Here is a 141310-nt window from a genome sequence, read left to right on the forward strand (position 1 = left end):
TTGCAATAGAGACATGGAAGCCAAGTGACAATGGAATAACATCTACAAAATGCTGAAAGAAAATAACTACCTACATAAAGTTCTATAACTATTAAAATTTTGTATAAAAGTGAAATAAAGCAAATCATCAAGAATTCATTGCCAGAAAGCATGCAGTAAGGGAAATACTAAAAGAATATCTTCTGGCAGAGGTAAATTGATCCCAGATGGAAGCATAGAAATACAAGAGGTTTACTGACCCAGCAACAGATTTAAGATTGTTTAAGATTGTTTTTAAGTTTTTGGTATTAAGTAATGAGTGCTTCTTCTTGCCAATTTGCTGTGTATCACTTCAAAAGTTGGTTGAACCTACAGATGCAGATACTGTGAATACAAAAGACTGACTATACTAAGAATATTGCTGAGTTCCTGGTGTGTGCATATATGAACATTATGATTAACAAACCAGATAAATGCCAAGATATAATTACAATTTACGTTGTAATCTAATCAACATGATACCAGTTCCTACCCTGCTTCTCACCAGACTATCAGCAACCACACAATCCAACCCTCCTGACTTGTACTTCTACCATCATGTTTCACCTGTGTTGGTTGATTTTTATTGGAACACAAAAGAAGGAAGAGGACTAGAATAACAAAAAACTGACCAGAGCCAGCCTGAACCAAGATGGCGTTGAATCTGACCTCCAGGAGACCTGAACCTCATTATACCCTAATTATAATACATCAGCATGCTATCTGACACAGATAGCATGCGCCATGACAGATCCAACTTTTGCTTCCCATAAGAGAAGAAAAGGGATGGTGCCCCAGTTCTGGGAAGAGACCTGCCTATTCCTGGAAAACTAATGCATATGACTCCCTCTCATTATGTTGTCCCCATAATCTCCCTCAGGCTTCTCTAGAATGAGAAATTGATCTGAGTTTAACTCCCATTTCTCCATTCTCTGGCCATTGAATTAAAGCTTGTGCTGAAAAAAAAAAAGATATACAAGAGGGAATGAAGCATGGAAATACAATAAAGAGCATATATATGTAAGTAAATCTAAATAAATACAGACTCAGTAAAACAACAACAATAATGTCTTCTGAACATCCATCCACTCATCCATCCACCCATTTACCCACCCACCTATTCACCCCTTCACCCATCCATCCTCCCACCCATCCATCCATCCATGCACCCATCCACCCACCTACTCATTCACCCAACCATCCATCACCCCAACAATTCATCAATTAACCCAACCATCCATTATCCACCCAGTCACCCATGTACTCATGCACCCATCCCATCTATTAATCCATTTCACAAGTGCTTGTTGTGCTCGTAGTAGGTGCTGGTGCTGTCCTGGAGCTCAGTGCTTCCTTGAGAGGTCCTGCTGCTCATGATGATCCTCCCTTCCTGTCTGCCCACCCTGTGGAGTGTAAGTCCAGCATCAGATGGGCACAGAGCCTTACAGGGACGGTATTGGACATACAACCCTATGATTGTGAAAGTCAATTCACTGTAATAGATCCATAGAAGATGGATGGACTGATTGGTGGATGAATTGATAGATGGATGGACGGATGGGTTGGGGTAGTGCGTGGACGGATGGACAGACAGATATCCTGGTTCTGCTTCTGTGGTTAAACCTACATTAGGTGGCCAGAAGAATAGAATAGTAGATCTGAGTTAGAGAACAGATCGTAGCAAAGGAGGGCTCTTCAAGTAGGTGGCCAGGAAAAGTTCAAACACCTGAAATGGAGCGAGTGAAGTCAGGAGCTGCCAGGATGCCTGGAAAGGTGTTTCAGTGAGGGCCCTGGTGTGTTCCAGGCATGAGGCTGCTGGTGTGCTGAAGGAGAAGAGAAAGATGCTGCAGGAGGAGAGAAAGATGTAGGTGGAGGAGAGCAAGGGCCTTCTAAGCTTTCAGAGAGCTCGGGCCTTTTTCTAAGTGCTGTGAAAATCATGGCGGGGGTGGGGTGGGTGTTGAGTGGGTCCCCACAATCATATTTGCAGTTTAAAGGGGTTCCTCAGGCCAGGGAGGAGAAGAGTCTGCAGGTGCCAGCTGTGCCCCAGTGGAGCAGAAGGATATGGTGTGGACCTGGGCAGGGCAGTGCGGGGATGCTACAGTGCTCTGCAGACAGGGTCTGGCTTGGGCTGGTCATGGTGAGAGTCCTATGGGATCAGGGAGAGGTTTGGTGGAGGAGGAGTGTGGAGTCACGGTCACCTGGGAGGCTTGGAGCCCGGGCCAGGGAAGAGAGGAAGGTGAGGGCGTGGGCCACCTGCAGCCCCCGACAGTCCCAGGCCTTCTGGGTCTGATCCTAGAACCCACCACCACATGTTTTCAGAGCACAGCACGAGCTCCCAGAGTCCTCTGATTTTGGCGTCTGAACACTTGGAATTCAGTTGCCTGTCCCTGCCCTGTGGCTGAGCATGCAGGCTTCTCATGGGCTGGCTCCACCTCTCCCTGCCCTCCCTTCCTCCCTTGGTCAGTGCCCACCTGGGGAAGGGCACACCCTGGCAACCTTCTTGGGACTTGGGCTCAGATCTCCTGAGCAAGCTGCATGCTCCCACCCATTGGTTTCCTTTCCGAACTCATTCGGGGGCAGGCGGGGGGTGTAAGGCTTCCAAGCAAGCTCAGGACAGCGGAGCCTCCTGCTTGGGGCCAGCCCCACCACTCAGGTCCTGCGTGTGAATCATCCAACCTCCGCCCAAGTGCCAGCTTGCCTCTGCATGCCCACTGCCCATCTGTCTCCCAGTTAGCAACCCTCTGTGGCAAGCAGGCTATTCTTTTTTTGTTAATATATTTTTATTGAGTTCAGGGAGGAAGGGAGAGATAGAAACATCAATGATGAGAATCATTGATTGGCTGCCTCCTGTATGCCCCCTACTGGGGATTAAGCCCGCAACCCAGGCGTGTGTCCTGACTGGGAATCGAACCGTGATCTCCTGGTTCATAGGTCGATGCTCAACCACTGAACCAGGCCAGCTGTGCTGGCTAACTATTCTTTATGCCTAGTTAACTATTTTATTACCTAGTTAAATATTCTTTATACAAGTTAACTATTCATTATGCCTAGTTAACAATTCTTTATACTGGGTTAACTACTGTTTATATTGACCGAGTTAACTACTCTTTATGCCGAGTTAACGACTCTTCAGCTTAGGTTTCAATTGGAGAAACCGGTGTTGCTCCGGCCGGGAGCCCCTGACTCCTGAGCTGACACAGGGGCCGCACCCTCCCTGCTGTGACCTCTCACCATGAGTCCCTGAGACTGAGTAACTGGAAGTGGTTTTGTGATTTTGTAAAAATGCTGAAAAAACAAAAACAGCAATGCTGTTACTTGGGATACACAGTTGGAAATCATGAGGCAGGAAGAAAATGGCACACGTCACCCTGTCTGACATACTCATCAACTTAACTGGGCCAAATGTGATCACTTGTAAAGCAGACAAGAGGAACGAACACATACAAAACACAGGGCTTAAGGCTAAGTCCTGAGAGGTGCAATGCCAGAGACGGTGTTAGTGATGGCTGAGAATTAGTGTCAAGGAAGGCCAGCCAGCTGGTGGGGATCCTCGGAGAGGGACAGGGCTCACCACCCATCTGTCATCACGAGACGCTGGTAAACAGCATTCTCTTGGAAACATTAGTAAAAGTGTAAGGCTTCTTGCCAGGCCAGCACCCCAAGTTCACTCCAAGTCAACTCCCACCATCAAAGAAAACTCATTTTGTGGACTCAGCGCCCCGCCCCCCCCCCCCCCCCCCCCAAGCTTAGAGAACTAGAATCTGTGGAATTACTCAAGAATGTTATGTTGACTGGATTTGGCGATTTATCTGAAGTTAGGAATTATTCTTAGTATTCAGGCTTTCGAACCGACTGTGGATTAATGATGCTCTTCAGCTCTGGAGAGAAAACCCATCAAGCCAAGTAAGTCTCCACTGAACTGGCCAGTGGGCCTCTCTGTGCAGGGGACACACACGGGGGCCTCTGTCACCAGCTTTACCGAGGAAGTGGGGGTGCTGGTAGAATGGGACCGTCTCAAGTGGACGCAGTTCCCGACAGCTAGACGTGCTCCTGACGTGGCCCTGGTGAGGCGGGTGGCTGCCCCCGGCCAGGAGTGCACTCCTGCCAATGGAATCGAGTGGAGGTGACTGTCACTTCCCCGCTGTCCTCCCCACCTGCTGGCTGGGGACACAGGACTTGAAGAGCCCAGCGGACACCCAGCCCCAAGACCTCGGGGAGGAAAGCTGCCACCATGAGAAACGCCTCCGGGCTGAGCCACCGGAATGCTGATGTCTGTCCGATCCAGCAGCCGTGGGTAACAGGCCAGGCAGTCCAGAATGTGTGAAGAACTTCTAACCTTCAACGCGTGGCTCCTTTCACTCACAAAGGCCGTTTTGGGGCTATGTCCCCAGCAGAATACATGGGGCCAGGGACAAGGGGTGGCAGCCGGACTGCCCACTCAGCCCCTCCCAGCGGCCCACCCGGGGAGTTGGTGCCTCCGGTGCCCTCTCAGGCTTGGCCGGGCACCTGTACCAGGGGACGTAGTAAGGTCTCCATTCCCCAAAGAGGTGCTGGTGCTGGGTCCTTCAGCTCCTCCCAGTGGACATGTGGCCAGAGAAAGTTCAGTAGTGGCAATGCTGACCGTGAGGCATGCGGGTTTCTGCGAAGTATCAGGCCGCGGAGAGTCTGTCTGGGGACTCAGGGGCCAGCTGCTGTGCCTCCTGGTAGAGTGAGCACGAATGACCACTGAATCAGTCACTGCCTGGCCAGGGCGTGGTCCCTGTGACCTGCACAACAGGAGCAGCCGGACCAGTAGGGGTGCTGTGGAGAGGGGGCCTAGAATGGAGTGGGGAGATTGGGGAGCCTCGGGACCACTCACAGCGGCAGGTCCAGGGCTTGTCCTGCCTCCTTCCTGGTCTCACTTCTCAGAAACTGACAGCACTACCTTGCCGAAGTGCTGACAGGACGGAGTTCCTGACACGCAGGTTTCCCTGGATGGCTGTGCCTGCTGTCCCTGCCTCTCCCACGGGCGGCCGGGCCTGCTTCTCTCAGCCGCCAGGGTCCTAGGGCTCTTAGTGATGCCCTAGGCCAGCATCTGCCTGTACTGTCAACTGTACCAAAAAAACACACACACACACATGCAGGGCCTGTGCTCCCGTCTACCCAGAGAGCTGATTTCCAGATGAGGCTCTGGTTTGGGGATACTTACCTCCACCCATTTTGCAAAGCGTTACAGACCCCCTTCAAGCGAGGTGGGCACTTGGGCAGAATTCTACCAACGCTTAAAATAAGCACCACGGACACTTTGATCCAGAATTCTACTTCTAGGAACTGACCCCACGGTTCACTCACATCCCATGCCAAAGCAGCACGAACACACTTGGCTTGGGAACACAGGGCCCCCAAAGGGGACGGAACGGGCGCTGCAAGGCCACCCGGGAGGCAGTGGCCGCGTGCACGGATGCACGCACACGATGGAGCCCTGCGACACGGACCAGCTCTGGAAGGATGCCCAGAACCAGGTGATGGGGACACGGCCACCGTCTCCCCATCCAACTGTTCACCTTTTAACTGGCAGTGATTTTTCCTGAAGAGCAGGCACGATGACGAAGCATTTCACTCACTGTCCTTATCTTTCCAAACAGGTCGCACCACCATCCGAGTTCTTAAATGAGGCCAAGGTTGATGTGAGCTTCCCACGCAGACTGGAGACTCTAAGGACTCGCCAGGCCCAAGGCCACCCTGTGACCACACCTGGGGGTAGAGACACGGCCTCCTGCCTCCCACATTCTAGACGGAGGCCGGTAACCTCTAGACATTTCAGAGCGAAGGAGCTGGAGTTGACCTGCCCGTGCCCTTTCACCTGGAAGTGGTCGAGTACAGCTGGGTCCAGCGGGGCAGGCTCACACTTCCCACGGGACTGACGGCTATCTCCAGACACAAACACAACACAGAGGAAGTCCCAGAGTCCCAGTGACTGACGCAATGGTAAAAATGGCTCAGCAGCAACTCCGAGAGGGATGGGCTGCTCGCCATGAACCAGGCATTTGAGAACCCCCACAAGAGAGGGGTGGAGTCTGAGTGCCTGTTGATAGTTATGTGTTTCGAACGGGAGCCAAAGCTCAAAGGCAGAACTGCTTTCTCCTGGGGTTCTCTGTGTCTGATTCCAGCTAAGTAGTAGGGAAACCTGGGTTGGGTGTGTGTGTGGGGGGGGGTGGGGGGGGGGCGGGGAGGAAGTGGGCGTGCTGTACTGACTAGAGAGCTAACAGCGGGCTGGGCGGGGGCTGAGGGCAAGAGCACAGGGAGTTTCGGGGCACGGCATGGTCATTCCCCCTCAGCTAGGGTATTAAAGCTGAGAGTGCTCACACATCACGCGATGGGTTCAGAAGTCTATCTGTATCTAGAAAGTCTAACTGCCCTCACTCTCCAAGTTCAGACGGTCCCCAACTTATGATGGTTCTGACTTAATGATTTTTCAACTTTACAATGATGCAAAAGCAATACAAATTCAGCAGAAACTGTACTTTGGATTTTGAATTCTGGTCTTTTCCTGGGGTAGTACATGCTGTGTGATCCTCTTGTGATGCTGGGCAGCGGGTGATCTGCAGCTGCCTGTCAGCCACGTGATCACAGGGATCAAAACAACTGACACCCTACATGTCTGTCTTCCCTGTCAAACGGCTCTGCCCAACTGCAAGCTCAGGTGAGCTGCTGAGCACATCATTGCGAACTTGGCTGAGCTCTAATGCTGGGTCTGCTAGGTGGGCATATCACACGCATTTTCAACTTAGAACGAATGGGTTTATCAGGATGTAACCCATTGTCAGTTGAGGAGAATCTATAGCCATATCAATACCACTAAGAAATGAAACAAGGAACACAGGGTATTCAGCAAAAGCATGTATTAAACCATTTATTGGAAACTGGTTAAAAATTAAGGCACTCCAAACGTTATGGTTTCTTGAGGTTATAATTTTTGGTTGCTTTTAGAACTATTTCAGAGAAAAGCATGTGGACTGGGGTGGCCTTTCAGACGCCCTGGTGAGGGCCCCATGTCTCGTGAGAGGATTAAATACACTGTACTCACTGTGTTTAACAATCCCTAGCTCTACTGTCAGCTCAGCAACCTACATTGAGTGATTTTACATACATACTAACTACTGTATTAATACAAAGTTCATTAAAGTCGATTACGAAGTTTCTCCCATGAATAAACAGCAGAAAGTAAAAATTATCAGGCTGCTTTAAAATATTAAGGAATGTTTCGTAACACTGTAAATTGCTGTCAAATGCCCAGGTCAGAGAAATAAGACTACAGACTCTGTTAAAGGTTAGTTTCTCAGTTTTGTAGAATCGTTAATTCCCAGCACCGGTCTCCATGGTTCAAGGCGTGTCATGCTGTTTTGATCATCCTGGTCTGCATGTGAACTTTATGTGACGGTAGAGCAGCAGGAGTGTGAAGACTGAATGCATGGCTTCTTTTGTGTGCCTGCTGGCCTACTTTCCCGAAGCTGAATGTTCTTCTAATTCAAAGCAATCTGGCCCTGGGGAGTGTGCTCAGGTTTAAGAAAGGCTGCTTCCACTGTCCCTTCATTATCTGCTGCTGTCCCTGCCATGAGTTCAGTCTATTACTGAAGCCACGTTTCTTGCTCTGAAAGAAATGGAACCATCATATACGGTGCCACAGGGCACCCGGAGGCCCCCAATGACCTTGTGAGAACCCACCTCTAAAGGGAAGTCTCATGACACGCCTGAGCCAAAGGAGTGCGGCTCAGAGCCAGGTCATCTTAGAAGCAGGACAATCACCATTGTTTCTGTGTAGTGTGTGGAGATTCCCTCAGCTGGCCCTGGACACCCCACTTCCCAGGGCACAGAGCCCTTCCTCCTCAGGGCTGGCACACAGCCCAACGGCAGGGAGAGCTCAGAGCGCCTCACACACCGGACTGACACCTGTGTCACTGGGGCTAGAACAGCGAGCAGGCGCATGGGAGTACCCATCTTCTGCCTTAGGGAGGCTGTTTCAAAACTTCATTTATAATAGAGGTTTTCACTGGATAACAAGCTTCATGGTCTGCTAAAGATACAAATTAAAATGTCATACAATACATGGTCTGAACATTGATAGTGAAGTTTTCTGGTGAAATCTTTTAGGTGGGAAAATAAATCTAGGATTCAAAAAAAAGGTTTTCAATGAGTTCACTCTTCCATGTTCTTCATTGCAACTACAGCCTAGGAAGTAGGGCCCCTGACACTGTGTCCTGGACGCGGAAAGCCACCAGAATTGACATTTGGGAGACGGGGCAGAGGGACGCGAGGCCCGCACCTGTGGCTTCAGGGGGAAACGACGAGGGACTGGCCGATCCTCCCACGTCACACGCAGAGATGACTCTCCCGGCTGCTGTGTGGAGCTGTTAGTGGGTGGATGGGAAGAAGGTCCATGCCGCTGCAGCAGGAGGATGGCGTTAGTGTTGCGGATGTTGGTGTGCAATCAGCTTACAAACTGAGACGTGGAATGTGCATGATTCCTCCTCAAATTAAAAACAAAACACCTGCACAGGCTTAATATCTCAAGTGACTAAGTACAGGAACAGGAAAGGGCACAGAAGCTCACAAGAACGGACAGCATTCAGGGCAGCTGCGTCACGCTCACTCCATCAAGGTCAGCAGGCAGGATGGGGGTGGCCAGGCCTGCAGACTGCTGTTCCTAGGAGCGCCTTTGGGACTTGACACGGCAGGAGTGTGTTTTAGTTTTCAAACCTGGCATATGGGTTTTCTTCTTTAAACAAACCTGCAAACAACATGGACTTGGTTACAAGTGCATCTAGCCAACACCAAAGTTCAAGACAGCAATACAACTCAGCTTTCTATGGAGACTGACTGAGGCCGATAGGAAAATGGGGACCCTAAGCAGGTTCAAACACTACGCTCAACCTTTTCTCAAAGTCCAAGTACAGGACTTTAACACTGAAATGAAATGTGCCCAAACCAGTAATTTTATGAAAAACAGATCCCAAGAAATAAAGACTTACTTGCTCAAAGAGAAGTTAAGAAATTTAAAGCCGGGGAAAAAAATAAATTAAATAAATAGAAACAATAAATAAATTTAAAAATAAAGATGAGAAAACTGGAGCACACATATAGAAAAAAGAAAAGAAATTTAAAGCCAATATTTCTTCCCACAGATTAGTGGTAAGCTAATATTATACTGGGGGGAAAAATAAAGCACCTTCCTTTAAATGTCCTTATAAATGTGGATTAACTTTTAAAATTAAGGCTGTAAAAAGAACTAATAAGGCCACCATCAATTAAACTGTCAAGCATTTACATAAGTAGTAGAATCTATAGTGCTAAATAAATAGACTAGGAGTTTTCTCTTTGCATGTGGAAACACACACAGACTCTCTCTCTCTCTCTCTCTCTCTCTCTCTCGCTCAGTGAGAAGCTGTACTATACACTGAAATTATCTAGAGCCATTGCAACACACTTACTTACTGCAGGGTTTTTTCGGGCGGGGGTGGGGAAGAGATAAGAAGGGAGAAAGAGGCAGGGGATGCAACACGTTGCTTGTGTCAGAGGAGGAGGGGAGCCTCAGGCATTGGGGAGAAAGTGCACAGATTTGATAAAGAACTATCATATGGCAAATGCCAAGTACCAGCAGTCTAAGGCCATGCTGAAAAAGAAACAGCTCCCAGCTCTATTTCTAGTTCAGAAGGAAACTGTTCCGTGATACGGAAAGCAAACGCCTTCTAAAACAAGACCTGGGTTTCGCCTGCACTGGTGAAATGAGTGCACTCATGTGCCCTTCCCCTCACTACTGGGGACCCCTGGGACTTATTCCAGGCAGGAGGGTCTCCAAAGCCCAGGACATTCAAGGGGCTTCATACAAACGGGCACCCGAGTTAATTTCATCAGCACCATTAAAGGTCAAATTAACCACAAAAACGATAGAAACGAAGTGCATCAGTGCAGGAAGTGGCACCTCCACTGACAGCCCCGAGCCCTGGCCCACCAGGCCCGGCCCCACCAAGAGCAGCAGCACCACAAAGTGCAAGGTTTCTCCTGCTACAGCGCTTGGCACGCACCTTGACTTTTATTTACATGTGTATGTACTAGAGGCCCGGTGCACGAAATTCATGCACGGGGGGGGGGGGGGGGGGAGGGGAGGGTGGTGGTGTCCCCTCAGCCCGGCCTGCACCCTCTCGCAGTCCAGCACCCCTTGGGGGATGTCTGCCTGCCAGCTTAGGCCCAATTGCCCCAGGGATTGGGGCTAAGCCGGCAGTCAGACATCCCTCTCGCAGTCCAGGGCTCTCGCAGTCCGGGACCCCTTGCTCCTTACTGCCCACCTGCAGCGGGGGTGGGAGAGGCTTGCGCTGCTGCAGGTATGCTTGCCAGCCATGAGCCCAGCGTCTGGCGCCCGTCAGCTGAGCGGCATTCCCGCTGTGGGAATGCACTGACCACCAGGAGGCAGCTCCTGCATTGAGCATCTGCCCCCTGGTTGTCAGTGTGTGTCATAGTGACCAGTTGTTCTGCCATTCAGTCGATTTGCATATTAGGGTTTTATCATATAGGATTTTTGTTTGTTAATCCTCACTCGAGGATATTTTTCCATTGCTTTTTAGGGAGAGTGGAAGAGAGAGGGAAAGACAGAGAGAAGATCAATGTGAGAGAAACACATCTATTGGTTGCCTCCTGCACGAGCCCCGACAAGGGCCCAGGCCGGGGAGAAGCCTGCAACCAAGGTACATGTCCTTGACTGGAATTGAATCTGGGACCCTTTGGTCCATAGGCCATCGCTCTATCCACTGAGCCAAACCGGCTGGGGCTATTTACGTTAATATTAACCAGATGTCAAAGCTCCTTTTGAGGCTCCTCACTTTCGTGGAAAATCAAGCTGTCCCCAGTCACAGGCGTGTACACTGCCGTTCGGTGGGCATGGGCACGCACCCAGGGAGAGGCACCAGGGGAGAGGGGGCAGCATGCTGGCGCCACAGGACAAGGGAATTGCACCCACACAGGAGCCCATCACCACCTGTCCCGGGACAAGGCCCAACACTGGGGTTTGTGCTGTGGGCAGGAAGAGCATGGTGGCCAGGTGGCAAAGACAAATTGGTGCTCTGAGGAGGCCAAGGGGTGGGAATACACAAAAAAAAGGCTCTACTAGCCATCGGACGGCTCATCTTAAACAGAGGAGACCGAGCGGCAAGAGGAGGGCCAGCAGCCTCCTGCCTGGAACCAGCACTTGGAGGCCACCAAGGTCAACCCCAGCCTGAGGCCGAGCAGGATGCACAGCGCACAGCTGTGTCCTTCGGGAGGCCTGCAGAGACCGTGAGAAGGACGTCCAGCCAGTGGGCCAGCTGAACCAGCGTGCACAGCCCAGAGGACCAGCAGCTCTCGTCAGAGAACGGAGCCTTGAGGATTTACTACTTTAGTGAGTAGGATCCTAATATTCCACCACAACACAGTCTTTCCTTATATACACTGAGGGCTTCAAAATGAGCGCATTAGTCAGATAAGACTTTGACATGTTCCTGGTCGGATTTAGGATTTAGCACAGCTGCCTGGTCCACTTAACTGAATCCCCAGGTCACAAGGTCAAGAGAGGCAGCGTGGCTCAAGGCTAGAGGCCCCAGGGCTGTCATCAGTGAGGGCCTGGCCTCAGGACAGGCCAAGCAAGTCCACTTCTATCATTTCCCAAAACGCTGAGCAATCACTGAGCAGGAGTATCAACGCTCATGTTGTCCACGGATGTGAACCAACTAAACACAGGAGCAGACCTAATGTTCTCAAACACTAAAAAATAGCCTCACCACCCGACCCCCAATCTCTCCAAACAAAAACTGAAACAAACCCAGGGCAAAACACCCAGAAACAGGGAAAGGACAGCATGGCCTCAGTTCTGGCTGACTCCTTAAAGGAATGCAGCTCCACACACAGGAGTCAGGAGACCCCAGGGTGGAGGGAAGGCACAGAGGAGACCAGACTCACACCCTCCACCCCCTAACCCCCGGCAGACCTTTAAGGCAAACAAGATGGCAGACCAGGAAAGGGGCTACAGCGGACCCCTGTGACGGCCCGCACTTCATAAGCCACGTACCCCTGGAGAAGTTTGGCTGAGATAAAAATATTCATCTTTTAAGACATTGGATGGAATTAGTTCATAACGGCACCACCTGGAATAGTAGAGACATCTTTCCGTCCCCATAACCTACAGTTAGACCTCATGGGACGTCAACAATGACCAAGATGGCTTGGCATCAATTTCTCACCAACTGAAACAGAGATTCAGTAGATTCTCACCATATTTTTTTCTGATTTCATCATGCCTTGACTTCATCTCTGCCCTCCTAAAAAACAAACAAAACCTTGTTTAGCATCAACATACAATGAACTTTAAAAGAAGCATCTTTCATTTCCCCCAGCAGAGAAGCTGTGGTTTGTTCTCGTTTTCCAGGAGAGCAGGGTGGGCCGAGCTCGGCCATCAGGCCACACTCCCACTGGGACAGGCAAGGTGATGTGAGCACAGCCTTCTGAGCTGCTCCACTATCATGCTATTCAATTCTTTATTTCAATAAATGCAATTCAAATGTCCAATACTGATTTTTTAAAAAAATTGTTTTCTTATATAAAGAAATGGTAGCATTCAGTAAAAACCTTATGCTGGTTCTAAAGATGATGAGGAACAAGCAAAAGCTCGTTTTTATTTGAGGCCCATGACTTCAAGGGGATGACCTGGAGACCTGTGGGGCCTTAGGCCTTATCGGCTGCCATCATGACAAGTCAGCACCCTGTTCCTAATCAGGCAGGGACAGTGACCGAGGGCTGCATCACACACACACCTGCCAAATGCTCTGTAACCAGGAAAGGGGCTGATCAGCACTGGTGGCACAAGACCCAATTCGGCCAGGGGCTTGAGACAAGTGACCCGATCAAAGGCTTTCCTCCCTCTGAGCCTTGGTCTGCTGGTAAATGAAGATTGAAAAACTGCCTTCAATGGCTCCTGCCCCTCAGCATGAGAACCCACTACCATGACACTGCAAGCAGGAAGGCTCTGCCAGCTGCAACCTCCAGCTGCAGCCTGAGGTCACTGACTGGAGGAAGCAGACAGGGAAGCAGCAGGCCTAGGACAAGGAGGGTCGTGGCCACTGGCTAGGTCCCTGCATATAGAGCTTCTCACTCTTTGTACCACAACCTAGAAAAATCCACAAACACTTACACGTTGGTAGCTTTTAAAAACGGAAAAGACTTGTGACTTATCAGTGTCACTTTCCCGACCTGAGTCCCCTTGAAGGGCACTTCTCCCCCATGGGAATGGGTCTGTGGCCTCACCTTTCTTCCTGCCGTATTCTCCTCTCTTCCTGCTCCCTTATGGCCTTCTCCTCGCTTTTGTCTGGCTTCCGACTCTTCTTCTTTCTGCAGTAGCAGCAGTAGCAGCAGCATGTGGCAACCGCCAGGAGGATGAGGCCCCCAACCACCGACATGGCGATAATCAACGCCTCAAAGTTCACTGGAAGTGCAAAGGGGCCGAGTCAGAGCTGCTTGGAGCAGGAAACCCCGGGGAGCAGCATCCCCTCCTGGATGGTGAGCTATGTCAGAGCGAGGCCCAGGCCTGCAGAGCAGGCCTTTCTTAGTACACACTGTGCCATCTAACCATTTCTCCATTAATATAAGCCTGATGCAGCTCATTTAATTACTTAAGTCTAAGTCAAGAGCAATGCATTTATTTTGCACAGGAACTAAATTCTGATCATGGCAAGCAGGACAGGGAATGTGAAAATGGCTGCCTATCATGTCAATGAGTTTATGACTTCCTGTCTAGACCAAACTTCTGAGACAAAGACAAACTTAAGGCAAGTTTTACATTCTTTTCAGCTTCCCCTAAGGATTTATAAATGAAAACCAGTCACTATTTTTTAATTCAATCTGAACTCTAATACTTCTTTTGTGAATGTGTTTTTAATCATCGGTTAAAACAGCCACTGAAGCCCTGGCCAGTGTGGCTCAGTTGGTTGGGTGTCATCTCCTGCTCCACAGGGTTTCGGGCTCAATCCCCAGTAGGGGGCGTGCAGGAGGCAGCCTTTGGATGTTTTACTCTCACATCCATGTTTCGCTCTCTCTCTCTAAACAAATTTAAAAAAATCTTAAAAAACCCCACCAGCCATTGAAGACTTGAAGAGCCACCTGGCCAACAGTGGGTTCCAGGCTTCGCATACCCATACCAGCTCCAGCTGCTTCTGAAAATGAGGTTAAAATGCTACCACAGGAAGCGGATGATCTCTAATCTCACTTGTGGTCCAGGTGGGGCTTGGACGGTGAGTGTTCTGCTTTAGGGACAGGGAGGCAAGTGGAGGGCTTTGTGCCGGTGTGAACCCACCTCACATTCAGATTGGCTGCCAGCAGAAGAGCACTCACTTATGGGTTACTCAGTCATTTTACAATCAGGAACAGTGTGACATCTGACCAAATCCTTCTGAGCCATAACCGTGTTCTTTCCTTCCTTGACTTGCTCTAGAAGTGCTGGAGTTGCAATAGTTGTGAAACTAGAAAGAGACCTTCACTAGCAGATGGTGTCGTTTCTGACTCGAGAACTCTACAACAATCAACTTTAAAAATGACGGAGATCAATTAGATAGCTGGCTCTAAAATATACCTACCCCAAAATAGCTTCCCTGCTGAGCAGCTAAAACCAGTCATAAAATAAAAACAGAAATCATATTGTAATAGGAAGCAAAACCATGAGCCCTTTCCCTGTTATCCTGTATGGCAAATCTATGACACTCCACCAGAGGACGTAAGGAACGGCCCAGGGTGACCCAGATGATGGAGTGACATCTTGCTTCTGGACAAAGGTTCAAAATGGCCAAGTCCTCATTTTTCTCCAAGCAAACTTATATTTTTAAGATTATAATTAAAACTCCAAAACATTCTTGCCTAAACTGGATAAAAGGCTTCTAAATTGTAAGAATAAAAAGCACCTGTGCCCTGGCCGGCATGGGTCAGTGGTTGGAGCATTCGGGAAGCAACCAATCAATGTGTCTCTTCTCACATCAATGTTCCTCTCTCCCCTTCCTGTCTCTCCTCCTCTTTCCACTCTCTCTGAAGAGCAATGGAGAAAATATCCTCGGGTGAGGATAAACAAACAAAAAAGCACCTGTGGTGGCCCTGGAGAGGGGGAGGGGAAACAAAAAACCATCTGTGGTGTAAGGCCTAACATTAGTGTTAAGTGTACCCTGATGTCTGGTGAAACCAGGAGAGCCTTGAGTGGCCCAACAAGTTCCCCTCCCCACTTACTCCCACAGGTAAGGCCCCCAGCCAAACCACCGTCCTTATTCCGGGAACCAGGTGCAGGTGTCATTTCCCTGTCAGCCCTGGGAATTGCTCAAGCAATCACATCGTCTCTCTGACCCAGGCACCACACCCTCTTGTTACTGCAAAGCCTCCTCCCATAGCCCCTAACTCATCCAGCATCCCCTCCCCAAGGGCTGTGACTACAGGTGATGAGTAAACTGCCATGGATCTTGTCCGTCCAGTGTCAGGTGTCGGGTTTGACCTTCCCTGTAAGCCCTTGCCCTTGGGAGGGACTTCCATTTCACAAGAGAATTATCAAACCTGCCCTCCACCTGGAAAGGAGCTCATCATCATTAGCCTTCAGAGAAATGCACATTAAAACCACGGGGAGATGCTGCTCACACCCACCAGATGGACTACACCGAAGGTGACTGAGTGCCCAAGCACGGGCAGGGACGTGGAACAACTGGAAGCCCCACATTGCGTGGAGGAGCATGAGCGGGTACACCTCTCTGGAAAAATGCCTGCGGCCCCATAAGGACGAACATGTGGTGAGGCAGCAATTCTACGCCTACATGTATGCCCTGTGGAGGGAGCGCTGGCACACATCCAACACAGACCGCAGCAGCACCGCAAACGGCCCAAATGCCCTTCAGCAGCAGAATGGAGGCACACCTGAAGTCAGAGAGAGACAAACCGGCACACACAACACACAAGGAAGGGCCTCAGACATCCACACTACGGGATGAAGTCAGGTAAGGCAGCACAGGACTTCCTTCATGTGAAGGCAGGGACAGGCAGCAGCACCCTATGCTGATGGAAGTCAGTCCAGCAGTTACCTGCGGGGTCCTGACAGTAACCGCTGTGGGTGCCGGAAATGGTCTGTACATTTTGCTAAGGGGGGAATCACCTATGTACCCATGTAAACACTTACTGAATAGATGTATGTGTGTATACATGTGTGTTTATGTTGTAGACTGTATTCTATAAAGGGTGACTTAAGATGTGTGCACCCCAACAGAAGTTAAACTTCAACTTAAACAGCTCATGCTCAACACGCCAGGGTCCCAGGGTCCCCTGGTCCAGGAGTGATCTTTGTGAAACAGTGAGCAAGGACAGGTTCCATGGAGAAGACAGCGGACAGGACGGAAGCAGAGGGCAGTGAGGCCCAGTGAAGCCTTTCTGGTATGAGGACAGCAGAGAGAATGGTCAACTGGGTGGATATGACGAAGGGTACGTGGGCACATGCACACACGTGTACGCCCACACAGTAGGCCCCTCAACCACACACACACAATCCTGGATTCCCTGGGGCCTCAGCACTATAAGTGAGTCTTTCTAATGGAGGCTGATGGATTCTAAAATGGAAATCAATTAGAAAAAAGACAGATAAATAAGGAATAAGCTGCAGGCACACCAAGTGAAATATCCAAGAGTCCTAAGGAAACAACAGCTCCTTTATGCAGCTTAAGAAGGTGGCCTCGCCGTCGCCTCTGTAGCTCAGTTGGTTGAGTGTGTACAGTGCACCAAAAGGTTGCTGGTTCGATTGCTGGTCAGGACACAGGCACAGGTTGTGAATTCAATCCCCTGTCAGGGCACGTATAGAAGGCAACCCATTGATGTTTCTCTCTCACATCGGTGTTTCTTTTTCTCTCCCTCCCTCTCTCTCTAAAACCAATTTAAAAGTAAATAAATAGATAGATAGAAGGTGGTCTCTGTTTGACCCCAAACCTGAAGCCATATAAATAAAGGATTAATAAACCCAACCACATAAAAAGGAGTTCCGTGTAGCAACATATACCACTGACTAATTTAAAAGCAAACTAGAGTCCGTCGAGTACGGCTCAGTGGTTGAACGATGACCCATCAACCAGGAGGTCACGATTCGATTCCCGGTCAGGACACTTACTGTGGTTGTGAACTCCACAGGTTGTGCAGGAGGCAGTAGATCAATGATTCTCTCTCTTTATTGATGTTTCTCTCTTTCTCTCCCTCTCCCTAAAATCTATATATATATAATTTATTTTTATTTTTATTTTTTAGAGCAAACTAGAGCCTGACTGGTGTGGCTCAGGTGGTTGGAGAGTCATCCTGTGCACCAGAAGGTCATGGGTTTGATTCCTGGTTGGGGCACATGCCTAGGTTACAGGTTCGATCCCCAGTCAGGGTGCATATGGGAGGCAACTGATGGATGTGTCTCTCTCACATTAATGTTTCTCCCCCTCTCTCTCCCTTTCTCCTGCTCTAAAAAAATAAGTAAGTAAATACATAAAAGTAAACTAGAAAACAATCTGAATCTCACAAAGGGCTAATTTCTGATGAAAGAATACCTGTAACAACCATATGCAGACGACGGGACACAGGCCCATGCTGAGCAGGGATTCCTTGCTTGGGAAGTCAGAGCCCCTTCAGGAACCACAGGGATCAAGGTGGCCCACGAACACCACCAAGACACAAGGTGCTGAGCCATCCAAAAAGCAGCCTTCAACTCACCACCCCCAAGGGTGTGGAGACCCAGTGCAGAGCCAAGGCTGAGGCCTAAAGGTGGGCCTCCAGATCTGCAAGGACCCCCCCAGTTAAGACACCACAAGCTCTCACTGGCTCCCCAACTTCCCACTGGGAACATCAAAGAACTACTGGGAATACATTTTCTGGCAGCTTATGTTAATGAGCACAATCAAGAAGCCAATTTTATAAAATGACCACTTACCCCAACAAACGCCCCAGCGTGCAGAGCTCAGCTTACAAAGAGAAGCAGGTGGCAAGATTTTTGTCACTGGATAGTCCACGCATGTTTTATCCGTGTTGCACCAAAGACACTGAGAGAGATAAACATTAAATGTTAGAAATTCAAAGTAAACACCAAAGAACCAGACAGTCCAGGACCTGATTCCCTAAACCAGTGGTCGGCAAACTCATTAGTCAACGGAGCCAAATATCAACAGTACAACGATTGAAATTTCTTTTGAGAGCCAAATTTTTTAAACTTAAACTTCTTCTAATGCCACTTCTTCAAAAGAGACTCGCCCAGGCCGTGGTATTTTGTGGAAGTGCCACACTCAAGGGGCCAAAGAGCCGCAGTTTGCCGACCACTGCTCTAAATCATCAGCCACCTGGTCCGCTCACCCTTGGGGGATGGTAATGGCCTGGGCTCTCACCCCAACACAGAGGCTCAACTGCCCTCCAAGAACCATGTCACTCACACCTCTTTCATTAGGCACCCTGAATAGCCACACAGCCTCTGTGTTGTCATGAAAGATGCCAGGCAGCTCCCCCAGCCCAGGGCCTTTGCATGGCCTGTTCCTTCTGCCTGGAACATTCCTCTCAGACGCATGTGGCTCTCTAACCTCCTCCATGAGGCCTAACCTGGGCAACCTACTTAAAACTGTCCCCCTTACCTCCCTCCGCCCCTGCTGTCGCACTGCCTCCTGACACACTCAAGCTGCCTATCGTGGCCCATCATCAGGAGGATAGGCAACCATTTGCATCAATGAAGGATCCCGACCAGGCGGACCAAGGCTGGTCCTTGGCAGGAGCTCAGTATCTGTTAGTGGGCTTCTGTGACCATGATCACCACCGTGTAAAGACCCTACCTCTGACCTCTGCAAGAGCAGCCAGTGAGTATTACCTCAGCCGTCTTAAAGATAGTGCCACCGAGGCTCAAAGGCACCTACTGGAACCTCACAGAGGCCCCTAAGCCCCTACAGTGTCAGGGGAGAGGCGGTCTGGGGCAGGGACAGTGCCTTCACCCAGTGCGTGTGCGCGGGGGAGTCTGGAGCTGGCACTGTGGCGCTGGCAACAAAGGAAGTGGGGCTGAGGCTGCAGGACGTGCCTGCACAGGAAGAGCTTGGCTTGTTATTTTAGATCTTAAAGGTAACCGTTTTATGGCGTTCTTTTTCCTTTGAGATTTTAATAGGACACAAAGTCATGGTATTTATTTTTTTTTGGTCCCAGGTTAGGATGAACGTCTACTGCACAATATATTAGAATAAAGGCTCCCCAGGCCTCCTTATGTAACATCCACTTTACTGTGTTGTGTTTAAAATGGTTGAGCATACTTAATAAACAGCAGGAGAAAACCCTTTTTATTTTGGCTGTTTGAGAATATCTTGCATTTTAGTGGTTTTGTTCTGGTTTAACAATGTTTGGTAAATCTTCCATTTTCAAACAGCTTAAGTTTTAAATGTCTAATTTTCCATTTTTCTATGATGATTTTACCAAAAGCCATAGGTGTTCACAAGGAGGGTACGTTCTCTTCTGTGGGGTTGTTGTGGTTGTTTTTGTTACACGAGTGAGGGAATATGTTCATGGTACACAACTGAGTGACACCAACAGGACACAGAGCGCGCCCTCAGCCTCCCTCTGACCTGCTCAGGTCTTCCGGCCTCCGAGGCACCGCCCATCCTCCCAGAGACTCCTGTGCACTGCAGGCCACACGCACGGCCCACCCCTGCTTTCACCCATCTGCACGTGTGCGCCCACAGCTCTGACTTGACCTGTCTGGGTTCAGGGTGGGGGTCAGGACTTCAGATGATGTGCCCACCCCACTGTGATCTGAACACGTCCCTCAACGGCACCTCCCCAATCTCCTTCCCAGAGAGGTGAGAGTTGAACAGGACAGTGCTGCAAAGGTGCTCTGGGAACTGCAGAGCCACATAGACTCTAAGCCATTTTTACGGCTCAAATGACTTCAGTAGAAAAACCCAGACACTGAAAAGAAGCAACATCAAGAAAATGCCACCCTGCGGACCAGAGCTCCCCGGTCTGGTTCAGCGTTGTCAACGATAAGACCTGAAACTGCAGTACAAGCTCCTTTCTGGTTTCATTGGCAGAGGTAAGTCCTATAACCCACCAAATGTGTTTGGGACCCGAGACCCTCCCATGTTTTTGTAAAAACATGGCCCCATGTCTTGAAGGGGGAATCATCTGATCTTTCCTGACCCCTGCCCTTGGTGATTAAACCCTAATGTGAGGGAAAGAGAAACATAGGCTGTGTAGTTCCAACACACGCAAAGACCCGGCCACAGCGGGGAGGCAGCCTCCCCCAGGGCCCGAGGCCAAGCCCCACAAAGGGTGTTTTCTCTCCCAGCCATCCCTACCCTGGGTCAGCTTCTCTCGGGTCCTCGGTGCTGACCACACAGCGCTGCGGTGAAATGGAGCCAGACACTCACAGGCTGCTGGACCGGGTGCTGCCCAGGAAGTCAATGCCTGAGGAGTGGCAACTGGACCCTAACAAAGCAGCACTGTTCCCACAAGTCCTGTGACGGCCAGATGCAGTGGGAGGTTTCCCCAGCGTCACATGTAACTCTCCCTTCTCCCTGTGGCCTGCTGCACACACCTATGTGTTAGATCCCAGGACGGCCCCTGTGGAGGGGACCCACATGAGCCTTGGGCCTGCACTCCAGAGCAGTTGCCCTCTTGCTCAAGGTCACACAGGGACTTACAAGAACCAGGGACGTTGGGGCATCCTGGCTGTGAGGCTCACCTCCTGACTAGTGAGCTGTGAACAGTCTGATCCCACTGGACCAGATGCCCCCAACTCCCCCATTGACCTGGCGCCTGTGTCTCCCCTGGCTCTCGCCTCTCTTCCCCATTCCTGTGTGAAGAGCTGAGAGAGAAGGACCTCCCCGGCCCTGGTGGAGACGCGGGACACAGAGAGCTAGGACTTTGGCTGGAGATTTACAGGCGGCTCGCGTTCCTTTGACCCCTCAGCGGTGGATGACAGGGCTTTGGGCACACTCCTGCTGCATCTCCAGGGACCATCTGCAGATGGAGTCATAACCCCTGTCCCCAACAGGCCTCTATGGTCAATGACACCAACATGAGGCCCTAGTCACAGGTTAACAGTCACTGATTGACCCCTCAGCCCAGCGCTCATCCCATCTGCTCCTCTGTCCCCGCAATCCCCGTTCTGATCAGCACTGTGCACCAACGTTCACCACCACCTCAGGGGGGTCTGAGGCTTCCCCACCAGCCACACATGCTCCCACCACAGGCCTGGTGCACACCTTTTGTGACCCCATACCTGTTTCAGGAGTTAAATATGCCTATTAGTGATGCTCAGGTGGCATCTGCAGTCCCCTGGGACAGCTTGAGATGCCTGAGAAGGGCTAAAATAATATTTAATATCCATCACGAAAATCTCCCACATCCCCAACATCTGAGCCCTCAGCACACACCAGGGACACCCCCGTTAGCAAAAGTGGGCCTGCTTCCAGTCGCGTGCTACTTACGGAGACATTTTTCAGGCACTCTTGGCAAGTCTTGTTTGTGTTCTGGGAGCAAGCTGTGGGGGAAAAACAACATATCAGCCAGGAGGGCAGAGAGGGTGCTAGTGAGTGATGCACAGGGTCCTCTCCGGGTACCAAGCCTCCAGGGACAGAGTAGTTACTGAGCCCCGCTGCAGCAGGGCACCAAGAGGTATATGAAAACATCACACACGGTTGTACCCACGGGCGTCTTTCAGGAAAGGTGACTGAGCATCCCTCAGGAGGGGAGCCACGGGGTCAGATACCATGGACCACTAGCCAGCTGAGGCCACCAGCTCAGCAGCAGACACTCTCTGTGGAAGCTAAGACCACAGCAATGCCAGGCCCACTTGACTAACGCCAGGGCTTTGGCCCCTGGCCAGTCCCACCAGCCCCTCAGAGAGGGGTATGTTCTGGGCACACAGGGGAGAAGCTGGCTGCAATCCCTAGGAGCCGCGCTGGGGACCCTCCCAGCACTGTTGCTCCAGGGAGGGGTCAAACCCCACACCAAGAACGTGTGATAAGCGAAACTTTTCCAATATGACATCAGGCAGCTGCTATTACCCCACCCTATCCCTTAAAACAAACACACACTTTGAAAAGAGCTTTGCACAAACTCATTAATCACCAGGAACTGCAACTTAAAAGTCGCGATAATATACCACTTCATTACCATCAGAATGGCTAAAATTAAAGACTGACAATCCTAAATGTTGGCGAGGCTGCAGAGCAAGTGGGGACTCTCATACAGTTTTGCAGCGAGTACAAATTGGTTCTAGCACTTGAAAAATAGAGCTGGCACTTCCTCGTAAAACAAACATATATGTCTACCCTATGACTCAGCAATTCCACTCTTAGATATTTCACCCAGGAAAAATTAGAACATACGACCACAGGAAGACTTGTATAGGAGTGTTCATAGCAACTTTATTTTTAATATGCCAAAAGCTGAAAACAGCCCAGATGTCCAGGTATAGAATGATGGACAGACAAACACAGTCATACAATGGAACTCTATTCAGCCACAAAAAGTAGTACATACACTATATACACAAAAACACGAATGGATCTGTAAACAATCATCTAAATGGAGCCACTTGAACATGGAGCTGGAGCTGCCATGCCAAAGGAACTGCCTCGCGTGTTTCCATTCCCAAATCTTTGGGACGTTAGAACAGCGCAAAATAACCTTTGAACTGGGCCTGAGCAACCTTGTTTCTCAAAAAACTATTTGTAAAGACAACAAGAAAGCACATACTTATATAACTACTGGATTGAACATTAAAAATACTATTTAGCCCTGGCTGGTTTGGTTCAGTGGTTAGAACATAACCAACTGATGTTCTCTCTCGCCCCGCCCCCTCCCTTCCACTCTCTCTTTTAAAAAAAAAAAGGAAAAAATATCCTCGGGTGAGGATAAACACACACACACACACACACACACACACACACAGTTTAGATTTAATGTCACTATATTATGTTATCTGCACCAACAGCCTTCCTTCTACTGATATAATTGTTCCCCTTACCTTTCTCATAAATATCCATTGCTTCTGTCCCCTAACTGGGACAAGATCTGGGTTTCTGCCTGAATTAGTATATCTAGAATAACTATTCTTTTTTTAAAAAAATATATTTTATTGATTTTTTACAGAGAGGAATGGAGAAGGATAGAGAGCTAGAAACATCGATGAGAGAGAAACATCGATCAGCTGCCTCTTGCACACCTCCTACTGGGAATGTGCCCACAACCAAGGTACATGCCCTTGACCGGAATCGAACCTGGGACCCTTCAGTCCACAGGCCGATGCTCTATCCACTGAGCCAAACCGGTTTCGGCTAGAATAACTATTCTTATTGACCTCAGCTAAATGCTGCTGCCTCTCACTTGGAAAGGCCTTTTATTTTTAGGTTAGCATTATCTTATAACTCATCCACTGGCTTACTACTGTTCCTGCATTTCACTGTATGTACAAGATATCTTAAGGAAAAAAACCCATGAACTCTAGTTAATGACAGGCAGCGAAGTACTGGGGGGAAGTGTAGGATGTCTGTACCTTACTTCAAAAAGCCTTCACGGAAGGATGGGGGGTGGGGGAGGGACACTGGTACAGAGACGACACAGCACAAAATGAAGGATAAAAGCTGAGTTTGTTGGGTATATGAGTGCTGACTACTCTATTCTTTCAATTTTGCTGTATGAAGATTTTCATAATAAAATGTAGGGAAAAGAGCTTTAGCTTCTAGTTACATTTTTTTATTCACTGTGTTTGTTAAGTGGGACTTACTCTAAAATAATTGGTTCGTCTATTCAATAGTGTAGTTCTTCTACATCCCGTTTCTCTAAATAAAATCCTATTTATTTTATATGAAATATAAGTCTATTCTTTCATGTATTATTCTGCAGCAATTATTACCAAATACTACTCTTTTCAGCGTCTTTAATGGTGTGCTATTGGGTTTATGTTGAAGCTTATTTTTAAACTATTTTAAGTACTCAGAACAACAGATTTCATTTAGCTTCAGGAAGGTAAAGAAGATTGACAGCCCCTGAAATGCCTCGATTTCTCAAAACCCTACTAAGAGAGACAGGGTGACAGTGGCGTTTTGAGGACAGGCACCGCCATTTCAGAGGTCCCAATGCGCTGGCACTGGCAGAAGGGAGAAGCAAAGACCCCTGTGGTGTCAGGATGATGATGAACTCTGAAAAACTCGATTCCTAGCTCTGTCCACTAAGGGTCCTAGAAAGGACAACATACCCAGGAGCAAGGGGCATGTGTGGTGACCAGGTCTTGGTTTCTAGACGCTGTTCCCCAGTCAGAGAAACCAGGGCTCCTTGGAGAAACAGCAGATTGTAGAATTGGCACAGAGGAAGAACAAGATCAGCCCTGGGCAGCTTGATGTGCCAGAAAGTGGCGCAAGTTGATGGGTAAATGGTAAAAGGATCCAGAAGCAGATTGTGTGTGTGTGTGTGGGGGGGGGGGGGTCCTCCTTGTTAAACTGGGACCATTTAAACAACCAAGTGGATGACAGCAATGGACTCTGACCTCTTGAATTGTCCCTGGTTTCATACTGACATGAAATAAATATAGAGAGAAGGCAACTAGCAAAGGTGAAAGCATTTCCACTTTGCAACCATCACAGTAAACAGGGATGCCGAGACCATTGTGCCCATTGGTGGTGCCTTCCCATGTTAATCATCACTTCATCATGAGAAACTGCACCTGAAAAGTGATCAAAGTATCACCAGTATAACCTGTGACCACATGACAATGGGACCAAGTGACAGCAGGTGCCTCCCAGAGGGTGAGGGAGAAGGACAGTCACTGAGTGGTTGAATCCTGTCAAAATGCATTGGAATCAAATCAAAGAAGACCCACACAAGACCAAGCTGAGGGTCTTTCACAAAGCAGCTCTCTGAAAACACCGGAGACTGGGGAGCTGTTCCAGAGGAACAGATATTAAGAGACATAACTACATGGACCATGTGAGCCTGGATCAGGCCAGAGGACAGGATGGGGACATAGGACATTACTGGAAAACTGGGTACAAGGATGCCTATGTTAAATCAAGTATGCAAGTATCATTATCACTGGTGATTTTCCAGATTTTGGTCTTACATTCCCGTTATGTAAAAGAATCCTCATTCTCAGGAGACACACTCCCAAGAATTTAGGGGTCAAGGGTCACATCACAACTGACTCTCAAATAGTTTGGTTAAAGCTAACACGCAGACAAGGAGGAGTGGCAAAGAAGACATGGCAAATGCTGTGGGAACAGAAAGGGATTTGGAACTCATTGTTCTAGTTGTTTCTTCAGCTTATCTGTGGCTCTGAACTTTTTCTAAATAGAGAGTTAGGCAGGGGAGGTATGGGGGCGGGGGAGGGGGATCTGTATACCACCTAACACATCCACCCTCGAGTCCTTTTTGAAAACTTCTACAAGGAAGGACGCACTTACTCCTCAGGGGAGCAGGGGTGATGTGGGACAGGAAATTTTTTCACGGGGATTTTCATTTTTAAAGTCTTTGTGAACTGGTGTTACGTGAACTAAAAGAACCATGGTCCAAAGCACACAGCATAAACTTCATCCACCCCAGGGCCCCTGATTACCGGCCAGTATGAGTCAACAAAGAAGCATGGGAGGCGGAAGCCAAGCAAACTGCCCAGCCCTCCTCCTGCACCAGCACAGCCAGGAACAGGGCAGGTTTTCAACACAGGCAGAAACAGCATGTCAAACAAGTTCAGCGCTGGGAGGTCATCCTGCTCCAAACACCCCCATCCTCCCGCATGGTGAGCAAAGACAATACATGAACCATTTGCTACCGCTTCAAGGATGGGGCGTTTTCCTTCACTGCATCTCATCTCATCACAGGATACAGAAAACCATGTGCTCAGAGCCAGAGAATGCAAAAACAACAACATCAACAACACAGTTTCTTTCTTTTTTCTTTTTTTAAGATATATTTTTATTGATTTCAGAGAGTAAGGAAGGGAGAGAGAGAGAGAGAAACATCAATGATGAGAGAGAATCATTGGCCGACTTGCTCCTGCACACCCCCCTACTGGGGATCAAGCCCGCAACCGCAACCCGGGCCTGTGCCCTGACTGGGAATTGAAAGGTGATCTCCTGGTTCACAGGTCACACCAGCACTGTTTCTTAAGTCTCCTGCTGAATGTGAATGTCCTGCCTGACTTCTGAAAGCTGATGACTGATAAAATCTCCAACTTAGATTCTATATATTAACAATTAAAGAACTTCAGGTCTCACTCACTCTGGATTGTTCTTCTGTAGGATACACTAACCCATGACCCACTTTCCAGTTCTTCTCAGGTGAGTCAACTGATTAAGTACAAAAGATCATAGGCTAGCATGTGTAAAGAGATAATGTTTTTTAAAAATAAGGAAACAAGTAAGTCTATTACTTACGGTCCATATGTCATACAAGAGGCCAAAGGGCTGTAGCTGCTGAGCCCTTAGGCAGTGGAACAAGCCCCTTATTCGGGCGTGGTGCCCGCACTGCACGTGACTGAGCTGACACTGTCCATTTCACGTGAGAAATGAGGGCGGAAAATTCTCTAGGACAAAAAAGCCCTGCTCACCTTCCTTTCCCTGTAGAAAAGAGTAAAGACGGTAGTGCATAACACCATGGGCCACGTGTACAGAGCCTACCGAGAACACCTACGCTACCTGAGGAGAAAGCCCCAGTTCTTGGTGGGCAGCGGGAAGGAGGCTGCAGACCCCTGCAAACCCACCTGCTGCTACCAGGAGCAGTCAGGCTCTAGGGAGCTCCTTGGGGAACCTCTGTCTAAGACACCAGTCTAAGGTCCTTTAACGTGTCGTCTCTCCCTGAGATACAGATGAAACTCTAGCTAGGATGGAGTCTGACCCATGCACCATACAAGGGGAGGTCCAAAAGCACGGGAAGGTTTCTTCAACGTAATGAAATCGCCCTCAAGATCTTCAATGCCTGGTGGGTTCCTCCCGTTTCCCGCCAGCAAAGCGCACAAGTAGACAGTAGAAATTGTTGGTTTGGGATGGGCATGACGTATGCTTAGCATTCACACACCTGGGAGGGTTAATTTTACGTATCACCTTGACCGGGCTAAGGGATGCCTAGGGGGCTGGTAAAACCTTCCTTCTGAGTGTTGTCTACTTGCTGGAGCTAGGACTTCTATCTTCTCCTGCCCTGGGACATCGGTGCTCCTGGTTGCTGGGCCTTCAGACTAGGCTGCAACTTACACCACCGGCTTCCCGGTTCTCGGGCCCTTTGATTTGGACTGAGCTACACCACCCGCTTTTCTGGGCCTCCAGCCTGTAGACGGCAGATCTCGGGACTGCTCAGTCTCCAGTCATGTGAACCAATCCCTCAAGTAACTCTCTTTCGCTACAGCTATGCTGGTTCTGGAGAACACTCATCTCCTTACAAGGAAGACACAAATAGTGTACTCACATTCCTACAGAACTACAAGCAGAAAAAAATATCACACTAAGTACACACTCTGTGGGAAGGGGGAGCCTCAGTGCTCTAACAGTGCCCCCTCTCCAAATAAAGAGGAATGCAGACCCCAAGCGCACCTGGACAGCAAACACCATAACAACACGACACCATTGCTCCCATCTGACCATGTTGTTGATGAGAGAAACCACAGTTCACCCACCACCCACCCAGGACTCCAGGCACCTCTAGGAGACAGAAGTGGGATCCTATGAGCTAAAGCAGGGGTCCTCAAACTTTTTAAACAGGGGGCCAGTTCACTGTCCCTCAGACCGTTGGAGGGCCGGACTATAGTTTAAAAAAAAAACACTATGAACAAATTCCTATGCACACTGCACATATCTTATTTTGAAGTAAAAAAACAAAACAGCAAAAACACCCGCATATGGCCCGCGGGCCGTAGTTTGAGGACGCCTGAGCTAAAGCAAATGAGAGCAGCTTCCAACTGGACTGACAGCAAGTGTACACGTTGTGGCTAGAGAAGGAACTGCTTTTTACCAAAAAATATTAGGATAGTTTTAGTTTAATTCCCAAACACTTCAGGGCACTTCCTGACACGCACCCTCAGCCACTGAGAAGATTCTTGCGCAATTAAGATTCTTTTGCCAGACATGCATTCTGTTTCCTAAAAAGTACTCAGTCCCAATTTCTGCTGAGAATCCAACTTAGACCAAAAGTTCCCTCTACAGTGCAACTGGACTGCTCTGTTAACCAATGTCGCAAACACACACACGATTAATCTTAGAAGCAGATCAGAAGAAACACCAACCGTCCTGCACTGGAGTAAGTACGCAATAAGGTCACAAAGAGGAAAGGTGTCTACTGTGCTAAGCAGACGTTGACAAAGCCTGGGCTAACACGAGTGGAGAAAGACACTTGCCTCAGGCTGGGGCTACCTCCATTCTACTTGCAAAGATCTTGAAACAGAGACTTAAGAGGCCGGCCCCTGGCTCCATTTCCCACAACTAGTGATCGCAGGGGGAACTCCACACACAGCGGCCAGCTTGAAACATTGCCGAAACAGACGGACACTCCCGTCTCAGCTCACACACTTCCTCATTTTCCACCTGGCCCTGGGGCTGCGGCCCCCTCACCTGCACCTCCAGCAATACAGTACTCCGTGTCTGCAACTCTTTGGCCCTCAGGTCATGCAATTTGCTCCAGGAACACTCCCTCACCTACACCCCTCCCCACCCTCAGCACCCTGATAGCTTGTTTCTTGGTCAGTCTCCCCAGAAACTCAGCCTCTCAGGCACAGACAGGAACCCTGGATCACCACCGTGTTCCCAGCACCCGGCACGCACAGGTGGTTAATAACAGGTGGGATAAACCAAGGAAGAAGGCCCTCCGCAGTTCGGGGTGTGGCAGGGCATCATCAGCCCGACTCCAAGTGGCGCTGTGCATGCCTCCCTACCTCACCCTAATGCCTCTGGTAACCCCGAGTACCCCTCCTCGAGTGGGGCAGTGCGGCGGCTAGGACCACCTCGCACACCCCGCGGAGCGGTGGCGGCGGCTGAACCAAGACAAAGAGGTGGCCAGCCCCCTCCAGGGGCCCCAGCTGCGGCGAGACCCGCGTGACCGGACACTCGGGTGGCCACCCCCGCAGACCGCGGCCCGGAGGTGGAGCCGCGACCCCACGTAGCTGTGACCCCGCGTCCCAGAACCCCTAGGCCTCCACGCCCCCTGCCCGGCACCAGAACCCCGAGCCTCCCTTACCTTCCCGCCCGACCCCAGTACCCCGCACCCCCTCCGCGGCCCCGCCCCACCTTAGCACCCGAGCCCCCTCCGAGAGGTCCTCACCGGATCCGGGCGACTCCTGCACCGCGGCCGCCTGGAGGAGCAGCAGGAGCAGCGTGGCGCCGCCGAGGGGCAGCCCCCAGCGCACGGTCCGCCCGCAAGCCCCGCCGGAGCCCATGGTGGTAATGGCCCAGCCGGTCGGCGGGTCGGTGGTAAGTCCCGCAGCCTCGATCAGGAAAAGACTCGCGCCGGAAGTGGGCGGGGCGGGCGGCACTAGCGAGTGCGCAGCCGCGAGCCCAACTCGCCCCGCCCCTCGCCCTCGAGCCCACCCCTGGCGGAGGGTGCTCCCGCCTCCCAGCTTGACGCGAGCGGGGCTCAGTGCGCCTGCGCAGCGGGAAGGTGGGGGCTGCGAGGAGCGCCCCCTGTGGGTCAGTGCCCCTGCGCGGCTGAAAGGTAGGGTCGGTGCGAGGGTCGCTGTCTTTTGTTAAAATATATTTTTATTGATTTCAGAGAGGAAGGGGGAGGGAGAGAGAGATAGAAACATCAGTGATGAGAGAGAATCATTGATCGGCTGCTCCCACACGCCCTCTACTGGAGATGCAGCCTGCAACTTGGGCCTGTGCCCAGACTGGGAATTGAACTGGGACCTTCTGGTTTATAGGTCAATGCTCAACCACTGAACCACGCTGGGCGGGCTAGGGCCACTGTCTTTTAATTCGCCTGCACGGCTGTGAGTGGTATTTGGAAGAGTAGGGGGTGTGCCGCAGCCTTGACCCTAAAAAGGTGAAGAAGTCCTGAATGTGTCCCCAGGGACTGACTGTGCCACAGCCTCTCCTAGCTTGATTCTGAGGGCCACTCAGAGCAAATACTTGGCCAGAATCCCGCCTGGAAGAAAGACACCCCCCAACCCTCTGCTAGTGGGCCATTCATCACTGAACCCTCTCCCCCCCTCCCCCCGCAAATCCTCCAGAGCCCTGCCCTAGGCACCCTGATCCCTCACCATTCACCCACACACCTCCATCCCCTCTGCAGTCACACCCCCCACCACACTCCCATGAAAGAAAAAGGGGCTCTGTATTAAATCAAGAATGGGAAGTAACCTCACAGGATGAATTGATTACCAATCTCTAAGTCATGGTCAAGGTCTCTAGCAGTCTCTCTGTCTCCCCCTGGCAGACAGAATTCCCACTGATTTACACAGCCAGATGTATGTGAGCGCCTCTTCCTGGATCTGGTGTTCTGGGCTGGGGGTCCAGGTGTGGGGTTGACACACCAAGCTCCTTAGGGGCGACCTTTACAGCTGAGATGACCCTCCAGATTCTCAGCTGCTGCATGTGGGTAGGGGGCCAGCTCTTTTTATGTCTCTGCTCTTCCTACCAGTTGCCAAGGGGCTTCTCCTGTAAATCCTTGGTTATAAGACTTTTGCTCCGCTGGTCCTCAGCTTCTTATTGAGGTTGAGTGTTCTATACTTTAGGTGTAATTCCAGTTTGGTCCTGGGAGGAGGTGAGTGTAACTTCCACTTACTCTGCTGCCGTCTTGGATCCTCTGTTTCCTTCGATCATGCTCTAAGTCTGTCACGTGCTTTCCTTCCCAGCACATGTCATTTGTAACTTTGTACTGGCTGTGTGTTACGTGCACCTCCATGAGGGCAGGAATGTGTCCATGTTTGTCCATGTTTCCTTCACGGTGACAGGCACGTAGCCATGCTCCATTAGTGCTTTATGAACAAATGGATGTTTTAAAATCAAGAGTTATGCTGGGATTGTAATAAAGAACTACATGTTTCCAGAGAAGAAAGTAAGGACTAACATTATCTGAAAGTATGTTTATGTATGAGGATGTGGACTCACAATTCACAACCCTGTGTCCACATCCATCATCTCTCCTGTCTGTGCAGCATGGAGATGAGAGACACGAAACGCTAAGGTGGGTGCAGAGGGTGTTAAAGTCCTGGAGTCCCTGGCCCTTTCCCGGGACCCCTGGATTCCCCACCCTGACGGGCTCTCACTGGCTACACCCTGACGCTGCTGACACGGTGCCAACTGGCAGGTGGCCCCGTGTCTGGTTCTCACTCTGGGATAAGGCCATGACGGTAAGTACACAAGGCTTGGCTGGTTCACTTGGCCAAATGGCACTGGTCAGCCATGACTTCCAGGTACCCCTAGGCGATGGTTAGGGAAAAACCACTCACTTTAAACTCACTTGCTTCCCATACCCTTTTCCCCCAAGAGCAGGTAAGACCTGGAGAGGAGGTAAGGGATGCTTATTTCTGGGCTTGCTCCCCCCTGTTCAGTCTCTACAGGGACCCTGTTTGGTGGGGCTGCCCCATGTCTTCTGAAATCTGCTTACATGTGGGGCAGGGACTGAGACCAAGAGAGGCCTGGCACGCATGGCCAACAGGTGAGGAAGGAGACAAGAATGCTGAGCCCTGGGCCAGGGATTGAAGTTGACATGAACCCTTTAAACATGTTGAGAGTGGGGTGGGGGAGGGAGGACATAGCCTGCAGAGCAAGCTCCCATGGAGAGGCTCTAGGAAAGTTTATTCATGTTTTCTATACACATGATTGGGGAACAGTGGGATCAATGGGTGTGATTTTATACCCTGGTAAGTGCAACTATAAATATGTTTTTACCCCCTTTCATCAGACGACATCCTCATTTTTACACGGGAAAACATGGATCGAACCTCATAAGACTCCAGCAATCCCTTTTCCAAGTCTCTATCAGAAGGTCGTACCAGTCAGAGGGGGGAACTGTGTCTCCTGAGGAGTCCATATAATCACCCTGTCATATCTGTCCTTTTTTTTTTCTTAATCCTCACCTGAGAATATTTTTTCCAATGATTTCCAGGGAGAGTGGAAGGGGGGGGGGAGGAGGGGGACAGAGAGAGAAAGAGAGAGAGGGAAATATTGATATATGAGAGGGACATCAATTGGTTGCCTCTTGCATGGGCCCCTACTGGGGCTGGGCAACCTGCAAGCAAGGTATGTGCCCGTGATCGGAAACCGAACCCATGACTCTTGGGTGCATGGGCCAACGCTCTAACAACTAAGGAAAACCGGCCAGGGCGTATCTGTCATTTTGAGGGCAGAAAATAATAGTGGATTTCTAGTTAATAGATGAAATTGTCAGGCGTTGCAAGCCACGTCCATGGAGCAGGGTCACGGTCGGCCTGATGGAGGAGACGTGGTCTGGGGGTGATTCCATCTGGTCGGCTCAGACGACCTTATCTTCACCAGTGCCCCTAACTCTCAGCAAACTTGGGGTTCATGACTGTCGTGGTGGCACTCTTGAAAAGGGGGTTATCCTGGTGAGAAAAGCAAATGAGACTTGTGAGCGCAGGGAAGGGAAGAGCTTAGATCGGGGTGACCTTCCTGCAGGGTTTGCACTCAGCAGCTCTGAGGATGGGGGACAGGCAGTAGCCACATGTGGGAGTTACATAGGGGCCGGAGGGTGAGACCCTCCACGCGGGACCAGCTGCCTCGGGCTCCCGGGGATGGCCACTCACGTTGTTCCACTGAGACTTGAGCTTCTCCTTCTCAAAGCGCTTGTACTCCCTGAGGTCAGTCAGGTGGGTCAGAGCTTTCCAGATGACCAGCAGGAGGACGCCGATCAGCACGACTCCTGCCAGGGTGCCACCCACGATGGCGCCTACATTGGGACCTTGTGGACACTCTAAGGTGAGGAGGAAGCACATGCACACCGAGTGTCAGGTCCTCCCCAGCTACAGGCCTCGTGCGTGCCCCACCCCAGGTCACCGCACAGCGCTCAGGTGGACAGAGCTTGCAGCCACCGGTAGTTGAGCGAACAATCTGACCCACTCTGGGTCAGGGCAAGGCTGGGGACAAGGCCAGGCCATGCAGTTCCAAATGCAACTGTGAGGACTCTTGTTTACAAAGAAAGAGGGCCCAGGTTACCAGCCAACCAGGGCAGAGCATGGATGGGACATGGGTTGTGAGCAGGCTGTGCTCTCTAGGCCACACGAGGGCTCATGGTCGGGAAGGGAGCTGAGAGCAGGTCTCAGTCCAGCAAGGGCCACGGTGCACTGCTGGTCCATGTGCAGTCATATGAGCGGCCGGGCATCCCAGCTCTGTGCCCCCTCAGTCTCTTTGAGAGGGAACAGGGTGGGGGTGCTGAGAGTTTGTGGGCTCCCCATGCTGCTTGTCTAAAGCCCTTAAACCATCCCATGGGACTCTGCTTACCGTAAGTCCCAGCATCCCACATATGCTCTGTCATTGTTACTCCATGTACCTCCTGGAAATTAACCTAACCCACCACCTGTCATGGCCTGTGGATCCTGCCCCTGCCCCTCATTTCTCCTGGTTAGGTCCCCATGTTCCATCTATGGGCAGGTCCCTCCTCTGTTCTCAATACTCCAGGACCCAGCCCAACCCATCCCATCCATCTTCAAATTTAGCAACTGGACCTCAAGCAGTCCATCCAGGTCTGTGTCCACCTGGCCCCTCGAAGTCCTATGTTCACTCGCCCCGCCCCTCTTCCCCAACGGGTCTGCATCTGGTTTTTGAAAACACAGTTCAGATGTGTCCCTCACTCTCCTGACATTCTGCTAAGGGATCCCTACTATGTTTGAAAAGAGACCCGAAGGCCTCCCAGGACTCACAGGGCCCTCGAATGACAGGCCTCTGTCGGCACAGCCTCTGTCCCCCATGTCTGGATGCTCTCATCCTCTGCTCTGAGCTGCAATGTGTCCTCCTCGGAGAGACCTGTTAACCTCTGACATGGCCTTTGCACCTTGGGTCCCCAGCCGGAGGCCCCCCTGCCCCCCGCATCGTGGTGCTAGTGTTCTGAGGTGTTGGTTGAGGGGGTCCAAACCCATTGCACATGAAACCCGTGATGACAGGATTGGTGTTTCCACGTCCTTCACCATTTGGGGGCCTGGTACTGACCCCGAGCTGAGTAAGTGGACAGCGAGCAGCGCTTGGGAAATGCGGCCCCTGGTCGCTCAGGGCCCCTAGACCCCCACTCCAGGCCTGAGCTCTGAGCATGCAAATTATCCACCACAGGCCACATAGCTGTCCCTGGACAGGGCTCCAGGACTGGGTCAGTGTCCGTGGGTGACCACCAGCTTGGGTCATGAATTCCCTCCAGCGGTGTCCTGTCCCCTTGAGCCAAGGGCACAGTCCATCCACTGCCCGTCATGCACCAGGAGGTGAGGTCAGAGACGGGGAGAGGGTCTGGGGCAGGCGGACCACAGTCCGGGACCCCCTCCTGACCTCGCCAGTCTGCCTTCCCACAAGGAGAGGGCCCTGCGCAGCTGCCAGAGTTCCGGCCCCCATGTCCCACCTGGCAGGGCCTCACCTCGAATGTCGTCCACGTGGATGTGATATTTGCCTCTCCCCTCCAGCTGCCACAGGGTGTAGGTCAGCCAGCAGCCCTCTGAGTCCCGCTCCTTGCACTTCCGGGTCAGCCTGGGGTTCTTGGACCAACCCGGCTCATGGGGCACGCTCTGCAGTTCCAGGCCCTGACATGCCACACTGCAGTTCTTCATGAGGGGGCCCTTGTCGAATTTCAGGCACTCGGCACAGGAGCTGTGGAAGAGCCACTGCGTGAGCACGCGTGCAACCGGGAGGGAGATGGTGTGAGAGCATGTGCCAGGGTGTGACGCATGAGAAAGTGCCAGAGTCTGGGCACCCGGGTGGCAGTGGGGCTGGGCCTGGGTGCTGTGGGGCTGACACTGGTGCCTGTGTGGCCGGGGGATGAGGTGGTGCTCTGGGGAGGGAGGTGGGCAGAGCCCCTGGGACCTGGGAGCCTGACAGATGGGGCCCAAGATGGGCAGCGACCCGGAGCGGAAGGACAGCCGCAGGTGCGGAAGGCCCCCTGGGGCCTCAGCCGGGCGGTGGGTTTCTGCTGGGAGCTGGAGGGAGCACTCACACGTTCTTGCTGCAGGGCGAATCGCAGCCCAGGCACTCCTCGCAGAAGGGCAGCTGGTAGTCCTTGTCGCACTGGCACACGTTGCAGAGGCACTGGCCGCGGCCACTGCAGACGGACCCCTTTGCGTCCCGGCAGCCTTCTGTGGACTTGTGGCACTGGCAGGCCGAGCCCTCGAAGTCCGCTCTGCAGAGGCACTTGCCGCAGCGGCATTCCCCACGATCTGGGAGACAGCGGGGGGGGGGGGGGGGGGGCCACCGCAGCGTCACCCCCCGCCCGGCGCCAGCCCCGCCCACCTGGCCTTCCACGCCCCAGGGCCCAAACCCAGGACCTGCGCCTGGGGGTCTGTCTGTCCCTCGGTCCCCAGCACCACCACTGAGCACTCACCGGCGCCCCCGCAGATTTTGCCATTGTAGCGCTCGCAGTTGACGTTGTCACACTCGCAGAACTGCCCGAAGATCTTCTTGTTGGGCACGTCGCTCGTGTGGCACACGCACTGCCCACAGATGCAGTCCCCCAGCCCCGAGCAGATGATGGAGCTGTTGTCTTTCCGGCAGCTTCCTTCCAGATCCTGGCTGCTCCGGCCCTGAGTCTGGCACTCACAGTTCTTCCCCATGTAGCCAGCATCGCACCTGGAACGGGAGGGACACGCTCAGGGCTCCTCCCCCAGGGCCTCTGCTGCTGTGTGTGGCTCCTGCCCCAGAAGGTGGGAGGGGGGAGGTGAAGGGATTGGGGGGGGGGCTCACTTGCAGATGCCACACTCCACGGAGCCCTTGCCACCACAGATGCTGCGGTCCTGGTTCCGGTCCCTGCACTGGCACTCGCACTGGGGAAGTATGCTCACGGTCACCGTGTCCGTGAAGCCCAGCGCCCGAATGACAAAAGACTGCTCCTGGACACACTCTGTGGCCGTGACCTTCACCTGGAAGGTGACCTGTGTGGGGAACAACAGGGCTCAGGAGAGGTCAGGACCCTGCGTCCAGGCATGAAGGATGCAGGCCTCGGGGTCCCGAGAGGGAGTCGATGGAGGTCGGGGAAGGGGGAGACACAGAACGCTCGGGGTTTCTCTGGAACTTGGGACTGGAGATGAGAAAATGGTGAGATACTGGAACATGGCGGTAGCAGGCGAATGGGGCTCCCTGACCCACCGACCCACCGACCCACCGTTTCTGGCTGGGACTTGGGCTGGAGGATGGTTCTTAGAATACTTTCTATGGCACAAGTGTTCTAAAGGATTTTAAAGTGACTTTGTAAAGAACACATACATTGTCCCTAAGTCCAGCCTGCTAAGGTGCCTGAATCCCACCGGAGGTCCTAAGTTCTGAGCGCAGAATTGTGTTCTGACCTTGAATAAAGGGTCAAGATCATGCCTGAGAGGACAGAGTTGGGACGGAGCACAGTCCCCACCGGCCACACGCACACTTGACGTGGTCACCAGCACTGAGCTTCAGGAAGCCCCGGCTTGTGGCGAGCAAGGCACGCCCTGCCCAGCCGTGGTTCAGTGGTTGATTATCAACCATGAACCCAAAGGTCATGATTCGATTCACGGTCGGGCACATGCCCCAGCTGTGGGCTTGATCGATGCATGCAGGAGGCAGCCAATCAATGACTCTCTCTCATCATTGGTGTTTCTATCTTTCTCTCCCTCTCCATTCCTCTCTGAAATCAATAAAAATATATTTTTAAAAGAGAGCAAAGGCACCCCCAAATCAATTTTAATGGATTTCCAAACGGTACAATAACAACAAGCAGAAATGTCAGGAAAAATGTGTGTATAAGAAGCAAGCAGCCAACCACAGGATTGAATAAATTCCCGTGTGAATCACGTAGGGAAAGAAGGAGATATTTTTGGCAAAAATTCACATGTAACATTTAGTAAGTAACATGTTTGAAGAAATCCTAAATGTTATGTTGTAAAATGTAATATAAGCAACTATTTCGCTAAATATTAGTTCACAGCCAGTGAAAGAAAAATTTAATTGTTATGGTCATAATAAATTTAAAATACTAGGGAAATAAGTCAGTGCTTATTTCTATTCATCTGCTTGGCTCATGCTTTAATGTTTTCAGCAAACAAACAGCCATAAATCAGGAAAACCAACCCAGAAGCGTAGTATGTGAAAGGAATGCCCTTAGCTCTGAGGGGACACGCTGTTCCAGCGTCTGCTCCCAGGGGGCGCTGCAGACCTCGCGGTCATTACGGCTACACTAGGTAAGTCTTCAGTGCTGATAACTAGGATGCTCCTGCCAAGGACGGTGCTAAGTGCACCACCCGCTCCCCCTTAACAGATAAGATATAAACTTACACCATTTCCCCTCTGAGGGGATTTTAAAGGAAGGGAACTGAACCTCTGGTGGACCTGGGGCTCCTGCCCCTGACTTGTTCCTAAGCCCTTCCCTTTGACCTGGGTGCACTTCCTTCTAGCTGTCACTGGGGGAATGTTGGGATGGAATCTCACCGGAACGTTGATCTGGACACCATCACAGTCCCCTTTAGGCTGGTTCACTTGCGAAACTCCATTGCTGCAGAAGGAGTCATAGGTGACTTTCAGGGTGTCGGGAAGGGTGTTATGATCCAGAAAGACTCTGGAGGAGAGTTTCTGTGGGCAAAGAGTGGCTGCTGATTAAGAAGGATCATTCTGCTACCCCCAGGCCTTTCCAGGCGATGGCTTTTGCACACCTTCCCATTTCGCGTCCCTCTCCCTTCGCCCACAGGCACACTGAGAGCTGGGTAGGTGCTTGGTCCTGTGTCCGTGCAGCAAGTGTTAGGGTTACCAACACCACGGCCCTGCTCTCAAGAGAGGCCAGGGAGAGGACCAACATGGAGACTGATCACAACCCCATGAGAACGGGGGCTTGGTCTTCCCACTCACCACTGAATCCCCAGTGCCTGGCTCAGGTAGGAGTGGAAAACTATTTAGGTGCATGGGAGACAGAGACAGAGAGAATGAGATAGAAAGACAGTCAGAGAGACAAAAAAAAAAAAAAAAGAGGGAGAGACCAGAGAGAAATAGAGAAAAAGAAAGAGTGCCGGGGGGCTGGGGGTAGAAAGATGGTGAATGAGCATCATTTCAGAAAAGATGGGAACATCCACAGGCAGCGGCTGGGGTTCAGGAGGGCCCGTTTGGGGGGTACAGGGCTCCAAGAGCATACAAGGAGCCATCAGAACCTCTTCAGTGGGGCTGTAACTACAGTCAATGGCTTCAGTGTTTATCGGGTGCTCCCAGTGAGCTTGGCTCGGTGAAGCCATCAGGACCTTTGGCCATGAACCTGGGGTCCATGTTTCAGAGAAGGCACTGGTGAGGGTCAGATGTGGCACATACCACGCCATCAACACGATAGGACACAGCTGCTCTGTGGGAAGCCCAGGGTCCGTTTGTTCACAAGACCCAAGGGTGTTGCATACAATGCACTCCTTTCCAGGCCACCCTTTTATTGACCTGCAGGGCGTGGCCCCCAGCAAAGCACCCAGGGACTCACATTGTAGGCGTCCTTAATGAGCTGGACCACGTTGCTGGAGTCTTCTGACAGCTCCCCAACCGCCGATTTGGGGATAATCTCGGTGAGTTTCTACAAGGCAAGAAGACCAGCTGGGTCACAGGTGAAACTCTGGGGCCATGGAAACCTCAGCATCTACTGGTTGGTAACACCCAGAGGGTTCCTTCTTGCCTGTAAGATGATTCAAACTATCACCCCCTCCACCCCATTTCTTATAGTCTTTAAGACAGTGCATGGTCAGTGGTGTGCTGGTAAATTGTTAACATCGGGTTCTCAGGGGGAAAAACCCTGAGTTGTAGCGTTTGCCAATTTCCTTGGTGTAAATACTCCACCTGGGTGGATTTCACACTACTGATATCACTGAACATAGAGCTGTGGAGAGATGTGGCTTGGCACGGTTAGACAGTGTTCCCACCACGCAGATATGAACGGCGCAAACAATCAGGGTGTAGGTTATAGGAGATATGCCAAAGCAGGGGGGGAGGGATAAGTTGGAGCATTTCAATGAGTTGATGTAATTCAATTTTAATAATGATCGTGTTAGAGACAATGTGAACATCTACTCTAGCAGGCCAGGGTCAGATGTGGCCTATAATGCAGACAGACCTGAGGCCAGCCTCGCGGGAACCTTTGGCCACTTCCTCCCCCATACTACCTTAGCCTGGTTCAAGGGTCTCACCATCACTCATGGATGATTACTCCAACACTTTCTCTTACAGAATTGATGGTTGGGTCAATTTCCTGCCTCAAAGGCCTGCTGTGACTCCCCAGAGTGGAGTGCAGTCACCTCCATGGAGCTCACCAGGGCTGTTACAGCCTGGCCACCAACCCCCTCCAGCCTCCACCACCCACTCCCTCCCCCTCCCGCCCCAGCTGTGGGTCTCTGCTGTGGTTTGAGAAAGCGGCACTAGTCCACAACACTTGCTATGTTGAAGCAAAATGAAAATGTCAGAACCAATGCCAAGATGTTCGCCACAAATAGGCTAAATTCCAAGGGAAACCGTCCTCTTTCATCCACACAGAAATATCACGTGGCAGAAAGAGGCCTCGGACTCCCTACACCCGTGTCCATGCTCCTAAACCCGTGGCCCCGCGTGGCCGCCTGCCCCAGACGCCCGGCACCGGAAGCAGAACTCAGCCTGCGGTAACGCTGAAATGGCTGTGTCCTGCCCTGTGGCTCAAGACCTCAAGGCCACTTACTTCATAGGTTTTCACCATTTTCTTGGTTACAGCAAAGATGGGCTGGATGTTGTTTTCAGCCAGTTTATGTGCCAGCTGGCCCACCGACGGGTAGTCCTGAAGAGGAGACGCCCAGTCAGAGAGCCCAAGGCCAGGCAAGCTGCCCGGGCCAACCACCCATTCCACGCAGCAGAGGTGACTGTGCGGGGCCCGAGGCTGAGCCCTTCCACGTGCTGTCCTTCCGAATGATACTGACAAATGCATACAGTGGTAGGATGAAGAGGGAGACCAGTTACATTAAAACACAGTTAAGAGTGTTGACACTGAGCAGAACGATCACTTGCAAGAAGGGCCATTACTGAACAGGGGCCTCTCGTGCATGACACCCTTCAGGGAGAAGCCTGCACTAAACTGCCTGCCTCTTTTTTTTTTTTTTTAATTCATCTTTATTGTTGAAAATATTACAGATGATCCTCTTTTTCCCCCACTGACGCCCTCCTCCAGGCTCCCACCTGCTTGCACTGCCATCGGAGGCAGTTCTTATAAAGAAGCTCCTGGAATTGTATTTCAGCTAGTTGGATTGAGACTTTCCAGGTCCAATTGGCGCTACACAGTTAGATCCTCATCAGCATCTTCCCTGACCAATCAGAGAGGCTCCATTCTGACCAGTCGGGATAGTGCTTGTTGGACCAATCAAACAGTGAGGATTTGGAATGCTCATTTGCCCGAGAAGGAACCAATCAATGATCAGGGGCAGGGACTTCTCTCTCTATAAGTCAGCTCCCCTCTAGCCTGGTTGGGGAGGCATTTTTCCTTTCCACCAAAGACTGTGTTTCCCTGTGTCAAGTTGTTAACACCTGAGCAGAGCGGAGCCACTCAGCAGGCTGGACCACTGCGGACTGGAGCAGAGCAGCGCCGCCGTCTAGCCCGAGGGGGGCCAAGCTGCAACCCCAGGGCTAAGGGCCCCCCCCACCCCCGGGCAACCGCACAGTCATGCTTTATCATAATTGAGCTGTTTGCATGTGGTGATTCCCGTTGGCATGCAACTGGCACCGACAACCATCCATTGACGAGAAAATGTTAAACGTGTGGCGTGCTTTGGATCAGGGCCCTAAAGAAGAAACCTCACGGCCAGTCACCACTCCCTGACGAGAGGGAACATAATTTTGGAATCTCTGTGCTTGTGCGGTGCTGGGAATTCCTCTGGCTTCTATCAGGGGCCAAACCTCACAGCCACCCCCAGCACGGGGCACCTTATTTTCATAAATGAGGGGCAGTCAGTTTCAGGCAGAGCTTCACCAGAACCTCAGGTGGTATCTCTTTCCTGTCCAAGTTGTGGACCCCTGAACTCTACCCACCAGCACCCTCCCCTGCAGTCTATAGGCTCTGGGTGGAGATCGCCTGATTGCTTCGCAGCACCCAGAGTTTACGATTTCAGGGTGCAGAGCCTCGTTCACAGCAGGCCAGGTGAAAGGTGGTGGCTCAGGCCCCCGGCTGCACCCCACTTCCCCACCCCTCTGACCCTCCAGATGTGCTCCCTCAGCTGGCCTGGAGTGACCTTGGTCTCCGGTCTCCCTGGACAGAACTACAGCCACCCCTGGACTTCCCCTTTCGGCCCAGGGTTTCCTCTGCAGTCCCTTGTGCTATGTCCCCTCCCAGCGAGGACCCCGGGGAGGGGGGCACTCACAAACTCGTTGCTTCTTTTGTACATGCTGTCCTCCAGGTGGCAGTGGCCATCGTTGGGGGTCAGGATGGCTCCCAGCTTCCCATCGCCTGCAAAGTGGAAGCCATCGTCCGTGGCGAACACCAGCAGCCGCGTGACATTGCGCCAGCCAATTTCCTCCTGAGAAGGAGAAGGCGGGGTTACCTGCCTCGGTTTCCTCCGTGGGGCCCTCACAGAGGAGAGTTGACAAAGTGCTGTGCCCCTCTCCCCTCCCCCACCCCCGGGGGGTTTCCAGGCGGGACGACCCAGAGACAGGACCCAGGCCGGGACCAGCTTCTTGACTCGGGTCCAGGCTCCAGTGCCTGGGGCTGGAAGCACGTCTTCACAATGACAAGTTCCCAAATGCCCAGCGAATGTGTGGGACACGGAGGGGAGCTGCAAAGCCTGTTTATATGAAAACACGTAGTCCTCGGAGGCCCCATCGGCGCAGACCTGAGCCTAAACCCGAAGGAACTATTCCCAAAGAAGGAAAGGAAATACTCGTAGAAATGTGTATCACAACGTAAAAACACTGCAGACACCAAGAGCCAAGAACTCAAGGGACCCCGAAACGGGAGATGAGTCAGGCACATGCGTAACACGCGTGTCATCACTGTGACATCACACGCAAACGAAGTGTGTGCCTGCGACGCAGGGACAATCCGCAGAGAAGCTGGAGGATTGGAAGCCAGTTTGCAAAGGGTCGGGACTGAGTGGTTAAAAACACGGGGCCGGTGGTATTGTATGTATTACATCATAAATCCAGTGAGTGGGCTGACGAGGCAGGACTCTGCAGGCGAGCAGGCAGCCATGGGTAGGGGAGGCCACTGGGGGAGGGACAGGCCACATGACATGGTAGAACCTCAGAGGACGCCCCTTATTTCCCGAGGGGCAATGAGGTTGGGGGTGATTCTGCTCCAGGAACCGCCAGGATCTGACTGCTCGGTGGTCTTACAAGATCCTTTGCTTATATTTAGTCTTGAGAAGATGTTCCCCACACCACAAACTAATAGTGACATTTCTGGGTGACTGGAGGGTGCCCTAAGGGTGTTCAAGGTGAAGGTGGCACCTGTGGCTGCGGGACTGAGGTCCCCATCGGGGAGATCCAGGGACGGGGCAGGGACAGGGCCTTACCAGGCAGGCTGCGACCTGCATCATGGCGTCCAGCCCGCCCTCAGGGGCGTCCAGGTTCCCAGAGATGAGCTGCTTCCCGACCTCTGTCTGGAACTGGTTGGAGTTGTCCGTGAGCTTCAGCACGTGCTTGAAGGCAAACGGGGGCTGGCACTCCTTCTCCTTGTTGGGGCACGGGTTCCGGAGCTTCTCGGGGTGCGTGTTCACAAAGGGGAGCACTGTCTTGTCCACAAAGGACCCGAAGCCTGAGGGACAGCAAGGGTAAGTGTGGGCAGCAGAGGTGGCACCAGGTGGTGGGAGGGCAGGGCCACAAGCCTGCGGGGGGGGGGGGGGAGTGGTGAAAGGTGGGGGCATGAAGGTGGAAGAGCCTCGGTTTCCCTAGTTGGTACAGAGCGGGGGAGAAGGTAAGATCGCCCATGGGGTGTGTGTGTCCAAGTGTGTGCACATGTGTAATTAGGTATGTATGTGAGTGTGTGTGTGTGTGTGTGTATGTGTGTGTGTGTGTGTGTGTGTCCCCACAGATGGAGACAACCGCCCGGACGGAGGCAGAGATGAGGGTGGGATGTTCCATTTCCCTCACACACATGCGCTTTGTAAATGAGTCCCTGCTTGTCAAGAGCGGAGGCCCCTTGGCCCGGAGGTCAGGGCTGTGCGTGTGCGTGTGGTTATTTCATTAACGCTGTGATTGCTCTGCAGTCTATATACATTTGTGATCTTTAATTTTTTAATAACCAGCACTGTAGGACTATTGTCTTTCAAACATACTGAAGAACAAACAAAAGGAGACGGAGGGAGAGGTGAGGGAGGGAGGGAGGGGCAGTGTCAGGAGAGCCGGCCCCTGGTATGGCCTTGGTGAGGGTGCACATAGGGACACTGTATGAAGCCCCCAGCACCCTGTCCCTCAGGAATGAGTGGGAGGAGGTGTGTGGGCAGCAGGGCCAGCTGAGATGCCAGGCAGGACTCAGGGGGTTGACCTCACCAATGCGGCCAGACTCGGTGATTTCGTTGAGGGCCCGGAGGAGGTCACCCCCCAGCTTCTTGACATTGATGAGGTCATCAAGCATGGAGTAGGACAGGTCCATCAGGTAGTACAAGTCGATGGGGTAGCCCTTGGCGCGCCGGAAGGTCACATTGAACACAGCCTCCTGACCTGCGGTGGAGATGGGAGAGAGGGAGGGGCAAGTCGGTTTGGGCAAAGCTGGTTTAAATGGTTACTCGGGTTGCTGGCTGCGGGACTTATCAGAACCTTTACTCTGCCAGGAGTACCTGGCCTTCTGAGAGGGGAATAGAAGGCTGTTTTCCAGGTGATTTTTTTCTCCTTTTTACAAAGAACACGGAACACAGGGCTGAAAGACACCCTTGTCCCCAGCCACAGAACCCCAGTCAGAACCGAGCCTACCCGGTCTCAGGTGGAGCGTCACTTTCTGTGGGAACAGCTGCTTCTGGCCCCCCTGCTGGTTCTCCTTGGTCTCAGCGAGGCTTCTGGGGTTCATGATGTCATCGGCTGCACAGCCCTTAGATAGCAGCTGTGCCCTCGTGTCACAGCGAACCGAGTCGGGCTCCCCTGGCCTGGAGAAGTTCTGGGAGGGGAGTCACGAAGAAGGAGGAGAAATATGGGGGGGCCCACGCGGTGGGAGTTGTGTGAGGCTGACCTGCAGGGTCACTGGAAGAGGCTGACCCTCCTCATCTGCTCTGGCACGCAAGAGAAGCATCCCTATGATACGGGGATGAGGTGGGGAGCGGGACAGTCCCCAGGGAGACGCCGTCTCCGATAGCTTCTCCGTGAGGCTCCCAGACCACAGCAGAGTGTGGGGCAGTCACACGGCCTCCAGCAGCAGCCCACACGGGGCCTGTCCTGACCTAGCACAGCCTCACTCTCTGGTCAGCCTCCACGCTGCCCTAGGACAGGGGTCGGGCCTGTCTGTCTGTCTCTCTGTGAGTCAGCAACCCTGAGACCCGCTCTGCTCCTGACCCACGAGGTAAGGGCCTGGGGGTGGTCCTGGGTGCCCGCAGTTTCAGAGGCAGAGAAAAGGGGTCCAGCCCGGGAGGTGGGAGGACTGGCCAGGAAGGAAGCTCTTACCAGCTTCTGGCACCAGGCGCAGCCGGGCCCCGACTCGATGCAGTCCCGGCAGGTGTTGACCTTGTATTTGGTGCACTCCTGGGAGAGGACTGGGGGCGAGATGAGACCGGCTCTGTGAGCAGGGCTGCTGACCCCGTGCGAAGGCCGGTTGGCACAAGGGGCTGCTATCATGACGGGGTGGACTAATGACCAGGCCCGCCAGCAGGGTGTGGAAGGAGAAGGAGGGATAACAGAAGGACCAGGAAGGATGGGACCAACCAGGGGCGTGTGTCTGCCAGGGTCCAGGGAGGGGCCTCCTGGAGGGTTGGCGGGCAGGACCCATCATTCCTGACTAGGAATGTCCCACAGAACTCACCAGACCCGAGGGAGAGCAGAGCCCACAGGGTGAGCAGCAGGGAGTGCTGACGCAGCATTTCCTGTGGAGGGACAGGTCTCAGTGACAGGTCCTCACACCCCAGAGTCTGGGGCTGACCGCCCACGGAGCCCTCCCACACGAGCCTGGAGATGCAGAGCCAGGAGGCCCTGTCCCTGCGGCTGGAGGCCTTTGGCATCTGGATGAGGCCAGCACAGGCCAGTCTTCGTGACTGCCCTGCAAGGCAGCTGTCATACCCCTGACCTGCCGGGCCTCCAAGGATGAGCAGAGGGGCGGGCCTCATGCCAGTAGCACACATGGGTCCACTTGCACTTGCACACCCACAGCCACACAGCCACACCACACAAGTGCACACAGGTGCACACAAGCACGTACAAACCCTCACACCCATCACACAATCATATGCATGTTCACGCAGAGAACACACATCGGAGCCACACACCACACACATGCATACATGTGTGCACACACCACACACATCACAAATAAATGCATACCTGCCACACACACACTTGATGCCACACACCCTGGGTCAGGGCCGTGGGCCCTTTGTTCTCCCTGAGTGCTCCCTGAGCACCGAGCTCGGAGCAGAGGCTCGGGAGGCCCAGCCTCGGGCAGGCGGCAGCAGCGGAGAAGGCGCTCCTGCGCTGAGGAGCGAGGGCGGGCTGTGCAGAGCCGCCACCTGCCTGTCCAAGGCACTAGCGGTAGCTGGCCGTTATTTTGCTTTCCTTGATGTACACCTGCTGTCGTTACAAACCCAGTGCCAGGGGGAAGGCGCGGACAGGGCATCGAGGAAAGTGGCTCATGCAGTGGTCACTGCTGATGCTCCCAGAGGCGATGTGGCTGCGGGGTCGGAGGCCTAGCGTTCTAGTTCTGTCCTGGTTCTCGGAGGCAGAGGCAGGGCCTTCTCACCCACCGCCCACCAGGCAGGGCCCAGACAGGGGACGTCGCGGGGGCTGCAGACCCAGGCTGGGCACAAAGCAACACTGACCCTTCAGAACACCAGGGAGGGGAGGCTGGGCTTCCTGGCTGGGTGGCCTCCAGGTCTGAGAACCCTGCAGCTGACTGTGACCTTTTATCTGACACCAAGGAAGCGGAGAAGGTGCTGAGAAGCCGGGGTGGCAGGCAGGAAGGAGCCATTCTTTATCAGAAGCAAACATCAACACAGCCCACCCTGAAGGTAGTGCAAATGCCAGATGCTCTCCCCGGGGCGGGGCAGGCCTCTGAGGTTCCTGGGGCGCCCTGCCGCCAGCACCCTGCCGTGGTGGTGGGCCTCCAGGGAGGCTTCAGAGCCCCCAGTCGGTGTGGGTCTACCCAGGCTGGCAGAGGCCCAACCCAGAGCCCCCCTGCCTGTTGTGGGGCCCGCGTGGCTCCTGCCGTGGCCTGTAGGGCTCTGGGAGCGTGTGGTCCCTGCCGTGGGTCTCGGGATGCACCCTGTGGGTGGATCCTGCCCTCCCCACTCCTCTCCCACCCTGCCCCAAGTTCCTGTCATTTTGGAGGCTCCCCACCATGATTATACTCAGGACCCAGAAATGTCAAAGCAGAACCCTTGATTCTTCCAGAACGGGTTGAAAGCAGAACTCCTTTCAACTGCTCTGGCTTCCTGGGCCCCAGCAGCGGCCAGCCCGAGAAGCGGTTTCGGTTCACTCGGGGTCCCCCATTCGTAAACTCCCAATCATGGGCCATGGGGCTCAGGCTCTCCATCTGGGCACCCCAAGTTTGGCGGCTGGACTGGTGCCTGATTGTGCCCACTGAACCCTCAGCTGATGTGCACTGCCCCAGGGTGCAAGGTCCAGTCGACCCCAAGATAGCACCCCACTTCTGAGGCTGAGGCAGCTCCAGGCAGAGGACCGTGAGTCCCCTCCCCAAGTGTCCCATCCATGCTGTGGTCTGGTGAGGTGAACGGATCCCCCCAGGTCTGGGGCAGGACCTGCAAGTGCAGCTCTGCCCTCCCTCCTGTGGCCACAGACCCAAACCCCCAAATATTCACCACAACCAGCTTGTATACTCCCTGGGTCCTTACACAGGGAAACTGAGGCCCGAGCAGCAGCAGGACCTGGGCACGATTATGCTCAGTGCACTTCCTCCCACAGAGAGGGGCGTGCACCTTGGTTAGGGCAGGGCCCACAGGCCACAAGGTCCTGACCTTGACCACAGGAAGCCAGGCAGGGGTGGCTAGGGGGGGCTGCCTTCTCCCCAGTGTTACTTCTAATTCCCTGCAGCACAGGGACGGCCACTGCGGATGCCCCACCCCAACCCACAGGCGAGTGGGGGCAGGACATCCGGCACATGGTGGCTCTGGGAGCTCAGAGGGCAGACGGAGGGAAGGAGGCGGATTGCGGAGTCCGGGAGTCAGCCCTCCTCTCAGCGGTGGGCAAGCTGGGCCAGGCAGGACTCTCCTCACGGGACCTCAGGGCGCAGGCCCACACGGGCTGTGCATGGCAGCCAGAACCAGACCTCAGAGGCCAAGGCCTTGCCTGAATCCGGGCTGTGGACACGCAGAGACCAAGCCCTCCTCCGGGCGTTGTTCTGAGGCTGCCTCAGCACGGCGCAGTGCCCGAGCCTGGGTGGCAGGCCTGCCTCAGCAGCTCACTCTGCCTCAGTTTCCTCTGTGTGACTGGAGAGGACAGGCTTGGATAGTGATCATGTGTAGAGCGGCCTCGGCACCTGGCACCCAAGGGCCCTGGACGCGCAAGGACAGCTGGCGGGAGAATGAGCAGGCGAGTGGGAGGCCCCGCTGAGCCAAGGAGAGAGGGTGCAGGTTCCAGCCAGGCCACCTGAGCCTAGGCCTGCACAGCTCATGCCAGAGGTGGTCCTCTGACGGGCAGCCCCTTGCCACCCTTCTTCTGCCAGAGGCCTGAATGTCCTCCCACCAGCCAGGCCGCAATCTCCCTAGGTCCAGGAAGCACCCCTCACCAAGACTCAAGGTGCAAAACCCTAAGTTAGGCGTTTTGAGAAACCCCAGGCCCCACCGGCCCGTGAGGACCTAGACCCTGCCCACCATGGGAGAGATGGCACAATCCTGGGAAACTGTAGGAGGTGTACCAGCCAGCTTCCCCAGAGTCAGGGCCCAGAGCCCTCCCCTCCACACCCCATGAACATAGCTACAGGGGGTCCCCCCTCACCACAAACAAAGCACCAGTCAGGTTCTGAGATGCAGAAGGAGCATCAGAAGGAACACATGCTCCTTCCAAATCACACACTCACATGAAAAAATATCCATATTTGGTAAATGACAGAAGAAAAAGGGAACATTACAAGAGAAACACAACTCTGGGCAAGTAGCAGGGGGAAGCACCGGGTTTGAGTCAGGATGAGGAGCTGGTGTCGGTTCAGACTTCCCGTCAAAGATGAAGGCTTTGCCAAAGCACGAACCCTCAGATGCGGCCACTCGAGCTGCCACAGCCACACTGACCGTCAGCACTTGCCATGGGAGCTGGCCCTGGACTGTTGGGGTCAGAGAATAAGCTCTCCTGAGTGCTGGCTGACAAGAGACCACAAACCAAGTGACAGGGAGCCATGAGCAGAGATGACGCTCTAGGGAGGAGAGTGAGAAGGAAGAGAAGGCGGGGGTCCCTCTTTGCCCAGGTGAATGAGTCAGGGCTGTTTTATGGAGAAAAAAAGCTAATGTCGCAATGGATTTTAAAGAGGCCTCCGCCTTTTAAAATCAAAGACAGCGTGTCAGCATGGGATCTGTTTTATCTGCTTTATCCTATATAATAAAAGGCTAATATGCAAATTAACCAAACAGTGGAACGACCGGTTGCTATGGTGCTCACTGACCACCAGGGGGAGTGCCACTCAGCCAGAAGCCCTGAGACGGGATCACAGCTGGCGAGCGCAGCGGCGGTGGTGGGAGCCTCTCCTGCCTCCGCAGCAGCGCTAAGGATGTCTGACCATGGGGAGTGGGCCTAAGCAGGCAGTCAGACATCCCCCGAGGGATCCCAGACTGTGAGAGGGCGCAGGCCGGGCTGAGGGACCTCCCACCCCAGTGTACAGATTTCGTGCACCAGGCCTCTAGTATAAACATAAGAGAGCGTGGACAGGGCTCTCCTCCAGCAGGGACAGGGACACACCACCCTGGATCGCAGAGGTCCAGACTGATCCAGGAACAAAAAGGGAACAGGATGGAGGCGGACGCAGCCTGCAGTCCTCCTAAACTCCAGCCCCACGGAGACATCGTCCAAGTCGCAAGGACATTGTCACAGCTATTAATTTCACCATTGGTGATGTACAAGAGCAGGAATTTGAAGGAACACAGTTTCTAACCTAATGGAATAAAACAAGACCCCCCTCCCTAACACACATTAATTAGAAATTTTAAAATGCTGCTGACCGCCAAAACCGGTTTGGCTCAGTGGATAGAGCGTCGGCCTGCGGAATGAAGGGTCCCAGGTTCGATTCCGGTCCAGGGCATGTACCTTGGTTGCGGGCACATCCCCAGTAGGGGGTGTGCAGGAGGCAGCTGATCGATGTTTCTCTCTCATCGATGTTTCGAACTCTCTATCCCTCTCCCTTCCTCTCTGTAAAAAATCAATAAAATATATTTTTAAAATAAAAAAAATGCTGCTGACTATCTCTTAAGTCAGCAATTTCTCACCTTTTATTTATTTTTTTATCTCATGGTGCACATAAACTAATTACTGACATTCTGTGGCTCACCAATACATATATATATTTGCTGATCCGACAGAAAAAAAAGGTATATTTTGACTCATTCACACCAGGTGGTTATTGTTGTGTTGGCTGTTGTCATTTGAATTTGACAATCTAAGGGAATGAGGTCAGAGCCCCTGACTAAATAGTCAGGTATTGCAAGGTTTTTCTTGCAAGGTGCTGCAGTGCACTGGCTGAAAATCGCTGTCTTAAGGAGGAAATCAAACATATTTACAGATACTGTAGACAAGGAGGTGACGCAAACATCCTCTGTGCAGGGCGGCGATGCCCTCTGTGCCCCTTGGGGACGTGAAGCCGATGCCCTTGACGCCTTAATTGTAAACATGAAGGAAGGAAAGTTCACTTCCAGGGCCAGAGGATCCAGAAGTGAGAGAAAGAGCAACAGAGCTATGGAACGGAGGCAGGAAGCACACAGATAAGGATGGAAATGGGTGAATCAGAAAACAAACACAAAGGCAAAAATTGATAGTCACATTGGAACCCACTTCCTGGGGAAAAGCAACAAAAGGGGTCACCTGGAGGGGAACATGTATGGCAACAGCCGAGGAACTTTGAAAGGGAGAGGCAGGCCAATGGAGAGTGTGGTTTGCTGGGCGATAAACGCACGAAGAAGCTTTGAGAATGGAATCTGGGTGATCCTGGTTAAGGTGTGTGGCCCCGCAGGGTTAAGAGGGAGCCTCCGCAGGCGCTGAGCAGCACCACACCGGCCCCTAGGCAGGCTGCTCAGCGAGCACCACACACCCAGAGCCAGGCGACTGTCAAGAACACGCCCGCTCAGGGCCCCTCTCAACACAGGCATGTTAATTCTGTTTCAGGAAATAAAGTGATAGAAGAAATAAATGAATGTGTATCTTACAGTAAGGAAGCCTAAGCTTAAAACTTAAGGGAAAAAAGGTCAAGAAGATAGATGACTCTAAAACAGTGATGGCGAACCTATGACACGCGTGTCAGCACTGACACGCGTAGCTATTTCTGATGACACGCGGCCGCATGCTGAGGATGAAACATTTGCTGCTCCTGGGGATGAAACATTTGCGACTACAGTCTTGGAGTTAGTTTTTTCCTCTAAGTGACACACTACCCGAGTTATGCTCAGTTTTTTGGCGAAGTTTGACACACCAAGCTCAAAAGGTTGCCCATCACTGCTCTAAAACAACAAATTGGTACATTAAAAATTTGAATGGATGAAAATATTTAATTACTATCTAATGCAAAAGGTGAATGGTGCCCTGACCTGGTGGCTCCATTGGTTGGTCATCCCGTACACCAAAAGGTTGTGGGTTTCATTCCTGGTCAAGGCACATACCTAGGTTGTGGGTTCGACCCCTGATTAGGATACATGAGGAAGGTAACTGATCAATGTTTCTTTCTCATTTCTCTCTCTCTCTCACTCTCTCTCTCTCAAATAAATAAATAAATAAATAAATAAATAAATAAACAAACACATATCCTCGGATGAGGATAAAAAAAAGTAAATGGTGTCCTGTCTGGTGTTGCTCAGTGGTTAGAGTGTCAGCCTGTGCACCTAAGGGTCTCATGTTTGATTCCCGGTCAAGGCATGTACTCACCAGTCGGGGTACAGGTGAGTGGCAACTGGTCAATGTGTCTCTCTCACATCGATATTTCTCTCTCTCTCTCTCTCTCTCTCTCTCTCTCTCTCTCCCCCTCCCTTTCTCCTTCCCTCTTTTCCACTCTCTAAAAAGCAATAGAAATAATATCCTCGGGTAAGAATTAACAACAACAAAATGAGTGGTAATCTTCCTCTCCAAGGAGATCTTAGAAATTAATGACAAAAGTGCCAATACCTCATAGTTCCTCAAGGAAATGCAGCTGGTCAGTAACTGGTTGAAAGTCACCCTGCTTAGTGGTCAGGTAATGAGATTTCTTGTCTCGCTATCAAATGGCAAATGTGTTTAACATTTTTGACACTCACCCAGCGGAACCTGTGCAGCAATTAGAACGTGTGAATGACTCGGTTTTCATGGTAAGAACTGACTGTGGGAAACCAGCAAAAGTTAAGTTCGCAGGAACTGTCCAGGTTTCTGTCTCTGGGGGGCGCAATTATAAGTATTTTCCATTTTCTTCATTATGTCTGCTCATATTTTCCAAATTTTCTACGGTCAACGTTTATAACGGTTTAAAAAATATTCATTCATCTAAGAAAATCCAAACTATGGTGGCGGAGGAGATTGTCCTGAAGTTTCTGTTCCTACTGCCAACACTTCTGAGGACGGTTACTCCCTGGTGGTGGGAAGAACTGAGACGCTGACGTCAGGGCCTCCCTGCTAGAACACAGGCTCGTACATGGTTCATTCATTCACTCGCTCACTCATTCATTCTCTGAACAAATGCTTGCTGGTCTCTTCTCCAACACGGCCTCCCAGATTCTGGAATTCTGACCTCTGCTGAGACCTCAAAACATCCCATCCCCACACTCCCACCGAATTTCCGTCACACTCGAGAACCTCTGCACTCCAAAAGCCAAAGCACAGCTGCATCCATACTGTCTGAAATGCTGCTCCCGTGGGCTGACTCTGCGAGTGCCCCAGCCCCAGAGGCACTGGGTCAGAACCCGGGCCCCTGGGGCCTCTGCTCAGGTGGCCCAATGGGGTTCTGTTCTCCCAGGTGGCCCAATGGGGTTCTCCCAGGTGGCCCAATGCTCGCAGAGGCACCAGAGTAGCCTGCTGCCCCCACGGCTCCTCCCAGACAGGAGCGCTGGCTTGGTGAGGTCTCGATGTCACTGAGGCTGGCCTTAGACCCTGCCTTAGCTCCTCAGCCACCAGAAAACCCTTCAGACTGTTATCCTCCTAATTAGCTAGGTAGCATCAATGAAGGAAAGAAAGTAAAGGGAAGTGAGACTCTGAGGGCATGGTCACCTGGGCAGCGTCACCAGGAAGCGACAGCCTCACACAGCACTGTTCCTCCAAGAGGTTAACGCCCCTGCCTTCCCCAATCCGGCACTGGATTTTAGGGGGGAAAGGGGAGATGGGCACCTGCACAGTAGAAGTCAAGGTGGAGCAGGGGGAGTACTTGCCTGCCAGTCTAGCCTGGGGAACAATGGAGTGGCTAGGGGGTGAGCCCCATCAGAAGTGCATGAAATCTTGGAAAGTTAACATCCCCAAAGAGTTCCCTCTCTCTTGCTTGCTCTCTCTTGCTCCCTGATCCACACTCACCAGTGTGCTTGCCTGTTTCTTTTTCATAGCCATGTGGCCGTAACTCCAAGGCCCCTGGCCGTGGGGACCCCACATGAAACAGATTGCAGCTGGGAACCCAAGCTGAGCCAGCCGGATGCTGGATTGGACTGTGTTTTCATATGGAACAGGAACTCTGGGCTGTGGCCTTAATTCTGGCCCTGCTGAAGAGAAAATTTCCATAGTGCGACAAACAGAGATGGGACCTTGGAGGGGAACCCCCTTAATTTTACGTCATCAATAAAGCTTGCCGCAAAACCCCATACTCTCGTGGGGGCCTCAGGAAACTCTTTTCCTCGCAGCACCCCAAGAACTCCACTTCCACCGATAACAAGACTACTTCTCGCTGAAGCCCAGGGTGCAATGCTCCCAGGTGGTCGACCCTCTCTTCGAAAGCTTCCAGTGCAATGGCGTCAGACTACATGGGCACAGAGGCCACTGCATCTCAGACTGGCTGGATCTGAGCATCCCAAAGGCCCGAATCACGCCCCAACCCCACATCTCCTGCCAAAGGGAAAGAGGCTGTGACTTGCTCTCTGACACCTCCTGGGTGCAGGGCGGTGGCTGTGGGAGGCCTGGCATGCAGGGATGGGGGTCACAGCAGACACGGCCAGTCTGCAGGGGGAGCTTCTGCCAGTGGGCAGTGGTTCTTGCCCAGATAGCCACTCAGGACTGTGGATCTCACAGGAACAAGACTGGGCATTGCCCACAGCGCCACCCTGCTGGCTACACTCGGCCACCGTAGTATGACTGCACTGCACTGGAAGCTTCCGGAGAGAAGATCACCTGGGAGCAGTGCACCCTGGGCTGCATCTACCAGGGTGTAAACTGTGCCTGCTCCCCATTCCACACAGTAGCTTCAAGAGGGCCAGTCCCTTTCCCCAAGCTACAAAGCCACGTCAGCCTGACCCCAGGGTTGACACTCTCAAACTTACACTCAGCAGCTGAGAGACTGTGGACAGGCCCTCTTAGCCCTCTCAGCCTCAGTTTCCTCCCTCGTTAAAGAGAACCGAAGACCTCGAGGTCTCTGGAGCAAGAGGGAATTTTGCCTGCAGAAGGCTTTCCAACTTGAGTTGCACCATCAACTGTTCCTTAGGTTTCTGGCCTGCCCTGTAGGATTTTGACTTGCTAGATCTCTCCACTGCATTGAGCCCATTCCTGAAAATAAATCTCTCTCTGCACACACACACACACACACACACACACACACACACACACACGTTCGTCCTATGGGTGCTGTTCCTCTAGAGAACCCTGACTGCTACAGATCCCAAGACATGTGTCCAGTTTTAGAAAAACCTGCTAGAGGCGTTTTTAACAGCCTCGGAGCTGAGGTAAGCCAGCTGCGCCTTGGTTTCCTGCTCCGCAGGTTCCAGAGCCCATGAGGGCACTTCTGAGCCCCTTTCCCTTCCCCCCTAATCAGAGCTGTGGGCTGTGGCATCACAGCTCCCCCAGAGCTGAGGTGACCCCACATGACAGCCTTCTCAGAACTGGGAAGCTGGGGTCTGCCTGCTCCCTAACTCCCCTGGGCCTTGCTACCTGGCTGCTGGGAGGGTCAGTGGCCTAGACACCTTCAGCTTTCAGAGGAGGGAGCCCAGGGCCAAAACAGGTCACAGACCGGGCGGCTCCAGGACCTGGCTGTGTCTGCCAGGCCTCTCCTCCCTGCACCATGTCACCAAGACGTCCACCAGCCAATAATAGAAGCGAATGGAAACCACCAACCCTGTCAAGGACTCCTGCTCCACCCACAGCCCTCCCTGTCCTGAGAAAAGGTGCTGGGGGGCTCTTTCTGGTCCAGCTGGTCCAGCTGCCATAGCTGAATGCAGAATCCTGCAAGCCCAGCTTTGTGGGAAGCCCACGTGTAGGGAGGAGGCCCAGCCCGCGCAGCCAGTGCAGGTGACTGACAGGCGGCCTGTGTTGTACAAGCGAGTGGGGTCTCCAGATCACAGGGCCCACTGAGACCCAGGGCCCCGCCCCCGCCCAGATGCTTGCTTCCCTTTGGTGTGTTGAGAGCGTTTAGGCAGATGCTCTTGAACAGGGTCCCAGCCCCACGGTCACATGCAGGGTCCGGGGTGAGATGACGACAGATTCAACGTTTTCATTTTCGGTCCAGTTTGTGCAAAGGAAAACAGACAGTGAGCCCCTGACCGGGTCTGCCTGGTGGGTGTCACCCAGACATCACCAAAAGATTGCCCAGCGATGGGCAGAGAGGCCCCTGAAGTGAGGGTTCTCGGCATGGCCAGGCTCCCCATCCTCTGGGTGAACACAAGTGTTATCAGCGCCTTGCAGGCAGTGTCCTTATCTGCAAAATGGAGCCAGCTGCCCAGGACACTGCCTCAGGTGGGACTGTGGGACACTCAAAAAGTGACAGGTGAGCAGAAAGGCGAGCCCTTCAGACGTGTTCCACAGAGCTGGCGGGGCCCGCGTCACATGACATTACCACGGGCTTGGTGCTGCCCCATCCATGGGCAAGTACCTGTTCGCAACCCTGTCCGCTGTGGAGCTCGGCCTGGGCCTGAGCTGAACCTGCCGGACCCCTTAGGACACAGGTACCTCTTGTCCACGTGTCCCCCACACCTGCTCAGAAGCGACGTTTGATCATAGAGTCAGTTGGAGTTTAAACTACAGGCCGGCCCAGCCCAGTCCTCCCATTTCACAGATCGGAGGCCAAGCGGCCTGCTCATGTCTCACTCTCCCTGGGTGCGAACGGGCTCATCCCATCCCCTGGACAGCGGCTGCCTCTTCTGCAGAACTCCGGCCGGGCACTGGGCTGCCTCTTCTCCCCACACAACATCTCCAGGTCGTAACTGCCCCTTGTCCCAGGCCTACGGTGCAGGGGCAAGCTGACAGTTAGAGGGCAGGGAAGCCCACCCAGATTCAGCGGAGAGACCCAGGCCAGCGGAGAGGTGTCTGGCTGCCCAGCTGGCCCCTTGGGAAGTGCCTCGATTTTCTCCTTCGGGCAAAGCACTGAGGCGGCCCTGAGTGCCCTCTGCCCACGCTTGTGCACAGGCACCTCGGCCAATTGCTCTTCAACTCGCTCACTGCACCTGCCTGAGCTGCAGTGACATCCCACTGACATGTCCCAGACCTGGAACTTAACCTCACAGAAACCCCACGTGGCCTGGCCGGCCTAGCCCTTGGTCACTCGTCCCAGGTCACCTGGGATCAGCCATCCACAGAGGAAGGCCTTGGCTCTGCTCAGGACGCGGTACAGCGGTGTGGCTCGGCCATCGCCATGCCAGGACCCTGCGGTAAAGGGACTCCCTCAGCTCTGGGGACACTGTCCTGGATCCCGAAGGGCGGACACTGGGTGGGGTGGGGGCCCCTGTGTTACAGAGCGGCTGGGACACTCATCCCTTCCTGAAGCTCCTCAGGATCTGGCTTCCTCATTGCATGCAAAGACCCTCCCCATCATGGCGGCCCCTCCTCCTCCACCCTGTGGGCCCAGGGACCCTCAAAGGAGGAGAGCTCAGGTGCAGGGAGGTGAGCTGGGGACAGCAGTAGGGGTCTCAACGCGCGCGCGCGCGCGCGCACATACACACACACACACGTTCACGGTCAGAGAAAGAGAATAGGGATTGGATGCCAGGGGGATGGGGAGGGGGGACTGAGGAGGCTAGCATTGTGCGGAGGGTCTCAGTGGACCCCAGGCTCCAATACCCGCACTGCCAGGAGACCTTGGGAAAGGCCTCCAGGAGACTGGTTTACGCATCACACACCTAATGCCTGTCTCCCTAAAGCTCACTGTCACCCAGCACTTTCACATCCTCAGGCCCGAGCTTGTGAAACTTCGAGAATCCAAGAGAAGTGACAGACCCATCACCAAGAAAATGTGCCACGTACACAAACACACCTCACACATATTTACACACACATATACACTCATAATACACACTCCCACATCCCCCCATACCCTCATACATCCACATTTAGACACACACACTCACACCCCTCACACTAACACACTCCTACACATGTACCTACCCTCACTCATACACACACCACAAATTCACACTCCCCCTCATACACACACACACCAAACATACACACTCACACTCAGGCACACACAGACTCTGCTGGGCACAGACCAGCCCGGGCAGCGTGGAGGCGCGAGGAGAGGAGGGGGACTGACTCAGGCAGGAAGAGGAAGGCACAGCTGGTGAGGCCCCACTCCCCTCCCACACAGCCCAGCCTTGCCCAGGGCTGCACCCACCAGCCGGGGGGGAGGGGGTCTTCCCTGCCCCCCACCTCCTTCTGGCTCTGCCAGCCTCCCGGCCCTCATTTTGGGGCTCAGCAAGTATCTGTGGCTGTGGGAAGACCCTAGACCCAGATGCCGAGGACCGGGGTGTGTGCCGGCCCTCTCCCCATGCTGGGTCCCGTCCTCTTCAGTCACAGACGTTCCCATCGTCCGCATAGCTCTGCCTGCGGTGGGCACAGCACCCCCTCCCTGGATCTCAGTGACAGGAGGCCTGGGGTGGATGATCCCAGGGCAGCAACAAGGAGCAAGGCTGCCAGGGTCCCCCCCAGGGCGGGACCACCTGGAGCTGCTTCCCTTGGGAAAGGCTATGGCCACTCTCCAGGGAAGAGCCACAGGAAGACCAGCCTTAGAAAGACCGGCCTGGACGCATAAGCCCTGTGCACTCACCCTGCTTGAGGTCCTGGAGATGGGGCAGGCCGTCCGGTGGGCTGGCAGGGGCTTCTGCCCGCTCTTTACCAGGCTGGTTTTGTGGCGCGTCTGGGAGGACACTGGCCAGCCAAGACTTGGATGTTGAAGGCACAAGGCTTCCTCTTCTAAAGCAGCAATAGGGAGGAAGTAGTTACATGTGGGTGATTGCACCACATGGGGCCCCTGAAACCCAGCCCCTCTGCTCTACACGGGCTCCCAAGGGGGGGATGTCAGAGGAAAACCCTTACAAGCCAGACGAGGGGACGTGCCATTCATTGTGCAAGTCACGGTGAGAAGCAGAGAGGAGGAAAGGAGGCGCAATTCCTGGGGAGAGATGGCCCCTGGTGGCACGGAGGGGCTCGGCCACATGCAGAGGAGGTGGCTGTGCCCTCCAGGGAACAGGGAACCACAGAGGGAGTGCCTAGGAGAGGGGGCCTGGCTGAGCACCCAGTGAGGGGAGTGCATCCATCAGAGGAGAAGCAAACAGGGGTGTTGGGGGAAAACACTTGCTCATGGAAATAAAAAAGGTTTACACGAACCAAAGAGCAGAACGACAAAGGCTGGAGAGCGAATCAGAGAGCAGGAGGAGAGACCAGCTCAGGGGCACAGGAGATGGGAAGAGGGAGGCACATCCCTCTGTCTGTGGATGCCCAAAGTCCATGTGACCCCCGGAGTCCAGGGGAAAGAAGAGGGAACAGAGCAGAGGAGATGCTCAGACAACAACAACCAAGAAGAGAGCCAGAGCTAAGAGAGGACCCAGATTAAGAGTCTCTGCAGGCCCCAGGGCGGGAGGAAGAAGGTCTCGTTACTAGATTTATCCCGAGGCTGTCACAGAACATCAAAGATAGCAAGGAAATTTTACAGCTTGAGGGGGCTGGTAGCTGGGAGAGGGAGAGGGAACGAGAGAAAGACATGGTGAAGGTCCCATAGATTTTCAGATGTAACAAAGGTTTTGTGATTATATAAAAGGACTCCATCCTTTAGAGTTACATGTTGAAATATCCCAGATGATAGGATATGATGTTTTTTATTTGCTTCCAAATAATCGAGTCGGGAGGGATGGGGGACAGTGGGGAGGGGTGTAAATGAAACAAGCTAGGCCATGAGTTGATCATTATTAAAGCAGATGTTGGGGGCATTCGGGCTTATTAAACTATTCTGTCAACTTTTATATATGTGTGAAATTTTCTGTAGTGAATTAAAAAAAACCTTTATGTATTTTATTGATTTTAGAGAGGAAGGGAGAGGGAGAGAGAGATAGAAACATCAATGATGAGAGTGAGTCATTGATTGGCTGCCTCCTGCATGCCTCCTACGGGGGATGGAGCCCGCTACCCTGCATATGCCCTAACCAGGAATAAAACCATGATCTCCTGGTTTATAGGTCAATGCTAAACCACTGAGCCACACCAGCTGGGCTGGAAAAGAACTTTAAAAAGAAGTATAAAGTTGTTTAGCTTTGCAAGATGAAAAAGTTCTAGAATTGGTTGCACAAAGTGTGAATATACTTAACAATACTGATTGGTAAAGATGATTAAATGGTTAAATTTACTTTATGCATATTTTATCACAATTAAAAAGGAAAAGGAAGTGTACGAAATGCTATTTATGAGGCAACCTGCTAAAAGAGACACCGCAGGCTGGGGAGAGATTTCAGGGACAAGGCTTGCATATCAAAGCCAGGAATGGGTGAGATTTGGGGCAGGACCCTGGAATAACCTTTTTCCCCAAGTCAGCCAAGTGCCAGGAAATTCCCTTTGCTGTCACTTTCACTTAGGTCTTCCAGAACACGCACAGTATTTCTCCAGGTATCACTGAGGATGCGCTGAGCCTGGCCGACACTGAGCTGGATGCCCGGAGGCCTCACAGCCCAAGCCCTCCGAACATCAAGGCCTAGTCAGGAGACAAGCGTGTCCCAGCCAGCCTGATACAGGCAGAATGGAGGGGGTCCCCCGGAGAGTAATCCAGGTGTGGTGGGGGCAGGGGGCAGCCAGGAGGGCAGCTCAGAGAGGGGCAGGCTGTTTTCCTCTCCTTGCTGAACACAGGCCTGGGCACCTCGGTCCTACTGCCCACCCAGCCAGGTGTCCACAACACACAGCCTGAAAGCCTGGGAAGGGACTCCTTGGTGACGGATGGAGGGTTAGAAGTATTTTCATAAAGGAGAATGTGAAGCAAGGGGACCCAGGCTCACTTCAGAGAGATTCTCCAGGGCGGGGGGTGGGCACCGGCCAATGCTGGGAGGGAGGCTGGAGAGAGTCAGACCCTGTAGCCCATAATGCTGTGCTGGTGGGTGTTGGTGGACTGAGTGAGTTGGGAGAACCGGTGCTGAGCCTGGCGCCCAGCTCCACCCTCCCCCACCCGCCATCACCCAAAAGGCAGAAAGCCATCTCACCTGGGGTGATTGAGGGCATTCAGGTGAAGGGAGGCAGCTGGCTGCCCTTTCCCAGCTCTCAGCTCCTCCCTCTCACACCTTCACTCTTGGGCCTCTGCCAGCTTCCCTCCCAGCTGGCCTGCAAATTCTCCCAGCCACCCAACCCTCCTCTTTCTCAGAAACTCCCCCATCGTTGCTTTTTTTAAAAAAGTTTCTTCCCACTAGTAACTTCCTCCTGCAATGTGAATTCGACTGTTGCACCCTTTGCCACTTTGCAGAGGCAGAGGGTGGGAGGAGCTGCCAGAAGCTGCTGTGGGGGAGCAGGGGAAGGCAGGCACACTCCCTGGGGGTGGCGGTGCAGAGCAGGAAACAGTGTGGCCTGTGGTAAGAGCTCCAAATAGTTCTATTTCACTCCAGCCCCTACAGACCCACAGAAACAGGCCGTGAGTAATCCAGTGGATCCCTGAGTGTAATCTGGGCCATGTAGACACAGGGAGCAGCCAGGTGACTTAGAAAGGAGAGAGGAGAGGCCAGAGGCCGGGGATTTTCCAGCCACCTACTGCCCTGAACACTGGCCTGGACACCTCAGCCCACCTCCCACCCAGTCCCCACCCCCACTGAGCAGACTTCTCCTGAGCCTTCCTCTTTCTGGCTTCCTCCCTCCGTGGGAGGAAGCAGAAGAGGTGGCATTCCTGCTACCCTAAGTCACCCAAAGGAAGGTGTCAGAGCAGCCAGGAAAGTTGGGGTGGGATGGGGGGCTAACCTTTGTCCTGAGTAGGGGGGTCCCCAATCCTCAGAAGAATGCAGAGATTTACTGACAGGCGCGGCCATGTTAGAAATCACACTGACGAGTGTATTACAGGTCTGTCAGGGCAAAGAGATTAGGGTATCATTGAGGATGCCCGGAGCCTGGCTGAAAATTTAAGCAATTATCAACTCTGGGAAGAAACCAGAAAGTTGTAGAAGGAAGAAAATGTGATTATGGTATGTCCACTTTGCTCGGTGATGCACAACATTTACACCGTTACAGTAAGGAAAGCAATGAGCACAGATTAAAAACCGAACCATTACCCAGCCGGTGTGGCTCAGTGGTTGAGGGCCGGCCCATGAACCAGGAGGTCATGGTTCGATTCCTGGTCAGAACACATGCCTGGGTTGAGGCGCAATCCCCAGTAGGGCGTGTGCAGGAGGCAGTAGATCGATGTTTCTCTCTCATTGATGTTTCTATCTCTCTATCCCTCTCCCTTCCTCTCTCTAAAAATCAATAAAAATATATTAAAAAACAACAATGACAAATCATCATACAGCTGCCCGGAGAGGAAGGGGATGGGTGGGGGCTGAGGATCGAATCCCCATCGACCAGAACAGGAAGCTCATCAGCCTTCCCACCCGTGAATCGAATTCCTCCCGTCAATGCGAAGGCCAGGCTGACCTGTGGGCTCCGTAGGTCAGAGGGGCCACCGAACGCTAACCCAGGCTCAGGTCACTCCTCTCGGTCCTGGAACTCATCAAACTGTCATTTCCCTCTCAGCCTGTGGTTTCCACCAATGCTGAACAGAGCCATTAAGGACGTCCTTGGGGATGGGTGCCCGCTTAACGTCTGGCTGCCTTTGTCAAGCAGGTTTGTCCCTTCTGACCCTGGATTAAGGGACTTGGTTTCCACAGCTGTTTCCTAAGCTCCTCTTGCCCCAGGGGCCTGGCTGAGAGAGGTGGAGGCTGAAGTTAGAGACAGAGCTTGCTCTTGAGGTCCAAGGGCTGGGCCCACCAGTAGTGGTGGCACCCTGAGGACACTGGGTCCCTTTCCTTCTCTGGGCCTTAGTTTCCCTCATCCCTCATCCCTCATCCTCCCCTAGCCACTCCCCCCACCCCACCATGTTGTGGGAACATGTGGTGAAAGGGTCCTGCAAAGGGCCTGGCACACAGCAGATGCCAAGAAATGTAAAGACACCTATTTATACTAATAAAAGGGTAATATGCAAATTGGTCACAACGCCCTCACAGTAACAACTGAACAGCAGGCTGTGTGGTTCGACAAGGCCGGCAGGGGGGTTAGCGAGGGATGACCAAACAACTGACCAGCAGGCTGTGTGGGGTGACCAGGTCGGCGGGGGGGGGGGGGGGCAGTGAGGGGTGACCAGGCCGGCAGGGGGGGGCAGTTGGGGGTGACCAGGCCAGCGGGGGGGAGGCAGTTGGGGGCAACCAGGCTGGCAGGCAGAGGCAGTTAGGGGTGATCAGGCAGGCAGGCAGGTGAGCAGTTAGGAGCCAGAGGCCCAGGATTGTGAGAGGGATGTCCGACTGCCCAGGGATAGGGCCGAAACTGGCAGTCGGACATCCCCTGAGGGGTCCCGGATTGGAGAGGGTCCAGGCTGGGCTGAGGGGACCCCGCCCCCCCATGCATGAATTTCGTGCACCAGGTCTCTAGTATATATAAAACCCTGATATGCAAATAGACTGAATGGCGGAACAACCTAACAACCCAACACCCCAACAACTGGTCGCTATGATGTGCACTGACCACCAGGGGGCATGTGCAGAATATGGCAGGCGTTGGCTGCAGCCGGATGGTGGAGCAGGTGAGTAGGGGCACCAGACCAAGGTGGGGCGCCAGGCACTGTCATTTGGGTGAGCCTCTGGTGGTTACTGAAAATTCTTCGCTCCCGCACGCCGAGGTCCCACCTGGCGCTTGCACCTGATGCTGACGCCTGCCCCTCTCGCACCCGCTGCTGGCACCCGGCCCCAGCCCGATCTCTTGGTGCCATCAGTGGGTGCGAGCGGCTACCGGCCCTCAGTGCTTCTCCACCTCCCCCTGCTCCTGAGGGATGATCAGGGCCAGCAGTTGCCTCTCACACCCATTGCCAGTGACGGCCCTGCTTGTACCCACTGATGGCACCAGCCCCCATTTACACTTGCTGCTGGTGCCGGCCCCAATAGCTCCATGCTGTCAGTGGGTGTGAGCGGGGCCAGTGCCGTCAGCATGTGAGAGCAGAGGTGGCGGGAGCAGGGCTGCCAGCAGACAAGGGACTGGGGGCCGCGGTGGGACCCACAGGGGCGAAGAGGATGGGCTAAGACCTGCCCTTGTGCCCACCGCAGCCTCGCAGCTCACAGTTCCTTTCAAGGTGCATGAATTTGGGCACTGGGCCCCTAGTCCTATCTAATAATAGACAAATATGCAAATTGACCATACCTCCGACACACCCACAAGCCACGCCCACAAGCCACGCCCACCATCCAATCAGAGCGAGTATGCAAATTAACCCAAACCAAGATGGCTACAGCCACAGAGAGCAAGGTTTCCTAGGTAACAGAGGAAGCCAAGCTTTCTGCCAGTCATTGAAGGCCTAAGCCTCCACTCAAGCTACAAAGTTTCAATTATAGAAGGTAAACAAATTCAAACGAATGGCGGCAGAATGGAGCTTGAGAGAGCAGGCCAGGGTTGCCGCCGGCAACAGGGGATGCAAAGCTTTCCACACACCCTGGCCGGGCCCACCCGCTTAAGGCAACAAAGTTTCAATTATAACCCCAACACAAATGGCTGCGGGCCTTGGAGGGAGCCCCAGGCTTGGCTCTGCTCCAGGCTACAAAGTTTCAATTATAGAAGGAAAATAAATTCCAGATACCAGGGCCTCCGCTTGCATTGCCAGGAGGCGTGGCCCGCCTGCAAACCACCACAGGCCCCTCACTCAGGCCGCCCCATGCCCCAAGGGAACCCCACCCTGATCCGGGACACCCTTCAGGGCAAACCAGCTGGCCCCCACCCCTGTACCAGACCTCTATCCTATCTAATAAAAGAGTAATATGCAGATTGATCATCACTGAAACACACAATATAGCTGCCCCCATGTGGTCAAAGATCCTGCCCCCATGTGGACACAAGATGGCCACCACAAGATGGCCAGCAAGAGAGGGCAGTTGGGAGGCACCCGGCCTGCAAGGGAGGGCAGTTGAGAAGGACCAGGCCTGCAAGGGAGGGCAGTTGGAGGTGATCAACCCTGCAGGAGAGGGCAGTTAGGGGTAACCAGGCCGGCAGAGGAGGGAAGTTGGGGGCAAACAGGCTGGCAGCAGAGTGGTTAGGGGGTGATCAGGCTGGCAGGCAGAAGCGGTTAGGGGCAATCAGGAAGGCAGGCAGGCAAGCAGTTGGGAGCCAGCAGTCCTGGATTGTGAGAGGGATGTCCGACTGCCCGTTTAGGCCCGAACCCTAAACGGGCAGTCGGACATCCCTTGAGGGGTCCCAGAGTGGAGAGGGTACAGACTGGGCTGAGGGACAACCCCCCTCCGTGCACGAATTTTGTGCACCGGGCCTCTAGTAAATAATAAAAAGGAGAATGAGCCGTGGTCACAGAGATCATGGAGCTCTGGACAAAAATCACAGCATATATGTGTTTTTAAAATATACTTTTATTGATTTCAGAGAGGAAGGGAGAGGGAGAGAGATAGAAACATTAATGATGAGAGAGAATCATTGATCGGCTGCCTCCTGTATGCCCCACATGGGGCATGTGTCCTGACCAAGAATGGAACTGTGACCTCCTGGTTCATAGGTCAATGGTCAATAACTGAGCCACACCAGTTGAGCACAGCATATGTTTTTTTTTAGAGGAGGTCTATATCTGGACGTATAAAGAAATTTCTTCTCATTGCATTTTCTGCTTCTACCTTTTAACTTTTGAACCTGGGGGAACAATTTAGTTTTCCTGCATTGGATTCTTTGCATGTCATAGATAGGAATCAAATTCTTTCCCCCATTCCCTCCAGGAGACACAGTGCTCGTGACCCTGACCTCTGAGCATTGAGAACGTGCAGTAGGAAGGAGGTAGAGCAAGGCCTGGCATCCAAGGCTTCCCCGGGGTGAGTAGGTAAAGGGGGCATGGGAGCCCTTCCTCTGCCCTCCCAAGGAGAAGGTGGGTTTGGGGCAGGTTGATATTTTGGAGGAATGTCTGAGGAATATACATACATATATATATATATTGATTTTAGAGAGGAAGGGAGAGAGAGATAGAAACATCAATGATGAAAGAGATTCATTGATCAGCTTCCTCCTGCACGACCCTACTGGGGATCAAGCCTGCAACCCGGGCATACGCCCTTGACCGGAATCAAACCCAGGATTCTTCAGTCCGCAGGCCGACACTCTATCCACTGAGCCAAACCAGCTAGGGCCTGAAGAATTCTTTTCTGCATTACTCTCCACCTGGATCCCTGGGAAGGTGTACAGAGAAAGTGCACTTTCAACCTCCCTCCTACTGGGAACCCTTTGCTTGAGTCACATCTCATCACCTGCCTCATCCCTGAGCACACCTGTGCTGTTTCACCCAACAATGGGCTCTGAAGCCCTCCCTGGGGCCCTCATTTCCCCTCCTGAAAGGGTCCAGCCCAAATGCCGTCTCCCCGGGCCTCCCTTATCCTGCTGTATCCCTAACTTGTAAGGACCTGTCCCTTCTTCTGGCCCCTGGGTGACATCTGACACCCACGTGGTATGTCAGTTGTGCAGAGGTGAAGGGCATGGTGACTTTCAGCCCCATTGGAACTCAGTCCCCTCACCGGCCAATGGGAGCGACGAGCACGTCGCTGTGGGTGAGGTTATGAGCAGATAAGCACACACACACCACCTGGCACAGAGAAAGCGCTCAGCAAACGTGGGCTGTGATGACTCCACTAGGGCAGAGTGGAGACTTTTCCTGGAAAGGGCGGAATGCACGTGACTTCGGTTTTCCCGGCCATAGGGCTCTTGCCACAATTACTCAGCTCTGTGAATGAATGAACATAGCTGTGTTCCAATAAAACTTTATTTACAAATAAGGTGGAGGGCCAGCCTGTGGGTGGTAGAACATTGAACCCTGCCCTAGACCGTGATTCTCTGGTGAGTGAGGATAGTGTGAGGGGACAGGGAGCTACGCATGTGAAACGGGATGTCTGGGCCTGGCTCTTGTCAGAAACTCAGGTCCGATCCACTGGTCCATGCCCAACCCGCTAGATCCAGATGGCAGGTTGGCCCTGATGTCTGTTTAACAAACACACTCTGGGTGGTCTGATCATCAGCGCAGGGACACCGAGTCTCGGGCTCCACTGGGCCTGCATACAGAAGGCACTTGGGCTGGGGAGGAACAAGAGGAGAACGTGAGAGGCAGGGAGCAGAACAGAGACCTCGGGACACTGAAGGGAACCCCCAGGGCCTCTTCCCTCTCTTCTAAACCTTCTCTCCTGCCCTCTTCTGCCAGTTTCCAGGACACCTCCTCCTCCCCAGAGTGGACTGAAACACCTCATGAGTCCCCTGTTCCCCCAGAATCCTTGAGGGTGGCTGCTCCAGCGCCTGCAGACATGGGGGCCGGGCAGGGACTCTTCCCTCCTGCCGGTGAAGTGCTCCACCTCTGACTGGGTGGGGGTTGGGGGTTGTCTTCTATCTTCCTCTCCCTCATGTTTTCTTTCTCAGCATGGGGCCCATGGGCCCTCTTGTTTCTGGCACACAAAGGAGCTGGGCATGTGAGCAGTGGTGGCCCATGTGGCTGGGCTCTGGGAAGCCTGGACTAAAGTTCTGGGCACCCACTGGGCACCCACTGGACAGCTACGGATAGGTATCTTTTTCTACCTGTAAAATGGGGGTGAGGGGTTTGCCTCTCAGGACACTGAGATGCGGTATGTGAGGCTCTCAGCAGACAGGGAAACGGGGCAGGGGGCAGGACCAAGTGCCTGGGGCCAGCCCAGCAGGGACCAAGCAGGGAAGAGGGGGAGGAGAGAGAGGGGGTTTCACCCTGATGCTGACTAAGCAGGGGTGAAGCGGAAGCTCAGCGGGAGAAGGCGCATTTGCCCTTATCTGGGTGTGACCTCATCCATGCAGGAAATGACCCGCTGAAGGTCACCCACGCATGCGGGGCCAGGCTGGGCAGATCGAGCTGAGACTGTGGGCGGTGTGCTGGGTGGTCACTAGGAAGACCTAATCTTTCCACACTTGAGCAACAATGAAAATTCCAAGTTAAACAGGCTGCCTGACCCAGGGACAGAAAGCACAGATGCTGGGAGGGCCTGGTCCCTAGGCACTGCCCACCCATACGCCCCGCTGCCATCTCTGAGCAACGGGATCAAAGGGGTTTTAGCATTTAAAATAGGGTCCGCCCTCGTCAGTTTGGCTCAGTGGATAGAGCGCCTGTCTGCGGACTGGAGGGTCCCAGGTTCGATTCCGGTCAAGGACACACGCCTGGGTTTCGGGCTCGGGTGTGCAGGAGGCAGCCAATCAATGATTCTCTCTCATCATTGATGTTTCTATCGCTCTCTCCCTCTCCCTTCCTCTCTAAAATCAATAAAAATTTTATTTAAAAATTAAAATAGGGTCCTATCTTTTCCAAGTTGTCTATGAAGGCCACATATTAGTTTTATAATCAGAAAAGGATGTTACTAGAAAGACAAGTTAATCAGACACAGGACAAAACCAGGGGGACCCAAGCCCCACATGGCCGCCTGTAAGGAGCTAGGAGAGGTTTGGAAGGAGAGGAAATAAAGGCAGCTGAAGGATGCGGGGGCGGGGGGGGGGGTTGCAGGGCGGGTGAGAGGGAGGCTTTGGGGCTGCGCCTCGCTTCTTGAGGGCAACGAGGGGATAAGCCACGAGGGCCACGCCTTACCCTGGTGGGGCTGCAGAGCTACCACTTGTCGAAATCGTGGCTTGGGCAACCTCCTCCCAGGCCTCTTCCTCCTACCCCAACCACTTCCCTGAATCACCCCAGCGATCCCACGGTGAGTCCGTCCGAGTCCGGCACAGTATTTTACCCCAGGAGGTTCCAAATGCTGGAATTCCACAGCCTCGGAACCGGAATTGTTTACGTCTAACTTCCTGCTGCATTCCTGGGATGCAGCCGGACCCGGAGCTCCAGGTCACAGGCTCTGTGGGTAGAGGTGCATAGGTTGGGCACCCACCTTGCTGCCCCAGGAGCCAATGGGGCGGCGATTCCCTGAAATTCACCCAGTTAGGGAGATGCTCAGACAACGAACTGTTTCTTAGAGACCCAAACGGATCAGTTAAAACCCCAGGCATCCCTAAACCAAAGTCAAAGCCTGCAGGTCAAGGGGGCAGTGGCGACCGGCAACCCAGCATACCAGGTCCCAGAGGCCAGGGTGCCTCCTTCAGGCAGTGGGACTGAGAGACACCTTCGTCCGGGTCCCACATGTTCAGGAGGCACAGGTGACACGCACCTGTCCCCTTCCCATGGGCAGCTGCTCACCTGCTTGCCCACTGTGTAAGGGAGAAGCTGCTCTGGGGGGCCTGGGCACCCCTTCCAGAACGAGGCCTGGTGCAGGACCGCGGACTTGGCTTCCCAACCCATAGCCGGTGGATGGAGCCCGCTGTGCACTGAGGCTTGGGCAGGTGTCAGAGAACGTCCTAGAACACACTGCCTCCTTTCCAGAGCCGATTCCTTGGGGAAGCAAGGGAGGGTCCCCAAAAAGGTGGGAGGGGGAGAAAGCCCCAGGGGCTCAAGTGGGCAGGAAGGGCTGGATCATACTCAGGACTTAGCCCCTGACCAGGCACCCTAAGTCCAGCGCACTGAGCCTCCACCTTCCACGGGCGTCCTGCCTGTTGCCTACACTGGCTCCGCCCCACCCCAAACCTCATACCTGAACTATCTGCACTTACTCCTTAACTACTCTGGAGTCACTGGAATCTACTGAGCATGTGCTACCTACAGCTGTTGACCCTTAAAGACTCCTACCATCCCCATTGGAGAGATGGGGAGACTGAGGCTCAGAAGGTCCTGCCTTACCCAGTCAACTCCAATCCTGGCTGCCTCCCTGGGGGCTATGAATAGGGCCTCTCCTCCCTAAGTGAGGGTGGACTCCGACCAGGCAGCGGTTGGGGTGAGAGGATTCAGTGGGAAGAGCGGCTGATAAAACCGTTGCCCCCGTGGGAGGAAGGTTCATTTGGAGCCAGGTTATCGCGGCTGGGCTGGGCACTGCACCCAGGACGCTGGTGGCCAGCCCCCAGGACCAGACCAGGAAGGATGGCCTGACACTGAGCACATGGGCACCTGTGGTTAAGCATTGGACCAGGGTCAGGCAAGGCTGGGATGCAGTGGGCCCTGAGCTTCAGGTCCCAGTACTGTCACTGGTCGTGTTGGGAGAGCAATTCCGCTGCTCGCAGGTCAGGTCGTCTCTGCTCTAAGCTTAGCCTGGGGCTTGGGAAGCCCCTCAGAAGACCCTGGAGCTTCACTAGGACGTGCAGGGTCCCAGGACCCAGAGGACAATGATGCGCAGCGGGGGTGTTTGGACTGCATGTTCCGGAAACCATCCTTCCACTACTGGGAAGGACCCCAGGCCCCAGTGCCGGGAGCTCTTTCTATGGCTCCTGCGTGGCCCGCGTCCTGCGGGGACTGGAGGGCCTTGGTGGCGGAGAGAAGCGTTCTCCCCCCCCCCCCCCCCCCCCCGCCTATAAACCTGGGATCCTCCGGGCACCCCTGAGTCTGCGCCCTTGCCCTCACCTCTGCGGAATAGCAAAGAGTGTGCCTTCCTTGGTCCGTGAGCGCCCTCCGGCGACAAAAGATTGAATCAGAGAGAAAAAAGAATTACCTCGCCGAAACGGGTTTGGCTCAGTGGATAGAGCATCGGCCTGCGGACTCAAAAAAGGTACCAGGATCGATTCCGGTCAAGGGCATGTACCTTGGTTGCGGGCACATCCCCAGTAGGGGGTGTGCAAGAGGCAGCTGATCGATGTTTCTCATCGATGTTTCTAACTCTCCATCCCTCTCTCTTCCTCTCTGTAAAAAATCAATAAAATATATTAAAAAAAAAAAAAAAGAATTACCTCGCTCGGCTCCAGCCAGGCTTTGGAATAAGGGACCACCAAGGCGGGGAGACTGAAGCACAAGGGACAGATCGAGATGGGGCTGAGCGCCTGGAAGGGCAGAATGGCTGGGGGAGGGGGGGATGGGGGGGTTCCCGTGGAGGCCAAAGTCAGGCGTTCCTTTCCAGGGAGATCATGGCCTGGGTACCCTTCTGGCATGGAGTGCCCTGGACAGGTGGTCACAGAGAGATGAGAGAAAAGACAGAGAAATCAGGGCCCCAGTATTTTTGACATCCATTTTGGAGCAGTTTACATTCGTTTCCTCTTACAGAGACAGCATGGATTGCACAGGGAGCAAAAAGGAAAGCCTGAAACTGAGCGGTCTGCAGGCCTCCGGAGCTGCTTAGGTGTCTACACCACTGCCTGGGTCAGGCTGGGGACCGTGTCACCTGCCAGGAGCCAAGCTGGGGTCTCCCTGCCTCGGACAACTCGGGAAATGAGGCTGGTTGGATGCAGAGTGTGTTAAAGGTCAGGTCAGCGATGCTGGGCCGATGGAGCTGCTTCTGGGGTGTCCCCTAATGTCCCTGCGAGGGGTGCCAAGAGGACAGTCCTCGATGCCGCTGGGCTTTGTCTCTGAGTCTGTGTGCTATGCCCGTAGCTCACCCCTGCATGACTTTCATTAGCAGAAATTACCTCTGCATTCTTGTTCTATCATGGCACAGTTGGGGACTTGGAATATTTCTTCAGATAACCGGTTGGAACTAGGCTTCTTTCACATCCGATGGCACCCCCTTAAAGAAGCCATAGGTTCCATGGGATTGGTGGGGACCCGACTTGGGGTGGGCATGGCCTTCTCCACACTCCAGAAAGCCCACGTGCTGGGCCAAAACTCTCACTTCCCAGAGGTTCCTCCAGTCTAGCTCTCAGCCCAGCTAGAGGTTCACCCAAGAAGGCTGGGCTGTCCTTTCCACCCCCTGGTCTGCGAGGTGCTGGGGGGGTGCCCTGGAGCCTGGAAAAGCCCTGACAGCCAGGGACTCTCACCGAGGAGCGGGATGGCCCACCCAGGCGCCGGCCTCTGAAGTTCTTCCAGGGACATTTCTCTCTGGCCTCGGCGTGGATCCATGCTGTGACTTTGCTCCTTTATGTTCAGCCTGGTATATCCAGGGGCCTTCGTCATCTACAAATGTCCCCATCCCTGTTGGACATTCTAGAACTGGACAGGTCAGGTCCTGCACACCCTGAACAGGCCTGTAACAACCAAAATAGAGCATTGACTTGCCTGCAGTGGGGGGATCACACACCAGGGCAAGCACCTTTTCATCCTTTTGGGGGCTCTGTGTGGGGCCGACTATTCCTCTCCAAAGCCCATTTTCTGTATCTGAGTTTCGGCTGGGCTCCCAGACAGGGTGGAATCCGGTGTGCTGGTACCCAAGGCCTCCCTTGTGTGGGGAGGGGGCGGTGTGTCCTCTCTCCTGGCTGAGCCTGGACTCCTGTGTGGACCTAACAGAACAAGGGGCTCTTTGAGGATGAAAGTCACACCCTCACCAGCTTGTTTCCCCTCAGGGCTGGATGCACAGGAGACTGAAAGCGAACTGCAGGGCTCACTCAGGGCCTGGTCCAGCAGCTTCCTAGCACGTGACTTGTGTGTGTTGCAACAAGTTAGTCTACCATGTAGTTTCCAGTTTAAACAGACGAGTTACACCCCATTTCCAGGAATTGTTTTGAGGAATGAATGAAATGCTGTAAAAAAAAGATGGACACGAAGTAAAGGTTCAGTCACAGTTAATAAACAAATGGACTCGCTCAGGCAAGGGTTATTGGGGCTCCTCTTAGATTCAACCGTATTCATTCAGTCTCAGATCTCCCATTGCAGACAGGTCACCACTTCCCATAATATGCAGGCCCCCCTTCCCCCCAGGGCCTCTGATTCTTTTTTCCCCCTCAGAGACTATGAAAGGCACAAGTGCCGTGTGGTGAACACACCCGTGTGTTTCCAATAAGCTTGCTCCATCCAGCTCCATATTCATCATCCCCAAATCACAATGAGGCTGCCTGGATTCCAGCATTTATCCCGTATCTGCCTGGGAGGCGGGGCGTTCCCGGAGGCGGGGACCGGGCGGGACTAGGACACAAGCCCCCGCCCCTCCCGGCCACACCCTTCCGAGGCCCCGCCCCTCCCGAGAGACTGAGCAGCCGCTGCAGGGAGAATAACGGAACCCAGCTGCCTGGGCTCCAGTTTCCGCCCGGGCCTCTTCTTGCAGGCTCCGTCTCCTGCGCCCCGCGGCTTCCGGTCCGCTGTGGGTCTCAACCAGAAACATGGGGAAAGTGAGGGGGCTGCGGGCCCGCGTGCACCACGCTGCCGTGAGGCTCACGGCGGAGTCCGCGCCCGGCTTCGCGCCTCCGGCCCAGGAGGGGGCCCTTCCGCAGGCCTCGGCTGGCGGAGTCGGGAGAAAGGTAAACTAGGAGCCAGGAGGCGGTCCTGGGCGGTTGGGATGGGAGTAGGGTCGGCGGGGGTTGGTTGGGGCGCCGCACTGTGCAGCTTTGGGGGCCCTGTGGTTCCCCAGGAGGGTCTCCTGCGACCCGGGACTGCCCTCGCGGTGTTTATTGTGCGACCTGCGCACCTTCTCCGTCGGCGAGGTGTGGGGGCCTCCAGGCTCTTGCCACGTTGAGATGGCTGGTAGGGTTGACTTGCCCCAGCACGCCTTGAGCTGTGCGAGAACCAGACACCTCCCACTGAGATAGGCCAGTAAGCCAGGACAAGTGGATCAGGGAAACGGAGACAGCACTTTGCAGCCATCTAGAAAATCAAGATGCCAAGCAGTGTCAGCTAGCTAGTAAATTCTGTTTTCCCTAAACCAGGACACTTATGAGTAAACTAGAGGCCCAGTGTACGAAAGTCGTGCACGGGTAGGGACCCTAGCAGCTGCCAGCTGCCGGCTGGGACCTCCCTTCCTGCGGTTGGCAGGTCAGCCCAGCCTGTCCCCTGATGAACTCCCTTCAACTCTCCCTCCAGGGGACAATTTGCATATTAGGCTTTTATTATATAGGACTAGAGGCCCAAGTGCAGGAAAATCACCATAAATTTCAGAACATTTTCATCACTCTAAAAAGCAATCCCTATTATCAATAATTGAGCAATCACGTTTCTACTTTCTGTCTCAAAGGATTACCTGTTCTGCACATTTTATATAAATGGAATATACAATATGTGGCCTTTTATATCTGGGTTCTTTCACTTAGCATACTTTTGAGGTTCCTCATAGTATTATTTTTGTAATATTCATTTCTTTGTCTTTTTTTTTTAATGTCTGAAAAACATTCCATTGTATGGGTGTAGTGTACCATACCCACCACATTTTGTTTGTCCATTCGTAAGTTGATGGATACTTAGGTTGTTTCTAATTTTTGGCTATTGGGAGTAATACAGTGAACATTCCTATACAGTTTCCATTGGATTTATGGAGTGGAATTGCTGGGTGGTACAGAATGCTGAATTTTACTTTTAAAAGAATTGCTTGACTATTTCCCACAGTGACTGCACCGTTTTACATTCCCACCAGCAATACATGAGGGTTCCGATTCTTCCACATCCTCACCAACTCTTGTTATTGTCTGTCTTTTTTTATTATAGCCATCCTAGTGGGTGTGACGTGGTATTTCATTGATTTGCCTTTTGATGTTGAGTATCTTTTCATGAGCTTGTTGGTTATTTGTATTTCTTTAGAGAAATGTGTGTTCATGTCCTTTGCCCATTTTTTAGGTGTTTGTCTTTTTGTTGAGTTTTAACAGTTTTTTATATATTCTGGATGGCAACCCCTTATCAGATATGTATGGTTTGCAAATATTTTTTTGAATTTATGAGTTGTCTTTTTACTTTCTTGATATTGTCGTTGGAAGCACAAAGGTTTTAATTTTGATGAGGTCTAATTTATCTTGTTTTCTTTTGTTGCTTGTGCTTTTGGTGTTATGAAAAGTTGAGGAAATTGCAGGGGAGCTTGGGCAGTGTTTGGTCATGGAGAGACTCTTTGATAATGGTTATCCTTTAGGGGTTGATGTAGGGCCCTCAATATATTTCAGTATTTACGTCTTAATTCCAGTAAAAGATAGAATCTGTACAGCTCCATTCCCTGTCACCCCTTGTCCTGCTATATTGTTATGCAAATTGTATCTATACACGGGTGGACAAAAGTAGGTTTACAGTGGTGAGTACAGGGAACACAGTTATTCTTGTATTATGTATTTATTAATTATTGTATTATTTATTTGTATTATTTGTCTTCTTGATTTTACTTCATATCCTTACTTATGATTCCTGGCAATTTAAACTACTTGTGCCCACTCCTCTATATGTTACAGCCCAGCCTGAAGTTGTTATGATTATTCTTTTATAATTACCTACATGTTTACCTTTTCTAGACTCCCTGTTTTGTTTTTGTGGATTTGAAGGGTTTGGTATCATTTGCTTTCAGCCTAAAAAATGCCCTTAGTATTTCTTAGAAGGCAAGTCTGTGAACAACGCATTCTCTCAGCTTTGCTTTATTTGGGACTGTATTTGTTTTACTTTCATTCTTGAAAGATAGTTTGAATGCTTTGCATATGCAATACCACTGCCTCCTGACCTCTATTGTTCCTGATGAGGAGTCAGCTGTTAATCATATAGGGGTGCACTCCATTGTGATGAATCAATCATCTTCTGTGTGTGTGTGTGTGTGTGTGTGTGTGTGTGTGTGTTTTATTGCTTTCAAGTTTATCTCTTTGCGCCTTGAAGTATTTTGACTAATGTGCCTTGATGTACTAGTAGATCTCTTTGTGTTTATTCTGTCTGGAGTTTTGTTATCCCTTTGGAGTTTATTGAGCTTCTTGGATGTGTAGGTTAGTATTCTCCATCAAATTTGGCAAGTTTTCCACCATTGTTTCTATGAATATTTTATCTCCCGCTCTGTCTTTTCATCTGATACTTTCATTACTTATGTTGGCATGCTTAAAGGTACTCTAAGAAGCCATTCATTTTTCCGCATTGCCCTTAAATATAAAAGTTATCTTACTGGCAAAAACGGTTTAATTTGGGAATAACAAAGAATTGCAATTTGGGAAAGCCAGCTACAGCAAAAACTGCAGGCATGTCTAACAAAGTAGAAGAGTTGTTTTATGGAGAAAAAGGAGAAAGCTAGAAGGGTTGTTTTGAATGAAAGGCCATTAGAGAAAAGGAAGAGTTCAGGGAGGTGATGTTTCTCATAGGCTGAGATGCTGGGGAGTCAATTTCTTGAAGGACAGGGATGGGGAAAGTGCAGCCAGTCCCCCCTGCCAAGGCACTAGGGATGAGTTAATTAAATGTTTTTAATTAACAGGATAATTTTTAAGTTGATAATTTTGATGTTATAAATATCCAAATGACCCTTGGCAGAAAAAAGGTTCCCCACCCCTGTTTTAGGTGGTGCAGTATACAGCAGCGTTTCTTGTTGGGCCTGTAATTGGTGATTCCTTCCTGTGGAGGATTCTTCTGTTGGAGTCTCTAATTGACTATTTTCCTGTGATTGATGTCAGGTGGGTACTGGCTGGATCTCCCCTCCTGGCCTGGTCACTCCATTTCAGTCAGGTTTTTCTTTGTTTTCCCTTCTGCAAGCATATTCTATAAATTTATTTCTATTGATTTCTCTGTCATGCTCTGTTCTTTTCCTCTCTTTTCTCAGATGGCATCATCTCTATCAATCTTTCTTTAAATTTGCTGATCCTTTCCTCTGCCAGCTCAATTCTAGTTTTGAATCTCTCGAGTGAAATTATTCATTTTGATCACTGCTTTTTGACTCCAGGATTTTATTTTATGTTTTAACTAGAGGCCCAGTGCATGAAATTTGTGGACGGGGGGTGGGGGTGGGGGCGGGGGTGGAATCCCCTCAGCCCAGCCTGCACCTTCTCCAATCCGGGACCCCTCGGGTGATGTCCGACTGCCGGTTTAGGCCCGATCATGGGGATTGGGCCTAAACTGGTAGTCAGACATCCCTCTCACAATCCTGGACCGCTGGCTCCTAATTGCTCACTTGCCTGCCTGCCTGGTTGTCCCTAATTGCCCCCCTCCCCTCACCCCCCCGCCCCCCGCCGGCCCGATCGCCCCTCACTGCCTCTGAGTGCCGACCTGATCACCCCTAACTGCCCCCTGCTGTTGTACAGGTCGCACCCACCTGCCCCCTCCCTGCTGGTCTGGTCACCCCTAACTACCCCCCCCCCCCCGCCAATCTGGTCACCACCAACTGCCCCCCCCCCATGACCTGGTCGCCTCCATTTGCCCCTCCTGCTGGCCTGGTCACCCCTCACAGTCTCCTCCCGCCCCCCCCCCCCCCCCCCCCCCGCTGACCTGGTCACCCCACGCAGCCTGCTGTTCAGTCATTGGGTCGTCCCTCACTAACCCCCCTCCCTGCTGGCCTGGTCGCCCTACACAGCCTGCTCTAGCCCAGATGCACTCCTGGGGGCGCTCCTGGGCTAGAGCAGGTGACCTTCAGCCAGTGCTAGCTCAGAGCTGTGCCTAAGCCCTTATGCCCGGGGCCTTCTGCCCTGCATTGTGTTTGCTTGGGGCATGCTTTCCATTGTGCCCATCCAGAGGTGGTTGTGATGGGCAAGGGCTCGCAGTAGATTGCTCCTGAGGGGGTGCAGCCTGGACCCCAGGGTTGACTCTGATCCCAGGAGGGCTCTTGGCTGTCTCTGCGGTGTTCTCACTGTTACGCTATGCTTTCTCTGACATGTAGCTGGTTGCTGCCAGTATGGTGGCACTGTGAGCTGCACAGCCTGCACAGATCCCTAGTGTCCCACTGTCAGGGACAGCCAGAGCCCTGCACGGTGCTCTGAGTCGTTCTGAGTGGCTGTGAGTCCACGTATTCTTCTAAATTCTCCTACCCAACTATGCCAGGGCTGGTTCTTCTCAAACCCTGCCCACTGTACTAACTGTTGGGAACTTAGTCCAAGTTCCTCCTTTATCCTCTGCTTACTAGTAACAGGTGTTGGGTCTGAGCCCCTCTGCCTGGGGCTGGACCTCCTAGGACGCCGGGTCGTAGACGGAGGAGCCATGAGAGGTTGTGAGTATATAAGAATGAGTCTTTATTGCTGAAGCCAGTGGCCATATTGCTATCAGACAAGAACAGTCCTCACAGCAGAGTCCATACAGGCAGGGAGCTGGACACCGGCTAGTGAACATATATCTTTCCCATAAAGCAGCATCAGTCTCTGTACCCACAGCTACCTGAGCAGCCACATGCTACCTCCTAGACTCACTGCCTAACGTCAGAGCGGTATCTGAGCTCTCCGGCTCAGCAGCTTCTCCTGTCTCTCCTGCCCAGCTGCTCTCTCTAGCAGACTTCTTCACACACTCCATTCTAGCTGCTCTCTTCCATACTCCAGCAGACTTCTCACTCCCGCCTTAGCTGACTAGACTGGTCAGTAACCTACTTTTATACCATTTAGACAAAGAAGGCTTCATGCCAATAGTTACATCAATCATATTGGCTACTGAAGGGCACAGTGTACCATGTGTCCTTACACCCATCATGGTATCTTGGTCTGATTAGGATTCCCAGGCTCAGAGTCCTTGAACATTCTGTTTAGGCACATGCCCAGAGCGGCCTTTCGTCATTCAGGTGTACAGATAACAAGGCCTCGGTGCTCCCACCGGCCTTGACTATCCAGGGACCTGGCATGGTTCCCACACCCACAACACTCTTAGGCATGGGCTTCTCATTCTGTCCTGATAGAGTCAGTTCCCTCCATGGAGCCTGTCCCTCCCCTGGGTAGGACCTCAGTGCTCACACTAGAGCAGGGGGCAGGGACAATTCAGCTTCTCCCTGGTGACAGCCCCTCCATGAGTGCAGCTGGAGGGTGGCCCCTAATCTCCTTGGCTTGTAAGTAGCTCCACCCTGCAGAGCTGGGTCAGGACCCAGTATTCTAGATCAGGCATGTCAATTCATTGTCCACGGGCTGCATGCGGCCCACAAGGAGTATTTTTGCAGCTCAGCCAATATAACGGTATGTAAGAAACGTTTTAATAAAAATTTCGTAACAATTTTTACAATATCCTGTTATACATGATTATTAAAATAACAAACTACAATGCTCGCTAATGACTGATTACTTTAATCGTGTTGCATTCACTTCCCTCATGCGCCTTATGCGCAGGCATACCATTTCTCTCCACTAATACTAGTAGCGAGTATTTTAGCAGCTGATTGCCATGGCATTAGTCTTGTACTGACTTGTTTGGTGTGTACAACAGGAAATATTTCGCTTTCGGAGAACAAGAAAAATAGGTTTATTTGCGTTACACTTATTAATTTGTGCAGTTATTCAGTGTCTGGTAAGTTAATGTTCAAGAAAAAATACTAATTTTTATTAAAATGTTCTATTATTTTATGTTAACGATTACTCATTTATTTCAGTCCGTTGTATTCAGCAAGTCTCTATCGAAATAAACCTTCTGTGAAAATTGAAGCTTTTGTTTTTTTGCAGTGCACATAAACTTAAGCTTTGTTCATTTGGCCTTTGTTAGCCTTTGAGTTTGACATGCTTGTTCTAGACCTTCCCTGCCCAGGGTGGAGTGTCTGCCCAACAAGAGGGGTTGGGGGGCACGGGAAGGAAGTCCTGGTTTTCTGCCCTTACCTTCTTGGAAGGTGGGGTGGGTGGGGGTGGGGGGAACTTGCTGGCAGCCTGCCTCCCCCTCCCCATCCCCTGACCCCGGTGAAACCATGGCCATGGACTGGGAGCTGGGGGAAGGGATAAAGCTTCTTTGGTAGTTTCTGATATGCTGTAAATTCTTTCTGTTCTTAATGAGACTTAAAATTTCCTCCAGTTAAATGGTTTTTGGGGAGATGGTCTGCCACACCCTCACTCTGCCCTTCTCGACATGGGTTCCTCTACAGCCCTATCTTGTATTCCCTGTGTTGGCCAGGTCAGCTGGGATTCCCTCAGCAGATAAAATCCTGCCAGACTCAGACTGCAGCTGACCTCATAAGGAAACGACCCACCATAAGTGAGAGTCAGCAGACAGTGCAAGCATCAAAATCAGACTGCTGTGGAGTCAGAAAATGGAATTGTTAGAGACTACAAAATAGATGTGCCTGAAATATGAAAGACATAAAGGAACCAAATAGGAGAAAGGAGAACAAGACTAGCAATAAAAGCAATACATAGACCTTGTATTAATAAGGGGGGCAGGGGAAGGAAGTCCTGGTTTTCTGCCCTCACCTTCTTGGAAGGTGGGGTGGGGGTGGGGGGCAGGGGGGTATGGTCATTGAACTTGAACATGGAATAGACAAACAATTCTGATTTCTAGTCACATAATTACATTGTTATTCATGGAAAACAGTCAATGTGTCATCAATACCTTTTATATTAAGCTCCAAAATGTGAAGTTATGAGAGATAAATTACCACTGCAGAAAATGTCCAAGTGACAGAGTAGAGAGAAGTTGAGTATCAATGTGTATAGACTTATGTATGTGACCTGGGCTCCCCTTTGCTGGGAGGTGTCAGCTGATATGGCCTTCCTCGCCCGCCCTGCGTCCCCCATGCTCCAGCACTGTCCCCCCGTTGGGTTCTCTGAGGTCTCTTCTTTACTGCTCCTGGGCCGTCCTGAAGAGCCAGCCAGAGCTGCTTTGTCAGGTGCTAGGTGGGCGCACTCAGCCCGACACCTTCTTGGCACTTAGACGAAAGTTTCTGCATCATCCCCATTCTGTCCATTGGTGTGTGACTCCCCTGGGAGTGGATGCTGAGGTCCCTCCCGAGCCCCTGTCCTGGACATTGGCCTGGAATGAGCCAGGTGGGCATGGGGAGTGGGTTCTGGGTGAGCACGTTGCGATGGGTAGAGTGACATGGATGGTTTTAAAACTTCAATGTAGGGATGAATGCAGGTCAGAAACACACCTAGGAGAGACAGTGCTGAGGTGCAGGAAGGGATGTGACACAGGAGAGGGCTGTACAAGTAAGAAGATGTGAGGTTTGGAAGGAGATCCTGAATCTGGTCTAAGATGGTTCTTAAGCCAGGAGCACGGCCCACCTGGTGACTTGAGGCGGGCAGGGAGGTGCTGCCGTAGGGCTCTGCAGTCTGAGCTCCCGGGGGTCCTGGGGCTTCATCGCTGGGAAGTGGGCTGGTTTCTCCAGGTCCTCCTCCGTGATAGCCAGTCCTTGTGCATCTTGAGGCTCTCACCCAGGGGTCTCCCTGCCGTGTGACGGGCCTTGCATTTCACCACAAAGCCATGGAGCAAGTCTTACATGGTCTTCTTTCTTTCCTTCTTAGGAGTGGGCTTTTGTGAACACTGACATCTTTGCCAGGACCAAGATAGACCCCAGTGCCTTGGTGCAGAAGCTGGACTTGGACACAAGGAGTGTTGCTTCCGTCAGGAGAGGTGAGAGGGAGCGAGGCGGACCTTACGGTTTGCATGCTTCCAGTGCCTGGCTGGCTTTGAGCTGTTCAAATGCACAGGCAAGAGCAAATTTCAGTTAACTACATTTTTTTTTAATCCTCACTCGAGGATATTTTTCCATTGATTTTTAGGGAGAGTGGAAGAGAGAGGGGAAAGACAGAAACATCGATGTGAGAGAAACACATCGATTGGTTGCCTCCTGCATGAGCCTGACCAGGGCCTGGGCCAGGGAGGAGCCTGCAACCAAGGTACACATCCTTGACGGGAATCAAACCCAGGACCCTTTGATCCGCAGGCCAACGCTCTATCCACTGAGCCAAACCGGCTAGAGCTAACTGTATATTTTTAAAAGGTTTTTACTAATGGAAAAATTTAAAATCCTACATAATAAAATGGTAATATGTAAATTACCATCACTCCGCTACGCCCACGATTGGGCCAGCAGGAGGCGCAGGGGGCGGGACTCAGGGTGGCCGGGGTAGCTGATTGGGCCAGCAGGACGCTGAGCTCGCGGCGCCAGTGGCTGCGCTGGAGGCTTTCGGAAGGCCTGGTGCACCAGCGGATAGACAGCCAGCTCCCCCGCGATCAAAAGCCAAAGCGGGGGAGCTGGCTGGCTGGCTGCTCCGGCACAAGGCCTTTCGAAAGCCTCCGCCGCGCCGGAGGCTTTCGGAAGGCCTGGTGCACCAGTGGACAGCCAGCCAGCTGGTGCACCAGGTGCATGATTAAATCATGCACTGGGCCTCTAGTATACTATAATAGAAAGAATGGTATAAAGAAATTCCCTGTGCCCAGCACCCATCTTCAGTACACACATACTGCATTATTTTGAAGCAAATGGTTCTCTAATGAATTCTATAGTATCTATTTCTAAGGGCTCTTTCTTAAATAGCATACCTACAGTGCCGTTATCACATCTAAACAAATTAGCAGTAATTTCTTATCAAATATACATGCAGTGTTCACCCCTTTTTGATTGCCTCATCAAGTTTTTTGTAAAGATCAGGGTGCAAACAAGTGCCCTTGCTGTGTTGCAGCCCCCTCCCAACCTTTTCCCTCATGTTTTTATGATGTGGGGAGGGCATTTTTCTGACTGCACTTCCCCCATTTGGGATTTTGCTGGTTGCCTTCTCCTGGTGTTTTTACCGTGTTTCTCTGATCCAGCCCAGTTCGTGGCCAGAGCTTTTTGGCTGAGCTTCCCTGGAAGAGGAGAGCAGCTCTGCTCCCCGTCACATTGCCCTGGAGGTGGAATGAGCTCCCCAGGCCTGGTGGGTGCATTGCCACCGTGTCCGGAGAGAAACCTCAATGCTGCGTAGGTGTGAGCTGCACATATGCAGCCGAGCATTTGAAATAAGAGAGGTGTGCAACCTGGTTAGGAGCACTCAGGCCTCCGGGGCAGGGCTGTTTGCCCCAGTCTCTGTAATCCTACTGTACTTGACCTGCACATGGACTTCCATTGGTTTAATTGACTGTACGTTCTCATCTTTAAAGTTGTAAGTAGCTGTCCTTCTTGTCTTACTGCTTTAACAGTCTTTGTGTTCCTGGGGCTCTCTAGTGAATTGATGTACAGATTTTTCTTAATTATTTCTTGTTGGAGGATTCAGCAGCATCCAGGTTTTTAGTATCATTTTCCAGGTTTCCGTCTGTAGTTTGTAAACAGCTCAGAGTTGTAAGATGTGATTATGTCACAGGTCTGACTTATATTAACTTCTGTGGGGTTATGTTGTTTGCATCGTTGCTCTGGATATTTTTATGTCACGGGAGATGCACGTGCTTCTCCTTGCCATTCTTTGTGCTTTGAAACTGCAGGGAGCAAACACTTTCCCCCTCCTCTCCTGGGGATCCTGCAAATTAGATTCACTAAAGACAGATCAAGAGACACGCAGTTTATTAATGTGTGCAGTGCACTCCACCCAGGAGCTAGGGGAGTGATGAGAAACTCAAAGGGGTGGTGAGAACTTGGCTTCTATAGCATCTTAGCAACAAACGGTATGTTTATAGCCTTGCAGGGCGCAAACTGTGGGAAGGTAAACCATGGGGAATGAATGGAGGAAGGTGTTTGTGAGGGTCCATCTTGGCTGTGACCTTCCCTCACCTTCACAATCACAAAGTTTCCTCCGAGAGGGAATTCCTAGTAGTCCTCGTTTTTCAGAAATTTCTTGCTTTCTTTTTTTAAAAATAATTCTTTATTGTTGAAAGTATTACATATGTCCCTTTTTTCCCCTCATTGACCCTCTCCAGCCTGCCCCTGCCCCTCTGTTCAGAAATACCTTTGGTGACCAATTTGATCAACGGTTTTGTATGTTCACTGATTCTCTGAAGGCTTGTCTGTGTATTTCGGGCAGTTCTGATCACCGTTCTTAACCTTGGGTGAGTACTTTACCTATTATAGAGGTTTGGTACGGTATTTGTCATTTCATACAAAAAACTCTTCTAGGATTTTAAAAATTGCTGAGGAAGTTATTCCCCTAGAGAGCTGACAAATGCTGTTTTCTGACAGTTCCCTATGGCGGCTACTCTCGCCCCTCCTGCCTGTCACCTCTGCGACCTTTCTCTCCTTGGTTGTGGGGCCAAGTTTGCTTTCTGTCCATAGAATGGGCTCTGCCTTCTTGGTCCCGGTTGGCATGCTGCCCTGCCTGTTGTGGTGCATACACCCTGAAGGAGAAGCCATCTGTGCTACAGCCGGTATCCCCGAGCAGTTTGGAGGGAGTGGAGGGGACAAAGCATTAGCTTGCAGTCAAAGGAGCCAAGCTGAGGTCCTGGTGCTCTACTTTGTTGGCCGTTGGATTTGGGCATCTGTGTAGCTTCCCAGGACCGTTAACTCCTCATGCATCAAATGAGCGTGGCATCTGCTGGGCAATGTGCTTCGTGGGCCTGCCTGGAAGTCCTACTGGCCTTCAGTCATGCCCACTACTGGTGGTAGCTGGGGCTCATCTCCAGGGGGAGCTGGGCCGGTGGTGCTGGGGTCATCCCAGCGGTACTCCCATGTCAGTGAGGGGCTGGCCCACTTTGTCCCCTTTCACAGACAAGGATGCGGTGCAGGGGGAGACCAAGCCCCATCGTAGGTGCCAGCCCCTCCCTTTGCTGAGCTCAGAGCTTTGAAGCCCATCTGGGAATGGGGGTCCTGATGGCCCTCCCTCCAGCACTGCTGGATGGTTCTCTGTGAGACATGGTCACAGCTGTTGCAGCTCCCGATGGAGCCCCCAAGGAGTCAAGATGCCCAGGTTCCTGGTGGCAGGTGACTGATTATCTCAGCCTCTCCCTTACCCGAGCCTCCCTCTTCAGCATCTCTTCCGATTTAGGTTGTTCCTCAGCCTTGCTTCCTCCTTATTGGCCAGTGCCTGGATCCTACAGGGGAACAATGCGTCTTGTAGTCTCCAGGCCTGAGCTGGGGCTGGTGGCCTGGGAAAGGTCATGTGGAAAGTGGTATCAATGACTCATACAGTGGCTGCTCAGTGGCCTGCTGGGCTGTGAAGGTGAGGACACCTGCCTGCCTGAATTAGCTCAGAGGCGTCCTTCCTTTGCATCTTTGCCCTGGGCTGAGTCACAAATAGAACTGTGCCTGTGTCTGGCTGCTGTGCCACTGCCTTGTAGCCGGTATGGACTGGAAGAGGCTGAGCCCACTCAGGGGAGTCTGGCCTGGTTGTGGGTCCATCACCCTGACGGATGAATGTCCGTTGTGTGGCTCCCCTGCGCTTGTGTGTGTTCCTCTCCTTCAGGCAGCTGTGCTCTCACACTCCCTGCAGCCTTAGACCTGGTGGACCTGCTTTGCTGGTGGCATTGTGCCAGGGTTTCTGCACAGAGCCCTTGGAGCCCTGCGGCCTTTGGAGCCCACTCTGCCCCCAGTTTCCCTTCAATCCCCCCTGCAGGCAGGGGCTCCATACTTCCTGTGGGGGAACCACTAAGCTGGAGGCTGTCCCCCACCCAGCTCTCCCTGCAGACGGACCCCATCCACCACCACCCAGCTCCCCCTGCAGATGACCCCATCCATCACCACCCAGCTCCCCCTGCAGATGACCCCTTCCACCACCACCACCCAGCTCCCCCTGCAGATGACCCCTTCCACCACCACCCAGCTCCCCCTGCAGATGACCCCATCCATCACCACCCAGCTCCCCCTGCAGACGGACCCCAACCACCACCACACAGCTCCCCCTGCAGATGACCCCTTCCACCACCACACAGCTCCCCTGCAGATGACCCCTTCCACCACCACCACCCAGCTCCCCCTGCAGCTGACCCCATTCACCACCACCCAGCTCCCCCTGAAGATGACCCCATCCACCACCACCACCCAGCTCCCCCTGCAGATGACCCCACCCACCACCACCCAGCTCCCCTGCAGATGACCCCTTCCACCACCACCCAGCTCCCCTGCAGATGACCCCTTCCACCACCACCACCCAGCTCCCCCTGCAGATGACCCCTTCCACCACCACCACCCAGCTCCCCCTGCAGATGACCCCTTCCACCACCACCACCCAGCTCCCCCTGCAGATGACCCTTTCCACCACCACCACCCAGCTCCCCCTGCAGATGGACCCCACCCACCACCACCCAGCTCCCCCTGCAGATGACCCTTTCCACCACCAGCCAGCTTGGCTTTGCCCTGAGAGTCAGGGTCCCTGGGCTCATGGACCGCATTGTGAAGCAGCTTCCTTGCTCCTGTTTCCTCTCCTGTGTGGGGACGTGTGGCCGTGCGTTCCTCCCACACACAGATTGCTGCTCTGCCCATCTTCTTCTGGTCCTATATTCCTTTATGCTGGAAGGGTGCAGAGAATAAGCCCATTCTGTTCTCAGACGAGCACCTGGGGTATTGGGCCAGCACTTCATCTGTGGTCTCAAATGGGCATCACTAGTCCCAGACTTACGCCCAGAGAGGTGGGCAGCGTGGGGTGGGACTGGAGGAGGATAGGCCTGGTTAGGGAGGCAGGAGCAGAAGTATGGGAGGAGAGCCTCAGCATTGCCACCATGCTGGGTGGGCAGTATGCTGGGTGGGCAGCATGCTGGACGGTCAACACGCTGGACAACTTGGAGGCCACCAAGGGGCGGCGGTGGAAGCATGTCTGCTGGGCTCTGTGGCGGGAGAGCTTGGGGAAGTGGCAGTGGTGAGTGGACAAGGAAGCCACAGTGGAGGGACCTTGTTGCAGGGATACCTGGAGTGTGTGCACCCGCCTTCTGTGTCTCCAGGATTGCTGCTGAGACCCCTATGTCCCCTGGCAGAGAGAGCTCTGGGCCTCACGGCCATGCAGACCACAGTGGCCATGCAGACCACAGTGCTGCGCCTGCATTTTCCCTGTGCACACGCTGGAGCTTCCCGCTGTGCCTCTGACCCACGGCAGGGGTTCCCTCTGAAGCCGGAGTCCGAAGCAGGTGCAGGCCCAGGACTGCTCGGCAGAGGGCGGCAAAGCTGCATCCTCTCTACAGCCCAGCTCAGGTTGGAGAGGCTGGCCCTGCTCTGGAGAGGAGCTGGGGAAGGCCCGGCTCCAGCGCACAGGGAGCCCTCAGGCTTCCCAGCGGTTATTCAGGAGTTTTCCACCTTTCCTCCCGCCTTGCAGTCAGGGGTAGTACAGACGCTTAGGCCACTTCCCTTCCTCGCCTCCACCCCACCCCCAGCTGTGAAAGGGGAACCAACAAAGAGGGGCTATGGAGGGGGAATGACTGCCTCAGAGCAGCCAGTTTCTGGACAGACCACCTGGTGTTGTTTGTAGGGTGTGTGGGTCCCCTGAGGACAGTGGGTGGCATTTGGGAGCCTATTCCTGCCATGTTTGTGCTGCTAGCCGTCGGAGATGGCTACATCCTCTATGGTTGCAGCTGCTGGCTTTGAGCTCTTGCATGTCTCCTGGGCCCTGGTGTCTGCTTTGGGGAGTAGGTTCTCGATGGGAATGCCTCCACCAGGCCCTGGGGAGGTCATCCACTGTCTCCAAGGCCATCCTGGCCAGCAGGGCCCGAAGGCCTGTGTGCTTGGCCGAGTGCAGGACCAGAGGCGAGGACATGCTGTGGCTCTGACCCTGCAGTGGCATAGGGGAAGTAGGGAGGGGCCCTGCTGCTGGGTTGCTGTCACCTGGTCTGCATGGAGCCCGTTCTTTTTAACAGACAGAAAGCAGGGACGGGCAAGGGCAAGGAAGGAACCCCGGAGGACTCTACCTGGGCATTTTGAGAGGGAAGGGGTTGGAGCAGGATGAATGGCTGTGCAGATAAAAGCATAGGGGTGGAATTGCTGAGGCAAATGGGCGGCCATTGAAAATGCCAGTAGTCGGTGCCAGTGTGCCTTGTGAAGGCGCTGCCCATGGAGCTTCTACCCAGTGCTCACAAGTCTGCTACTGGTTTGTGCCAGCCAGTTCCAGACTCGGTTCTCTGCCATATGAAGGGTGGACAGTGGGGTCTGGTTTGTAAAATGTGCTCTTACTGGTAGAATGAGCTTTTTTGTTGTTAATCCTCACCCAAGGATATTTTTCCATTGATTTTTAGAGAGAGTGGAAAGAACGGGGAGAAACATCGATGTGAGAGAGACACACCAATTGGTGGCCTCCTGTACTCGCCCCAACCAGGGCCAGGGATCGGGCCTGCACATGTCCTTGACCAGAATTGAACCAGGACCCTTTAGTCTGTAGGCCGACGCTTCATCCACTGAGCCAAACTGGCTAGGGGCTAGGGACTAGTACGAGTTTTCATTAGCTGCGTTTCTCTGTAAAGGGCCCATTCATGTCCTTTTCCTAGTTTTTGTCTAGGCTTTTTCTTACTGGTTTGGAAGAGCTATAGGAAAAACCTGTTTGTTATCTGCAGATGTTTGTCTCCCCCCTCCCCCCACCTCATTGGTAGTGCACATAATTTTTTGAATTTGTTCACTTTTTTTTTTCTCTGCAGAGGTTTTAAATTTGCATGTGGTTGCCTAGGTGGTGTGGCTCAGTGATTGAGCATCGACCTACGAACCAGGAGGTCATGGTTCGATTCCTGGTCATATGCCCAGGTTGTGGGCTCCATCCCCAGTGGGGGGCATGTCGGAGGCAGCCAGTCAATGATTCTCTCTTATCACTGATGTTTCAATCTCTCTCTCCCTCTCCTTTCCTCTCTGAACTCAATAAAAATATGTATATATTAAAAAAAAAAAATGTGTGTAGCCAAATCTGTGTTTTTTGTAGTACTTTTGTGGCTTTATTTTTTTATTTACATATTAATCTATTGGGACCTTACAGAGGGAGGTAAATGATTCCTGCTTTATTTTCCTCCCAAACCTGTGTCTTAGGTTGTGTTTACCATTGTGGTGAGGAGACCGTGGGTATCACAGATGCCTTTGTATTTTGTGACTTCGGTCACCTCAGCTATAACCTGTAGTTGTCTCATTGCCTGTGCCCAGGTCCTTTCCCACAGCGTTGTTGATGTCGTTGATAGAAAGGCTGATTACAAACTGATTTTCCTTATTGTTCCATTAGAATGTACTCATGTGATATCCCGTTAGCCATATCCTCCCGAAATGCAACACCTGTGAAACCGTATCCTGTCCTGACTATCCCCACTGGTGGCAGCTGTGGTGACTGGACAAGGACTGGGAGTTGGGGTGGGCCTCCCGGGTACAGGGGTGGCCCTGGGGCAGGCAGACGGGCATCTTCTTGCTTGAACTTTGCGTTCCGTTCCTTGAGGCTCCTTTATGAGAACAGAGCAGAGGGTTACTGACCTCATCAACACTGCTGTAGTTGCAATCCCGTTTTCTGGATGAGAAGACTGAGGCTCATATAGCTGTCCAAGTTGTGTCTCTACAATCAAAGCTCCAAAGTTCATTGTTTTGTTATGTACAGCAGCGTCTTACCTTCTACTTTTCTTGTGAAAGCAACCTGTGCCTGAGTTTGCACCCGGCCTTCTCTGTGGGCTGCTGGGTGCCTTTTGGGTCCACACCCAGGGTTACTGCTGCACCCAAAGGCTGTGGAGGCACCTCAGGCGGGCTTAGGGCAGGCTCAGGCACTGGGAGAAGCCCGCTGTGCTGAGCAGGAGGCCCAGGGTGGCCAGCCCCACCCTCCCTGCCTGTGCTCAGCTTGGTTGGTTGATTGTTTTAAATGTTTTTATCTTAGGTTCTGGAGAATGTTACTCATCTTTAAGATAAGAACAAACTGCTCGCTGGGTCACATGGACACTCCAGGTTGGCCAGGCCTGCCCTGGACTAGGCAGTCCTGGTACCTGCCCAGGTTCAGGTTGAGCCCTCAGGCTGCTGACCTGCCCCAGAGTGTGGAGTCACTCTCACTTTGTCATTCGGATGCCTCGCCCCCTCCCCCGTGGCCAGTGTGGACTTGGGGCGTGTCCAGAAGGTGCCATGGGGCCTGACACGTAGCACCTCACTCCTGGAAAAGGGCTGTAATCCCATGAAGTCATGTGCCCCAGGCTTATTCATGAGCAGGATCTCACCTGGCTCTCGACAGAACTTGTTCCTTCGTTGTTTTTTCTTAGATGTCATGGATCTGTTGTAACAGCCAAGCACATCTGCGGGAAGTAAAGATGTCAGGACGTGCATCTCATATAGAACGTCCTGGGCTTAAGCCACCTTATCGCTGGGGACCCAGTTAAGGCCAAGGAAGTGCAGCAGCCTGGAGTTTGCTCCATTTTTAGAGCTGGAAGCAGAGAAGCTGTCAGTATGTCCAACGTCTCTGACCTACCGCCCTCCCACGTGCGTGCCCTTATGCCACAGCCCTGACGTCGGGGAGAAAGTCGTTGGACTGCATCGTCTTTGTGCTCCAAGAGTGGCGCACCTGCCAGCCTGGCACCGTCCGCTCCCCCTAGTGCACATTCCCCCGGGTGGGGTGGGGGTGGGGAGACTCTGTCTGGGTGCTCCAGCCTGTCCAAACAGAATCCAGTGCCACCTGACATGCCAGCTGGCACTATTGGGCTTTCTTGAGGCCCCACGGCTTCAGACACACTGACTATCTTTGTTCAGCTGGGACTCCGGTCTGGCCAGCATGGGGCAGTGGCTCACACCCAGTGCAGTGGGCACCATGCTGCATGCTGGTGGGCCTCCCACCCCGAATGTGCCTGTTGGGGAAAAGGGTTCTGTATCTCGCTCCCCACCCCCTGCCTGCCAGGGAGGAGATGGCAGTCTGGGGACCAGCGAGGCAGACCCGAGACACTGCGTGTCCTGCAGTTGGGGCCATGTGCATTATCTGGGTGCTCTGAGGAGCTGCACCTACGTACACTTCTTGGTTCATAGGTTCTTTGGGGGAATAAACCCCCAAATCCCATGTCCCCAGTACCCCTCCAGTGGCCTGGTCCCAGGGGTGCTGGTGAAGCTTCAGCGGGGTCCAGCCAAGTACATGGTACTGCGGAGGCCTGATGGCTGTGGGCCCACCTCACACTCTATTCCAGGCCTGAGCCACAGCAGTTCCCCGTGACCTGGCCCCCCTCTAAGCTTTGCTTTTCTCATCTGTAAAATGGGACTAGTCATGGGGTCACTGGCATAAATGTGCCCAGTGCTCCTAACGGTCATCAGGTTTCTCCAGGTAGTTAGCAATGTCATATGCTAGTGAGTGTGACGGGGTCTTGGCGCCTGGTAACTGATTGCTGCATTTTCTCGTGGGGAGTGGGCAGATGAGGGTCACAGGCGGCTGCTTTACAGGGAGGAGAGGGGAGGGGAGGGGAGGGGAGGGAAGGTGAGGTGAAGCTCGGGCCTGCCTGAATGCGGGAAGCACAATGCTCTGAGTTACTCAAGAGAAGATGGGTGTCTTAGTTAGCTCAGGTGGCCATCACAAAGCACCACAGCCCAGGTGGCTCACACACCAGGAGGGCTGGTTCCTCCTGAGGCCTCTCTCCTTGGTGTGTAGACAGCCGTCTCCTTCCTGTGTCCTCACATGGTCATCGCTCTGTGCATGTCTGTGTTCTAATCTGCTCTTGCTATAGGGACACCAGTCTTACTGGATTAGAGCCCACCCATGTGACCTCATTTCAACTTAATTACCTCATTAAAGACCCTCTCCCCCAACACCGCCATGTTCTGGGGTACTGGGATGAGGTCTTTCACGTGTAAATTTGGGAAACACAGTTTAGCCCATAACAGTAGAGATGTGCAGACAGCCATGGGTGGTGAGGACAGGGTCATGAAGGAAGGGAAGGCCACAGACCTGGGCACTTGAATCCCACAAAGTAAGAGCAGACAGCGCTGTGGGATGGGACAGGCGCTGAGAGGAGTAGGGTGGGCAGTGGGAGGGTCAGCTACAGAGCTGGGAACAAAGGAGAAGGTGTGTGTTGTACCCCACACATGCTGGAGGTGAGGCTGGGGACATCCCCACATGGCAGGCGAGAGTGGACAGAGGGCTCTGGGGGAAGGCATTTTATTATCCTGGTTGATTCAGCGACAAGATGTGGGACCACCACTTGCTTAGACTGGGCTCACCTGCGTCCTCTTAGTCGGGGACTGTGAGCCGAGCCCAGTGTGCTCAGGTCCCGGACTCAGCAGAAGGGGAGCCTTGGTGCTGAGGTGCTCACCTGTTTTCCATAGCTTGTGGCTCCTCCTTGAGTTGTGTGGCCCTCTCTTGTCAGCATGCTTATGCAGCAGCCCTCCTGAAAGTCATCCTGGGTTTGGGGTGGCGAGGAGGTAGGTGAAGGCCTGCCTGGCATCCTGGGGCAGCCCCGTGGTTAGTGCCAGGCTGTTGCCTCAGAGGGACCCCTGTGCTTAGGGCACCCTCCTGACATTGTGCTGATGTGCAGTGTCGTGTCCCCAGCACTGCAGGAGCCGCTGCTCCATCTTTCCCTGGGGGCTGTGAGAGCTGGGGCTGGCCTCGCCCCTAGGTGCAGCCCGGCTGCTGTGGGCACGGTGGCCCATGGGGGGGCAGTGCTGCCTGGCACTGTCAGAACCTGCCCAGTTCTGTTCCCGGGCTCTGTGGGTGGGGAACTTGAGACTTTGTCCTGCGGGAACGGGCACGCTCCACTCACTGCACGTGTGCTCTGTCCTCAGGTGCCGAGGCGAAGACGATTTTGCCCAAGAAGGAGAAACTGAAGCTGAGGCGTGAGCGGTGGCTGCAGAGTAAGTGCATCCCCTGTCTCCTGGCGGTGACATGGCTCACTCATAGCCAGGAGGGCACAGGCTTCCTCATCCTCTGCACCTCTCGAGGACTGGGGTTGGGGCTCATGCTCAACGGCTGGCTTGGAACCCCTTTCAAGGCCCCACCGTGGCTGGTGGGGGGACTGGGCCTCGGCAGCATGCCTGCAATGGCCTATGATGTGACAGGCAGATGGCCCCAGAGGAGGTGGCTCTCTGAGTTTCTGCAAAGCCTTGGCTTACTTCTCCCTAAGAAAACGGTCTCAAGAAGGTAAAAAATGCATGTAAAAAATGGTTGCTTTTAGTTTGTATGTAAAAAATGATTGCATGTAAATAATGATTGCTTTTAGTTCTGTGATGAATTTGTAATTACAAAAGGACACCTGCTGGTCGTGAGTCCTTTAGGACACATAACTGTGTAAAGTGGTAGATGGAGTCATGTCCCTTTGGCGAGTGTCCTTTCAGACCCCCAGGCACGCACCTGCTCAGGGCATCTGCGCAGGGCGTTCTGCGTGATCCCAGGACTCCTGGGTCCCGGTCTTCTGGGGGTCAGCGGGGCCTTTCTCTCCAAGTACCTGTCTCTAACGGCGGGTTTCCTTCGTGCATTGCTGGCCAAACGTCTTGTGACAGGTCGAATGCCACTCTTCCCACTAATTTTGTTTTGGAAAATATAGTCGTTATTTTTCATGATGCTGAGTATTTGCTAATGTTTTTCTAAATACTTTCTTGTGAAGATTGTTTTGTAATTTTCTTCCTTACTGTTTTTAGTGTGATTCTGCTGACTTTCTGTATCCGGGTTCTTCATCCTTTGATTCAACCCACCTTGATAGAAAATACAGTCACATGCCACTTGATGGGGACAGGTCAGAGAAAGGCCTTATTAGGGAGAACGTCACAGAGGCAGTTATACTCACCTGATGGCGCAGCCTATACTGCACACCTAGGCTGTATGGTACAGCCTCTTGCTCCTGGGCTGCAAGCCTGTGTAGGAGATGACTCTACAGAACTAGGTTAAATCAAGCACAGGAGAGATGACGCAGTCAAGAGATGAGATAAACACCTCGTGTATGAGGCTGCTGCAGTGTGACACAGCTACTGCTTTACAGGAAACTTGTTGTTGTTAATCCTCACCCAGGGAAATTTTTTCCATTGATCTTTTTTTAGAGAGTGGAAGGGAGGGAGAGAGAGAGAAACATCAATATGAGAGAGACACATTGATTGGTTGCCTCCTGCATGCACCCAGACTGGGGCCGGGGATCGAACCTGCAACCAGTGTATGCTCCCTTCACCAGAAATTGAACCCAAGACCCTCTGGTGCCTGTGCTGATATTTTAACCACTGAACATACTTTTTTTTTTTTTTTTTTTTAAGTAGAAAGAGGATACTCTAAAGCAGGGGTCCTCAAACTTTTTAAACAGGGGGCCAGTTCACTGTCCCTCAGACCGTTGGAGGGCCGGACTATAGTTTAAAAAAAACTGAACAAATTCCTATGCACACTGCACATATCTTATTTTGAAGTAAAAAAACAAAACGGCAAAAACACCAGCATGTGGCCCGCGGGCCGTAGTTTGAGGATGCCTGCTAAAGTAATGTAGTAGCCCTAGCTGGTTTGGCTCGGTGGAGAGAGTGTTGGCCTGCAGACCAAAGGGTCCTGGGTTTGATTCCGGTCAAGGGCACATGCCTTGGTTGCAGGCTCCTCCCAGGCCCAGGCCCTGGTCAGGGCACATGCAGGAGGCAACCACTCGATGTGTTTCTCTCACATCGATATTTCTCTCTGTCTTTCCCTCTCTCTTCCACTTTCTCTGAAAATCAATGGAAAAATATCCTTGGGTGAGGATTAACCCTACCAGACCGCTGTACCCATTTTTCGGTCATTTCCAAATCTGCCGCTATACCGCTGTACCTAATTTTCGGTACTTTGCCTAGTACCTATTTTCTACAATGTCTCCAAGTTCCATCTTATTCTAACCACTTGTTTGCATGTAACTAACATTTTTCTATATCATGTTGATTTTTTCTCTTTAATGCTCAGGAGCCCAGGTATAGGGGACAGTTAGGTTCAGGGCCTCAGGTCTGGTAGGTTTAAAAACAAAACAATAAAATAATGTAGTAAATGCATAATGTAACATAGTTGTTTGTTATCATGATCAGGTATTAAGTACTGTACACAGTTGTATGTGTTGTAATTTTTAAAGCTCTTGTCACATATCTGTTCATCTGTTCAGTCATGTCTGCCTATCCATCTTCCGATCCATGTTTTATCTTTGCATTCCTAAGTAAGTGCAGACACCAGTACACTTTCTCCCAAATAATTTGGCTAGAATTCAGTATTTGTTTATGATTTTTTTTATTTTTAGATAAAATTTACATACAATTCAATGCAGATCTTAAGTGTGCCATGGAGAGATTTATGACAATTGTACACACCTGTTTAGCCATAATCTCTTCCACTTCAGAACCTCCCCACCCCATTATGAAATCCCATGACTGCCCAGGGGTGACCACTGCAGTTTCTTTCTGGGTTGCAGTTTAGGTTCACTGCTCCAGACTTCCTGTGAACGGAGTCATGTAGGATGTGCTCTTTCTGTGTTTTTAAAATCCATCCGTGCTGCATGTGGCTGTGGTCCATGCTGGTTTGTTGCTGAGAAGCGTTTCTTTATATGGACATAGTATTCGGTGCCCACTTTCCTGTTGATGGACACCTGGTCTTTTTTCTCTCTTAGCTGCTATGACTAAGGCTGCTATGAACATTCTTTACAAGTCTTTTTGTGGACATATGTTTTCATTTCTCTTGGGTAAATACTTGGGAATGGAACGCTGGGTCATAGGGTAGTTGTATGTTTAGTTTTACAAGCAACTACCAGATGTTTCTCTAAAGTGGTTGTGCATTTACACTTCTACCAACGACGTTGGGAGCTCTGGCTGTGGCATGGCTTTGCCGGCATGTGGTGGTGGCTGTCAGCTCAGCACAAAGTGGTAGCTCATAGTGGGATTCATGTTCATTGCCATGAACCAGCCTCTTCATGTCTTAGCTGCCCGTTTGTGCATCCTTTTCCCTCGAGTGTTTCCTGGGGCTCTTTGCCTTTTTATTACTGTGCTCTAAGGATCCTAATGTCCTGCACACCAGTCCTTGGACACCTGTGTGTTTCGCAAATAATTTTCTCTCTAACCGTGACTTCTGTTCTAAAAACTTCATCATTTTGGCTTTTATATTTAGGTTTCTGATCCATCTTGAATGTTTGTCTGTGGTAGAGCGCCTCGCCCCCCCCCCCCCCCGCCCCCCATGTGGTTATTCAATTGCTTTGGTGTCTTTGTGACTTCAAATGGCCTCCTGTTGCTTGTACTTAGCAGGTCCTGGGCAGTCTGGATGGCTGTACCTCAGATTAAGTCTTGGACTCAGATACGGAAGTCCTTCTGTCTTAAGATTGCTTTGAATACTCCAGGTCTTTGGCATTTCCGTATAACTCTTAGCATTGGCTAGTCAATTTCAAAAACCACCATCCCCAACAAAAATCTAGTAGGTATTATGATTGAGATTGCTTTAAATCTATAGGTCAGCTTTGGGAGAATTTTGTTTTAACAATATTGACTCTTTGAGTCCATGGACATGGTATATCTCCCCAGTTACTGAGATTTTTCTTCAGTTTCTGTCATCAGTGTTATGTAGGTAAAGATCTCACATGTTTTGTTTTGTTTTTTAATATATGTTTTTTGCTGTTTTATAATTTTAAAGCTATTATAAATGGAATCTACATTTTCCAGTTTTTGGTTAGCACATAAAACTATTTTTTCATCTTCCTTCCAAGCTTTGTTTCAGAGTCTTCTTGTCCTCTGACTGCAGTGACTCAGACCTTTGGTGCAGTGATAAGAGCTGTGAGATTCTTTCCTGGTCTTGGGGGCCAGGGGCTGAGGCCATGCTGGTGTCCTACCAGCCTGCTTTGCTCAGGAGGAGGAATCCCAGGCACGTGTTGCATAAGGCAACTTGAAGTCAAGTGCTTTGTTTCAGGCTCTATTTACATGGAACTTCCCTTCAGTCATTTGTAAATTAGCACACATGGGCTGGGGAGTCAGGAGGAATGACAGGGACGCTCTGTTGTCGCCTGTCTTCTGAATCCTGTTATGGGCATGGCTGGGCTTTCAGGGAGCTGGTGCCAGCCATCCGGGGCACCATATCGAAATGCAGGTTTCAGCCCATAAAAATTTTCCATGTTCAGCAGAGCCATTGTGGTTGGTTTTAGAGACCTGATTTGCATATGTTTGCTTCCCCTTTTTTTGTTAATCCTTACCTGAGGGTAGTTTTTCCATTGATTTTTAGAGAGAGTGGAAGGGAGGGAGGGAGAAAAGGGGGAGAAAGAGAGACAGAGAGAAACATACATGTGGGAGACACAACAATTGGTTGCCTCCCCTGGCCAGGGCCTGGGATGGAACCTGCAACCCAGGTACAATCCAGGTACATGCCCTTGACCAGGAATCGAATCCGTGACTCTTCGGTACGTGGGCTGACACTCTAACCACTGAATCACACCAATCAGGGCCCTGTGAAGCTTTCTTCTTTGCACCTCCAGCTAGTTTTAAATTAAACCTCTTAGGATGAACAGCTTTGTCAGTCAGTGGGAACCTTCTTGCACCGTCTTGGGGGAGAGAATGTAGGGGCAGGACACAGCCTCCCGTGCCCCCAGCCAAGCCCCTGCAGATGCTCCCCAACTGTCATTGCTTCAGCTCTTGCTGCTTTAGACCACAGAGTTGACAGGAGGGACTTTTCCTTGTCCCCCTTTGCTCTCGAGTGGGCTGGCCATGAAATCCTGCTCTGGGGGGACAAACATCAGCACGTGGGTCAGTTCAGTCCGGCACCCTCAAAGGGGTTTCCTGAGAGAAATTAATGGAGGGGCTATGCATGGATTAGGTACAGAGGTGTGGAGGGAGCCAGTGAGGTGATGAGGCCCCAAGGCCCTGGGAAACCAGGACCAGCTTGGTGTGCCTTTTTAGTCAGCATGTGTCAAAGCTGTGCCTGTTGCCTGTGGGTCTACCCTCTAATTAATTTTTAGGAGCAGTGGGAGGGAGGGAGTCACTTTTCGGCCAGGAGGGGGCTGGTCAAGTGGTCTTCTGAAGCACTGCTTCAGTCCTTGTCTCCCTGGGAGGCCCTCTTGCATGTGGTCTGTTTGAATTTCTGTCCTTTCATAGTCTGCTGTAATATCCAGTAGGCACACTCTTGTGTCGTTGCTTGTTTTTTTCTAAAACTGTTTTGGCTATTATGCATTTGGTCTTTTTAAAAAATCAGATGTAGAACTAGTGTCCCTGGTTGGGTAAGACTCCTGTGGGCTCTGACTGACGTGTCAGACTTGGGGTTGGTGGGCGGCGGAGCTGGCCCTGCAGGCCGTCGCGGCAGCTGGTGTGTCCTCCCTCAGGCGGAGGCCTGCCGTCCACCCCCTCCCTGGGACCGCACCGACTGCCGGGACTGGCGCGGAGTCGCAGTCTCCTTTCCTTGCTCTGCTGCGTGACGAGGGTGGCTAGTGTTTCGCCAACACGGGTGATATTTACTACTGGCCTGTCTGGAAGGTCATCTGTGTCAGATTAAGGCAGTTCCTCATCTGTGGTTTGTCATTGTCATTATGAGTGGCAATAGTTCTGCCGGGTTCTTTTTGGCACTCGTGGTGACTAATGGCCTTCCCCAGGCCAGTCAGACTTGCCTGCCTCAGATGCTCCCCAGCTGGGCACCACACATTAATTTAAAAAGCTTTGGCTTTCATTGGTTTAGTGTTTGCTTCCGTCCTCCTGAGAGCCACGGGCTCTGCTGGGTCCTGGTGTGGCGTTGGTACCCTGCCTGTGGTCCAGGGCACCCCCCTCCTGTCTCCTTCCCATCTCCTTCCCCAGCCTGAGGCTACCACCCTGAGACCCTAAGGTTCCCCCCTACTCCTCCCCCCGCCCCCCAGGGTGCTTGAGCTCTCTGGGAAGAGGCATCTGGGGTGACAAGGTGCTGGGCAAACAGTTTGCCCTTGACCGGGAAGGATGGGAACACCTGAATTATCACCTCATGGGCCCTAATAACTCCGGGCTCTGAGGGATGGTATGGGGCTTGGTGCACAAGGACCCAGGAGAGTGGGTAGTCTGTCCCCTGGACTCAGCTATTTGGGGCCAGGAAAACAACCCTCTCTCCACAGGGCCCTTCGGGGGGCGGGGAGGGCCGGCATGTGTCCCTGATTGGGCTCGGTCAGGGTGGGCCTTCCAGAGCTTGTTCCGGCCATCCTGGGGCTGCAGGCCGGGAGAGGAGCTGGCCTTTGGGAGGCCTGCCAGGCACTGCTCCCTGGTAGATGAGGAGTGTCAGTTTCTGGAAAGTCGCCTCTTGAAAACGCCTGTTCGGGTCCTCACTTTCACACCCTTGCCGGGGGCCCTGTGCCGTGCACATCCTCTGCACTGATCAGTGGGCTGTCCTGAGTCTGTCCTTATGCATGGGGTTTCCCAGCCAGGACCCTGTGCTGTACCTGCTCTGTGCCTGGTGGCCATCACTGTTGTGTGGAGGCCTCCTGCATCCGCCCTGCGGGGCTGCCGGCAGCCACAGCGCTCTGCCGCCCTGGCCATGGAGGCACGGGAATGCACAGGGGGCGCGGGGGGGCGGGGGGGGGCGCCCTTCACTGGGCACTGGCTGCCTCTCCTCCAGGGGCACCTTGTGCTCTGCGAGGAGCTGGCTGTGAATTGTCCTGGTCCTTTGTCAGGAAGGGGGTTTTAGTTCCCGGTTAGATGTGATTCAGAGTCTGCACCCCGTTATTTATAGCCCAACAAACCAGGGTGAGGTGAGTGTCAAGCTCAGGTCTCACCCCAAGCCCATCACTGTCCTCATTTCCAAGTGTTTGTAGTAGCAGAGCCTTTTTTTTATAAAATCCGGTGCAGAGCCAGTTAAAGATCAGTTAGCACAGGTTCAGTTAGCAGAGCGGCCTCTGGCCCTCCCCGGGCCCATCTAGGCTGCCAATGGCGGGCCTGGCCCCTGCATCCCTGGGGAAGGGAGGGCCTTTGTGCAAGATCCGCAAGCCCACCAGCGAGCCAGCATTTTCCACAAGCCACACTGGAAATCACATGTTTTTTATTAGCAATTTTTAGCATGTATTTTATTAGCAATTTTGAAATAAATGTATTTTTTAATGGAAATTAAATTGCCAGGCCATGCTCTATTCAAGCCCTGCCCAAACCTCTTTCTAGGGCACAGGCCGCTGCATGCCACTGACCGCAGCCTCACCCTCGAGCTCTTCTACACCCTGCTCTGCCCCGCCACCTTCTCCTCTGTCCCGCTGCCTCCTTCCCAGGGCTGTGAGACCCCCGCAGCACTCGGCCCCTCACCCATTTCCGTGTTAGGAAGCCGGCTCCCCTCTCCCCAAACTGTCACCTCTTCCCACGGGGACTCTCCCTTCAGGTGCATCCCCAGGAGGCGCTCGGGGAGCGAGCAAGAATGGGATGCACCCTCCAACCTCTCTGTGACTGTGTGGCTCTCCGCAGCCACTAAGAGCCTAGGCCCTGTGACCAAGTCCCTTTTCAAGAGGAAAAGTCCTCCGTGTCTCATCATCAGCCCTGTAATTTAAGCACACCTCTCTGATTAGGGGAGAAATAGCTCGGAGCCAGATCGCCCCCCAATTCCCAGGGCGGCTTGGAGGTGCCAGCCAGCCAGAAACTAGGGGCCTGCTGTGGGCAGGAAGGAGGCAGCCCAGACTTGGACTCAGATGGCTGGCTCCTCAGCCTTCTGCTCCCTCGCTAACTCCTTGTTTCCCTTCCTCAGAAATCGAAGCCATAAAGCTGGCTGAGCAGAAACTCAAGGCGGAGCGGAGGCGGCGGGCCACGGTGGTGGTGGGGGACCTGCAGCCCCTCCGGGACGCCCTCCCCGAGCTGCTGGAGCTGGAAGCTGACGCCCGGCGGCCACGCACCCGAGGGTGAGTTCCATCTTAGCTTCCTGGAGAGCTCCAAGCGGCGATGGCTCGGCTTCGAGGGAGTTAGCCCAGCCAGGGGTTCTCCGCTGGAAAAACGTCCAAGGGCCGAAGCCCAGACCACGGGGCAGGACTGGGGCTGGCACCGTGGGTGAAAGCCCCGCCCCATGCTACCGAGTGAGGGGTTTACCCGCCTGGCTTTGTCTGCAGTGTCCTTAACTCATGGGAAGCCCGTTGGGGAGGAAGTCATGCCTGTCTTGGGAGCTGCCTACCAGGCCCTGAGGCTGGGGGAGGGTCCTGCTCCCTCTTGCCTCTCTGACGAGACTCCTGGATTTGTCTATACCACGTTGGGGCTGGGAGGAACTGTGGGAGGCCTCAGCCCACCTCCCATTCTGCCTTAGTAAGGCGGGGGTGGGGTGGGGTGGGGTGGAGATCCAGGGCTGTAGGCCTCCGGCCAGTAGGGCTATGCTAGACCCTGTTTTCTGGACCTCCCAGCATATGGCCACCTTCTGGGGGCTCTGGCTGGGGGAAGGGAGCCCTGACCCCAGTTCTGCACATGCAGGCCTGGGAGAGCTGTGGGTGGTCAGCAAGGGACTCACAGCCGGGTGGACATAGGGACTGGGTCAGTGGCTGAAGAGCTGAGCACCGTCCTGGACAGGCAGAGTTGGGACCAAGTCGGGCTGAGCCAGGGTGACAGGAGCATGTGGTGCAGGTGCTGCCCTGGGGGGCCAGAAATTTTTTTCATTTCTACTTAAAAAAAAATCCCAATTAAAGATGAGGGCCTCTGACCTGGAGCTGAGTTGGCCAGGACTGGGCAGTTTTTCTTTCCCTCCCCCCTCGTCTGGGTCCTTCTCCGCGAAGCCTCTCCTGCTCCCAGAGTCTTCCTTAGGGGAGGGTGCTGGTCCCAGCACCATCCCAAAGCCTAACTGTGGGCTGCAGCCTCAGAGATGCGCTCTGGCAGACATTCCAGGTGAACTGGGCGTGGCCCTGATCTGTTCTCTGTCCACAGAACAAGCAGCAAGCCCCGGCCAGCGGAGCTCAGCCGGATGAGCGCGGCGCAGAGGCTCCAGCTCCTGTGAGTACCGCCCCCCACCGCCAGGGCCCCCAACCTCAGTCTACTTGGGTGCCGTGGCAGCTCAGCCAGGCCACCTCTGAGGCACAGCCTGGTTGGCGTGAAGTAGCCTGTTTCCAGGGGGAGGTCAGGAAGCCCCTTCCCCTGAATGAGGAGGGGAGCAGCTGCCGGCTCTTGGGGGCTGCCCTCGGGCCCCAGTCCTGCATTTGGGGTGGGGAGGGTGTCCCAGATATTGTCACCTGGCTCAGGTAATTACTTGTCCAGTGGGTAATTACTTGTTCAAGTTCTCCCGTTAACAACCAGGAAAGCTGGGGCCTGGCATGGTGTGGCCTTGCCCACAGTCACACATGCAGGGCAGAGCACAGGCTGTTCCCCCCCCCCCCCCCCCCCACACACACACACATGCACGCACCACACACAGGCCATTCCCACCACAGCAGGCCCATGTGAACTTGTCCTGGAGCTGCCACCTGAGGTTTCTGGCTGGGTCTCTCTGTTTCGGGGCCAGAGGTGTTGTCCCCCAGGAACACCTAGCCAGGCAGCAGGGACCATGGCTGGGCTTCAGGGCCTGCAGAGCTCGAGCTGCCCAGCGCTTCCAGGAGGCGGCATGCCCGCGCGTGCACCCAGGGCCGGCTGGGTTCAGAGACAGGCGTGCGGGGAAAGCAGCCTGCACTGTGGACTCAGGCCCAGGGCTCCTGCAGGAGGAGAGGATCACCTCCCTTCTCAGGCAGCGGTGCCGCCTGGGCTGTGGGCACACACAACTCCTGGCCCTGGGTTCCCGCAGTGGCCGCGTCTATTTTGGCAGCGCTGGCGGGAGGGCGCCTCTTATATAAGGCTGTGTGTCTGCATGGTGTGTGCAGGCTGCTGCCTCCCTGCATTTGGCAGCCTTTCGCTTTTAATAGCAGCTCCTTGTCAAGGTTGGGGACGAGCCCAGAATCCCCTCCCTGGGGAAGGGGCAGGGATGCTAGCGCCCCAACCCCATGTGTGGGCCCAGTGGCTCCAGGGTCACTCTGTGACCAGGAGGAGGCCCAGGGCAGCTTCTCTCCTACCCAAAGCCCTGCTCAGCCCTTAGTCCCCTTGGCCTGACCCGCCCCCTCAAGAAGCTCAGGCTGCCTTGCTTAGTCCCCACCCTGCGCTCAGCCCTTTGCTGGTGTCCCCCCCGTGGTGATTCGGCCTCTCCTGTCTAATCCAGGGTTCAGCCTGCCCTGTGGTGCCTGGGTGTGGGGTAGCCCAGCTGAGGTGGGTCCTGGGTGCTGAATACTCATCCCACCACCCCAGGGGCGTGGAGTCTGCTGACCTCCAACCTCAATTTTTCAGTGAGGAAGAAAGGACTCGCTTCCGGGACCTACTGGCCAGTCCCACCTACAGAGCCAGCCCCCTGCAGACCATCGGGCAGCAGCTGGCCCGGCAGCTGCAGCTGGACGGCGGTGGCCTGCTCTGACCTGGCCTGGGGTGTGCCGTGAGCTCCAAGGATGCACATGAGGTGCCAGAGAGGGCCGACTCCTCGCCATTATCTCCTGGATCCTGGAGGCAGCCTCCTCGGCTCTTGTTAGGGCCGGTGGGGCAGACCCTCCTGCCCCCTCTGGAGGGTGAATAAACGCCGCTGAACTCTGGCAGTGGGACCGCGCTTCCTTCTGTGCCTTGGCTGTCCCGTGAGCAAGACAGTTACTGTTACAAGTCCCGGGTTTGAAGGTTGGGCTGTAGAAACATTGACTGAAACCTTCCATCTGAGGATGTGGAAGGGGGTGGGTACCTTTCTCAGACCTACAGGAATGAGATGGGGTTTGTGCTGTGCGGGGACCAGCTGACCACGACCTCAGGGCAGTGGAGGATGTGTGGCTCAGGAGGGTGGGCCCTGGGTCCTCTGCTCGAGGTCCCTGGTCACTGGTTGCTGGAATTGCCTCGGAGCCTTGGCTGGTGTGGGTCCCACCCTCAGACGGCTGGATGACTGGACTGATGGCTGCCTCGGGGTTGCTTGTGGCCACCTTCCCAGCATCCACCATGCCTGATGCACCATGTGCCAGCCCTCAGAGGGACTCAGACACATGTGTGCTCCACGTACTGGCTTTCTCCAGGTTTGTCCTGGACAGAGAGGGTGCATGGAGCCCATGTAACATCAGCCAGTGGGGTGAGTCAGGCCCAGCAACTGCACCCCTCAAGGTCCTGTGCTGCTTGAAGCCAGTTCTTGTACAAACGGCGGCTGTGCTGCTTCTGGAATGTTCCTTGTGCAGCGATAAAGCCGGTGCCGGCAGTCTGGGCTGAGGTCATTGTGCTGAGACGTGGGGCCCAGCCCCTCATGCTTCCATGGGTTCTCGCCCGGTGACTGGGGTTTTCCAGGGTGCCTGCTTCCAGGCTATCGGAGAGCCAGCTGGCTGGCGGAGATAGCAGGACGCCGGCCTTCCGGGCCTTTCTCTGATGTACTCCTAGGGCAGCTGGCCCCCTGCTCCTGGGCCTGAGACAGCAGGTCCGCATGAAGAAAGAAGCCTCTTAATTTCAAGTCAGAGAGACTCGGCCAAACGGTTTTCTTCTAAAGATGTTCAAATGTTGGTTAAAATGACAAGTACATGCATATTCCTGGTGTTGGCCTGTGTTTCTTAAGTTTTTCTTAAGATTGGAGACATCTTACTTGTAAGATTCTTGGTACAAAAATTACTGTGTTTCTGAACCCAAGTGTTTTTCCTGGTACCAGAGGCCTTGGACCATGGAGTCTCCGAGGGGCCTCACGACAGGCCTGGAGCCTGATCCCTACTTGTCCCCTGCACCCAAGGGGTGGCCCTGGGAGCCAGGTGGGCTGGGCACTGGCTAGGACCTTCCCTCCAGAAGGGAAACTGAGGCACAGAGGGGGGACCACCCCCCCCCCCTCCTGTGACAGGCTGAGTGGTGGCCGGGCTCTGGGAGCTTTGGTGCTTTTTGCCGTCCTCAGAGCTTCCTGATGCCCCTTGATCACCGTTACACACTTAGCTCTGCCCTCAGTTTAGGTCAGCACAGAGCTCGGGGTGCCCTGGGAGGAGTGCCTTCTCCCTGCGTTCGTGCCTGGGCTTCTAGCACAGCGGTGATAACTCCCACCTCAGCGTCTCTCCTGGGCTGGGGAGCAGATTCTAATTACATCACAACGTTTAATTAGAGAACCCAGTACCCATCAGCCCTCTGGCTGTCGGGCTCCCTCGGGACCAGCCGCAGCCTTCCCTCTGCCTCCTGCAGGTGCCCGCCCCCTCCCCACCAGCTAATGTGCCCCTCGTCTTCTGGTCTGTCACCTGGCAGGACCCATCATCAATTCCGTCTCATTCATTCCGAGACCCGGGTTCTATCCAAGTGTATGTTGGGCCCCAGCCCTGGGGCCAGGGTCAGCCCGGAGCTGGGCCTCCTAGCGGGCCTCAGGGGCTCCAGGATCACGTGCTGCCTGTTCATGTCTTTTGCTTGATGAGAAGACACTATAGCACAGAGGTATGCCCTGCTCCCCACTCCCCTCCCCAGTTTGGGGAGGGTCAACATGTGGGGTCAGCTCTGCATCCCCCTGGCAGCCTTTAGACCGAGCCCAGAGCACCTGATCCACAGGCTCCCCAGAAAGCCTACCCTTTACCCATATGGACGTCTTTTCCAAAAATAGTCCTTTGCTCCTCAAAATACAGTCTGAGTGGTGTCTTTTAGCTCTTTGTTGTATAGGTGTTAGGCACATAGAAACCAGAGAGGAGTTTAAGGCGGTCCTGCGTGTCAAACCTCCAGGTCCAACCCCAGCCCCCACTGAGGAGACCCTGGCATTACCTCCGCCACTGGAGTGTTTCCAGGCATCTCAGAAGTCGGGGCTCGTATCAAACCAAACAACACGAACAACAGTGTCTTATTGTCGGTCTTCTGCCTCGCTTGGCCGTTGTTGGGGTCACTTCGCCATGTTCAAGTCCCTCGGAGCACCTGACTCCGCCTGCCATCGATCAGCTGGCTTTGAAGTCGGGGCTCGTATCAAACCAAACAACACGAACAACAGTGTCTTATTGTCGGTCTTCTGCCTCGCTTGGCCGTTGTTGGGGTCACTTCGCCATGTTCAAGTCCCTCGGAGCACCTGACTCCGCCTGCCATCGATCAGCTGGCTTTCCTCGTCTCATTTGATTTTTAGGGATTGCTTCTCAAACATTTAATTTTGTTCTATAATTATGTAAAGTGTTACATGTATCAGAATGTCAAGCCTACAAAATGAAATGCAAACCTCTCTAATAGCAGTGCTGGACAGTTAGGAATTGTGGTTTTGTCCTATTCTGGGGGAGTTCCCATTTGAAAACAGCTCTTGTTGCATGTATAGGGGGTGTCTAGGTTTGCTTCCGAAGCCTGGGGTTGCTCTCCTCACTGGATAAGGATGGCAGGCTGTGGGTTGGGGGCCAGAGAAACCAGCGTCCACCCAATGCCCCATCTGAGGGGCCTGGTCAGTTGCTTGGGCACTGGATCCTCGGTTTGTGTAGATGAAAAAAACAACAACCCACTGTTGGATACAAGACTTGGGTGAGTGGTACTGGACACCCTGCCATGTCCAGCGACATGTCCCCACTCCTGGTGCCCAGGCAACCTCACATCCTTATACCAGCCCCTCGGGGATCCTGGGCAGCCCAGTCCCAAACAGGAATGATGGAAAAGAATGTACTGGGATTAAATGAGGGAGAATGTGGAGGGAGAGAGTGTGGGAGTGAGGGAAGACAGCTCCCTGGGAAAGGTGGCTCCTGTGGTGAAGCTGATGGCTGCCCTGAGGGGATCAGGTACCCCACGGTGGCCATACAGCCAACTCCCTCACTGCTCCTGCATGCAGAGACCCCTGGTTTAGATGAGGGGGCTGTGTTCCGTGACACCAACCCACACTCCTGGGAACATAGCTGTGGTGTGTGTGTGAGCACGCATGTATGTACGTGCATACACACATGGGTACGTGGGTGTGGTTGTGTGTGCTCCCGAATGTGCATATTTGTACATGTGTATATGTGCACACCTAAGGGTACCCGTGTGTGGTTGTATAAGCTCCCATTGTGTCCACACGTGTTTCATGCACGTGTGTGTGTGTTTTCAGGGGTCAACCCAGATAGTAGGAAGGCATTTGCGTTTAAGTGGGTGCTCTGTCTGAATAGGAAAGAAGCCTAAGTATAAAGCACTTTTATCAAGAAGAGACGTTGAGCCCAGGGGAGGCGGGGCCTGGGGAGCGGTGGTGCCAATCGGCTTGGCATTCCTGGGCTCAGGGCGGCCTGCGCCCTCTGCTCCACCTGGACTCAGGCACAGCCTTGTACTTGACCTGCCCACACATGTATGTACGTGACATGTGACACTTTGGGGAAGCTTCCTGAGTCAGCACATGATGCCCCGTGCTTGCGTGGTGAGCGGCAATGCTTCACATGGTGGCCTGCCCTGGGTCCTGGTATGAGGACCGCTCAGACCGCTTGGCTTGCCAGCCACCTGTCAGCCAGCAAGAAGTGTTTGTTACGGCAGCACATCCCAGCACGTGGTGATGGAGACACATCCCCTCTGCCTCCCACTGAGATGGAGGAATAGTCACTATCCATTCTGAGGGCAGGGGAGGTGCCATCAGCAAGTCAGGCCAGAGGGCTGAGAAACAAGAACTTTCTGGAAGAAACAGTAAGTCAGGCCTCCACTGTGGTTCCCACCGTGGCCTGGCACATGCTGTTCCCTGCTGTCCCCTATGGAGGCAGCTCACAGACAGCCCTTGCTTGCAGGAGCCGTGTGCATGGGCAGACACTGGGCCCTGCTGCACCAAGGACGATTCGCTGGCACTCCTGGTGGAGCCGGACGTGACCCTCAGCCTCCCTAAGGCCAGCAGACGGCCTGGGAGAGGAACATGCTTCCAGGTGACAATGGTCCAAGCGGAGGAAACACCGCGACAGCCCGTTCAGGAAACACTGGTATAGAACCCGCTGGCCAGTGAGCCTTCAGGAGGGACCTTACACCTCAGATGTTTTCATTATGTACAAGAGAGCATAAATAGTACATGAGCTAAGCACTCACTCCCAGACTGCAGAGAAGAAAAATGAGATAAAGCCTGCGGCCCAAGGAAGCGGGAGGAAGATGTGGGGGGAAAATGAGAGGAGTGGCCGGTTTGGCAAACAGGAAAACGGTAGAACTTAGAATCCATCAAGCCAAGACCTAATGGCCCCTGGGAGTTGCCTGTCGAGGAATCTTGTAACCTGATTTTTCTGATCTGGGGGCTGTGAGGAAAGTGGTCCTTGCTCTGCTGGGACCAGCCCTGGGGCCGGAGGACCACAGTCTAGTCTGTCCCTTGCAGCCAGGCAACCCCTCTGTGCCTCACTCAGCCCCGTACACGGGGGCAGTGACGGGTTCTACAAACGTCATTCCTAGTCGTACAGCATTCGTCGTGTTGCTGGGAGGAACGTCGTGGGCCTTCCCCTGACACTGATTCGCTGGCCCGGAGCGCTCTGCTCCACTCGGTGATGCTGGGAGAGGGCAGACAGTGGGCACCATTTCCACCAAGGAGAAGGGTTGGCAGGAAGTGGGGGCGGGGGGGGGCGGTCAAGGGCCTACACTGCCCAAAGGGGTCGTTTCTCATGGCCAAGTGGTCTCCCAGTGGTGTGGGCAGAGAGCTGGAGGCTCTGATGTCTGAGCATATGGATGCCTGAGGGGCTGCCGTGGGGCTGTGGACCAGGAGGGTTCCCTGTGCACCCGCATCCAGGGCCAGCTGGGGGGGGGGGGCTGGTGGGGGGGGGGCTGGTGCCCAAGAGTGCCTGCGACAGCCATGCCAAGGTGAGTCCTGGGACCCCATCTTCTCTGTTCTGTCCAGGAGAGCTGACCATAGACGTCTCGAGAATCCGTAGGCTCCCCAGCAGCTCCAAAAGCACAGGGACCCCCACACTGAAGGAAGCAAGGCCCCTTCCCTCCTCCCTCCCAACACCAAGAACGGAACTTGCTCAGTAAGCACCACTCCCTCTCCCCCTCAGGAGAAAGCAGGCGTCTCTCTCCAGCATTTTTGGGGCAACACTGGCGGGGGAACCCCGTGTCTGTGCTTGTGGCTCCTCTCCTAGCTGAGCAAATGGCCCTGAGCACCGCCATCCTTTGCCTGTGTCCAGCTCAAGGGCCTTGAGCGTAGAGGCCAGCAGCTGCCCGGAGCGCAGGGAAAGTGTTTAGATGAAACTAAAACAAGACTGTCATTATTAATGATGACTGTAACACAGAACTTAGCCTTGTAATAATATTTTGGTTCTGTTTCCACTATGCGCACCTAGAAAAATGTGAGCTCGACCTCAGCCCAGTGAGCGTCACATTCCAGGAGCCTCACAGCATCCCTGCTGTCATTCAAGACCCGACTCCTTGCGCCCAAGCTCCAAAGGCCGCTAGAGTCCGCTCACTATGGGACTGAGAGGAGGTGGAGTACAGTCTGGGGCGTTAACCGGTGTCAATAAGAGTGATAAGTGGGTGCCGGGATCTTGACTGAGTATCTCAGAACCCTGTCGGCCCCACAGAGTGGGTGTCATTACTGCTGCATGTTACAGATGAGGAAACTGAGGCACGGGGAGCCTGGCGGCCTGCCCTGTTGCCCCCACCTCCTAGTGCAGTCCCTCCTATGCAGCAATGACGCAGGTCCTACGTGAGCCTTGGCCAGATCATGACTGGCCTCGGGGAGACCTGCTCCCTCCCAAGGAGCCCTTCCTGCCTGAGCGAGGTGGCTGTGGTCTTGGCCTGTGTCCCCGAGGCTATGGGCTGTAGGTTGGGGGCTGGGGCACCTGGAGAGGAGAAGGAATGTTTGGGGACAGCTGTCAAGCTTTGTGGGTCGGTGATGGGGGAGATGTTTGCCAATGTAGCCTGCATTCCCATGCATTCTAAACACAATTTCTGTTTATGATGCTTTATTAATAACTTACATTTCTGCCCAATTATTTATTAGGCGTTTAGCCAATCCTATATAATAAAAGCCTAATATGCTAAGTGTCCAGTCGACGGGTAGACTGTTCAACCAATCAAAGTGTAATAAGCTAATGATATGCTAAGGTCTCAACTGCTCACTATGATGTGCACTGACCCCCAGGGAGCAGACAGTTTACTGGTCAACCAGTTACTATGATGTGCACTGGCCACCAGGGGCAGATGCTCTGACCAGTAGGTTATCTTGCTGCTGGGGTCCGGCCAATCGGGACTGAGCAAGATGGGCCGGACATGCCCTGGAGCCCTCCTGCGGTCCCTCCCTAGCTGGCCAACCTCCTGAGTCCCTCCCCAGCCCAATCGTGCACCAGTGGGGTCCCTCGGCCTGGCCTGTGCCTTCTCACAATCTGGGATCCCTCAGGGGATGTTGGAGAGCCGGTTTCAGCCTGATCCTGCAGGCCAGGCAGAGAGACCCCACTGGTGCACGAATTCGTGCACTGGGCCTCTAGTTTTTCTATAAGTGCACTACAGTGCTGAGACAGTCCCACATGCATATGCCTGTATGCATACATATGTATGTATGTCCCAACATGTGCACTATTTGCATGTGGATGTGCATGCAATGCATAAATGTGCCCCTTGTATGCACATGTGTATCTGCATGTATGCACATTCACGTATGTGCAAATGGGACTCGGGTTTTTTTGTGAGTTTTTATTTTTATTTTTAGAGAGAGGATGGGGGAGAGAAACATCAATCAGTTGCCTCCTGTATGCGCCCCGAAACCTTGGTATGAACCCGCAACCTTTTCATGTACTGGACGACATCCCAACTAACTGGGCCACCCGGCCAGGGCAGGCCTCTGTTTTTGAACTTGAACTCCTGCGCTCTGGGTGCTCATTTGCTTCAGGGGGATGACCTGCAGAGTAAACATCTGCAGCAGGTTGATGGCGGGTAAGTCCTGGGGGGTATTTTCTCTGAGAGACTCCCCAGTTCCTCCCTCTCCCTGTCGACAGCCCCGTCTCAGCCAGGAGGGAGGTCAGAGTGTAGTGGCTTCTCCTTCTGCCACAGGCCCCGGGGCGCCCACAGCCTCTGACTGGCAGGCCGGGCTGAGCCTGTTGAATCAGATGGTGTTTCCAGGATCCAAATAACAATTTCCGGAAGCAGCAGGAACAGCCCGTCTTTCAGAAGAGGAAGGTAAACAAGAAGCTGCCGGCTGCCACACCTAGGACAGCTGGCAGCCACCTCGGTGACCGGGGCCTGGGCTTGGCAGCTATGCACATGCAAAGGCCCTGCGAACATCAGCGGCAGACTCGGGGCTACTGCCTGGGCTGGGGCCTAACCGCGGCCAGGCTAGGAGCAGGTGGCCATGAGGCCTGCTCCCTTCTCGGCTCCAGCAGCCTGTCCCCTGGGGCCAGAGGAAGGACAAGCAGAGACCGAGCTGACATCTGGAAAGAGGTGGCCTGGGGCAGAGCTGGGGCCACATGGAAACCAGAGGACATGCAGCCTCTGCCTCAGGACCTCCTCCTGCTCAGGGGCCTCTGCCTCCGCAGTCCCTCCAGCACGGGCCCTGCTGCAGGGCCAGGGGGCCTTGCTCCTCGGATGGGACTGTGGCCTCCTCCCTGGACCTTGCCTTGCTGTTGGCCTCCCAGCGGAGGATGATGCCTGAGCCCTGTCAGGATGCACCTAGGACAGACATTCTTTAGAAAAATGGATTTTTCTAACCTTCAGCCCTGCTGGGGAGACTGGAGGCCTGGCCCACACACAGCTTTGCCTCTTCTTGGCATTGACCTTTGCTCCCTTTGCACATGAGCCACAGTTCTGACCAGCAGACCCGCTCTGCTTCGGCCCCGGGTCTGTCTGCTGAGGCTGCAGCCCTTGGCAGCTGGAAGCCAGCCGTGGAAGTGGAGGCTGGCCCAGCTCTCCCGGGACCTGCTCCTGTGTGGGCCCAGGTGGCAGCCATGGGGAGGGAAGAGTGAAGGGTCCGGGAAGGTCCTGCAAACCGCTGTGCTCTGCACTGAGCCCCAGGCTGAGAGGACCTCCGTGTCCGGGGAGAGAGTCAGTGAGGGGCTGCTGCTTGGTGCCAGTGCTGGCATTAGTCCGTACCCCACCTCCTCCTGGCCTTAGAGTCCCACACTCACCTGGCCTCTGTCCAAGGCCCCAGCTCCCACTTAACTCTGATGGTCCGGGCCCCGAGGTCCTGATCCCCTGGGGCTTGGGTGAGGACTGGAATCCAGATTTGAACCCCTCTTCCCAGCGAGACTCAGGTGCAGTTGCATTTGAAGGCTCCTAAGCCAGGGGAGGGGAGGGGAACGCGCCCAAGGCGCCCTCCTGGGGGAGGTGACTGGGCCCGGAAGGGGTGATGCCAGAGCTGCTGGGCCAGGGCCTGTGGCGGTCTCTCAGCCTCCAGTGGCACTCTGGGTTCCCTCTCTGTGGGTCACATGGTCCCCGAAGCCCCTTTGAGCACAGGCCCTGTGTAGCCCAGCAGCTGGCCGCGGTGGGGGCGGCATCGCAAGCGTGGCGCCTCCAGGAGAAACGCCTTTATTTTTAGTCTGTGCTTGCAGCTTTGCTGGGGTGTGAGGACTGAGGCGGCGCTGCTGCAGGAGGCTGAGTGAGCTGTCCCTGCGCTCCCCCCGGTGCTGACTGTCCCCTCCCTGCCCTTCCCCTCAGCCCAGGAATGCCCCTGGCGACCCTGGGGGTCATCTGCTCCCTGAGGACAGGCAGTCCCCTCAGCCTGGCCTAGCCCATGGGGTGGAGGGCCATTTGACAATCAGACAAAACCCCTCATTCCCTGCAGGACCCATCAGCACCCTCCTTCCCTGCACAGGGCTGGGGCCATCAGGGAACTGCCGGCCTCTGCTCGCCGCAGTCACCTCGCTTCTGCCGTGCACCACCCTGGTGCCCTGGGACCCAGGGCCACTGGGCCTGCAGGGAGGGGCCGAGCAGACCAGGCCTGGGAAGCTGGGGAGGGAGAGGAGGCCCACGCCATGAAGCCTGGCTCATGGTCCTGCATCGGCTCCCTGTGCTGGCGGCCCCTCCGGCCGGTGGGGAGGGCTTGGGAACAGCGATGGGGTGAGCAGCTCGAGTGCTGTTCTGTACGAAGGTGGGTGCTTCTTGGAGACGCCTTCGGCTTATGGGCACACGGGCTCTCCTAGGCGACGGGGCTACTAAAGGTGATGTAGGAGCTCTGAGTGTGCGGAGGATGGCACAGCTGGGCCAGGGTCTGTGGTGCCGCCCAGCTGTCCCCAAATTCCCAAATGGCTACATGGCGTAAGATACAGCAACCCCGAGTTCTTTCTGTTTATTAAGAAGGAAGGTAGAGCCAAAACCGGTTTGGCTCAGTGGATAGAGCGTCGGCCTGCGGACTCAAGGGTCCCAGGTTCGATTCCGGTCAAGGGCATGTACCTTGGTTGCGGGCACATCCCCAGTAGGGGGTGTGCAAGAGGCCGCTGATCGATGTTTCTCTCTCATCGATGTTTCTAGCTCTCTATCCCTCTCCCTTCCTCTCTGTAAAAAATCAATAAAATATATTTAAAAAAAAGAAAAAAAAGAAAGAAGGAAGGTAGGGGAGGGTGAGGGTAAGGGGGAAAGATCAACCAAAGGACTTGTATGCATGCATATAAGCCTAACCAATGGACACAGACAACAGGGGGTGAGGGCGTGAGTAGGGGGGTGGGGAGGTAATGGGGGGAATAAGGACACATATGTAACACCTTAATCAATAAAGAAATTAAAACATGATAAAAAATAAAACTTAAAAAAAAAAAAGAGAAGAGAATCGGGCTCCTCGGCTCTTGTCTGCCTTTTGCCAGAGTTCAAGGCTGTCTTCATCGGTGCAGGTGGCGGTAACAGATACCACAGACCAGGCATGCAGACTGGGACTTCACAGCGGACGGCTATTGTCTCCCAGTCTGGAGGCTGGACGTCTAAGATCCAGGTGTTAGCAGGGCTGGTTCCCCCTGAGGCCTCTCTCTGGGGTGTAGACACGTCTTCTCCCTGTGTCCTCACGCAGTTGTCCTTCTGTGTGTGTCTGTGTCCTGATCTCTGCTCCTAAGGACGCCAGTCAGATTGGATCAGGTCTCACCCTAAAGACCGCATTTTGCCTTAATCACCTCTGTAAAGACTGTGTCCAAATACAGTCACGTTCTGAGGTGCTTGGGCCTAGGATTTCCACATAGGATTTTGGGGAACACAGCTCAGCCTGTAAGAGGGGCGTTAGCAGACTTATGTTTGGAGGTCTCTGACGGCCCACCCACCTGGTCACTGGCATCTCTTTGTGGATGAAATGAGGGGACGGAACTGTCACTTCTGGGCAGGGGCATGAGGGCCCTGGTTCCTTCTGGTTCTTTCTGCTGCCCGCATGTGTCAGGTGGTCGTGCTCTGGCCACCTGGGCCTGGAGTGAGTCCCGGCCAGCCATGCAGGCAGGGAGCGAGTTTGAGTGCGATCCAGCCCACCTTGACTGACTCAGGGATTGAGGCAGCAGGGTCAGGAGGATGGGGGCCGTTGGCTCCGCCAGGCACTGGGGCCCAGAGGCACCAGGGTTTTCAAACTGAAGGGAATGAAACAATATCTTCCTCAGGGGTGTGGGAAGCTTTGGACGAACATGGTCTGGACTTCACTCTGTCTTCTCTCTCCGAAAATTTTTTGGCCAGTGGATCAGTTGTGTGAATTTTTTTCCAGGCCAGGATAATCTCCAATTATTCTATGATATTTGCAAACTCTGCAATGGCAAACAGATCTTTGCTGTGATGTTTTCCAAGAAATACACTCTCTCCAAGCAGCCTAGCCACTTTCTTGCAATGCTGCAGAGAGCAGGGGACCCTCTGTCCTGCTCACCTGGCATCAACACTGAGGGCGTGGCATGGCCAGGCGGGCTCAGTGCTGGGAATGTGAGCCCCCTGGCACAAAACACCAGCCCAGGGGTGATTTTACAGTTCCCTCCAAAAAACTCAGTGGTACCAATTTCACGTTTGTGCACATAAAGGGCTTGTTCTGGTGATCATCCCCTAATAAAGAGACTCCCTGTCCTGGTAATTTAATTCTGTATAAAAAAAATCTTAGAGAATTAGGCATGAGAGACGCCCTTTAAGATAATGTGAAAATCCACCGTGAGCCGTTGGCCCGCATCACAGCCAACAGTAAAACTGCCAGGGAGCCCGTCCGGGTCAGACACAGGCCAGGAGTTGCAGCGATGCCACCAGCCAGGACAAATGACGGATGAGTCATTGCTGCAGGCTGGATCCCTGCTAACTCCAAATGCCCGAGAGAACTGGCTGAGAAACACAACTAACACACAAGGTCAGTGAGATGCTATTACAAAAGTTTTAGCAGCCTCTTTCCTCTCCAGTTGAGTGTCCCGGCCCCATCAGGCCCACCAAGGCCGTCTCATCACCCACAAGTGGGATCTCTGGCCATCCCCACCACACTGTTGTGGGGTCACACAAGGCAACAGGTGTTACCCTCCATTCTGCTATCGCCCCCTGTTGACAAAATGAGACTGCGGAGGAATGAGAGACTGTGGTGGGGCCATGCTTATAGGGCCGGGATCAGGCAGCTGGGGGCCCTGTCTGGAAGGGGCGCAGCTGAGGCTTCCTCTGCATCCCCCTGCAACCAAAGAGATGCCCCTCAGGGAAGGTGGGAGCTTCCAGGGCACATCTTCAGCAAGACCGGAGGCGGAAAAGGACGGGGTCACAGACAGGGCTGGCACGTGGGGGGTTACGGAGGCTGCCCTGGCTGCGTTCATGCCAGAAAGAATAGAATTTATAGAGATCAAGAAAGTCAGGCATGGCCCAGAAAGAAGATAAGACAAACAAGGAACTGTGTGCCCAGATACTTGAGAGTCAGAGAAATGATTTCTTAAAACATGGGGATTTGAAGTCCTCTTGTACAATTTCCCAGGAGTGGGAGTTAGGGGCTTGGATTCAAGGCTGACTGCCCAGCCCCGAGGATCTGGCCAAGTTCCTGCCTCTCGCCTTCGGTTCTTTCTTGGAAGATGAAGGGATGAACCATGGCCCTGGGCTCCCAGCTCTCATGCCCCCTAACCTGGTACCCCAAAGCCTCTTGCACCAGGTGTCCAGTGTGAAGCCACGGCCCGCATGGCCTCAGGTTCAAAGACTTGGAGAAAGGGCAGACATGCAAATTAATATACAAGACAAGAAATATAAATTTGGAAAGTATGGGGGAAGCCAGTTGTGAGCTTGGTACAAGGGACCAAGTTCCACTGAGTCTCCGTTCCCATCTGCTTTTTGTTTACTAGAATACACAACTGCCTTTTAGGAATGCAAACAGACATATCAAAGGTGATGTTCAGTAAACAGCAAAGAGATCATCAGGTTTGGGGCATTGCCTTCGGCTATTGAGTCAGCAGCAGGTAATACAATGCAGATATTCAGCCCTGTGAATATCAAAGCTCCGTTCAGCCTTCTGACCAGGCTTCTCACATTTGTATTAATTACTGTTGATCTTGGCTCCTGGCAGTCCAGGACTGAGGTCAGGTTCTCCAGGTACAGGCACAGTTACCAAGAGGCAGGGGGTACCCAGCCTACCACCTTCCTCACCCTGAGGACTGACTTCTAGAATTTCCTGCAGGAATACACTCACCTCACCACACTGTAAACACAGCATCCTTAGAATCACAAATCGATAGCAGATGAGAGTGAATTAGGCCTCGGAGGGCAGAGGAGAGGGCTGGGAGCCTGCCAGACACTGCCGCTGCTGTGGCAGGGTGCCAGGGCTCTCGGCACAAGGATGTCCGGGGTCAGGATGGGGTCAGCTGCTCCTTGAGAGCCACAGGAGGAGACCGGCTCTGTGGGCCCCTCCGTGCCCCTGGGCGAGCCCCCACATGCTGCCCGTCGGCCTGGGTACATAGGTGGATTGCTCCCCTGATGTCAGGCACAGCACCCACCCCCTGGGCATGGCCTGTTAATTGGGCATCCCTTTAATCATAGTTACCTACTAGTACTTAAAAAAAAAAAAATCACCTCTTACGGCGTTTTTAAAAATTGTATCTTGAAATTCACCTGAAAGTATATGGTTCAGTGTCATTTAGAACATTCACACACAGGTGTGCCGCCATCACCACTATCTCATGCCAGAGCTTTTCCATCACCCCAAACACAAACCCTACACCCATTAGCAGTCCCTCCCCCTTGTCTTCTTCCTCAAAGTCCCTCAACCACGAATCTCTTGTCTGTCTCTGTGGATTTCTCTATTCTGGTTATTTTACATGAATGCACTCATATAGTTTGTGATCTTTTGTGTATAGTTCCTTTCACTGAGCATCAAGTTTCCGAGGCTCACCCATGTTATAACATGTCAGCACTCTCCTTTTCACGACTAAGATTCCATTGCACGGACAGACCACCTTTTGTTTATCCATTCATCAATGAGGGACACTTGGGTTCATTTCACCTTTTCACTATTATGCGTAACGCTGCAACAAAAACACAGAGCAAGGTTTGGTGTGGACATTTTCATTCTCTTGGGTGTATGCCTCAGAGTGGAATTGCTGGCTCATATAGGATCTGTTAACTGTTGGAGTTTACAAATGGAAAAAAAACATTTACAGTGTCTTTTATATTTACCTCTGGAGTTACCTGTACTAATAATGCTCTACATTTCTTCCTGTTGATTCTTGTTACCAGGTGGGTGGTGTCCTTTCATTTCAGCTTAAAGGCTTCTGTTTAATATTTCTTGCAGGGAAGGTTTGCTAGCAATGAATTCTCTTGGGTTTTGTTTAATTTTGTTCATTTCATTAAAAGTTTTATATATTTTCAGCCCTAACCGGTTTGGCTCAGTGGATAGAGTGTCGGCCTGAAGACTGATGGGTCCCAGGTTCGATTCCGGTCAAGGGCATGTACCTTGGTTGGAAGCACATCCCCACTGCGGGGTGTGTGCAGGAGGCAGCTGATCGATGATTCTCTCTCATCGATGTTTCTGGTTCTCTATTCCTCTCCCTTCCTCTCTGTAAAAAAATCAATAAAATATATTTTTTAAAAATGAAAAGTTTTTTATATTTTCATTTTATATATTTTCAGTGAAAATATAAGTAAAATAAAAATTTTATTATTTTATTTTATAATTTGCTTCCCCTTAATTTCTTTTTCATTTCTGAAGGACAGTTTTACTGCATATAGAAGTTCTTAGTTGACAGTCTTATCTTTCTGTACCTTGAATATGGCTTCCCACTGTCTTCTGGCCTCCATGGCTGATGAGAAATCAGCTTTTGATCTTATTCATGATCCCTTGTATGTAATGAGTCACTTCTCTCTTGGTATTTTAAGATCTCTGTCTTTGACTTCTCATAGTTTGATTAAAATGTGTCTAGGTATGAATTAATTTGTATTTATCCTTCTTGGAGTTTGTTGAGCTTCTACAATGTATAGATTAATGTTTTTCATCAAATTTGGGGAAATATTAGCCATTATTTTTTCAAATATTCTTTGTGCTCCTTTTTTCTATTTCTGGGACCCTGTTATGTGTACTTTGGTCTGCTTTGTGATGTTCCACAGGTCTAGACTCTGCTCATTGTTCCTTGTTATGTTTTTGTTCTGTTCCTCAGACTGGGTTGGCTGACCTTTCTTCAAGTTGGCAGTTTCTTCTGCTTGCTCAGATATGCTAGTGAGAACTCACTGAATTTTGCCTCTGTTCTCTTTGCTTTTATGAATAAGAGGCTCTTTGGATGTTTGTATTTTGCCATTTTACGGATGTCATTATTCATAATTTTAAAAACAGCTTTATAGATATAAAATTGATATACAAGGAACTACACATTTAAAGTACACAATTTGACAAGTTTTGACACATGTATACACCTATGAAACCATCATCACAATCAAAATAATAACATATCCATCACCCCCAAAATCTCCTTGTGCCCCTCTGTGATCCCTCCCTCTGCCCTCTGTACCACCCCCTATCTCCAGGCAACCATCGATCTGCTTCCTATCACAGTAGATTAGTTTGCATTGCTACAGTTTGATATAAGTGGAGTCATCCTGTCCCTCAGCATCATTACCTTGAGATCCATCTATGTTGCTGTGTGACTCAATGTTTCATTCCTATTTATTGCCGATTAGAATTCCATTGTATGGATACACTACTGTTTGTTTATCCATTGCCCTGTTGGTGGACATTTGGGTTGCTTTTAGTTTTTAGCTTTTACAGATAAAATTGCTATGGACATTTATATACAAGTCTTTCTTTGGATGTGTGCCTTCATTTACCTTAGGGAGTAAAATGGCTGGATCATATGGGAGATATATGTTTAACTTTTTAAGAAACTGCCACACTGCTTTTAAAAGATATACATTCTCACCAGCAGTGTATAAATTGCTCCACATCCTCACCAATGAGACTGTCATTTTTTAGCCATTCTAATAGGTAAACAGTGGTATCTTACTGTGGTTTTAATTTCCCTGATGACTAGTGATATTGAGCATTTTTTTGTGTTTTAATTTACTACATGTGTATCTTCTTTGTTAAATTGTATATTCAAATTCTTTGCTCATTTTTGAAAGGGTTTATTAATTTTTTTTTTATTGTTGAGTTTTGAAAGTTCTTTATATATTCTGGATTCAATTTTTATCAGATAGTTTCTAAATGCTTTCTTCCAGTTTGTGGTGTGTCTTTTATTCTCTTAATAGAGACTTTTGAAGAGCCCAAGTTTTAGCCCTGGACAGGTGGCTCAGTTGGTTGGAGCTTCATCCCATACATCAAAAGGTCGTGGGTTCAATTCCCAGTCAGGGCACATACCTAGATTGCAACTGATTGATGTTTCTCTCTGTGTGTCTCCATTCCCCTCTCTCTAAAAAAAAAAAAAAAAAAAAAAAAAAAAAAAAAAAAAAAAATCAATGAACATGTTTTTGGGGGAGGATTAAAACTTTTTAAAAAGAGCAGAAGTTTCAAATTTGGATGAAATCCAGTTTATCAGTTTGTTCTTTTAAGGATTATGCTTTTGGTATTCAATCTAAGAAATCTTTATCTAACCCAAAGTCACAAAGATTTCTTCCTATTTTTTCTTCTAGAAAGAATAAAAAACTACAGTTATAGGTTTTACATTTAAACCGGTGGTCCATTTTGAGTTGATATTTGCATACGGTACAGGGTGTAGATAAGTGTTTATTTTTCCTCATATGGCTAGCAGCATTTGTTAAAAAGACTCCCATGGCTGGTGTAGCTCAGTTGGTTGGAGCGTCGTCCCATACACTGAAAAGTTGCTATTTTGATTCCCAGTTAGGACATGGTTGGATCCCCCGTTCCAGTGCATTGGGAGGCAACCGATCCATGTGTCTCTCTCACATTGATGTTTCTCTCTCTCTCTCTCTTCCTTTCCCTTCCTCTCTCTCCAAAGGAAAAATCAATTAGAGAATAAAAGACTCCCCTTTCTCCACTGGACTGACTTGGAAGCTACAGCTCAATTCGGGAAGAACTGATATCTTAAGAATGTTTAATGATCCAATCCATACAGACACAAAATTTGTCTTTTTTTTTTTCTTTTAGGTTCTCTTTAATTTTTTTCAGCAGTGTTTTATTGTTTCATGTGTAGAAGTCTTATGCATCTTTTGTCTGATTTATCCTTCAACATTTCATTTTTTTATTTAATTATAAATGGCATTGTTCTTTTCCATTTTCAGTTGTTCATTGCTAGTCTATAGGAATACAGTCATTTTGTATATTGATCTTGATCCTGTAAAGCTGTTAAACTCACTCATTAGCTCTAGTAGCTTTTTTTGTAGATTCCATTAAATTTTTTGCAGAGATGAACATGTCATCTGCAAATAAAGATCGTTTTATCTCTTCCTTTCCAATCACAGTGCTTTTTCTTCTTTCCTTCCTTCCTTATCGCCCTGGCTAGGATACTAAATGGAAGTGGAGAGAGCAGACATCCTTCTCTGGTTCCTGATCGTAGACAGAGAGCATTCAGTCTCACTAGTCAGGAGATTTTTTGTAAACACCCTTTATCAAGTGGAGGAAGTTCCCTTCTATTTCTAGTTTGCTGAGAATTTTTATCAGCATGAATGTTGGATTTTGTCATGTGCTTTTCCTGTGTCTACTGAGATTATCATATTGTTTTTCTTTTAGTTTGTTAATATGGTGAATTCTGTTGATTGAATCTTGAATGTTCAATCAACCCTGAAATTCTTGGGCTAAAACTTCACTTGGTTCTGATGTCTTATCTTGTTTGCATATTGTTGGATTCCATTTAACAAGCGTTTATTTAGAATTTTATTTACGTCATGAGAGCTATTCGTCTGCATTTTTCTCTTGTAATAGTGTGTCTGATTTTTGTGTCAGGAAAATGCTGGTCTCATAGGATGACGTGGGAATTCTTTCTTCCTTTCCAATTCGGTGAAAGTGTTTATGTGGAATTGCTACTAGTTCTTCCTTGACTGTCTGACGGAATTCCCCAGGGCAGCCATCTAGGCCTGGGATTGTCTTCCTGGGAAGGTTTTTACCTGAGTTTGCTGATGGCTCTCTGCTGCTTACTCGGGGAAACTCCGCCTCTCCCTGAGAGCAGCACGCTTCTCTCTGGTTCTCCATCTTGCAAACTGTAGCTGCCTTGGTATCCCCGATTCTCAGCATCCCCACGTCAGGAAGTCCACCAGGCCCGCCTCCCTGCCCAGGCACAGCTGGGGGACTCACCTCCTCTGTTCCTTTTTCTCAGGCTTCCTGGTATCCAGCACCTTGAAAACCCTGGTTTCACGTGTTTTGTCTGTTCTTTGGCAGGAAAGTAAATCCAATACCTGCCACTCCATCCTGGCTGAAAGCAGGAGTATTCCTGAGCACAGCAGTGATGCATTTGTCTGAGAGCTCCGAGGCAAAACGTACCTTTTCTTTGTCTTTTGTGGGCAGGTTGCATGACCTCAGCCTGTCTCCTAGGAGTCAGCTGTCCCCCGGGGAGGCCAAGAGGCCAGATGTTGAGGGATTGGCCACAGATGGCCTCGCCCGCAGTGCAGCTGGGCTCAGGCCAGTGGCTCCCCGAAGACGCTCTGGCCAGGAACAGGCCGCCAGTGCCAGCACATGCTCTCCGTCAAATTAAGTATCTCCATCCATTTGCTTGATGTGAATCTTAAATGTAAGCAGTGGGCCTGCTTTACAGTGAATTATTCATCAGGAAATGGACAGAGCCTCCCAGGAGATCAATACTTGGGTTCTGAGTTTTTATTTTCCTAAAAGGATCGCTAATTGCTGGCAAGCAGGGGCAGCGAGGAACCACTGAGTGATCCTGGGAGAGGCTTTGAGCAGCAGCCCGTGACCAGCTAGGGTTTGGGGTGACTGCCCCCTGGAACTGTGGGGCACCAAGGGGAGGTGGTGCATTTCTGGCGAGAAATGGGTGCATTTCTGGCGAGATAACCAGGCCTTCCACTGTTGGGGGCTGTCAGGGTCAGGATGGCTGGGCCCTGCTGACACAGCTCAGCAGCTGATGGGTGACAGTGGGAGGGACAGTTATGGGGAACCTGCCCTCAGGTTCAGGTGGGACCACTGGACCTGCCAGGTGAGTCAGGGAACGGGGAACCCCATGGCTAGGTGGAGATGGGCCTTTGTGAAGCCCCTTGGGCTGGGCTGGAGGCCCCGCCTTGTCTGTGTGGGAGGATGGCCAGTTAGCAGGCAAGCAGCTCCAGCGTCCACTGCAGCCAGCACATCATGGGTGAAGGCAGAGCCACAGGTTCCCCAGGGGCACCCAGTCCTGTGAAAGCCAGGGCAGGGCCAGGATTCCCCCACCCCCAAGGTGTTATCAGTAGCCTTGCTCCCCCTTTTTATTACAAAATGTGTGTGCATTCCTTTTAGAAACTTGAGAAAGTACAGATTGGCCAAAGGAAGACAATAAAACTCCTTGGTATTCCAGCCACTCATACAGAATCCCTGGATATTTGCTTTATCACGTGGCATTTCAGATATGTGTGGACCACACTATTTATGTCATCTGGCACCATCTCCTCACTTCATGACATGAGCATCTGTCCATCTACACTCCTGCCGTTGTAATGGGAGGCTCCACGCCCCGTCGGGTGCGTGTCCCCGAGTCTGTGTGACCCAGCCCTGTGGCCACACACTCGGTTTCTCCCAGATTTCACTCTGTGAATCCTGCAGGTCTTGTATCTGCTGGACCTGTAACTGGGGATCCCCATTCTCAGATGTGGGTGTGCTGGACCACTCCTCCCAGGCAGAGATGGGTCAGGGATGGTCATGTGGCCTGAGTCCAGCCATCAGAACCCTCCCGGGAAAGAGGTGCCCGCTGTTCCCGGAGCATGCCAACCATGGGGGCACCTCTGGGCCACCATGGAGGGAGAAACAGACCGTGAGTGTGCGGGGACAGGGCCAGGTGACTTAGCAGGGCCCAAATCCGAGTCCCCGTTGTGTCGCTGTTGCAGCTGCCAAAGGCGCTTGTTTGTTGTCTGAGCCGGCAGGAGACACACCAGAGTGGACCTGGGTCTGCAGTCGGAAGCATGTGGACACATGTAAGGTGGTACCAGGAGGGGGGTGTTGCATATGGCAGCGCCGAGGGGGCCTGGCAAGGGGGGCTCCTTGGCCCCAGGCAGGGCAGCCCCGCCGGGCCGTGGCAGAGTGCGCCTCCTGCCACATCGCTGGGCCTTGGACTCGGCCCAGGGGCTTACCGAGGAATGTTCTCTTGGCCGTTTCCCGGAGCCTCGCGCTCCTATCGGCCCAGCTCCGCTCAGGCGCTTGCGGGGGGAGAAGCCCCTTCAGAGGACAGCGGGGGTCCCAGCTGGCGGGGCGGGAGTGGCTGTGCCCCTCAGGGTGGGGAAGCAGGTGCTCTTCCCCAAAGCAAGGCCAGGGCAGGAAGCCGGAGCCCAGAACGAGGACGGACCCACCCTGTGGACAGCCTCCCCCCCCAAGTCCCTTCTGTTCCCCAATGCGGGCCGCCCTCTGGAGGCAGCCGGGGCAGCAAGAGTGGGGCCTCCCCTCCCTTCCCAGCCCGTCATCCCTCATCTCTGGGCTGAGGGACATGGGCAGGGCCTCGGGGTCTGCCTATGAGAAGTTCCAGGCAGAGTCTCGATCAGAGGTCAAATACCATTTTCTCCTTTTGGTAATGGCCCCCATCCCCCACTGAGTCGATGCAGTCAACCACAGGAACCCCAAGTTCTACAAACAAAAGGCTGTGAAGCTCCAGCCCTGGGCGGCCTTGGACCCCTGCCCCCAGGGTGAGAAGTGGACAGCTAACTTTGCACATGGCCCCTGAGAGGATTGAGGCAGAAATGTTGGGGGCCCCTCCTCTGACCATCCAGCTGGGCTACTGGCAGCCCCTGGCCAGGCTGTGGCCCTGACCCCTTCTTGGCAACGCTGGGCCTGAGTTGCTCCATCCTGACCATTCTTGGGGTCGCAGGTCACCAGGGCCAGCCCTGAGCCCCTGGCGGCCTCTGAGCTGCGGGGGTGGGGGGGGCGGGGGGCGGGGGGGCGGGGGGAGGGGGGAAGGGGGTTGTGGGGGCTGAGCCTTCCTTCATGCGGCAACAGGGGGCTGCCCTGGGCAGTCGGCAGTCACTGCACCCTGACCTGGCGAAACCTGGAGCCAGGAGGAAGACAGCGTGGGGCTGGGGAGCACGGATCCAGGCGGGAGGGGGGGCAGGAGAGGCGGAGGGACGGCAGCTGCCGGGGGCAGGGGCCAGGCAGGCACCGTGGGTTTTCTCCTTAGTGCCGTTCACACTTTCACGCCCACGTGCTGGTGTGGCTTTGACACATTAAAAGTACAGTAAAAGCAAACACCACAGAAGGCCCACCGCCAGGAGCTGTGCTGAGCCCGAGACCCACCTCGGTCCCCGGGCCCAGGGAGCCTCCTGTCCTGTCCTCCACGGCGCTCAGGCTGCAGCTCGTCAGCAGACCCTTCATGGCCAGATAAGGGTCAGTGGCTCCATGTGACGTGGGGGGAACAGAGGAGCAGCATGTGAGGTGTGGGTTGGGCGGGGTCCAGCCCCCCAGGGGACCCCCTTCCTCCTGTGAGTTGGACCTGGACGTGGAAGGTTCGAGCTCCCTCCAGCCTCCAGCCCCCACTCGTCCCCAGCGCCGGGTCCCTGCGTGGGCGCTGGCGGTGCCAAAGTCAGCAGCGGGGCCCGGAAGGCGAGCGCGCCGGCCTTATCTGTGGCTGTTTTCCTGGAGGCTCCCTGCGCCCCGGGCTGGCTGGAAACTCTCACCCCGGCCGATACTGGACGTTCCCAGACATTTTTTGGGCCCCTGGTCCCTGGCATCCTGGTGGGCGGTGCTGGGAAGAGGGCCCGGCTCCGGCTCCCACAGGCCCAGCTCCGTCCCCACTGCTGCCATTGGTCACCGCTCTGTTTTTGTGGGCAGCACAGCCAGGGGCTCCGTTCCCACCCTGCGCCCCGGCCCCCAGGCTGGCCTGAGGAGCCCTGTGCAGGGGCCACCACTGCCTGGACAGGCAGGGAACGGCTCTGAGGAGGAGGGAGCGGCTGGCGGGAGCTCCCACGGGCCTTGGGAGTGGGGTTGGCCGGTCCCAGCGCTCAGGCAGCCGGGCACTTGGCAGAGGCTGAGCTCCTTCCCCTCCCTCGATTCCATGGAGGGAGATTAAGCTGCTGGCGTTGGAGGGAGGCAGGGACGGTGGCCGCATGCACTCTGTGGTGCCTTTATGAAAAGGAGTCCGAGGTCCTAGTGGGACCTAGGATGACATCAGGAAAAATCATCAGGAAAAACACAGCCCTGTGAGGTGCTCTGGACAGGAAGGCCTAGTAAAATAGAAGTATGCTCTCTTCCAAAGAGCAATTTAGCCGCTTCCCGGGACCAGCCTTCATCCTCATCCCAGCCCAGTCTGTGGACAGCCGTCCTGTGATGTCAGCAGGGCTGTGGGCATGGTCGAGGGACCGAGGGTGTTGCAGACATGATGCCACCATCGGGGCGGGCTGTCTCCCTATGGGGCGGGTGTGGTCACCGAGGTGTTTTCAGCAGGCAGCCCTATTCCCGAAGGTTGTGAATGGCTGAGGGTGGGGGCACCCAGGGCTTAAAAGGCCACCATTCCTGCCAGTCCCTGCCCTTGGAGCTGGTGCTTTCTATGGCCCCATTTGTGGGTCACTGACAGGGAACCTGGGGGGAAGTCCAGGCCAGGGGTTGGGGGTTGCCCTGCCCCATGGCTCCAGGCAGGTATGTTTGGGCTGGGCTGTAGGGGGGTAGGTGCGGAGGGGGGGGGGAGACTGAGAAAGTAGCCTGGGGCTCAGGGAGGGGGTCCCGGGCGAGCAGAGAGTCCCCAAGCAGAGGTCAGCTGGGGAGCCTCCCGCTGGTCAGTCCCGACTCCAGATCGACTCTGCGTTTCCTGCTGCACAAAACAAGCCGGAGCCAGCGGCCCAGTCAGCCCCCTGGGCTGACAAGGAGGTGTGGGCAGGCGGCTCCAGGCAGAACCACTTCCCTGCCTCCTCCAGCTGCTGAGGCTGCGGTGTCCTCGGCTCATGCGCCCTCCTCCATCTCTCGGCTGCCACCTGGGCGAGCCCTCTCCTGCCTCCCTCCTCATCTCAGCACCTCCATCATCACAGACAGGCTCCTGCCAAGGTCTGCTGATGGCAGCCTGCACTCCCCTTTGCCATGGAACCTAGCAGGTGCACAGCTTCCAGGAACTGGGACGTGGCTGTCTTGGGGCCGCTATTCTGCTGACTCCCTTCATCAGGGCTCTGCCCTGGGACTGCACGGACCCAGGAGTGCCGGCCTGGGGATCTGGCAGAGGACACTGGCCATCGGGAGGGGCTGAGACCTCACCCACGGGCCCCAGGGTGCTGGGCAAAAGGAGGGGCCTTAACAAGAGCGCAGAGGGCCACACCAGCGCCTCTGGGAGTGAGGGTCCTCTCCAACCTGTATCAGATCTCCCGAGTGCTTGTCAACGACGCGGGTGACCCTTAGTGTCCGGCGGAGCGCAGCTTCTCAGAGGTAACGTGCGGGTCTCCTGGGCTCCATGCGGATCTGATGCGGGGTCCGGGTTGCTGGGAGGCGGCGTTTCTAACCAGCGCCCAGTGGTGCCGGTGATGCTGCAGGAAACCTCGCTGTGAGCAGGCAGGGGTGGGGCAGGGGAGGCAGCCAGGTGCGCCCAGGAAGGTCGGTCGTCAGAACCAAGGACAGCCTCCACGTGGTCCAGAGCGTGTCTGAGACTTGGCGTCAGGCCCGGCTGGTCGCTCTGAGCCTGCACTTCCCACATCAGCAGTTCTGCTCCGGGTGCCTCTCCCGAAGCTGGGACAGGGACGCGCTCCACGGGCGGTGCTGCTGCAGTAGCTGGACCTCGGAAACAACCTAACAACAGAGAAATCAAACACTGGCTGCAGAACCCTCCCCACTGCCACCAGCCCCTCCCAGGCCAAGCCACCTCTGCTCCACCCACCCCCCCGCCATCCTGGGTACAACAGCCGGAGAGGGCCCTTCCCAGGGCTGCTACTTCCCAGGAGAACCTGCCCCCTCACCTGCCAACCCTTTGACCTCGCACCCCCACTCCGGTTCACTCCCGCCCGCCAAGCACCTGCGGCACCTGGTAATCCTCCTTCGGCTGTCTGCTCACATGTGAACTCACAGGTGCTCTTCCCGGCCCCCCATACCGCACAGGCCCCAGCCCGGCCCACCCACACCCCTGGCTGTCTCAGCGGCTCCATCCTTCTCCAAACACTTTCCTCCAACCACCTGTCTGCTCACTCACTGTCTGTCTCTGGCCCCTGAAGTCCCCCGGGCGGGAACTTGGACGGCTTGGCTCGTTGCGGCCGCGGCCGGCATCCCTGGGAGCATTACCCACAAGCCCAGAGCACCGCCTGGACGCTGCGTGTTCCAACAGAGCCGATGACAAAACATGATGCTGATGGGATGTGGCATCGGCCCCGACCGTTACGTGGATGCCAACCTTGGCATAGAGAGAAGGCCACACACCCGTGGCTCATGGAGACACGTGTGTGGAAAGGAAACAGCGAGGGGCTGGCAGGTCACCGTGGGGCCACAGAACACATGCCCAGCAAGAGGGGACAGGAGAAAGGGACAATGAGACGACGAGGCGGGGACCCGAGGCTGGCCAGTGTGAGCAACTGGGCTCCTGCGGTGAAAGGTGAGAAGGCAACGTAAGAGATGGAACAGGCAGCACTGCCCACTGGGGACAGCAAGTGCCCAGACAGGAGAGACGCAGGGGTCACCGTGATGGCCTATGAGGCCCTGATAGGTCAGGTCCATCTGCACCGCCTCACAGTCTCTGAAGTACACGGAGAGCCCAGACCCACTCCCCATCTCATCCTCACTGGAGGAGGGCTCCGTCTCCCTCCTCCTGCCCTGTTTTGGCCAGGGGTGGGGGCGGCAGGGGCACTGGGGCTGGGGAGAGTGTGAGCACCCTCACGTGGAGATACGGCCTTTTCCAGGCACACGTAGAAGAGGACTCATGGAGGCTCCCACTCCTGATTTCTGAGGACAGACATACGGACAATGGGACAGCACAGAGTCCAGAAATCAACCCTCACATCTGTGTCAAGTGATTTTTGACAAGGACATCAAGACCGTTCAGAGGGGAAGGACAGTCCCTTCAACGACGGTGCAGGGAGAACGGGACGCCCACATGAAAAAGTGAAGTTGGACCCTCCCCTAACATCCGGTACAAAAATGAACTGAAAATGGACCAATGACCTACATGTAAGAAATAAAACTCGGGAGGAAACACAGGGGAAGCCTCATGACATTGGACTTGGCACCGGCAGAGGAAACGGAGACCAGCTGGGTGCGGAGTCGGCGGCCAGGGCTGATGCCCGGTGTCTGTGCACACACGGGTCTGTGTTCAGCCCTCCCGTGGGGAAGGCTGTTTCCGCTGCGCACGACAAGGCCAGATGCCACGTGGGTCCCTAGGGTCTGTGTGTTGATCCTTGGCAACTAGGATGAGCCCCAGTGGGGACTGTGTGCGGCTAAGCCCACCTCGCCCAACCGGACAGCAGAGAGCTGTGACTCCCGCAGCACCGAGCAGAGCAGCGCCCAGAGCGTGAGCGTCACGGGGCAGCGCTGGCGAGGGCTGGCAGCTTGTGATCTGAGCTCCCCGGGCAGAGGGGGGGCTGTGTCCCAGAAACAGCGCGTGCGGGCCAATGTGCGGAGTCCACGCGCCGTCTGAGGTCACCTTCCCTGGGGGTCTGCACCCTTGAGACATCTGCAGTCCATGCTCGAGGGACACGGCCCTCGCAATGTCCACGGGGCGGTCCGGCCGGCGGCCTCCAAGGCTCCTCTGTGATGTGTTCAGGGGAGGGAGGTGGGGGAGGCGTGGGGCAGACCCCAGAGTCTCACACGTCCTCCAGGACATTCTGCCTTCGGGGGAGGGCTCCCGGGTTTCCCTGGGGAAAAAAGGAACAGGATGGGAGGCCACAAGGATGCCGACTCGGGAATATCAACATGTGACATTTACAGGAAATGCAAGCTTCGTGTTCATAAGTGTGACCGACACGCAGCTGCATTCACTCGTGTGCACCGTCTGCGGCTGCTTTTGTGCTGCAACCGTGCCGTTGAGAAGCTGCGAGAGACCCCGTGGCCCACGGGGCTGAAATACTGACTTTCTGCCCCTCCTAGAGGGACTCCACGCCGGAGTGGCCGCAGAGAACACCCTGCTGCTGTTTGGGGAGCAGTTCTGAGGCTGCGTGGGCATTCCTGCTTGGCCTGCCCCGAAAGGGGAGGAACCCGCATGGGCAGCCTCAGGGTGCCATCGCCCTTCACCCCCCTGCAGGCAGATAGCAGAGCTGGGCCTCGGCTCTTCCTGAGCCTGGAGCCCACCTCCCCACCCCCACCCCGGTCCCTGCCGGTGGCCAGAGGAGGAAGGACAACCTGTGCACGAAGGTGACTTGAGGCATAGATGTTTGCCGTTACTGTTTGCCAAAGGGACTTCTCATCTTATGTCACTGATCTTTGTCTAGATTTACCCCCTTTTCCGTTACAGATACAAAATCAGAATTGGGTCATTGGGGTCCACAGTGTCTCCTATCTCGCAGCCCTGCGTGCACCTCTTCCCAATTCTCCCCCAAATACTAGTGAAGATGCGAAAGGCCACGTGCTAGGTGGGTGAAAGATTTATTTTTAAAACAAAATGGTTAAAATATAAGAAATACATGTTTATGTTCCCTCAGAGTGAAGAAATACGCTCTAACACAGCATAAAGGCAGAAACGATAAGGATTAAATTATTAATTAAATTTTTTGGATGGCAGAAGTATCCCATGAACAAAATAGAATGGCACACGACTTTGGTGGGGGGCAGGAATTCCAGCCTTTATGACATAAAAGTCAGATGCGATCAATACTGAGCTATAAAGAGAGCTTTCAAAAAACCAAGAGAAAGACAAGGTGCCCCCACCTGCCCACTTGCCACCAGCCCCCTGAGCCTCTTCTGGGCCTGTCCTCTGCTGGCCTGAGTCCTGGGTCTTACGTCCCCCACACCCCCAAACCAGCAGCCTTAACAGTGCCTGACAGAGTGTCGCGGGGGGAGGTGTCAATCCCCTAGCTTTCTCACTCTTGGGAGGGATGTCTTAACCCAGGGGGCACTGGGGCAAGTGGCTTATAAGACCCCTCACTGGTTACTGGTTGCCTTCTCTTTCCAGCTCACTTTCTCACTCCCTGGGTGGGCCCTGGGACCACCTCCCAAATAAACTACTGACAGTCAAACCCTTCGAAGACTCGGGATCTAGTCCGGAGGGAATCAAACAAAAACATATCACCCATTTAAAGTGACAAACAGAATGTCCCCAAAAGAGAAACACAAATAGCCAGCAACTGTACAAGAATGCTTAGGAAAATACAAATTGCAAATTGTAATGGGAAATCATATTTCACCCTCGAGATGGGTGGAGTCTTAATATCATGAGAAAGCGTAACCGGGCCCTGGAGCCTGTGAGCCTGCTGTCTATGGCGACCAGTAGACACATGTGATTCCACATCTGTCATTAACTCCAAGGAATTAATTGCACAAATATGCAAACTGATGCAGTTACAAGATGTTCAAAGTGAAAACAAGGAAAAGCAACAAAACTCAAAAGCCCAACAACAATGGATTGTCCATGTAAATTATCGGTGCTCTCCACAATGAAATCCATGTAGCCATTAAAAATGATGGCTGCATTATATCCTTGCTGTCATAGAAAAATGCTCATGATACATACAGTGAAAAAAGTGGGACTATAACACAGCATGCAGAGCAGTGACCCATTTCTATAAATACACGGATGCTGACAGGTGTAATGTTTGCACAGGAAAATGTCTAGAAAGGGCAAGCGTCAACCATTGTCACTTTGGAATGGTGATGGCCTTAAATATTTTGTTTTGCTTGCCTTCATGTTCTCATTTTCCTATAACAAATATATATTCGTTGTGTGATTTGACAGAACCTGGCACTTGCTTCTGCCAGGGAGCGTCGTTGCTGATTGTGGAGCGCTCTGACAGTTACAGGCCGTACTGTTGCTCATCCATTGATGTTTGGTGTGTGCCTCAAATCCGGAAGCGAGGTCTGCACACCCCCACTCTGACCTGTCACGGCAGGAACATGAGACCCTGGATGCTCACACTCAAGGCAGGGATGCTATAATCAGCAAAGTGCACTCAGGGGGCACTCTCCCCAGGAATAGATGTGCCTTCACCCCAGGGGTCATCTGTCTGCTTCTTCTTTGGCTCTGGTAACTTTCTGTTAGGCTCACTCTCAAAAGCCCCAGCCTGCCCCAAGGTCCTCTCCCCGAGGAGGGCAATTCTAGTGGAGAGGGCCTCTTTCCTTCTGGTTCTAGCTAAAGTCTCAGGGAAGAAGCTCATTGGCCAGGATTGAGTCACATGCTCCTTCTGAGCCAATCACAGTGGTGGGGTCAGGGGGTGAGTGCATTGATTAATCAGGCCAGGACACTGCCCACCACTTGAGCAGAGAAGGTGGTGTTAGCCCCAGAGAACCTCATCAGGTGAGAGCGGGGAGAAACCCCCATGGGAATCAGGGTGTTGGGATTCATGGGAGGGGCGAGGACATGCCCACCACGTGTGCTGTGTGCTTCTCACTGTGGGAAGGTACTGCTCCATGCTGGCCCCACCGAGCAGGCAGAGCTCCTTGTCACTCATCCTGTGAGGAGGGGCTGCTGCGGCTCCTATCCCCAGGAGGACAGGTGACTTCCAGGAGAGTAGAGCCGAGCCATGGCCAGGTGCTGGACCCTGGGCCAGGCTTACATGTGTCTGGGTCCTGCCCTGCCTCCTCCTCCAAATCAGGAGGCCCAGGCCAAAGGCAGGAGAAGGAGGCTCTGGGACCCCTTAGCCATGGTCAGGCTTGTGGGGAGAGACCTCTGACCTGTCACGGCAGGGTCTCATGTTCCTGCCGTGACAGGTCAGAGGACCCTTTGCTCATGTCCCAGGGTTCTGGCTGATGCCCCTGGAGCACCAAGGTCATGTGGCAGCCCTGGGAGGGGGGATGGATTTCCCACCAACAGGGGCAAAGGGGCAAACGAAGGGGACATTGTGGGGCCAGGACCAGGGGCGCTCAAGAGTCCCTACTCCCTACACTCCCCTCCCTGGGCCAGCCAGCCCAGGGATCTCCCACTCCCCCAAACCTAGCCACATTCAACTGGGGTACAACAGAAAGGTGTCCAAAAATTATAAAGCCAAAGCCAACAAACTGCACCAGCCTAGACTGGTGGCCATGGACATATAGGACACTGAGGACGAGGGCTGGCAAGATGAACGGCCAGCTGGACCTAGCAGGTAGCCTTTGCCCACGGCAGCCCACATACATACGCAGCCTCTTTGGGCAACCCCAGCCAATGAGCATCCTCCCCGGGACTTGGGTGGGACCAGAGGAAAGAGGTGCTCTCCGCTGGGATTGCCCACCGGGGAGAGATGACCCTGGGGCTATTGCAAAGTGGGCCTCATGGGGAGTCTGCAAAGGCTGGTAAGTCCTTGCAGAACAGCCAGGAGGGAGGAAGACAAAAGTACGTGTGAAGTGGCTGTAACAACCAGTGCTATGTGTGCAGAAACGGTTTTATTTTTATCACCGAGCACCCTGCTGTGCCGGCTGCACTCCTCTGCATTTTGAGGCTGTGCCTTTCCCATCTCCCAGGTAGGGCGGCCCCTCCCTGGATCACTGGAGCCCCCTCTGCTCACCCGGTCACTTCTCAGCAAACAGTGGCTTTGTCCACCGTGGCCCAACATGGGGGCTTTTTGTCCAGTTGCCTTTGCTGGTGACACAAGGTCATTTCATGACTCACTGGGCTGTCTCAGGAACAGAGAGGCTGAGGCTGGGTGAGCGTCTGTCCCCACCGAGTGGGATCCCAGCATCAGGCATGCAGCCTGTGGGGACCTAGGGCCAGGCCCCTCAAATGCTGTGAGGTGAGAACAGCGACAAACCGCCCCCCCCTCCCCCCAGCAAACATAAACAACTACAGTATGCGCATTTTATAAAGCAAAGCTGGCCTTGCACTCTGCACGGGTTGTATTACAGGGGCCTTTCCATTTTCTTACGTGGCAACAACCAAGAGCGTTTCTCCCGGGAACATCCTTGATTCCAGCAGCACAGGTCACCTGGGGGCAGCAGCAGCATCCTCTCCCCTCCCCTCACCCACCCAGGCAGGCAGGGGAGCCCTTCTGGCACCAGGGATCTTACACACAGAGAGGACTGCTATTTCTGGCAGATCTGGGGACTTGGTTCCCTGCCCATCACTCCCACTGGAAGCAGAAGTGCTGAATAAAACATGAGTGGTGTTTTCTCAGACCCTCGAGTGAGCTGGCCCGTGAGGAAGGAGCACTCACAGGCTGACCCTGGAGTGTGTATAGGAACCTGGGGAGCTGGGGGAAGCTCTGTGCCCGGCGGGGGGGGGGGGGGGGGGGCATTTGCTGGACTGCACATTGGAATTGAGCTTGGCCTGGAGGCCTCGTTAGAAGATGACAGGTCAAAGCCAACTGGAGGTAGGCAGGCTAGTGGGAGAGCCTTGCTACTCAAGGGACCATACGCTCTACATAAGGATGAACTAGAGCAGCATCCTGACCCCGCCAGCCAGGGGAATGCCAGTCCCTAGTTTTGGCATTGGGTGGAGGAGAAAACTTCTCTCTTGAGATCTGTGACCACCAGCTGGCCCTCGTGAGGTTGGCATCTCAAATTATAGTACCTGAGGGTCCAAAGCCCAGAATTTCAATTCAAGTGGTTTCTTGTAGGCAGTGATGGTGGGAGGACCCAACCTCAGCCCCGTCTCAAGGGGCTCCCACAGGTAAAAGTCCAAGACACATGAAATCATAGCCAACAGTCATAAAGCACAAAGACAATAAGGCGTCACATGTGAGCCAGAAAAGCCATAGGCAACAGAAGGTGACTCACAAATACTTCGACTATGGGATTTTCCAGGGCAGAACAGCCAGTAAGCGAGGTATGCTTAAGTAAATCCAAAGGGATTTAACATATGAATAAAGAGTGTGTGACCATAAAAAATAAAAAAATAAAAAGTGATCAAGCCAACTTAAAAAAGACCACCTAGAATTTCTTGAAATGAAAAATATAATAAATGGAGATAAAACTCAATGGATTAAAAAATAAATAAAATTAAAAAAATAAAGATTCATTGATCAGTGGATTGATTTAATTGCAGTTAGATATAGTTAAAGAAAGAACTAGTGAAATGGAAGGTAGATCTGAAGAAATTATTTCAACTTCAGCAGAAACAAAACATGGGGAACGTGAAGAGTACGTAGTTAATGGGAGAGAAAGTAGCAAATATGTACAGTTAATCCTAAAAAGTAGACTAAGACAAGAGCCACAATGTCCATCCACCAAGAAAAACTAATGTAGAATGCGCAAGAGCACAGATGGCAGGGTAGGGCTCACTTTAGATCTTGGTGAGTTACATAGCCAGTAAGAACCTAATGCAAAGCACATAGCTTTGCAACTTGTTAAAGGGAAGTGGCTGCAGGGAAGGCATGAGAACAGTGTCATTATTCAAAGACTGTAAACAGGAGCGGGGGGGGGGGGGGGAAGACACAGGGAAAGGGAGACAAATATCAAGTTTAAAATAAACATGCAGTGTGGAATCAACAGTGCTGAAAGCTGATCTTGGAAGATGGCTGAGATAATTGACAAGCCTCTGGTGATCCTGATGAAGGGCGTGAGAACAGAAGAGGAAAACACAGCAGCTCCGGAGATACGGTGGCATGTTACGAATAATGGTATGCTGTTATAGTCGGACACTTGGGTGAAGTGGACAAAATTCTAGGACAGTATAATTTAAAAGCAAACCAAGAAGAAATAACTAACCTCAGTAGTTCTATAAACAAATTAAATTGGATCCGTGTTGATAGAAAAAACCTTTCAAAGAATACCTCAATAGTTTTACTGGCAAGCTTTACCAACATTTAAGAAAGAAATAATAATTTCAGAGTACATGAAAAAGATTTTTAGAAAAGCCTATATCATATGTTCATGGTAAACTTTTGAAAGCATTCTCTTAAGATCCGGAACAAGGCAGAAGTGCCAACCATCCCCATTCTGGTCAACATTCTATAAGTCCTAGGAAAGTTTCGTAGGAAAGACAAGACAAGAACTAAAAGGCAGCTTAGACAGAATTTTCATAAAAAGGTTGGTGTCCCGGGGCTGGGATGGGCACCATCCTCTTTCTATCCTGCTGTGCGTCTCCTGCTCAGTTGGTCGCTAACTCATAGTCTAAGACGGCTGCCAAGTGCTGGCCATCACGTCTGTATTCCAGCCAATGGGAGCAAGGCGTGTGAAAGGGAAGTATGCCTGCTCGGTTTGAACATGACCCGAGAGGCATATTGGCCACTTCTACTTCCACCCCACTGGCCAGACTATATTGTCAGACTTACCTGTCACCTGGATTCTGGCATCAGAACAAATGGAGAATGAGGCCGGGGGCCCAGGGACAATCACTCGGAACTAGGGGGGAGCCCAGGCAGCGGGCAGACTGGTGGCCCAGGCCAGGGCTAGAGGTTGTCCCCCTGCCCCAGCCCAGGAGCTACGCCATGCGCTCCCTGCCCTGCCGACCCCACCTCCAGCCCCTTTGCTGGACTAGGGAAGGAGGCCAGGGCGGCCATGTGATGGAGGCGATGGGTCACAGCTCTGGCCTGGGATGCAAGACGCCATGTGACCTCACTGGTTTCAGTATCGCCGAAAGAGTAGTTACTTGGAGCAGCTGTTTTGCCTCCGGGTCCATGTATAGGCAGGAGGGCTGTTGGCAGGTTTGCGCGGAGCATGGTTGTGGTTTGTCGTAATTTCGGTAGCTGTCTTTTTAGCTCGAGGCCTCAGGAGCACCCTGACTGTGCAGACCAGGGCCTGGGAGGCGCCACTCCAGCCCAGGCTCCGGCTGTAGGTCCCACTGAGGCCAGACAGTGCCCCATCGGAAGGGTCCACACCAGAGGTCTCAGGGGTCTGTCACACACCCCGGAGCGTGATACATGCCTGCCAGACAGACGGGCCCCACGTCACACTGGAGCGGGGGCTATGCCTGCCACAGCAGAGCCGAGAGGACCGGGAGGCCGTGTGGGGACACGGGGACACGCAGAGGTGGAAGGGGCAGGCGGAGTGGGCGAGACCTGGGAGCGACATGGGCCTCAGTCACCCTTTTGTAGAAGAACCCGTGTCCCCACGGCAGGCCCAGTGGGAAGGGCGTCTGTGCAGGGAGCCGTGGGCCGCAGCCTGGCACGTTTCCCGAGTGCTGGTTAAAGATGGGGCTGGTGTGGCAAACGGGCAGTGTGCTCTGGGAGGAAGGGGCTCTGCCTGCAGGCCCGACAAGCAGCTGGGCTTGTCTGTCCTGTGCAGGTTGGATCGGAGAGGTGCCCTGTGCGGTCCAGACTCATGGATGGTGTGGTGAGCCCACACGGGGAAGCTCAAAGCCCGGGAGGCCAGGATAAGAGCAGACGGGCAGGGATCATCCGGTCACTGGGAGCGAACCGAGTCCCACAGAGGCGGGAGGACTGAGCCCGCCGCCCAGCTCAGGACCCTGTCTCTGGCTTCTGCCCACCCGCCTCAGAGGCCTGGCCTGGGCAGCGTGGACCCTCGGCAGCCCTGGGGGACTCTGTGTTTGGGGAGGGGGGCGGTGCTGACCTTTTCATGTAAGGACTTAATATTGAACACAGAATCCAGGGCACAAGGTGGTGATGGCCTTGCCTGCCCCCCACCCCATCACCCTATCAGGCTGTATCTGGTCCCCTATCCAAGGATGCCGCTCTCCTCCCCAAGAACAGGTGTGATGGGTACAACCTGGCCGTGGGGCCCCCTAGCCCCCTCTCCTGAATCGGCACGTCTGAGCCTGTGCCCAGGAGGAGCGTTCACCCACCTCCCTCCGGCCCCATGAATGTAATGAGGCCCCAGACGGGCAGAAACTGCTGTGTGACAGCTCAGCAAATGGAACTAATGACGGCGTTGCCGAACAAGGGTGGCATTCAGCACGTCCCGGGGCAGCAGATTCTTCTCGGCTGGGTGGTCAGCAGTCCCGAATGCCCAATTCTGCAAGTCCCGCCCCCCTCCCCCAGCCCCGCACTTAATCAGCAGCTCCTCTGCCCGGGCCCTGCAGGGCCTGCGTCTGGTCACCTCGCCTGACTTGGTTTGGGGAGCTCAGCCCATTATTTCAAGTTGCCTGTTCCCACGCGGCTCCAGCCCCAGCCTGGCCTCACCCCATGACGCCTCCCGTGGTGGCAAATGTTCTGCTTGAGTCTCATCTTCCTCGTAAACTGGCGCAGCAAGTAGGCGGTGGCTTCCCCAGGCCTGGCGGCTGTTGCCCCATTTGAAACAGCTTAAATGAGTGAAGGGCAAACTCAAAGGTGAAGGCGTAACCAGGTACCGCTGATGCCCCTCCCGGCCCAGTCACCAGACATGGTGGTCTTGTGAGTGAGCCCGGCGGGTAGGCACCATGCCGCTTCATGTCCCGAAACCAGCAGAGCTACTGTGGAATTATAAAGGTGTCCCCCAAAGGGATGGCAGGTGTCTCCACCTCTCCCTGAAGGTTCCTGTCCCACTGCCCCGAACGGGTAAGCATTTCTCGAGCTCTGATATGTGAATTCTGAAACGCGCATGCTCTGGGGAGCCTCTGAGTGGCTGGATCTTGATAAAATGTAGGTTCTGGCTCTGGTCGGGGGTGGGGGCTGCATTTCTGAGCAGCTCACGGGCCCTCGGCCGCACCTCAGCAGAGTCCGTGTCCAGGGCCTTAGGGGCACACGCAGCTTCCTGTTCAACAGGCATGGGGGCGGCATGTGGAGGAGGAACTCTGGTAGGAGAAGCAGATGCTGCCTGTGGGCAGGTGTTGGGCATGGGGGGGGCGGCGGGGGGGGGGAGAGGCAGCAGGGAGGACCCGGCAGAGGCGGCGGGCAGGGCGTGGGAAACTGGTGTGCTCGTTCTGTGCTTGGAGGGGGTGATGCTGGCCATGGAGAATACGGGACATCGTGAAAACACAAAGACAAGTCACACCAGCCTTTTATTTTATGTTATGTTATTTTCTGATGTGATCTCCACATTGTCCCACAGCTTGTGTGTGGTTATATAAACACAGTCCAGATTGATTTAAAATTCTGTCCAGGATTTGGGGATCTCACCTAAATGGATGCACCTGCAGGGACCAGGGTGGGGCCAAGTGTCCAGTGGGGTCAGTGACTCAGGGAGGCAGGGTTCGGGGAAGGGGACCCAGGGAGAGGTGTAGACAGGAAAACAGCGGTTTCTCCAAACCCTTAAGACATGGGGCACCTGAGAGATGGGGCGCCCGAGTGTCCTCTAAATGCTGCAAGTTGCTTGTATGAATGCCGGGGGCAAGAGCTCACGAAATCTGGGGTTCCCAGTACCCGAGACTCTGAGGCTGTGAGACTTGAAAACAGGCTCTGCCCACCTCCTACTTATCAGCTGCTTTGGAGGTCAGGGATCAGAGGTCAGAGGTCAGGGTCTCCATGGAACCAGTCCCTGGACACCAGAGCTCCATTGTGTTGCTGGAACCTGGAGGAAGGAGGGAGAGGAAGGAAAGACAGGCTGGGGCAGGATGGGAAGAGGAAAAGGGGGGGTGGGGGGGGCCAAGGCCAGCTCCCTCCAGGCCCGTCTGGGGTCTTGACTCTGCCTGCCCTGAAGTAGCCGGCTGCGCTCCTGTTAGACGGGCTCCTGACAGTGGGACCAGGACACATTAAGGCTCCATTGGTTTTCGATGGAAGAACTTAATGTCTGGAGGAAGGAACCGGGGAGGGAGGGATAGAGACAGACACCTGGGCTCTCCCCAGAGGGGGTCCCACAGTCACCTGCAGGGTCCCAAGGGAGCCAACCGGGCACAGTGAGGCACCTCCCTGCTGGCCCCTCGGGGTCCTCTTTGCTCCACCAGGGTGCAGGGTGTGCAGTTACCCTCCCCAGCCCGGGGTGGAGCGGGCAGAGGAGCAGAAATCCTTCCTTTGTGAATGGTTCTCCATCTGAACTGGAAAGTAGGGCAGGCTGGCTAGCGAGGGGCCTGGACCCTCACATGGCTGCCCGGCTGGGAGCGTTTCTTCTCTGACTCACACATGTATTTACAGCCTGAGGATGCTCCAGGGCGGGCGGGTGCTCCTGGAGGGAGCACACCTCTGCACACACCTCGTCGTCCACCCTCCACCTGGCGGGGCTGGTGGCCCCTGATGCAGGACAGTGACTGTCATCCACACCCTGGCTCCTCCCAGGCTGCCTTGCACCCTCGTCCAGCATGACCTCTCTGGGGAGGGGCTGCTGTGACAAAGACCCCGCCATGAAATGCTTCTTGTGTCCATCGGCCCCCCCCACCCCCCCGCTCTGAACTCAGGAGAGATTAAAACTGGTTTCAAAGAAAGGATTGAGGTGCCCAGTTCTTGGGGAATTCACATTCAGGTTCGGAGAGTGAGGCCCTGCCTCTGGGCAGTTCGGTGGGGTCCGTGGTCAGCAGGGACAAGACAGGACCCCAGTCTCTTACACAGCCAACCCTGCGGTCATCGGGCGGGAGCGTGTCCACAGGAGCCTGAACTCGGGGTGCAGGGGCCTGAGGGCTCTGAGAGGGAGAAATGCAGAGAACATTTCAGGTTTGGTCTCGCCAGGACCCCAGACAGCCTGTCCCCCCGTGTTTGGGTCCAGGATCCACAGATGTGACCACACCCACCCAGAGGCTGGGATGGCTCTGGGCATTGACCTCCCTTGGGGGAGAACCCCCACACTGCTCGTTCTCTCATGGGGCACGTCACACCCCAGGCCTGTCTGTAGCACTGTTCTGCGCTCTCAGGGTCCCTATGCCCGCTCCTCTGTGAGCCCACATGGGCTCCCACTGCCCCCGAGTGTGCCTGGCCCCCGCATCACACTCCCAGGGGTGGGTGGGCCCCCTCATCACACTCCCAGGGGTGGGTGGGCCCCCTCATCACACTCCCAGGGGTGGACCCCACCAGTGACACTCTGTCCCTGTCTCCCTTTCGCTCCAGCTTGCTCTGGCCCGTGGACCCTGTACCCGGAAGCACCCCATCCCCCCACACCGTGGAGCTGCCAGCGCAGGCTGCGGCCTAGGACCCTGTGAGGACCCAAATGACGGATAAGCAGACAGCAGTTTGCATGTGTCTCTCAGGAGGTGAGAGCTCATGTACTCAGCCCCAAATAAATGAGCCCAATATTTAAGGATCTAAGTGTGCAACTGAAACCGTGAACCGTTAGAACAAGTTAGAGTGATGGTTTGAGATGCTGAAGCGGGGCAGGACTTCAGTGTGGCCCTAAGGCTAAACGTCATAGAGCGAGTGGGACCTACTTGATTGTCTAAGAATCTGAAATTTCTCTGGAGCAGAACATGTGGTGACATAGCTGGAAGGTGAAGTCAGGCTGGGGGAGGGTTCTCCCCAGTCCTTCTAAGGAGCTGACGGTGGCTTAGTGCCTCCTCTCCTGGGGCACTGACTCCATTGGTCTTGCTGGGGAAGCCACGGGGCCGCCCTCCACTCCCACAGAACTTCCTCCCAGGGTTTATCCTCATCAGGCACATCTGCAAACACACCTTCTCCCCAGACCTGAGGCTGCTGCTGTGCGGAGGCCCAGAAGCAAGCTGGGTTTGACCCTTTGCGGACTGATCCCTCATCACCAGCAATGTGCTTCCGGGTGTTTCTTTATTTCAAATCCTTTAAAATAAGTCTGTCTGTCTGTCTGTCTGTCTGTCTGTCTGTCTCTCTTTCTGTCTGTTTCTCTCTGTCTCCTTCTCTCTCATTTTTTATTTTACTTATTATTGTATCCTCACTTAAAGATATGTTTATTGATTTTAGAGCGAGAAGAAGCAGGAGGGGGAGAGAGATCAATGCAAGAGAGAAATATTTATCGGTTTCCTCCTGGATGTGTCTCAATCAGGGATTGGACCCCAAACCCAGGTATGTGCCCTGACTGGGAATTGAACCACAACCCTTTGGTGTATAGGACGATGCTCCAATCAACTGAGCCACCCGCCAGGGTTATATTTTATAATCAGTTCTGTTCGCAGGGACCCTTCCAACCTGAGACCCACCTCTGTGTCTAACTTAGAGGGAAGTCCTCCGTCTCCGATTTCCCCTCCTCTGCCTGCCCTGTTTGTGGAGTCGCGGTGTATGCCCGGCGTCCCGGCTTCGTCGCCAGGTCTCTTGGTCCTCTTGCCACATCCATCTTTTTACGGAGTCCTGAGAGGATCTCTGGACATCTCCAAATATCTGGGTTTGTTTTCCTGGGGTGGCCAAGCCACCCTGAGCTGTTCCCGTTGCATTTCAGAGGTGACAAGCCCATCTCTTCTCTCCAAGACCCTGTCCGCCCCTCAGAGCGAGTCCTGCTCAACCGTCGGCAGTCACGTTCTAGACACGAGCTCCCTGTGAGACGTGCTGGGTGCACAGGTGGGGTTTCTGAGCCCTGCTCCCGTGTCCTGGAGGGGCCTAGTCAGAGGTCATGGTCCAGCCTCCTTGGATGGGCCCCTTCTCTCCCATGTGGGGGTTCCTGCCCCCTCCCTACCTGAGGGGTGGCTTAAGCAGAGTCTGTGCCCAGTGCTGGAGTGGGGTATCAGATCCTTCAGGCCCCATTGGCTGGCCCTGTCTCATGGGGGACTCAACCCCCAGTCAGTGTTGTGGGGGGCAGCAATGGTCACGGTCGGCACTGGCCCCTCTGTGGGGTGATGTCCCCCCAGAACCTTCCAAGCCAGGGAAGGGGCTGGACTGTCTGGGAAGCCCCTTGCTGCCTTCTTCCTTCGTTCCCACCCCATCTGAGGTGAACCTGGGGGCCTCCACTGAACCCATCTGCATTCCTGAGTGTAAGGAATTATGGGGTCAGCACGCTCCCTCCATCACACTGGGCTGTGCGTATGTTCTAGAAACTCTGAGTAATGTCTTCCATGGGAGCCACTTCCCCCACAGAGGTTCCTGTCCCTTTGGGTGATTCCAGCGAGAGCTGGGGAGGTGGGAGGTATAAAGCCAGAGGCATCCACATCCTGAGTCGGAAGCCTGTCCCGTCTTCATGCTTCACTGTGGGGTGCGCAGCCTCCTGTGAGTGAGGACACCCGTATTCTAGGACTTGGGGCACCTTCGAGGTCCCGTGGCGAAGCCAATGCCAGGCCTACGGTGGGCAAGGGGAGACTTGGGTCAAGCCAGGCCCAACTGACGCCTGAGTGGAGAGGTCCAAGGACTGGTCATGGCTGCAGACGTGTGTGAGGGGACAGGCGGAGTTCATAAGAGCCCAGTGGCGGCAAAGGGCCGGTCCCGCGTGTCTGTTGTGGAGCACGGTGATTTATTTTCCTGTCTGAGTCTCGCTTTGCAGTGGGATTTGCAGCCACGAAAGTTCTTGGCCAGGACGTTTGGGTCTTAGGAAATGTCGGCTGCACTTTTATTTTTAGCTTTAGGAATGCGATGCTTGATAGGATTTGGATTTTTTAAGATGGGCCAACTTTAAGATGAGAACTATATCCCTTGACCCCAGGCTGCTCCTGTTTATAGGGGGTCACAGCTCCACACTGGAGAACAGGAGCTGCCCATGCTCTGCCTCCCGTGTGACCGGAGCCCTGCCCACCGGCCAGAAGGGACCAGGCTCTGCGGGACCAGACAGCAAACCACTCTCCAGGCTGGGGCAGGGGCTGGACTCTCAGGCCAGGGCACAGATTCTCCCACTGGAGGGGCCACTCTGTGAGTGGTGACCACCGCCAACCCCAGGGTGATGGGTTGCAGACCAGGAAACCGCCCCACTCGTGCCGGCAGCTGAGCATGCAGCAGGCAGGCTTCTCTGGGCCTTTGGGTTTTCCTGGAGATCATAGAGTGTGGAGCAGGCGTCCTCAAACTACGGCCCGCGGGCCACATGCGGGTGTTTTTGCCGTTTTGCTTTTTTACTTCAAAATAAGATATGTGCAGTGTGCATAGGAATTTGTTCATAGTTTT

The 141310-nt window shown here is 53.4% G+C and overlaps 3 protein-coding genes across 3 annotated transcripts; 1 reads left to right on the forward strand and 2 right to left on the reverse strand.

Annotated features, from left to right (window-relative positions):
* Positions 1-6884: 6884 nt before the first annotated feature.
* Positions 6885-29517, reverse strand: PTTG1IP (PTTG1 interacting protein). The gene is made up of 6 exons (XM_079766585.1): positions 29329-29517; positions 21516-21568; positions 17993-18101; positions 13324-13501; positions 12295-12341; positions 6885-8785 (listed from the first exon to the last, which is right to left on the reverse strand). The coding sequence occupies exons 1-6, from the start codon at positions 29441-29443 to the stop codon at positions 8742-8744; spliced, it is 546 nt and encodes a 181-aa protein (XP_079622711.1). The 5' UTR covers positions 29444-29517; the 3' UTR covers positions 6885-8741.
* A 2283-nt stretch (positions 29518-31800) lies between these two features.
* ITGB2 (integrin subunit beta 2) lies at positions 31801-57757 on the reverse strand. Its single transcript, XM_079766977.1, has 16 exons — positions 57631-57757; positions 45100-45160; positions 44745-44833; positions 44064-44244; positions 43644-43814; positions 42668-42909; positions 41519-41674; positions 39853-39948; positions 38635-38724; positions 37614-37754; positions 35901-36088; positions 35542-35786; positions 35158-35377; positions 34585-34814; positions 32774-32940; positions 31801-32572 (listed from the first exon to the last, which is right to left on the reverse strand). The coding sequence occupies exons 2-16, from the start codon at positions 45155-45157 to the stop codon at positions 32510-32512; spliced, it is 2337 nt and encodes a 778-aa protein (XP_079623103.1). The 5' UTR covers positions 45158-45160; positions 57631-57757; the 3' UTR covers positions 31801-32509.
* A 14223-nt stretch (positions 57758-71980) lies between these two features.
* On the forward strand, positions 71981-103018 carry SLX9 (SLX9 ribosome biogenesis factor). Its single transcript, XM_079767206.1, has 6 exons — positions 71981-72236; positions 80058-80166; positions 91115-91183; positions 98961-99111; positions 100115-100180; positions 101495-103018. The coding sequence occupies exons 1-6, from the start codon at positions 72099-72101 to the stop codon at positions 101616-101618; spliced, it is 657 nt and encodes a 218-aa protein (XP_079623332.1). The 5' UTR covers positions 71981-72098; the 3' UTR covers positions 101619-103018.
* Positions 103019-141310: the final 38292 nt, after the last annotated feature.

Source organism: Cnephaeus nilssonii (assembly GCF_951640355.1).
Source record: "Cnephaeus nilssonii genome assembly, chromosome: 3".
NCBI classification, from domain to species: Eukaryota; Metazoa; Chordata; class Mammalia; order Chiroptera; family Vespertilionidae; genus Cnephaeus; species Cnephaeus nilssonii.

Bases quoted from the DNA above. Each gene is read 5' to 3' on its own strand.
- PTTG1IP (XM_079766585.1), bottom strand. From the start codon at position 29,443: ATGGGCTCCGGCGGGGCTTGCGGGCGGACCGTGCGCTGGGGGCTGCCC. The intron at 13,502-17,992 runs GTAAGTGGTCAT...TTGCACTTCCAG, and splicing joins ACGCTGGGGCGTTTGTTGGG to TGAACTTTGAGGCGTTGATT. The intron at 12,342-13,323 runs GTGAGGCCACAG...TTTGTTTTTTAG, and splicing joins AGAATACGGCAGGAAGAAAG to GAGGGCAGAGATGAAGTCAA.
- ITGB2 (XM_079766977.1), bottom strand. From the start codon at position 45,157: ATGCTGCGTCAGCACTCCCTGCTGCTCACCCTGTGGGCTCTGCTCTCC. The intron at 35,378-35,541 runs GTGAGTGCTCAG...GCTGTCTCCCAG, and splicing joins CAAAATCTGCGGGGGCGCCG to ATCGTGGGGAATGCCGCTGC. The intron at 34,815-35,157 runs GTGAGTGCTCCC...GCTCTTCCACAG, and splicing joins TCGCCCTGCAGCAAGAACGT to CTCCTGTGCCGAGTGCCTGA.
- SLX9 (XM_079767206.1), top strand. From the start codon at position 72,099: ATGGGGAAAGTGAGGGGGCTGCGGGCCCGCGTGCACCACGCTGCCGTG. The intron at 72,237-80,057 runs GTAAACTAGGAG...TTTCCTTCTTAG, and splicing joins CTGGCGGAGTCGGGAGAAAG to GAGTGGGCTTTTGTGAACAC. The intron at 91,184-98,960 runs GTAAGTGCATCC...TCCCTTCCTCAG, and splicing joins GCGTGAGCGGTGGCTGCAGA to AAATCGAAGCCATAAAGCTG.